Below are 122025 nucleotides of genomic sequence, written 5' to 3' on the forward strand. Positions count from 1 at the left end.
GGAGTCGTTCGGAGTCGAGTTTTTCAGGCTGAAGTCGAAGTCGGAGTCGAACTATTGAGTCGGAGTTGGGTTCGGAGTTAAGCACGCTTGTCCCGACTCCGAACCGTTTTCGGACTCCAGCTTAGTAATCCAACTCCGACCAAGACTCCAACCCGGGGTCGGAGTCGAGGGCTAGACACCGCAGCTCTGGTGGATAACATGATAACGAGTAGGACATACAGCGAACTGCTTAAATACAAACAAGGACTTGCATATACTGCGAAAACCTGGCAGAAGGCAAGGATGGTATTTATACCCAAGCCTGGTAAGGTAAGCCATGGAACATCAAAGAATTACAGACCTATAAGCCTTAGGTCCTTTCAACTCAAGACCATGGAACGTATTGTATTGGGTTGCCCAAAAAGTAATTGCGGATTTTTTAAAAGAAAGTAAATGCATTTTTAATAAAACTTAGAATGAACGTTAATCAAATATATTTTTTTTACAATTTTTTTTCTAAAGCAAGCTAAAAGTAACAGCTGATAACTAACAGAAGAAAGAATGCAATTACAGAGTCACAAGCTGTGAAAAAATTTGTCAACGCCGACTAAATGAAAAATCCGCAATTACTTTTTGGGCAACCCATAGATACCATGGCTGCGGAGTCGACCGGAGTCAAGTTTTTCAGGCTGAATTTGAAGGCGGAGTCGGACTATTGTGTCGGAGTTGGGTTCGAAGTTAAGCACGCTTGTCCCGACTCCGAAACGCTTTCCGACTCCAGTTTAGTAATCCAACTCCGACCAAGACTCCAACCCGGGGTCGGAGTCGAGGGCTAGATTCCGCAGACATGGTGGATAACATGAAAAAAAGAGTAGGACATACAGCGAACTGCTTAAATACAAACAACATGCCCATGTCAATTTAAGAAGGGTGGAGACTACACGAGATTGTTCATAAAATAGAAGAATCCATCGACCCCTAGACGTGCACATCGGTGATATGCATTTTCAAGGGGGCTATTAACAAGGTGTAAACCGACACACTGATCCAATCCTTATACCAGTACCGGGTAGAGTGGGTTCTTAGAGACTGGATACACCACATGCCAAGAAACAGGTGGATAATTTGTTGGTTCCATGACATAAGTATAAGGGGAAAAATGGCACAGAGCACGCCACAGGGGGCAATTTATGGCCTCTCCTATAGGTGAACACCATAAATAATCCATTACGAATGCTGACTGAGGAAGGATTTCAACCGGTTATAACCTTTCTGAGTGGTAGGGATCCAAATCAGTTATGCAGAAGTGACGAAAGTGTCTTGCAGATGGCATACGACTGTGTTGGTCCTAGGGTCTCAATGGTAACCCAGAGAAGATTGAAATCCGGCTGTTCACGAAGAAGACGAAGGTGAGCCAATTTGACGCATCACGTTTTCTCAACAGAACGATTTCGATATCTAATATTGAAATACTAAGAAGTGATCTTGGACAGAATACTGAATTGAAAGTGCCACATAGTGGAACATAACGAAAAATCTCACCGATTTGGGCACCATATTGCCGGGCTGTAGGCTCGAAAAAAAATTGCAAATTTTGCCCATGAACATTCCACTAAGAAACAGGTGCAAACTTCTCACATATCAATGAGTACAGTCCGATTCAAGTTTAAGCTCAATGATAAGGGGCCTCCTTTTTATAGCCGAGTCCGAACGGCGTGCCGCAGTGCGACACCTCTTTGGGGAGAAGTTTTACATGGCATAGTACCTCACAAATGTTGCCAACATTAGGAGGGGAAAACCACCGTCGAATTTTTTTTCCGATGGTCTCGCCAGGATTCGAACCCAGGCGTTCAGCGTCATAGGCGGACATGCTAATCTCCATACTACGGCGGCCTCCACGTAGGCTCGAAACGGGGCCAGAATACGTGGATAGTCCATTGGGCTCTACAGGAGCGTGATTAAGCCAAAACTTACTTATGACTCAGTCCACTCGGTCCACTGCTATGGAAAAAAGGTACAGAGTAAGGATAATAGAACAGGTCAGTGGGATTGTAAATGGGCCAAATCGGTCTATGTTTTGATATAGCTGCCATATAAACTGCTCTTGGGTCTTGACTTCTTTACTTCTTGAGCCTCTAGGAAGCGAAATTCTAATCCGATTTGACTGAAATTTTGCACGTGATGCTTTGGTATCACTTCCAACAACTGCGCTAAGTATGGTTCAAATCTGTTCATAACTTGGTATGGCTACCATATAAACCCATCTTGGATCTTGACTTTTTGAGCCGCTAGAGGGCGCATTTCTCATCCGATATTTAGCATGAAGTGTTTGGTATGAATTCCAAAAACTGTGCTAAGTTTGGTTCAAATCGCACATACATAACTTTATATAGCTGTCATATGCATCGATTTGGGATCTTGACTGCTAAAGCCTCTAGAGGGCGCAATTCTTATCCGATTTGGCTGAAATTTTGTACAAAGGCTTTTCCCATGACCTTCAACATACGTGTCCAATATGTCGGAATCGATCTTTAGCCTAATACAGCTCCCGTATAAACCGATCTCCCGACTATGCTTCTTGAGTCCCTACAAGGCGCAATTCTTATCTGAATGGGCTGAAATATTACCCAATGACTTCTACTATGGTCTTCAACATTCAATTCATTTATGGTCCGTATCGGACTATAACTTGATAAAGCTCCAATAGAATAACAATTCTTATTCATTATTTTTGTTTGCCTAAAAAGAGATAGCGCGCAAAGAACTCGACTTGTTTTTATTTACCACAATATTTTTATACCCACCACCATAGGATCGGGGTATACTAATCTAGTCATTCCGTTTCGTCTAAGACCCCATAAAGTATATATATTCTTGTTCGTCTCGACCTTCTGAGTCGATCTGGCCACGTCCGTCCGTCCGTCTATCGAAATCACGATAGCGGTCGAACGTGCAAAGCTAGCCGCTTGAAATTTTGCACAGATACTGACTACTAATGTAGGTCGTGGGGTATTTCAAATGGGCCATATCGGTTCATATTTGGATATAGCTCCCATATAAACCGACCTCCAGATTTGACTTCTTGAGCCCCTGGAAGCCGTAATTTTTGTCCTAATGTAGCTCCCACATAAACCGAACTCCCGATTTGACATGTTTAGCTCCTGGAAGCCTATGTCTAATTTGGTTGAAATTTTGCATGTAGTGTTCTTTTATGACTTGCAACAATTGTACCTCGTATGGTCCAAATCGGTCTATAACCTGATATAGCTCCCATATAAACCGGTCACCCTTTTTGAATTATTGAGCCCTTACAAGCCCCAATTTTTATCTCATTTGGCTGAAATTTTACATGTAGTGTTCTATTAAGACTTCCATTAGCAGGTTCAAATACGGTCCAAATCGGTCTTTAACCTGATATAGCCGATCTCCTGATGTGACTTCTTGAGCCCTTACAAGCCGCAATTTTTCCGATTTGACAGAAACCTTACATATTATATTCTGATAAGACTTCCAACATAAAGGCAACTACGGTCCAAATCGGTGTATAACCTGATATAGCTCCCATATAAACCGATCTCCCGATTTAGGTTCTTGAGCTCCTGAAAGCCACAATTTTGATCTGATTTGGCTTAAATTTTGCACATAGTGTTTTATTATGACTTTCAACAACTGTGCTAAGTACGGTCCAAATCGGTCAAGAACCTGATATAAAGGGTGATTTTTTTGAGGTTAGGATTTTCATGCATTAGTATTTGACAGATCACGTGGGATTTCAGACATGGTGTCAAAGAGAAAGATGCTCAGTATGCTTTGACATTTCATCATGAATAGACTTACTAACGAGCAACGCTTGCAAATCATTGAATTTTATTACCAAAATCAGTGTTCGGTTCGAAATGTGTTCAAATTTTGACAAATTTTGTTCAGCGATGAGACTCATTTCTGGTTGAATGGCTACGTAAATAAGCAAAATTGCCGCATTTGGAGTGAAGAGCAACCAGAAGCCGTTCAAGAACTGCCCATGCATCCCGAAAAATGCACTGTTTGGTGTGGTTTGTACGCTGGTGGAATCATTGGACCGTATTTTTTCAAAGATGCTGTTGGACGCAACGTTACGGTGAATGAACACATTTCGAACCGAACACTGATTTTGGTAATAAAATTCAATGATTTGCAAGCGTTGCTCGTTAGTAAGTCTATTCATGATGAAATGTCAAAGCATTCTGAGCATCTTTCTCTTTGACACCATGTCTGAAATCCCACGTGATCTGTCAAATACTAATGCATGAAAATCCTAACCTCAAAAAAATCACCCTTTAGCTCCGCTATAAACCGATCTCCCGATTTGACGCTTTACAACTGTTTCCTTGCACTCAATTGGCTCTCTGCTCTGCTCGGCGTACCCTATGTTATGCACAAGCTTATTTTTATTGACTTATACGTAACCAGTTTTCTCGCACCCAAAATCTTTATCGTACTGACAATCTCGGCTTTCAGTGCGCACTCTGAACCCACTCTTATAGATAAGCAAGCCATTTACGGTCCATGCGACTGATCGCGCTTAACATTTATTATTTAAAGGCGCCCATAACCCGCCCTGACATGTCGAGCATCAAGGGCACTCAGTATTTTACCAAAGTAGCTCCCACCTAAGCTTCTCGCAATAACGAAGAACACCACACAGATTTGAACTCAAAGTTCCAACCTGTAAGCCGAGAAAAATAAACATCGTCTGGCATAGTTTGGTATTCAAAGCAATCAATTACTGATTTTAAACAAAAATCCACACATACCAACACTTTGGTTAAAAAATTGCATTAGTAATTATGTAGATAGGCATACACAAAATCATTTAAAATGTCATTTGAATACATAATTAAAAATTTACAGCTTCCTACTGCTATTAATAGGTCATTTTCTAAATATAAAGTTATAAATAGACACACACACACACACACACTCTTAAAGACTTACCAGTATTTCTCTAGACAGCACGCTCAGCTTCAGTTTTAACCAACATACGAAGTTGGCCCTCGTCAATGCAGAAATTCAAGTGCAGCCATTACTCACACACACAGGCGCATAGTCAATCATATACACACACTCGCGGTTATAGTCAGTTACATATAGGGGGGCCGAAATACACCAAGCTAATCGTAGCAGAATGGGCAAATGTTAAAAATGTAAACAACACAACGTATCGGTAGCTCAAAGAAGAAGCACTTGCGATTTAAAAGAGCGCGCGCAAATTTAATTCGAAAAAAATATCAAATCGAAACGGTGCAAGAAAGTGTTGGTTTTTTTTTTGGTTGAAAACGAACACATGCAAGTTTTAATTTATGCAAGGAAATAAATAAAGGCCATGATAACTGAAAATAAATTGAAAAAAAATGTTAACTTGAAAAATTAATAACATAAAAATAGTAAATAAAAGTGAATGTGTATTTGGTGGTTTTGGTAGAAATCAAAATTCAAAGCGGAAGGAATATTTCTTTAAAAATGTCCTCTCTCTGGCCATTGATTGCTGTAGTGTTTGCCTTGAATTATTCCAATACAACAGATGCACTGATTTTTAGCAAAACAGATTTGAAAAATCTGATACAAAGTGGAATCCTAGACGCAAATGTTTTGCGTTGCCAATTAACAAGTACAAATGTCTGCCCGAGTCCTTATATAGGATTTCGCCTGCATACACCGTAAGTGAATTGTGAGCATAGAGAAAATGAGAATATCGCAGGGGAACTGTAATTTCCTTGCTCATAGTATATTTTCGCAAATGTGAGAAAGTGTAATTGAGAGAATATTAATGTCAACTGATTGACCCCTGGTTTCCTTTTCGTGTGTTCACAAAATATTATTACTGTATATATGTATTGCTTTTACTCAAAACAAAGTTTTTACAAGTAAGGGAATATAAAAATCAGGAGGTACCGACTATATAATACCCTTAAAGCATAAATTTGCATATCTGACTCTATATATTGGGTTGCCCAAAAAGTAATTGCGGATTTTTCAAAAGAAAGTAAATGCATTTTTAATAAAACTTAGAATGAACTTTAATCAAATATACTTTTTTTTACACTTTTTTTCTAAAGCAAGCTAAAAGTAACAGCTGATAACTGACAGAAGAAAGAATGCACTTACAGAGTCACAAGCTGTGAAAAAATTTGTCAACGCCGACTAAATGAAAAATCCGCAATTACTTTTTGGGCAACCCAATATAAATCTTAAAGAAGTTTTCAAATAGACAAGGAAAACAATTAGTACCAAATTCATCAGTTATGTAAAGAGCCACAAGAAATCCATCGTGCCAAATTTCATGAGGATCAGCAAACAATTGTTAGGTAACCAAGTGTATAATGTCGGACAAATCTGACGAACTTCTGAAGTCTTTCGACAAGATCGTACCGTGTTCGTTCCGAATTCTGTTCGACATTCTGAGGGAATTTTTGGTCCGTAGTTGTGAAAGTATTCTGAATGATGTCTGAACGTCCTGTCGTATGGTTTTTTATATCCACCACCATAGGATGGGGGTATACTAATCTAGTCATTCCGTTTTAACACCTCGAAATATTGATCTAGGACTCGTTAAAGTATATATTTTTGATCGTCTCGAAATTCTTATTCGAACTAGCCATGTCCGTCCGTCCGTCTGTCGAAATCACGATAGTGGTCGAAAGCGTAAAGCTAGCCGCTTGAAATTTGGCACAGATACTAATTTTTGATGAAGGTGCGATATCCCTATTTGACTTTTTGAGCCCCTGGAAGCCGCAATTTTGTCCGATTTGCCTAAATTTTTTCACATATTGTTCTTATTTGACATCCAACAACTGTATTAAGTACGGTCCAAATCGCTATATAACCCTTTATAGCTCCCATATAAACCGATCTCCCGATTTGACTTCTTGAGTCCTTACAAGCTGCAATTTTTGTCCGATTTGGTTGAAATTTTGCATATAGTGTTTTGATATAACTTCCAATAACTGTACCGAGAACAGTTAAAATCGGCCTATAACCAGGTATAGCTCTCATATAAACCGATCTCCCGATTTGATTTCTTGAGCCTCTGGAAGCCACAATTTTTGTCCGATTTGGCTAAAACTTTGCATGTATTGTAGTTTTGTGTTACGACATCCAATAACTGTACTAAGCACGGTCCGAATCGGTCTATAACCTGGTATAATTCCCATATAAACCGATCTCCCTATTTGTCTTCTTAAACCCCTGCAAGCCGAAATTTTTGACCAATTTGGCTAAAATTTGACATGTGGTGTTCTGTGATGACATCCAACAACAAGTCCAAGTACGGTCCGAATCGGTCTATAACTTGGTATAGCTCACATACAAATCGATCTCCTGATTTGAATTCTTGAGCCCCTGGAAGCCACAATGTTTGTCCGATTTAGCTAAAATTATGCATATAGTTTCCAGTTGTGTCTTCCGACTACTGTGCCAAGTACGGTCCAAATCGGTCTATAATCTGATATAGCTCCCATATAAACCAATCTCCCGATTTGACTTCTTGAGCCCCTGAAAGCCACATTTTTTGTCCGATTTGGCTGAAATCGGTCAAAAACTTGTTATAGCTCCTACATAAGCCGGTCTCTCGATCATCCTTGTTCGGTTCGGTACAGAAGTTTGGTATGTAGAATAAGATTATGCCCTTCAACTAAATTTATTTTGTATACATTTTTAGCAAAACCCATGGTGGTGGGTTCCCATGATTTGGCCCGGCCGAACTTAGCACGCTTTTACTTGTTTGTGCTTGCTCTTTTACATATTTATTTGTTTGAACCATTAGGAATTTTTGTTCCAACAATTCTGAAGGAACACGGAACGAATTCTGAACTCTGTTTGGGATTTCTTTTGTGGCACTTTTTTTCCCGGTAGAAATTTTTTTCCAACAGTTCGGAAGGAGTTCTGAAAGATGCCTGAACTCGTCGTTACCGAATGTTTTTGTCTTTTTATACCCTATACCATCACTGTGGTACATGGTATTATTACTTTGTGCATTTGTTTGCAACACTTAGAAGAATAAGAAGAGCTAGACCCATTGATAAGTATACCGATCGGCTTAGAATAACTTCGATTCGATATGGGGGGCAGATCTCAGAGAAGGATGGTGCGATTTAAGCGACATTTTGTGTGCTCTCTTTGGTATCCAAATTTCGGATAGGGTACCTAGGAGGGCTGCCCCACCCTAAAACCTACCAAATATATATTTAGACCAATCACGACAATATGGGACTCCAATGAAAGGTATTTAGGATAAGAAAACGTTTCTGATGGTGGCAATATGGGGTTCAAATAAATGATGTATAGATATATGAGAATAGAGCACGTTGCTGATATATTTTCCGGGTTTAGTATTTGAGGGACCACCCTAATCCCTAAAACACCCCTAAATCGGGCATATTAACCGACCATGTCAATGTGAAGCTTAAATGAAAGGAATTGGGGGGTAGAGGGGTCTACCCTTTTCCCAAAATACCCCACAATCAGCAATTTTTTAGTGACCATCGCAATATGGGGCTCAAATAAATGTATTTGGGAGTAGAATACGTATTTGATATCCAAATTTAGGACCATGCATTTAGGGCATCACCCCTTTCCCAAAACACCCCCAAAGGAAAAAAAATTATTCATCTCTCCCCCGAAAACACCACTAAATATGACATCATGAGAATATCGGTCTGAAATGAAGCATGTGAACAATGGAGTACACCTTACATCCAAACTTAAATTCGTAGACCAATAAAGATGTGGGATTCAGATAAAGGCACTTATATTGTTAAACTGTTAGTCCAGCGATATACTATTTTCGTAGCATGGTATTTTACTAAAAGCTCTTTAATTGTCTAAAATAAATATTCCAAGAAAACTTTTGTTACATATAAAGTAAAAAAAGGCGCAGCGGAGCTGGCCCGGGTCAGCTAGTTTAGATATAATTCCCATATCCAGCTTTCATCCGATAAGGGCTTTTAAGGCTGTAGATGCCACAATTTTGGTCCGATCTTTACAAAATTTGGTAAGAAATGCTATATTTGACGTCCTCATATGTGTGCAAAATTTCATAAAAGTCGGTTCAGATTTAGATATAGCTCCCTTATATATCTTTTGTCCGATATGTAGTTTTAAGGCACAATTTTGGTCCAATCTTTACACAATTTGGCATGGGGTGTTATATTCAACGTCCACATATGTGTGCAAAATTTCGTCCAAATCGGTTCAGATTTAGATATAGCTCCCATACATAACTTCCATCCGATATGGAATTTTAAGGCTATAGCAGCACCGATTTTGGTCCGATCTTAACAAAATTTGGCGAGATGTGCTTTATTTGACATTTTTATATGTGTGCAAAATTTCATAAAAACCGGTTCAGATTCAGACATAGCTCCATATATATCTTTCATCCGATATGGCCTTTTAAGGCTGCAGAGGTTAAAATTTTGGTCCGATATTCGTAAATTTAGCAAGAGGTGCTTTATTTGACGTCTTCATATGTGTGCAAAATTTCATAAAAATCGGCCTGGATTTAGATATAGCTCCCATATATATCTTTCATCCGATGTGGCCTTTGCAGGCTGTAGAAGCCACAATTTTGGTCCGATCTTCACTAAAATTAGCAAGAGGTGCTTTATTTAACGTCCTCATATGTGTGCAAAATTTCATACAAATCGGGCAAGATTTAGATATAGCTCCCATATATATCTTTCATCCGATGTGGCCTTTGCGGGCTGTAGAAGATCCGATCTTTAAAAAATTCGACAAGTTGTGCTTTATTTAACGTCTTCATATGTGTGCAAAATCTCATAAAAATCGGTTCAGATTTAGATATAGCTCCCCTACATATCTTTCATCCGATGTGCTCTTTTAAAGCTGTAGAAGCCACAATTTTATTCCGATCCTTACAAAATTTGGCAAAAAGTGTTTCTTTTGACGTCCGAATATGTGTGCAAAATTTTATTGAAATCGGTCTGGATTTAGGTATAGCTCCCATATATATCTTTCAACCGATATGGCCTTTGCAGGCTGTAGAAGCCACAATTTTCGTCCGATTTTGCATGAAATATTTATTTGACGTTCCAATACGTGCGCAAAATTTCATTAAAATCGGTCCTGATGTAGATATAGCTCCAATGTGTATATTTCATCCGATACGGACTTTAAAGGCAGTAAAATCCACAATTTTGTCACATCTTTACAATATCGGGCGTGAGATGTTCTATTTGACGTCCCAGTATGTGTCATATAACTCCCATATAATCCAATATCGCCTTTTAGGGATGTGGGCTTCTATGCAATAAACTTCAATTCATTTCAAATATGCATCACAAAATTCAATGTTGCAGCGTAATTCTGCAGAAGTTCTAATTTTATGTTGCCAAAGAGAAGGCTTTGAAACCGCCACCTTAGCATCGGATTGGGTTTTAAAACTCAAAAACATTGACATGAAATGGCCTTTCACTGGTAATGTAAGGTTACATGGCCGTACGTAAAACTAGAGTAAGGTTACGTGGTCGTACATAAAACTAAAACGCATCGTACCATTGTTATCCGTCCTGACTATTTGCTCTTTGTATGTAAATACAGCCGTATTGGAAAAGGTCACAGAAACATGAGCTTACACGAGCAGTTCCCCCTGCTTAAGATCTGTTGAAATCGGTGTTATTGTTACAGTTGGAGAATGCTGTACATTGTCTAAGATGGTTTGTTTCAACATATTGAAAGTCAAACTAAATGTTAATTTTACACCAATAAGAATAAAATCGAGAGTAGGGCAATATGACAATCTGTGTAAACAAATGGAAAGTATATAGCGTAGGGACCCAAATATAACTTTTATTAACAAATTTCCTTTTTTTTATATGACACTAATTTGATACAAAGCAAACAAACTCAATATCCGGGATGCCAACTTAGCGCTTTTCCCAATAGATTTGGTGCTTTTTTGGGGTCACAACAAGTAAAAGTGTGCTAAGTTCGGCCGGGTCGAATCTTGGAAACCCACCACCTTTGATTCTGCTAATAATGGGAGATCGGTTTATATAGGAGCTTAATCAGGTTATAGACATATTCGGACCGTTCTTGGCTCAGTTGTTAGAAGTCATAACAGAACACTATGTGCAGAATTTCAGCCAAATCGGAAGAAAATTGCGTCATCCAGGGGTTCAAGAAGTCTAATCGGGAGATCGGTTTATATGGGAGCTATATCAGGTTATAGACGGATTTGAACCGTACTTGGCATAGTTGTTAAAAGTCATAGCAGAACACTAGGTGGAGCATTTCAGCCAAATCGGAAGAAAATTGCATCTTCCAGGGGCTCAAGAAGTTAAATCGGGAGATCGGATTATATGGGAGCTATATCAGGTTATAGACCGATTTAAACCGTACTTGACACAGTTGTTGAAAATCATAAGAGAACACCACGAGCGCAATTTCTACCACATCGGACAAAAATTACGGGTTTCAGAAGCTCAAGAAGTCAAATCGGGAAATCGTTTTATATGGGAGCTATATCAGATTCTTGCCCGATTTGGATTGTACTTGGTACAGTTGTTGAAAGTCTTAGCAGAACACTACATGCAAAATTTCAACCAAATATGACAAAAATTTCGGCTTCCAAGGGCTCAAGAAGTCAAATCGGGAGATCGGTTTATATGGGAGCTATATCCAGATCTGAACCGATATGTCCCATTTGCAATTTCCAATGACCTACATCAATATTAAGTACCTGTGCAAAATTTCAAGCGGCTAGCTTTACGCGTTTGGCCCCTATCGTGATTTCGAAGGAGGGACGGACAGACATATATATACTTTATAGGGTGGTGGATCAATATTTCGAAATTTTATAAACGGAATGACTAGATTAGTATACCCCCATCCTAGGGTGGTGGGTATAAAAAACGCAAAAATGTACTACCAAGTGTCAAAAGAACAAAAAGGCATTAAGTGGACATTTTTAGCATTTCTTTATAGTGTTTTTTACCCCTTTTGGGTAATTTAAGTCTTTTTTATTGAAAACACAATTTTGCTGATATTTTCTGCCCCGATTTCATTTAACATAGATTTTATAAATTTTCTCACAAAATATCCATTAAGGAACAGAAAATTCTTTTCATATGATACACAACTGTGGTACAGAGTATTATAGATTTGTGAATTGGTTGGCAACGCTAAGAAGGAGAAGAGCTAGACCCATCGATAAATATACGGATCGGCTTACAATCACTTCCTCATTCGATTTAGCTATGTCCGTCCGTCTGTCTGTCCGTCCGTCTGTCCGTCCGTTTGTCCGTCCGTCTGTCCGTCCGTTTGTGTGTCCATCTGAACGTCCGTCTGTCCGTCCGTCCGTTTGTCCCTCCGTCTGTCCGTCCGTCTGTCCGTCCGTCTGTCCGTCCGTTTGTCCGTCCGTCTGTTCGTCCGTCTGTTCGTCCGTCTGTGCGTCCGTCGTAACGTCCGTCGTAACGTCCGTCTGTCCGTCCGTCTGTCCGTCCGTCTGTCCGTCCGTCTGTCCGTCCGTCTGTCTTTCTGTCCATATATTCTTCTAATCAAGATACAGGTCGTATTTGTTGTCCGATTTTCACAAAATTTTGCGTAAGTCCCTTTTTTGGTCCAAGGACGAACGCTATTGATTTTGAAACAAATCGGTTCAGATTTAGATATAGCTCCCCTACATATCTTTCATCCGACATGCCCTTTTAAAGCTGTAGAAGCCACAAAAAGTGTTTCTTTTGACATCCAAATATGTGTGCAAAATTTTATTGAAATCGGTCTAGATTTAGATATAGCCCCCATATATATATATATTTAATCCGATGTGCCCTTTTAAAGCTGTAGAAGCCACAATTTGTGTCCGATCTTTGCAAAATTTAGCATGAGATATTTCGTGTGACGTCTTAATACGTGTGCAAAATTTCATCTAAATCGGTTCAGATTTAGATATAGCTCTCATATATATCTTTCATCCGATATGCCCTTTTAAAGCTGTAGGAGCCACAATTTTATTCCGATCCTTACAAAATTTTGCAAAAAGTGTTTATTTTGACGTCCTAATATGTGGGCAAAATTTCATCTAAATCGGTTCAAATTTAGATATAGCTCTCATATATAACTTTCATCCGATTTGACCTATTAAGGCTGTAGAAGGCACAATTTTGGTCCGATCTTTACCAAATTTGGCTCAAAGTGCTTTTTTAACGTCCTAGTATGTGCAAATTTTTTTTATTTCAATGAGTGCAGTACGAATAAAGTTTTAGCTTTTGCTTGTCTTGTCGAGACCTGAAGGTCAATTTCCATCGTCTCTTTAATGTTTTAGTTTTGTTGTAAATAATTTCGATAGAATTGAGGAAATTGTTGATTGACTTGAATTCTCTGATGATTCCCTAAGGAGAACGAAATTTTTTTTTTTGTAATTTATTTATTTACACCCGCACAACAAGAATATAAAATTCTTATAATTAAAGTGCGGGTAATATCTCCAACAATTGTACATAGTAAACACTTAAACACTCAGCCGGTGTTGTAAACAGTTTGCCTTCGATTTGTCTGAGCCTAGATAATTGGATTAATCTGCATTCTCTGAACTTCATGAATACTCCTTCTGTTAAACCGGTGTCCAATGGGAAGCAATTTTCTGTTCCTATCTCTGATAATCCGGCTCCTATTGGAGACCAATTGTCTGCACCTACAACAATGGATACAGATTTCACTACATTGTCTATTAATGTCGCGCCCTCTAGAGGCAGGGTCTCCGACCCACCTACTACTGTGCTGGATCGCCCACCATTGGACTCAGGGGCTATGAATGATGGTGATGGTCCATGTCATGAACATATTGTTGTTGCACCTGCCCTACACTTGCAGCACCTATTCTGCACAAGTGGACTCGTAATCCTACGTGTCCCATTATAATACCGAAAGCTATACTGATGTTCTTCCTACTTCCTTCAATAATAGCCTCGACGATACGAATCTCCCCAAGGATTTTCGTTGTCCTGCCGACCGTTTCGCACTTCCAGAGTGTTACATGGGCATTCGTTACCCTTGCCCTTAACTTGGACAGCGTCGTCCCGAAAGGCTTCGGGTTAACCAAGTTTATCGACGGCATTTCTCTGGCCTGCACTGCCAACTCGTCTGATCTTTCAATCCCCCTATCTCTGCTATGATTCGGCACCCAAACAATGCGCATTGTGCTATCCTCAAAGAAAGTCTTAATCTCCTTCTTACATTCCAAAACTGTTTACGGCCTTACCGTCCGGGTTGTTAATCCTATCTCGCTGATGGCCAGTTTACTGTCCATAAAGATGTTCGCACTCGTCTTCCACGCGTTAACACCGCATTGCGAATGCTTCCAGGGGCTCAAGATTTTGCCATGAACATTCCATTAAGGAACAGGAGCAAACTTCTCGCTTATCAATGAGTGCTGTCCAATTAAGTTAAAGCTCAATGATAAGAAGCCTTCTTTTTATAGCCGAGATTAAAAGGCGTGCCGATGTACAACACCTTTTTGGGGCGAAGTTTTTACATGGCAAAATGACTCACAAACGTCGCTAGCATTGGGAGGGGTTAACCTCCGCTGAAAAATTTATTTTTCTGTTTTCGCCAGGATTCGATCCCAGGCGTGCAGCGCCATGGCAGATATGCTAACCTCTGCGCTACGGTGGCTCCCGTTAACACCATCTTTCTACACGCGTTCCGTGATCGCCCGGATCTCCGCCTGTTGGACCGTATTACGGTCAGGCTGTCAACAACAGATCAACCCAGGAACTGAGATCTGTTGCCGACAATGTAGACCCCCAGGCCCCCTCTGTTCTCTAGCTGTGATCGATCCGTGAAGCAATACCAGAGTTTCATCAATCCAAGACTTTGCCGCTGGCAGAAGTGCTTTGACTCAACCCCAAGTATAGTCTCAGGTCGCCGATCTGAAACCTCTTCCACTCCTTCCAGGTTTCCGCGATGGTATGAGCTACTCCTATCCTAAATCCATTCTCCCATCGCCTTAAGTCACATAGCCGCTGTGGCTGCCTCGCACTTAATCTGTATTTCTATGGGTCGAATATCTAAAATAGTCTCCAGTGACCTAGTGGGCGTGGTTCTCATCGCTCCGCCTATGCCAAGACAATATGTACTCTGAACCTGTTGTATTATCCTTACGTTGCACTTTTTCTCCATCGCAGTCTACCAAACTACTGAAGCGTAAGTAAGTATCGATCTAATCACACTCCTGTGAGACTCAGCTCTAACCATTCCAAATTTCAAAGAGATATCTGTACCCGTTTTCACACGCCATATTTTTTTAAGTAGTTTTTTTCGATTTTCTCCCACTGTGCGACGTTTTTTAATGGAACGTTCGTTAACAAATTTTCAATTTTTTTTATAGATGACACTTTGGGATTAAACTCCCCATTGTGCATCATTTAAAAAAAAAGATAGACATTTATCATTCAACTAGAGCGCCCCGGTAGCCGAGTTGGTAGCGTGCTTGGATTGGCAGTGCAGGGGTCGTGGGTTCGATTCCCGCCAGTAGTATCACAATGGACTTAAAATTGTCTTAGTGAGTCTGTAAAGGACTGCCACTTTTACCTAACCATCATTCAACTCCCAGTATCAATGAAAATTTTGCCCATGAACATTCCACTACGGAACAGGGGCAAACTTCTCACATATCAATGAGTGCAGTCCAATTCAAGTTTAAGCTCAATGATAAGGGTCCTCCCTTTTATAATCGAGTCCGAACGGCATGCCTCAGTGCAACAGAAGTTTTACATGGCATAGTACCTCACAAATGTTGCCAGCATTAGGAAGGGAAAACCACCGCTGAAAATTCTTTTCTGTTGGTCTCGCCAGGATGCGAACCCAGGCGTTCAGCGTCATAGGCGGACATGCTAACCTCTGCGCTACGGTGGCCTCCCAGTATCGGTCGGAAATATTTTACATGAAAAAAGTCTCTGCCCTGTTGTCTATAGGATAATCGAGAGAAAATATTGGGTTGCCCAAAAAGTAATTGCGGATTTTTTAAAAGAAAGTAAATGCATTTTTAATGAAACTAAGAATGAAATTTAATCAAATATACTTTTTTTCTAAAGCAAGCTAAAATTAACAGCTGGTAACTGACAGAGGAAAGAATGCAATTACAGAGTCACAAGCCGTTGAAAAAATTTGTCAACGCCGACTATATGAAAAATCCGCAATTACTTTTTGGGCAACCCAATATGTTTTTCATGCTTCACATTTTGTATGATTGCAGTTTTGCCAAATTTTCATTTGCATCTCAAAAAGACAATTGAAACCCTATCAAACAACAAGACGAGTTTATTTTACAAAGTATTTTTAATTTCTTTTGTTAAGATTACTTTTGTATGAAAAAAAAACGAAAAAAAATTCAACAAATGCTTTTTTCCTCCAACTCCTTTGTAATGAAACGTGTGTAGCAGCAGTGTTTTATAAACAATCGATGTACGTGAAAGTACCCACCGAAAGTGCTGCCAATAGCTGTTGTCACTTTTTCGTTGGTTTTCATTGTAAGATGTTTTTTTTTTCATGCCTATCTATACAAATGCAAGGCCAACACAACAGACACAAAAATGTCGTCTGTAGCCGGGTTTAAAGTGAGTGGCCAAAACGGTAAAAAATGCTTTCTTAATATGACCATGGCCATAGCATCCGCGTGCAACCGGTTCATTATTTACAAAGCGGACAGACAACCATGGACCTTACTAACATATTCATGCTCTTCCTCGCGAGTTGAGGAGGGTCATGGAATAGCTTTGGCGAATGATTTACATCGATTTGTCTTAATCAAATGCATGGGGATGGACCAGTTCTTGTGTTAAACTTGCCTGCTTGGTTAGTAGCAAATTATAATTTATTTACAATACTATCAAATAAATGCATGCATATTTTTAAAATTGACGCTTCAACTTGTTTGACAAACTTGGATGTATTTTTGAAATTAACTTTAAATTTATGAATCAAAAGATCATTAAGAAAATTGTTGGCCTAGGGTGCAAGAAACATGTTACAACAAACATTCACATTATAACACTCTCACAAGACTTCACGCACATTTTTTTCATATTAGATAGACCAAACAAGTAAGAGCGAGCTAAGTTCGGCCGGGCCGAATCCTACATACCCTCCACTATGGATCGAATTTGCCAAGTTCTATGCGGGGTATCTCTTTTTAGGCAAGCAAAGAGTTTTAAATAAGAACTGTTATGCTATTGAAGCTATATGAAGTTATAGTCCGATTCGGACCATAAATGAATGCTGAACATTGTAGAAGTCATTGTGTAATATTTCAGTTCATTCGGATAAGAATTGCGCCTTGTAGGGGCTCAAGAAGCAAAATCGGTAGATAGGTTTATATGGGAGCTATAACAAGCTATTGATCGATTCAGACCTAGATACTTATGTTGAAGGTCATGAGAGAAGCCGCTGTTCAAAATTTCTGCCAAATCGTATGAGAATTGCGCCCTCAAAAAGTCAAGATCCCAGATCGATTTATATGGCAGCTACAGCAGGTTACGTACCGATTTGCGCCATACTTAGCACATTTATTGGTCATAACAAAACACCTCATGCAAAATTTCAGCCAAATCGGATGAGAATTGCGCGCTCTATTGGCTCAAGAAGTCAAGATCCAAGATCGGTTTATATGATAGCTATACCAGATTATGAACCGATTTGAATTATACTTAACACAGCTGTTGAAAGTGATACCAAAACACTAGGTGCCAAATTTCAATCAAATCAGACGAGAATTGCGCCCTCTAGAGGCTCAAGAAGTCAAGACCCAAGATTGGTTTATATGGCAGCAATATCAGGTTATGAACCGATATAAACCATACTTGGCACAGTTGTTGGATATCATAACAAAACACGTCGTGCGAAATTTCATTCCAATCGGATAAGAATTGCGCACTCTAGAGGCTCAAGAAGTCAAAACCCAAGATCGGTTTATATGGCAGCTATATAAGGTTATGGACCGATTTGAACCATACTTGGAACAGTTGTTGGATGTCGTAACAAAACACGTCGTGCAAAATTTCATTCCAATCGGATAAGAATTGCGCACTCTAGAGGCTCAAGAAGTCAAGACCCAAGATCGGTTTATATGGCAGCTATATCAAAGCACGGACCGATTTGGGTCATTTACAATACCAATCGACCTACACTAATAAGAAGTATTTGTGCAAATAATAAGAAGTATTTGTGCAAAATTTCAAACGGCTAGCGTTACTCCTTTGAAAGTTAGCGTGCTTTCGACAGACAGATGGACGGATGGACATGGCTAGATCGACTTAAAATGACATGACGATCAAGAATATATATACACTTTATATGTGGTCTCAGACTCATATTTCGAGGTGTTACAAACAGAATGATGAAATTAGTATACCCCCATCCTATGGTGGAGGGTATAAATAGATAAAAGACAGGTAATATAATATTGGGTTGCCCAAAAAGTAATTGCGGATTTTTCATATAGTCATCGTTGACAAATTTTTTCACAGCTTGTGACTCTGTAATTGCATTCTTTCTTCTGTCAGTTATCAGCTGTTACTTTTAGCTTGCTTTAGAAAAAAAAGTGTAAAAAAAGTATATTTGATTAAAGTTCATTCTAAGTTTTATTAAAAATGCATTTACTTTCTTTTAAAAAATCCGCAATTACTTTTTGGGCAACCCAATAATATAATAATTCAATGTTCCTCAATGACAAATTGTCAGAGTATGAGAGCTATTTTTGATAACTGATGTGGAGAAATTGAAGCACTGGCTCTACACTTGTTTTGGCTTTACTAAATACTAAATTTCTCATGAACATTCCATTTAGGTACAGGAAATACTTCTCTCATATTAAAGAGTAAGCAGCGTGCCGCATAGCTACACCACTTGGTAGAAAAGTTTTAATATGGCAGGATATCTCACAAATATAACCAGCATTAGTATGGGGACAACCACAACTGAAAAATTTTCCCCGATGTTCATGCCGGGATTTGAACCCGGGTGTTCGGTGTCATAGCAGAGCATGCTAACCGCACGCCCTCTGGAGGCTCCATAAGTATAAATGGGATATGGGTTTAGAGCTATGAAAGGTTATTCTGCTACTCAGACCATATTTCGCAAGTATGTTAGAGGTCATAGAAAAAGTCACTGTGCAAAATTTCAGTTAAAGAGGAACGAAATTACACCCTCTAGATACTCAAGAAGTAAAGTTGGGAGATCGGTTTATATGGGAGCTGTATCAGGTTTAAGACCGAATCGGACCGCACTAGGCGTATTTATTACAGATCATAAAAAAAGTTCACTATGCAAAATTTCAGCCAAATCGAATAAGAATTACGCCCTCTAAATGCTTAAGAAGTAAAATCGGGAGATCGGTTTATATGGGAGCTATGTCACGTTATGGACTGATTCGCTTCATACTTGGCACATATGTTGCAGGTCATACAAAAGGTCACTATGCAAAATTCTAGCTAAATCGAATAAGAATAACGCCCTCTAGAGGCTCAAGAAGTATAATCGGGAGATTGGTTTATATAGGAGCTATATCAGGTTATACAGCTACTCAGACCATATTTGACACATATGTTGCAGGTCATAGAAAAAGTCGCCCTCTAGAGGCTCAAGAAGTATAATCGGGAGATGGATTTATATGGCAGCTATATCAAAACATGGACGGAAACTGCCCATTCACAATCCCAACCGACCTACACTAATAGAAAGTAAAAATGCAAATTTGTCCATAAAGATTTCCCCTAAGGAACTGGGACAAACTTCTTACATATCACTGAGTGCTGTCCGAATCAAATTTTAATCTCAATGAGAAGGGCCTTCTTTTTATAGCCGAGTCCGCACGGCGTGCCGCAGTGATACACATCTTTGGGAGAAGTTTTATCATGGCATAGTACCTCACAAATGTCGCCAGCATTAGGAGGAGATAACCACCGCTGAAAAAAATTTTTTCTGATGTTCTCGCTTGGATTCGAACCCAGGGGTTTCAGCGTCATAGGCGAACATGCTTACCTCTGCACTACGGTGGCTACGGTGAGTTGTGTTAGGCTCCTCGATATTCTTCTTGAAGATGGCCCAGATCGATCCAGATTTGGATATAGCTGACATATAGACCGATCTCTTGATTTAAGGTCTTGCCGCATAAAAGTCGAATTTGTTGTCGCATTTCGCTGAAATTTGACACAGTGACTTATTTTAGGCTTTTTGGCAACCATGTCAGATCGATCTATATTTGGATATAGGTGCTAAAAGGCCAACATTGAACCAAAAATTTAACAGTGACTTGAATTTATTAGACCACTCAATGTCCGTGTCGAATTTGGTCCAAATCGGACCATATTTGGATATAGCTGCTATGGATGCATAAATAATGCATTTTTCATCAGATTATGCGGAAAGGTGGTTAACATATATACCCGAGGGGGTGCGTATCCAAAGTTCGGCCCGGTCGAACTTAGTGCCTTTTTATACCCACCACCATAGGATGGGGGTATACTAATCTAGTCATCCCGTTTGTAACACATCGAAATATTCGTCTAAAACCCCATAAAGTATATATATTCTTGATCGTATCGACGTCCTGAGTCGATCTAGCCACGTCCGTCCGTTCGTCTGTCGAAAACACGATAGAGGTCGAACGCGTAAAGCTTGCCGCTTGAAATTTTGCACAGATACTTAATATCGATGTAGGTCATTGAGGATTGCAAATGAGACATATCAGTTCAGATTTAGATATAGCTCTCATAAAAATCAATCTTCCGATTTGACTTCTTGAGCCCCTGGAAGCCGCAATTTTTGTCCGATATGGCTGAAATTTCGCTCGTGATGTTTTTTTATTACTTCCGACAACTGTGTTAAGTACGGTTCAAATCGGTCTATAACCTGATATAGCTCACATATAAACTGATCTCCAGATTTGACTTCTTGAGCCCGATTTGTCCGAAATTTTGCATGTAGTGTTCTGTTATGACTTAAAACACTGTGCCAAGTACGGTCCAAATCGATCTATAACCTGATTTAGCTCCCAAATAAACCGATCTCCCGATTTGACATCTTGAGTCCTTACAAGCCGCAGTTTTTGTCCGATATGGCTGAAATTTTGCATGCAGTGTTCTGTTATGACTTTCAAACAGTCTAAATCGGTATTTAACCTGATATATTGTAGCTTCCACATAAACCGATCTCCCGATTTGATTTCTTTAGCCCTTACAAGCCGCAATTATTGAACGATTTAGCTGAAATTGTGCGTGTAGTGTGTTGTTATGACTTTCAACAACTGTGCCAAGTACGGTCCAAATCGGTCCATAACGTGATTTTGCTCCCATATAAACCGATCTCCCTAATTTGAATTCTTGAGTCCTTAAAAGCCGCAAGTTTTGTCCGATTTGGCTGAAATTTTGCATGCGGTGTTCTGTTACGACTTTCAATAACTGTGCCAAATACGGTCAAAATCAGTCTATAACCTGTCATCGTTGTTTGGTTCCTATAAGCTTTTATTTTTGCTGGTTTGACAGAAGTCTAGTATGTAGAATAAAATAATGCCCTTCAACAAAATTTATTTTGTAAAATTTTTTAGCAGAATCCATGATGGTAGACGTTCCCAAGATTCGGCCCGGCCGAACTTAACGAGCTTTATCTTTCCTAAAATATTCGCTTTCATTTTATTTCTTCTAACAAACCCACCATAAATTAAGCGGCAATCATTTTCAGGAAGCAACAGACTTTTCAGCAGTAGGCCAGCTGTTCTGAAATTCCAGCACTACTGCTATTCTGAGATTGCAGCAAAAGTCAGCAGACAGCTTTGCGGTTTTCAGCAGACTTTTTTCTCTGAGTGTACCACTGTATATTCCGTGACGGAGAAAGAGTCTTCTATGAAGCCGTATCTATCACTAAGGGTTGTTTTTAAGGGCTTTCTGTCTTCTTGTTGTCGAGACAGGTAGAGATCACCTGGAATCATTGTCATAAAATACGTAGTCTTTAACATCACTAAAATCTTAAATCATGTTTCCACTTGGAGCAAATCTAGATTTGCGACAAGATTTCGGAAATCTCGTGTTTTGCAACGAGGTTTCCCATACGTGAGATTTGCAGCAAATCTCCTTTCAAATTCAAAGGCAAAACTGCGTTTTAATTGAATACCGGTTATTATTGGGACTTTTGGGCAGCACTTTTTCTTAACATCTGATAATCACAAACTTAATTGCTGACCACAATGTATATGCTGAACACAATAAAAATGCTAATCACAATAAAAACGCTGTCAAAAACGTCACTGTTGACAAATAAAATTCGCATAAATCGTAGTGGAAACGGGTTTTGGAGATTATCTCAAATCACGTGAATTTGGGCCCTATTGGAAACATGGTTTTAAGCATAAATGATGATACAATAATAGGAAGAAAAATATTTCCTTTCATATGGTATGGGTTTCCTAATTTGTTAGGGAAAATTTTCGTTGGGTTTAATACCTCTCACGGGTATATACGACATATCAATACCAACAGAGTATATCTTCGTGAGACATGAAGCCAGCCTATTTGTAATTTAACTCGTTATACATTATCAGTCTGGCTATTTAAAGGAGTTTGAAAGTTCTGATCGCCCAGATAATTCGTAACTCAAGCTAAATTTCCACGACAATCCCCGACGAATTCTTATCTGTGGCGATTTTTATACCCTCCACCATAGGATGGGGGTTATACTAATTTCGTCATTCTGTTTGTAACTACTCGAAATATTCGTCTGAGACCCCATAAAGTATATATATTCTTGATCGTCGTGACATTTTATGTCGATCTAGCCATGTCCGTCCGTCCGTCTGTCTGTCGAAAGCACGCTAGCTTCCGAAGGAGTAAAGCTAGCCGCTTGAAATTTTGCACAAATACTTCTTATTAGTGTAGGTCGGTTGAAATTGTAAATGGGCCATATCGGTCCATGTTTTGATATAGCTGTCATATAAACCGATCTTGGGTCTTGACTTCTTGAGCCTTTAGAGGGCACAATTCTTATCCGATTTGAATGAATTTTGGCACGACGTGTTTTGTTATGATATCCAACAACTGTGCCAAGTATGGTTCAAATCGGTCCATAACCTGATATAGCTGCCATATAAACCGATCTTGGGTTTTGACTTCTTGAGCCTCTAGAGTGCGCAATTCTTATCCGATTGGAATGAAATTTCGCACGACGTGTTTTATTATGATATCCAAAAACTGTGCCAAGTATGGTTCAAATCGGTCCATAACCTGATATAGCTGTCATATAAACCGTTCTTGGGTCTTGACTTCTTGAGCCTCTAGAGGGCGCAATTCTTATCCGAATTGTATGAATTTTGGCACGACGTGTTTTGTTATGATATCCAACAACTGTGCCAAGTATGTTTCAAATCGGTTCATAACCTGATATAGCTGTCATATTAACCGATCTGGGATCTTGACTTCTTGAGCCTGTAGAGGTCGCAATTATTATCCGATTTGCCTGAAATTTTGTACGACGGATTCTCTCATGACCATCAACATACGTGTTTATTATGGTCTGAATCGGTCAATAGCCCGATACAGCTCCCATATAAATCGATCTCTCTATTTTACTTCTTGAGCCCCCAAAGGGCTCAATTCTTATTCGAATTGGCTGACATTTTACACAGGTCTCCAACATATAATTTAATTGTGGTCCAAACCGGACCATATCTTGATATCGCTCTAATAGCAGACCAAATCTTTTCTAATACCTGTTTTGCCTAAGAAGAGATGCCGGGAAAAGAACTCGACAAATGTGATCCATGGTGGAGGGTATATAAGATTCGGCCCGGCCGAACTTAGTACGCTTTTACTTGTTTCCTCTATTAACACTGCGACTTATAAATATACCCTTTTGTATCGGGTAAGAAGGCTAGAATATTCTGTATCCCAGATGTCTCGGTTGTACCTTTTACTGCAAATTCCAAATTTTGCCCATGAACATTCCACTAAGGAACAGGGGCAAACTTCTCCCACATCAATGAGTGTAATGATAAGGGGCCTCCTTTTCATAGCCGAATCCGAACGTAGTGCCGCAGTGCGACAGAAGTTTTACATGGCATAGTACTTCACAAATGTTGCCAATATTAGGAGGGGAAAACCACCGATGAAAATTTTTTTCTGATGGTCTCGCCAGGAGTCGAACCCTGGCGTTCTGCGTCATAGGCGGACATGCTAACCTCTGCGCTACGGTGGTGGAATCTTTTACAGAGCTTTTGAAATTCATCCGACTCATCCTTGTAATTTCATAGCCCAACCTTAAAAATGTGTCTGTCCTATCGCTCACTTGTAGTGAAACTGTATTTTTGTCCATTTCCTTACTAATTAACCCACATTAAACCAAGAATCAATGTCATCTTTAGCAAAGGAAAGTGAATATACATAAATGATGTATGGCAAATAAAAGAAAAATTTCACCAAATTCTTAAAACTATTTTTCATTTTCCCAATATCAGCAAAAGTCAGTCTCTGGCGAAAACAAACCAAAAACAGATTTCGTTAAAGAAAAAAAAACGAGAAAACTAAATTTTCTCCTGCAAGTTTCCGCAAATTTCTGCGAGCATTGGTCCCCCTATGGCACCTTTTATTCAGGTGATGTTTGAACACACCAGCGAAAAGTAAATTAACAGGTTTTAATACAAACATCGATTGACCCACAAACAGCTGCATCTATTGAATGACTGGCTGGTTAGCGGGAACGAACTAGTCTGCATTTGGTGACAAAACCAAACAGCCAAAAAGCCGCAAACGTGTGATACCAAAAAAAATTCGATTCTTTTAGATACGCATTTTATACGAATAAGAGCCAATGAATGGTTACGTCGTCTACACAATAAGAAATTCAGGGTCAATGGAAATGGTCAAAACAGACGTCATAGGTGAATAAAGCTAACGACTTAACCTACCTCATTAAGAAATGTGAAATTCATCTTCATTATATGGTATTCATAGCTAGGCGAAATGATAGAGTGAAATATTAGGGAGAGGAAAAAGCTTAGCAAGGTCTTAATTCCGAACTCAATGATAAGGGGTCTCCTTTTTTATGCCGAGTCCGAACGGCGTGCTGTAGTGCGACACCACTTAGTAGAGAAGTTTTAACATGGCAGGATATCTCACAAATGTAGCAGCACTAGTAAAGGGATAGCCACCGTTGAACATTTTTTCTGATGTTCACGCCGCCATTTGAATCCAGACGTTGACGTCATAGCGTACCTATGATCCTATTTCCAACCTTATCAAAAAAGTATAATCTATCGAGGTGTCATGTGATTTGAAGTCGAAAAATCTTGTATATAATTTTATAACTTCACTTTAAATTTACTCCTAAACCATTTTTTTACCCTCCACCATAGGATGAGGGGTATACTAATTTCGTCATTCTGTTTGTAACTACTCGAAATATTCGTCTGAGACCCCATAAAGTATATATATTCTTGATCGTCCCGACATTTTATGTCGATCTAGCCATGTCCGTCCGTCCGTCCGTCTGTCTGTCGAAAGCACGTTAACTTCCGAAGGAGTAAAGATAGCCGCTTGAAATTTTGCAAAAATACTTTTTATTAGTGTAGGTCGGTTGGTATTGTAAATGGGCCATATCGGTCCATGTTTTGATATAGCTGCCATATAAACCGATCTTGGGTCTTGACTTCTTGAGCCTCTAGAGGGCGCAATTCCCATCCGATTTGACTGAAATTTTGCACATAGTGTTTTAGTATCACTTCTAACTACTGTACTAAGTATGGTTCAAATCGGTCCATAACCTGGTATAGCTGTCATATAAACCGATCTTGGGTCTTGACTTCTTGAGCCTCTAGAGTGCGCAATTCTTATCTGATTAGAATGAAATTTTGCACCACGTGTTTTGTTATGATATCCAACAACTGTGCCAAGTATGGTTCAAATCGGTTCATAACCTGATATAGCTGCCATATAAACCGATCTTAGGTCTTGACTTCTTGAGCCTCTAGAGAACGCAATTCTTATCCGATTGGAATGAAATAGTGTTGACGACGTGTTTTGTTATGATATCCAACAACTGTGCCAAGAATGATTCAAATCGGTTCATAACCTGATATAGCTGCATATAAACCGATCTGGGATCTTGACTTCTTGAGCCTCTAGAGGTCGCAATTATTATCCGATTTGCCTGAAATTTTGTACGACGGATTCTCTCATGACCATCAACATACGCGTTTATTATGGTCTGAATCGGTCTATAGCCCGATACAGCTCCCATATAAATCGATCTCACTATTTTACTTCTTGAGCCCCCAAAGGACGCAATTCTTATTCGAATTGGCTGACATTTTACACTGGTCTCCAATATATAATATAATTGTGGTCCGACCCGGACCATATCTTGATATCGCTCTAAAAGCAGAACAAATCTTTTCTTTTATCCTTTTTTTGCCTAAGAAGAGATGCCGGGAAAAGAACTCTACAATTGCGCTCCATGGTGGAGGGTATATAAGATTCGGTCCGGCCGAACTTTGCAGTCTGCTGTGGCAGTCTGTTATCAGACTCACTTAGACGTTTTCATCCATTGTGATACCACAGGAATACAAGAAGGAAGATGCCTTCTAGTTCCTACCGTTGAACTATGCAGATCGCTTTAAAAAGCCAACAACTCACGAATTTTCACATCCGCTAAATCATGCTAAATCTTCTGGCGCCACGTTGTCCGTTAGAGAATTCCCTGAAATGAGTAGTTCTAGTGTTTTCTCACTAGACATTGTCTATACATTCTGAATATACCCCATCGCAATAGGTCTCGAGGACAGAACCTTCCTTAGCCTAGAGGCCTCAGATGTTTCCTCCACGGAGGTAGAGAATTCTAACCAGGATTTGTTCTGAGACTTTCTCAGCTCGCTCTTATATTTTCTTAGCTCAGCCTTATAGATGTCCTAACCGTGAAGTGCTCTTGTGGCTTTCGCCCTATTGAAGTTTTCTGCAGTCCTTCCTTGGACCAACCAGCTCTGGGTTCCACCATGGCGGTCGCTGTTTGCCCCCTTGGCTTGGCACTAGGACATGCTGACACAAGCGAGTCATTCAGGACCTTTGTGATCCGCTTGACCACTATGTCTATATTCTCCGTAGTTTCCACTCGCCTTTCTGGTCTAGAAGGGATAGTCGTACAGAATTTGTGCCGAAATTAATCCCAAACTGCCTTTCTTCTGTTTAGTCGAGGTACCACTTCTGCAGTATTTTCTCCAAGGCTGTGTTCATCCAACACTTCCCAGTCGCATATTCTTGCGCTTATATCTTCCGATACAAAGGTAATATCTTGTACCTCCTGCCTGTGCCTGGTAATAAAGGTCGGTTTATCCCCTTTATTACAAATCGCCAGATTGCAACTTATAATATATTCGATAAGCAGCTCACTCCTTTCGTTGACATCCGAACTTCCCAATATCTGGTGATGTGCAGAAGCATCACTTCCTGCAATGAGGCTTCTCTTCCCTGCAGAACGGCTTTAACCAGCAATTTAAGGTTTGAAGGCGACATCTCTGAATCGTGTGTCATATATTGGGAAGCCTGTCAGTAATGAGTCTTTTTATTTCAAGGCTGGCTACTACCGAATTTTTAGTGCTTTGCGACTGAAAAATAACAAATTTAAGACTACTCTATGCAAGAATACAGGCTCTGTGTCTCCCATCCCCTGTACCCTTAAGTTGTATAAATCCCGGAATTTTTTGTCCACGAACCATTCCTCCATGGTTCCTGGATTAGAACCACGTCAAATCGCCCTCCCATCAGCAGGACTTTCAGTGCCGCCGAAGCGGCCTTACAATGATGAAGATTTATCTGTAGTAACCGGACTATAGTCGGGATTCAGAACTTCCACCACTGTTGCCTTAGCCTCGTCTTCTGATTCCGCCAGGATTTCATCTTCACAAAATTCGTTAGATCTTGTCATGATGAGCTTCCGTTCGTATCCAGGGGCAGATGAGAAAGCAGTGGAACCATTCTTCCTCAGGATACTGGATACTCGCGATGTGGACGATTCCTGCATAGATGCTTCACTAGCTGCTGCGGTAGAAGTACTTTTTGAGTTCAGTGCTTCCCCGCTGGCGCATACCTTGAGCCCAATTCAACCGGATGACCCACCCACACAGGGCTTTTCGGGTCTTATTTCGATAACTTCCCCTCCTGTCTCGATTATGGCAGGGGGATTTTCAATCTCTTGCAATGTGGTCGATAGTTCCTCAGGCAAGTGTTCAGCAACAACTGCTAAGTCGTCACCTGATTCCCCAACCCCACCGCTTCTATAGATCTTCAGTTTCAACTTGTTGAATCAGTAGGATACCACTCCTTCAGACTTATTGAGGTCTTCGAGACAGCCGGAATAGTGCATGTTTCCGGTCACCATCAACATCATCCAAATTACCAATCTTCGGCGGTTGAAAGATTGGGATTACATTCCCTTAGTCTTCCAAGTACGAATTCAAGATCTGAAGGAATCCTTGGTATCCAACCATGAGCCGTTGATAGAGAAGGAATATCTTTCGTCTTGACTAAATCTAGTGCTGCACCTGGCCAGATCTCACCAATCTTTTTTAGCGCACAACGATAAATTTCAATTGAGCGTTGATCCCCGAAGGCAATTAGTCTGTATTGACCCTGATACCAGCCAGCATCGTCATAAACAGGAGGAAACCCAGAAAATTCGACAAGGACATCGGAGTTTACAGATGACAGTCCATTGACTATCCCAATCCAATTATTCCTAGGTATGCAGCCTTGTTCTTCTCTCTTGTCGACAACTACCATCACCAAACTGTCCCTAGCGACATTAGCAAAAGTTCTTGGATCCATCTAACTATTGTTCGCCCTAGCTCTTTTTGGCGTGGGATGCCCTCCAGGTGACCGCAGCCTTTTGGCTAACCGCGGTGCAGTTTTTGAATATAGACGCGTAATCTTTGCGGTAGCCTTTGCCGCGAATTCCCGAGCCTTATTTAGGCAGTATCTCTCCCTAGTAGTGATAGTCTTAGGATCATTCGCATCAAGCCTCTCAATAAACCAGGGAGCGAAGCGCCTTCTATTATTCCAATCTCTTAAAGAGCATGGTGGTTTGCGGGGAATGCCGATGGCCTAGGCAAATTATAGGCATGCGAAGATAGAATAGGTTCGACCTTGCTTTTAAGACTCAAACCAGGTATCTTCGTCAAAAGCCCCTGCTGACCAGTCGTCTTTCGGCTAGTGGAGCTTAGAGCTGCAGCTCCACCACAAGGTTTCAGTAGCAGACAACATGCTACGGCCTGATACAACCACCGCACCTGTTGGGTCTTTGAAGTCCATTTGAAGCCTACTCCCGGGCTCTAGATCTACCGGTACACTGGAAACAGACGCAGATCATCAACCGCCTAATGGATACCACTATTGTAGCTATCCTGGATTGACTTTAAATTTCCTTCCAAAAATAATGACCTATTAGGAGTTACAGAAAAATTCTTGAAGTAACAAATGACCTATTACGAGTTACAGAAAAATTCTTGAAGTAACAAAATGTCCGCTCCACTCAGCAGTTGAAAAGAGTGAAGAAATCTTTTTAAGTTCGCCGAAATAATCAAACATTCTGTAAGTAAGTGAGCCGAAGGATGTCCTAATTTTCATGTAGCAAATCCTGTATTTTTTTCAGGGTAGTTCTTATCTCAAAAACTTTGTCACCGTGTACTACAAACCCATTATTGTTGTTGCAAACTCTACAAATAGTTGATTTGAAATACTTGGAAATCAAGTTCAAGTAATGATAGCTTACATCTGGTCAAGTTTGACTTTCATACTTTTTTAATATTTTCTTTAAAGAAAGCAAAAACAAACAATTTATTCGTTTTTACACCAAGCGTGCCTCTTAAACTGGATAAAATCGCGGTCATTGATCAGGAAGTTGTTTGGCGGGCAAAATAAAAAGTGCGCCTTAAACTTGTGGAGGTGTTTGCAAACAGCAAAAAAAACAGTCTCAAAGCTTAAAATGTGGTGGATGAATTACAACAAGTGGAAAACTGGATTTGAAGACTAAAGATGGAATTTTAATTGTATTTGTATTGCTTAAAATGTGAAAACTATTCCTTATCATGCGATTAAATTATTCAAGTCCATAATTGAAACGCATTATGGTCAAAAGCAATTTGTAAAGTAACTAAAAAATACCGTATTGAAAAAATGTGATAAAATATACCTTAAATGTTATTCGTAGTCTTAATATGAAATATTTCTTTGTTTTCAACAATTAATATTTAAAATTAACGTTAAACAAGAGAAAAACAAGTAAAAATGTGCCAGGTTCGCCTGGGACGAATCTTGGAAACCTACCACTATGGATCCTGCAAAAAATATCCACAAATGAACTCGGAGACATATGCAAATGCAAATTTGCCCATGAACAATCCATTAGCAACATTGGAAAACTTCTCACATATCAATGAGTGCTGTCTGATTCAAGTTTAAGCTCAATGATAAGGGGCCTAAGTGCGACACCTCCTTGTGGAGAAGTTTTTCCATGGCTGTCATACCAAATTGTACAGTAGCTCACAAATGTTGCCATCATTGGGAGGGGATAACCATCGCTGAGATTTTTTCCGATGTTCTCGTTAGGATTCAAACCTAGACGTTCAGCATCATAGGCGGACATGCTAACCTCTTTGCTACGGTGGCCTCCAAATTTCCAAAAATTTAAGTTTCTAGGGACTGTACAAAACTGATCGGGAGATCGGTTCATATGGGAGCTTTATCAGAGGTTATGGACCAATTTGAACTGTTCTTGGCATAATCATTAGAAGTCATTACAAAGTACTCCGTGCAAAATTTCTGCCAAATCGGATAACAATTGCGGCTTCCAGGGACTCAAGATGTCAAATCGGGAGATCAGTTTATATGAGAGCTATATCCAAATCTGAACCGATATGGACCATTTTCAATCCCCATAGCGACACCACCATATGATGGGGGTATACGAACTTCACTATTCCATTTGTAACATCTCGAAATATGGATCTAAGACCCATATAAAGTATATATATTGTTGATCATCTTGGCATTTTAAGTCAATCTAGCCATGTCCATCCATCTGTCTGTGGAAAGCACGCTAACTTTCGAAGGAGTAAAGCTAGTTGCTTAAATTGTTGCAAAGGTACTTCCTATTAGTGTAGGTCGGTTGGGATTGTAAATGTGCCATATCGGTTCACGTTTAGATATAGCTCCCATAAAAACTGATTTCCAGATTTTACCCCATGAGCCTCTAGAGGACGCAATTCCCAATAGAGGCCCCAATGGATTGCATATCCAGCATCGCCTCCAGGCCTGCCTGCGATGCGGATCCCGAAGCAGGCCAGGGTCTGGACCTCCTCGAGCTCCCTCGTACACGTCCTCTTCCCTACGGTATTCCACCATACCAGTGCTCCATAGGCGAGTACTGATCTCACGATGGCCGTATACATCCAATAAATCATCTTGGGAGTCACCCCCACTTCATACGGACCATCCTCCCGCAGGAGTAAAAAGCGCATAGTGCTTTACGGCTTCTTTCCTCGGTGTTCCTGTTTGAGAACAGGTTCGAATCAAGGACTATGCCTAGATACTTCGCCTCCTTCGACAGCCGCAGGGTGACCCAGTCAAAAAACGGGAGTCTGAACTGCAATGTCTACGCGTGAAGAGCACAAGTTCTGTCTTTCCTGGGTTTGTTCTCAACCCATTTCTGGTAGCCCACCGCGACAACCTCCTCGGTGACCCTTCCATGATCTCGCTGATCGTCGACAGAAACTTGCCTCGGACCAGCAGCACGACGTCGTCCGCATAAGCGATAATCCTCGGATTTCATTAGTCACAAAGTTCCATAGAATCGGGGAGAACACTCCTCCTTGGGGCGTTCCTCTGGTCACCCGCCTTCTCAACCACACTATCTCTCAGGTTCGCATTAATAATCCTTCAATAAAACATATTATTGGTCCACTGGGAGATTAAGGGGTGAACCTCCGTGCGATCCAGTGCGGCGACTATCGCCCCTATCTCCATATTACTGAAAGCCCCCTCGATATCCAGGAAGGCCGCCAAAGTATACTGCTTCTGTCGTAGAGACGTCTCGACTTCCTGTACCACTTCGTGAAGGGCCGTCTCCACCGACCTGCCTTTGAGGTATACGTTTTGTGCCCCACTGAAATTTTCTGGCATCAGTCCCCCTCTCACCTTGAGGCCAATCAGTCTTTCAAGTGTTTTCAGCAAAAACGATGACAGGCTAATAGGCCTATAATTCTTCGTCGTACTGTGGTTGATTCTTCCCTCTCTCTCTCTCTTGGCCTTATTAAAAAGTCTTCTGCTCTCCCTACTGAGCACCTTCTGTTCCAATGACCACCATGGCTAGCTGGTTTGACGCGGCGGTACTCTTTCGGGACATGCCTTCAAAGAGGCCTCGTTAAGGTATCCCGTGACAAGATCGACTGCGGTCTCCAGTTTCCTTGCGTCCTCCAACCTGATATAGCTCCCCTATAAACCGATCGCCCGATTTAACTTCTTGGGCCTCTATCTTTATCTGTTTAGCTGACATTTTGCACATTGGCTTCTTTTATGCCCTTTAATATATGTTCCAAATAGGGTCGTTTGTAAATAAGCCAATCGGTCCATATTTAGATATAGCTCCCATATAAACTGATTTCCATAGAGGGCGCAATTCTTATACGATTTTGCGGAAGTTTTGCACAATGACTTATGAAATGACCTCCAACTTACGAGCCAAGTATGGTTTGAACCGATTTGACTTCTTGAGCCTCTAGACAGCGCATTTCATATCGGATTCGGATTTAATTTTGTGCTATGACGTCTTCTATGACATTAAATGGATGTACCAAGTATGGTTCGATACGGTCCATAACCTGACACAGCTCCCATATAAACCGATCTCCCGATTTTACTTCTTGAGCTTCTATGGGGCGTAATTTTTATCCGATTTAGCAGAAATTTTGCACATTGACTTTTTTCTATAAAATTTAATGATCTTCACCCTAACAGGCAAAACTTGATAATGGAAAAATTCGGCTGAGCTCGACCGGGACTCGATCCTGGACACACGAGACCCGTTGCCTTTGTCTCGCATTCGAAGCCATCAATACAACTTCCAACAGTTGCACAGAATCATGCATATACCATGGGAGTAGTGTAATTGTGTAGACAGAAAATCTGCCATTACACAAAAACACATGCATTGGGAAAAGTACAGCTAATAGATAGAGTTGTCGAGCGTGGTTGCCCAAAAAGTAATTGCGGATTTCATATAGTCGGCGTTGACAAATTTTTTTACAGCTTGTGACTCTGTAATTGCATTCTTTCTTCTGTCAGTTATCAGCTGTTACTTTTAGCTTGCTTTAGAAAAAAAGTGTAAAAAAGTATATTTGGTTAAAGTTCATTCTAAGTTTTCTTAAAAATGCATTTACTTTCTTTTAAAAAATCCGCAATTACTTTTTGGGCAACCCAATATATCATAGAGGCGTTTGCGTAATAAATACGGTATAAGTACAGCATACCAACGTAAGGCCCTTGTAGCCTTCACACCTAATATGGTTGGTGAGTAATTCTAAACCAAATTACGAAACGCATCCCATAGTGGTTGGTGTGTGCTAAGATCTCTGACTTTCCTCTTCCATTTCCAAAGAAAATCTTCGATCATTGAGCTCGTCCCGAAAGAGAAACAAACAGAAATTATAAAATTTAATGATATCCGCCCTAACAGCCAAAAAATTTAAGAATGATCTACTATTGTATTTAACATCCAAGCCAAGTATGGCCTAAATCGGTTTATAACCTGACATAGCTCCTAACAGCCAAACAATTTAAGAATGATCTACTATTGTATTTAACATCCAAGCCAAGTATGGCCTGGTTATAACCTGACATAGCTCCAGAAGCATAGCAATTCTAATCCAGTATCCTTATTTGTCATGCGATTCATGGTGAAGGGTATATAAGGTTAGTATTTTTTGGTACCAGAAAGCTACAAATCGGTACGAAAAAATTGCGCATTACATACTTTTTATTAAGGAACAAAAGTACCGTATCTGCAAAGCTAAGTTTTTTTACTTACTCTCATAAAAAATGTTTCGTACAATCTCTGTGGGACAAGATGCTCAAAATAACTGCTAACCAATACAAAGTTTAGTCAATCCCATGGCAGCCGGTTGTACGCACCGTATTGATCCGATGAAGTCCTTCATCGGCAAGGGCTGCCGCCTCAGTGCAAGACACACTGTTACAACAACAACCAAGTTTTAGTCCAATGCCAGCCTACTCTTTCGAGACTATTGCATGTTAACAAAAATGCCTACAGTTAATAAATAATTTGCCCAACTTCTTGTAATTGAAATTGAAAAGTGTTTCCAACAATTCTCAAAACCCCCCAAAAATCCAAAATCCAATATTTTAAATATGCAATATTGTGGAATTAGCATATTTCTTGCAGTCTGCCATCGCAGAGTTTATCCATATGCAAATTTTTCTGAGTTTGTCTCACGACAACATGTCTAACATTTTCAAACAACCGGCAATCAGTCGGATCTATTCATTAATATGCTATGCAATTAAAACAAGAGGCTATTCATTGGACGCAATTCATTGTATCACTTTGTTAGTGATGCCAAATTCAAAAACTAAGCCGCCTAACAAAAAAAAAATAGAAAACATCTCCCACAAAAGCGACGACATTTTTCAATGTTTATACTGCAAATATTTCAAATTTACAACATTGACCCGATTAAGTTTTGTCATTCAAACAGTGCTATAAAACAATAAGAAAAGTTTAAATCAATTAAAGCGTGTGTGTTATAATTGTTGTATTGTCTGAATATGCAAAAGGTTACGTTTATATTATCGGAAGGTCTTGAACCATAAATTCTTTCCTGCCCATATGATGTCCCTCACAAAAGTGATCAATTTATGTATGCTAGAAATTTAAATTAGTTCAAAATTAAAACTTTGACCACTAAATGATTTTTGTGCATCATCATGTTGTGCTATAATAAATAAAAGTTCATAAAAATCCATTCCAATGTTGTATATATGCAAAAAATTTGAATCTTTAATGAGGGACTCTTGCATAACCAAAGAGTACTGCATAACCAAAGAGGCCTATACCTACTGACAAAAATATGCAATCTGCTCAATTATTGAGTTAAACGAACCATCTTTACGTCTATTAATTTGATCCAATAACCGTGAAAGAGAAACTCAAATTATACAACCACCCCAAACCATTGCGAAAAACGGCAGCTTGCAAGCCCAACAGATGCCAATGCCCCTACGCATGCGCAGCTAATATAATATGAGCACAAATTTTTTAAGACAATCAATGTGATTCAATTATCCATTTTACTAACAGACATATTGGTCATGCATGACTTATTATTTGCATACCAGACAGCTAAGATGTACGTATATGAAACAAGTGCAAAGAAACCAAGTTCGACTAGGTCAAACTTTGAATGCCCCTCACCATAGATTCGAAGAAAGGTAAAGATGGTGTTTGAATAATTAAACGGGTGGGACATATCTACCATGGAAATACCAGGACCGAATTGGTTGTTAAACAACGAAGAAGTACTCTTGTGAACACTTCTAGTACTCGTGAACAAAAGGAATGATGAAATTAGTATACCCCCTATCCTATGGTGGAGGGTATAAAAATCCACAAAGCACTAGGTTTTCCCCAGATCAATAACTACTAAATTTCCCATGAACATTCCATTAAGTAACAGGGTATACTTCTCTCATATCAATGAGTGCAGACCGATTAATGTTTCAAGCTGAATGATAAGAGGCCTTCTTTTCCATGCCGAGTCTGAACGGCGTGCCGCATAGCTACACCTCTTGGTAGAGAAATTTTAGTTTGGCAGGATACCTCACAAATGTTAGGGGATAAGTACCGCTGTAAATTTGTCTGATGTTCGCGCCGGGATTTGCACCCAGGCGATCGGCGTCATAGGCGGACATGCTAATCTCTGTGCCACGGTGACCTCCTCCTAATCCTATCTCCATTACTTAACGAATAGAAGAACATTTTTACAATATGAGGTCCGAAAGACTGATCCAATACTTAAACAAGTACCAGGTGGACCGGGTCCTTATAGCCTGGACAAACCTTATCGCCACTTCTATAGGTAAAATTCAAAATAAGCCAATGCGAATGCCATAAAGGAACAGCCAGCAAACTACTCACATATCAGTGAATGATATCTGATTCAAGTTTTAAGCTCAATGATAAGAGACTCCCACCGGCCCCCAAAACATTCCTATATCGGACATATTACCGACCATGGCAATATGGGGATCAAATGAAAGGTATTTGGGAGTAGGGCACAAAATACTTATTTACCGATCATAGCAATATGGGGGCTCCAATGAAAGTTATTTGAGTGTTGAATACGAATCTGATATCCAAATGTGGGACCTAGTATTTGGGGGCCGCCCCTCCCTCTAACACCCCCAAAAGAGGATAAATTTAAGAGCGTAGCAATATGGGACTCAATTTTCGGGAAAAGTGTCCATGGACCCAAATAGGACGTATTTGCTGACCATTGCAATATGGGGCTCAAATAAAAACTTTTTTAGAGTAGAATAAGAATCTGATATATATTGGGTTGCCCAAAAAGTAATTGCGGATTTTTTAAAAGAAATTAAATGCATTTTTAATAAAACTTAGAATGAACTTTAATCAAATAAACTTTTTTTACACTTTTTTTCTAAAGCAAGCTAAAATTAACAGCTGATAACCGACAGAAGAAAGAATGCAATTACAGAGTCACAAGCTGTGAACAAATTTGCCAACGCCGACTATATGAAAAATCTGCAATTACTTTTTGGGCAACCCAATATTTTCAGGGCCAAGTCATTAAGTGGCCGCCTCATCCCCCAAAACACCCCCAAACCGGACATGTTTGCCGAATAATGAAATATAGGGCTCAAATAAAAGATTGGGAGTAGAGCACGAATCTGATATCAACATTTGGCACCAACTGTCTACGGGACGTCCACCCCATAACAACCCCTAAATAGGACGTATTTGCTGACCATGATAATTCTAGGCTCAAAGAGAGCGGAGTTCATTGTTGATAGTTTTTGGGACCCAACCCCCAAAACCGGACATATTTGCTGACTTTTGCATTAAGGAGCTCAATTGAAAGGTTCTTTGATTAAAAAACAAATTTGCTATCCAATTTTTGGGCCAATGGCAAAATGGTGTTCAAATAAATGATATTTGAGAGTAGAGCACGATGCTGGTATTTTTTCAGGGCTAAGAGTTGGGGGACCACCCCACCCTCAAAACATTCCCAAATCGGACATATTTACCAACCAAGGCAATGTGGGGCTCAACTGAAAAGTATTGGGGAGTAGAGTACGAAATTGACAACCACTTTAGGGACCAAGTTTCTGAGGGTCTACCCTTTCCCCAAAACACCCGACAAACAGGAATTATATACTGGCTATGGCAATATGGGGCTCACATAAAAGGTACTTGGAATCTGATATCCAAATGTATTTGAGATTAGCAAAACGAATTTGATATCCAAATTTGGGACAAAGTATTTGGGGGACACTTCATCCCATAATCTCTCCTTAAAGCAATGGCAATATGGGGTTTAAATAAATAGTATTTGAGAGTAGAACACGATGCTGATATTTTTTACAGGGCTAAGTATCTGGGAGTGGCATGGTATTGCACTTGAAGCTCTTTAATTGTCGATATTTACAGAATAATTTTTTTCGATATAATGTTAAAGAAGGCGCTGTGGAGCGCGCCCGGTTTAGCTGTTTTTTTTAGAAATGTTTCGAGGTGTTACAAACGAAATGACGAGATTTGGCGAAAATTTACTTTATAGGGTGCACCCCCTAGTTCTGAGCCCGGAAACGAGATTTTGAAGTCAGTTCCTGAGACAAAGGCCCGCCGATCCCTAGCGACCCAAAATGACCCCTTGGGGAGATGTGCTCTCTATTGTTACCGTTGGCAGTATATTTAATTTGGACCGGGTCCAATTTTTATTTTTGTTTTTACATATTCGTAATCTACTCCCTACCTTTGATTTGATACCCATATTGCCTTGGTTGGAGCACCTCATCCCCATTCTTTAGTGGTGGGTATAAAACATAGCATTTTAAGGTCGGAGTCGAACAAATTGTCTGGAGTCGAAGTTGAGCAGGACCGCGGAGTCGAGCAATTGTGACTCGACTCCGCAGTCCTGCTCGAAACTGTCGCCAGCATTGCAAATTTTTGCCCATGAACATTCCATTAAGGAACAGGGACAAACTTCTCACATATCAATGATTCAAGTTTAAGCTCAATGATAAGGGGCCTCCTTTTTATAGCGGAGTCTGAACGGCGTGCCGCAGTGCGACACCTCTTTTGAGGAGCAGTTTTTACATGACATAGTACCTTACAAATGTCGCCAGCATTAGGAGAGTGAAATTTTTCTGATGTTTTCGCAAGGATTCGAACCCAGGCGTACAGCGTCATAGGCTCACATGCTAGCCTCTATGCCAATGGCCTACGCCTGGATGACCACCATAGATAACCTTTTACGGTTCTAAGGGGCAGAAATCCGAATCACCTATGCGGAAAGGTCGAAAAGGTCTTGGAGATGGCATACGACTGGGCAGAGCTTGGGTTCTGAATGTTAAACCAGAGAAGACTAAAGTCTGACCATTTACGAGGAAGACGAAGGTGAGCCAATTTGACAGGCCACGTTTCCTCAACAGAACGATTTCGAGATTCGAAAAACTCCAAAACTAAGGTGTGATCTGGCACAGGAAACTGCAGCTTATTGAGAAGGCTTACAAATTTGAGGTACTATGTAGATGGGCCGTAGGCTCAAAATGGAATCGGAGTCCGAGGATTGTCCATTGGCAGGAGCCATTTAACCAATACTAACTTACGCCTCAGTAGTTTGGTGGACCGTTATTGAGAAAAAGTGCCATATTAGTCCAATGTAAGGACCTGGTGCCTGGTGCATCACCGGGTTCTCGACAAGGTGTGTCTTCACGGTATGTTGGAGAAGGTGCAGAGTATTGTGCCAGTGCTGATATCGGGGGCTAGGAGAAGTGCTTCGAAAGCAGCGCTGAATGCGATACTTGATATGAAACCTTTGCACTTGTACTTGGAGTGCGCGACGCTGAAAACTGCCCTCAGATGGACGTAGTCAGGGACAAGGCCCTCTTTAGATTTCAGGCATTCATTTGTTCTCGAGAAGGCTGCTGGCGTGGAACATCTACGTTACGTTGGCGACGCGACGGACTATGTGCAGGGTGGATCTTTTTCAATGACTACCTGAAGGTTGTCTTCCCGGGAAGGGAGCTTTAGTCTGGCGGGCGCAACACTAAAGACTGACCTCAGACTGAGGGAGCCAGGGTCATGGCGCCCTTTGGATTTCGGGTTTTCGTGTTTTCTGCGGAAGGCTGCTTGGGTCGACTAAGTGAGATTGCAGACTCGACGCGACGGACTATGTGCCAGGTGGATATTTCTTCGATGGCGTCTTGAAGGTTATCATCCTTGGGAGGGAGCTTTGGTCTGGGGGCATCCCGCCATTTCTGAACCCCTCGGTCTACACTGATGGGTCCAAGCTGGATGTGGGCACCGGGGGCTAACGCAAGGCTGACGACACCAGGTTTTTGTTGAGTTCCTAGGCATTTGGGAGTCACATAGAATTCTGCATAGGTGCAGTATCTCCAGGCAGAAGTTTTCGCAACCCTCCGGGCTTTGGACTATATGACATTGGCGACGCCACGGTTTTTGTGCCGGACGGATGTTTCTTCCAAGACGACCTGGAGATTGTCTTTCAGCGAAAGGTCACTTGGGTCCCCCTATCTACACGGATGGGTCCAAGCTGGATGAGTGCAGCGAGGCAAGGGTTCTTGTTAAGTTCCCTGGAATTTGGGAGTTGCTTAGTCTTCTGTATGGGTGCAGTGTCTTCAAGGCAGAGCTTTTCGCGACCCTCAGGCCATTGGACTACGTGACATTGGCGACGCTACGGTCTACCTTGTCTACACAGATGGGTCCAAGCCAGATGAGGGCACAGGGGCCGGAGTTTTTGTTAAGTTCCTAGGATTTTAGGAGTCACATAGGGGCAGTGCCTCGGACCTTTGGTGCTGCTGTCAGACTGTGCTGGCTTCCATGCTATCAAGTGGTGGTGGGTAACGAAGCTGCTAAGGAGCTGGCCAGCTTTGCGGATGGACTCTGTGAGAGCTACGCCTATGGTGAAATTTCTTTTAAGTTGGCTGTTTGGAATGGTGGATTGCCACTATGAAGAACGTGCTGACTCGGCGTGGGATGGCGTTGTAGGACGCAGGGTTGCCAAGGCCCTGTGGCTGAGACCGAGGTCCTCCGGAATGAGGTCGCCGATTGTTCTCGAGCTGGGGAAGCGTGAACTTGATTTTGTTGGTAGGAGTCCCTACCGGCCACAATAATATGGCCACATGATGCTGACGTGGCAATGAGGATTTCTGCAGGGTCTATGGAAATGAGGAGGAGTTGGAGATGGTTGAGCATCTGCTGAGGCAGTGCCCCGCGATGAAGGAGAGGAAGCGTAAGCTTATGGGTGAAAACCTCCTCTCTTCTCTGAGCTCTCTAATTCTAATTTCTCGATCGCCGAGTTATTCTGGAATTCTACAATGATCTCAGATGGTTACCCTCTAGCCGGTGAGACTTCATTGGTCTCTATGACGGCCTTTTGGTTTTATTCATATTTTTGGAACAGAGATATTGGAGCGGGTGTCCCCTAACCTAACCTAAGCACAATACAACAGGTTAAAATAACATGTTGCCTTGGCATAGGTAGGGCCATGAGGACCAAACCTACTAAAGTACTGAACACTATTTAAGATATGCGGACCGTAGGCAGCCACTGCGATATAAGACTTGAGACGATGGGAGAGTAGATAGAAGATAAGAAGAGGTCATATCATCGCGGACTAATCGAGGCGGCGATAGCAAACCAACATGGAATGAAAGAAGATTCGGAAGGGATATCTGACACAACATTTGAGATCGAATGGGAGATACCGCTCCCAGAGGTAGGGTCTTGGATTGAAGGAACTCTGGTATTGCCATCCGATAGTTCGTGCCGCACGCATGGATCGAAGCCAGAGGTCAGAGTGGACTTGGGGGACTGAGATCTGTACATTTAGGGACTGAGATCTTTAACCAAATGTCTAACCATAATGCAGGTCTGCGGGGGCGATCAGATTATGCTTCAAGCGGTGTGTCGTTAATGATAATGACTGTGGAAATCTTTGCGAACAGTAAGATCTGCTGTGCCAGTGGCCCGCAAAGACGGGGAGAAGGAATAGGATTATGGGTGAACACTTCTTCTCTTCACTGAGTATCTCGGACCCCGAGTAATTCTGGAATTCTGCAAGGGTCTGGGATGGCTGATGGGGCGGCCCTCTAGTCGGTGAGACTTCTTGGGCTCTATGTTCGCGTCTTCTTTTAACCTAACCTAACCAATACAACAATACAACAGGTCTTGGCAAATTTGGGGAGATTAGAACCCCCACAAATCAATGAGTGCTGTCCGATTCAATTTTAAGCTCAATGATAAGGGACCTTCGTTTAATAGCCCAGCCCGAAAAGCGTGCCACAGAGCGATACCTCTTTAGGGAGAAGCTTTTACATAGCAAAGTACCTCACAAATATCACCAGCACTAGGAGGGGAGCACTGGAGTCTATTTTAGATGAGCGGACCATAGACCTAAGTATAAACCAGCCACTGCGGCTATTCTCTGGCAGTTCACGCTGCCAGAGGACAGAATGGGCCTGGAATCTACATTGAGGGACTGAGATCTGTTTCCAAATGCCTGACCATTATACAGTCCTGCAGGTGGCGTTCAGCATATGCTTCAAGTGGCCTGGAATCCACATTGAGGGACTTTCCAAATGCCTGACCATAATACAGTCCTGCAGATGTTGTTCAGCTTATGCTTCAAGTGGTGTGGTGTTAACGCGAGGATGACGGCTATGATCATCATGGTTGGGACATTTCCTATGTCCTTGCCGCGGCTAACAGACTGAGGCAAGAAACTTTTTCCAAAACAACTTTCTAAAACAAGAATTTTCCAGAAATTTTCTCCATAGCCAAAATTTCAATGAAATTTTCTCTAATAATTCCAGAAATTTTCCCTAAAACCAAACCAAGAAATTTTTTTTTTGGAGACAAAATTTCGAAAAAAATTCCAAGTAATTTTGTCTAAAGACAAATTTTTTCTAAGGCAAATTTTCCAAGAAATTTTCTCTCGAGATAAATTTTCCAAGAAATTTAATCTAAAGACAAAATTTTTAAGAAATTTTCTCCAAAGACATAATTTCCAAGAAATTTTCTCTAAAGACAAAATATCCAAGAAATTTTCTCTATACACAAAATTTCCAAGAAATTTTCTGTAAAGACAAAATTCCCACGAAATTTTCTCTAAAGACAAAATTCCCACGAAATTTTCTGTAAAGACAAATTTCCAAGAAATTTTCTCTGAAGACAAAATTTCCAAGAAATTTTCTCTAAAGAAAAAATTTCCAAGAAATTTTCTCTGAAGACAAAATTTCCAAGAAATTTTCTCTAAAGACAAAATTTCCAAGAAATTTTCTGTAAAGACAAAATTCCCACGAAATTTTCTCTAACGACAAAATTTCCAAGAAATTTTCTCTAAAAATAAAATTTCCAAGAAATTTTCTCTAAAAATAAAATTTTCAAGGATTTTCCCTAAAGACAAAATTTCCAAGGAATTTTCCTTAAGGACAAAATTTCCATGAAATTTTCTCTAAAGACAAAATTTCCATAAAATTTTCTCTAAAGACAAAATTTCCATGAAATTTTCTCTAAAGACAAAATTTCCAAGAAATTTTCTCTAAAGACAAAGAAATTAAAGACAAGAAATTTTCTCTAAAGACAAAATTTCCAAGAAATTTACTCTAAGGACAAAATTTCCAAGAAATTTTCTGTAAAGACAAAATTTCCAAGAAATTTTCTCTAAAGACAAAATTTCCAAGAAGTTTTCTCCAAAGACAAAATTTCCAAGAAATTTTCTCTAAAGACAAAACTTCCAAGAAATTTTCTCTAAAGACAAAATTTTGAAGAAATTTTCTCTAAAGACAAAATATCCAAGAAATTTTCTCTAAAGACAAAATTTCCAAGAAATTTTTTCTAAAGACAAAATTTCCAAGAAATTTTCTGTAAAGACAATTCCCACGAAATTTTCTCTAAAGACAAAATTTCCAAGAAAATTCCCTAAAGACAAAATTTCCAAAAAATTTTCTCTAAAGACAAAATTTCCAAGAAATTTTCTCAAAGACAAAATTTCCAAGAAATTTTCTCTAAAAACAAAATTTCCAAGAAAATTTGTGTAAAAACAAAATTTCCAAAAAATTCTCTCTAAAGACAAAATTTCCAAGAAATTTTCTCTACAGACAAACTTTCCAAGAAATTTTCTCTAAAGACAAAATTCCCAAGAAATTTTCTCTAAAGACAAAATTTTCAAGAAATTTTCTCTAAAGACAAAATTTCCAAGAAATTTTCTCTAAAGACAAAATTTCCAAGAAATTTTCTCAAAAAACAAAATTTCCAAGAAATTTTCTCTAAAGACAAAATCTCCAAGAAACAAAACAACAAAATTTACAATACCGCAAATCAGAAAAATACCACCGCTTACAATTCTCCGATTAATATGTCGTTTTATGCAGATTTTCTTGGCATTACCTATTCGCGCCCACAATTCAAATCTATGTAATCACCAGTTTGGTGAATCACTTCTCCCCATGTTACATCTCTCAGACATATTTATTGCATATTTTTATTATTATTATCATACCAAATCTAATTGACTTTCTTCTTTGTTTACAATTTCAGACAAAATTTCCAAGAAATTTTCTCTAAGGACAATATTTCCAAAAAATTTTCTCTAAAGACAAAATTTTGATGAAATTTTCTCTAAAGACAAAATTTTGAAGTAATTTTCTCTAAAGACAAAATTTTGAAGAAATTTTCTCTAAAGACAAAATTTTGAAGAAATTTTCTCTAAAAACAAAATTTTGAAGAAATTTTCTCTAAAGATAAAATTTCCGAAAAATTTTCCCTAAAGACAAAATTTCCGAAAAATTTTCCCTAAAGACAAAATTTCCGAAAAATTTTCCCTAAAGACAAAATTTCCGAAAAATTTTCCCTAAAGACAAAATTTCCAAAAAATTTTCTCTAAAGGCAAGATTTCCAAGAAATTTTCTCTAAAGACAAAATTTCCAAGAAATTTTCTCTAAAGACAAAATTTCCAAGAAATTTTCCCTAAAGACAAAATTTCCAAGAAATTTTCTCTAAAGACAAAATTTCCAAGAAATTTTCTCAAAAACAAAATTTCCAAGAAATTTTCTCTAAAGACAAAATCTCCAAGAAACAAAACAACACAATTTACAATACCGCAAATCAGAAAAATACCACCGCTTGCAGTTCTCTGATTAATATGTCGTTTCATGCAGATTTTCTTGGCATTACCTATTCGCGCCCACAATTCAAATCTATGTAATCACCAGTTTGATGGATCACTTCTCCCCATGTTACATCTCTCAGACATATTTATTGCATATTTTTATTATTATTATCATACAAAATCTAATTGACTTTCTTCTTTGTTTACAATTTCAGGAAATCGTCACGGTATGGTGTTGCCATTAATATCCGTAATCCGTTGACTTTATTTCAAGGCGGCTTCAGCAAAAAGCGTGATACCGTTTTCATTGTGCATGGCTTCAATGGGACGGCCATTGACAAACATTTGCAGTTTTTAAGGGATGGTTAGTGAGTAGTAGTAAATAAACAACGCCATCAACGATGACAAAAAATAAACAAACTCCCATAAAGTGCAATTTTCTCAAACAAACAATGTGGTTTAAAGTGATCTTTTTTTTTTCTTTGCCGTTCAAGCATATCTATCGAGAGACTTCAATGTTATTACCGTTGACTGGAGGCCATTGACGCAGTATCCATGCTATCTGCAATCTTTGATAAATACCCGATTGACGGCGCAATGTACGGCACAGGTAAGTGTTTTTAATTATTGAATTTAGGTTTATGATAAAATAAAGATAAAATTAAGAAATATATTTAAAGCCCTCATTTGGGTTTCTTTGGGTTATACTAATTTTATTTCTCTTCTTTCAGATCTATTCATTTCTTACACATCATGGTGCGGCAAGAGAAACAATCACCTGTGTTGGTCATTCACTGGGTGCTCACATTTGTGGTATGGTCAGCAATCACCTGAATGTAAAGCAGTATCGTATCATTGGCTTAGACCCAGCGAAACCCCTTATCGAACGCAAGAAAAGCAATCAATTTCGTCTGTCTCTGGATGATGCCAATGTCATACAAGTATTACACACAAACGCTGGCCATTTGGGTCAGGAGGAAAATACGGGTCATTTGAACTATTGCATAAATGGAGGCAGAGTGCAACCGTATTGCAAAGGCAATAATCCAATAAGTAAGTAAAGGTGTCTTCTTTTCATGGAAAACTGATCATTTCAACAGTGGCAAAAAAATGGATCTTCTTCAACAGTTTTAAAATTGTTACTTTAAAGGAAATGTTAGTGAAACTTGTTTGGACCAAATTTTAATGAAATTTTATCTTAAGAGAAAATTTCTTGTTATAATTAGCTTAAGAGAAATTTCTTGAAAAATTTTCTTAAGAGAAAATTTCTTGGAAAATTTTTCTTTAAAGAAAACTACCTGGTCCGATGAGCTTTGCTACATCATAAAGTGTTAGTTATGTCCTTTGGACATTATCTAAATTTTAAAATGATTTAAATTTGTATTTAGCTCTCATATAACCTTCATTTAAAGCCCATATTGTACAGTTCGTTGTACATGTTCATTTGGGGTGTAGCGAGCCCCTGGGAATTTTAGCCAAAAATTTTATACAAGTTTTGGAATTTTACTCTCAAATGCCTTTCATTTGGGTCCCATATTGTCCCGATTGGCCTACATATCCGTTTGGGGGTGGTTTTTGGGATGGGGCGGCCCCCTTTGGCTTGACCACAATTTTTTATATAAGCTTGGTATTCAGCTTCCAAATACCGTTCTTTTGAGTCCCATATTGTCCCATTTGGTGTATGTGTGCATTTAAAGCATAATTTTGGGTTGGGGCGAACCCCCAGGAAATTGACCCCAAATTTTTATATAAGTTTCATATTTTACTCTCAATTACCTTTCGTTTGATTCCCATATGTCCCGATCGGCTTACATGTCCCTTGGGGGTGATAATTAGTGTGGGGCGCCCCTACTTGGACTTGACCAAATATCTATAAAAGTTTCCTAATCTACTTTCCAATACCTTTCATTTCATTCCCATAATGTCCCTTTCGCTTCCCATATCCGTTTAGGGCTAGTTTTTTGTGAGTGGTGCGACCGCCGACACTTGAGTAAAATTTTTGTATCAAGTTAGTACATTGATAGAAAAATGACAGTACTTTGCCAATATCGCCTGGTATTATTGGGTTGCCCAAAAAGCGGATTTTTTAAAAGAAAGTAAATGCGTTTTTAATAAAACTTAGAATGAACTTTAATCAAATATACTTTTTTTACACTTTTTTTCTAAAGCAAGCTAAAAGTAACAGCTGATAACTGACAGAAGAAAGAATGCAATTACAGAGTCACAAGCTGTGAAAAAAATTGTCAACGCCGACTATATGAAAAATCCGCAATTACTTTTTGGGCAACCCAATATTTTGTTCGCGTCATTGGTAGAGATGGATTTTATAGACCGATCTCCAGACTGAAAGACTTGAGGCAATAAATTGGTAATTTTTCATCCGATTTCGATGAAATTTGGCACAGTGAGTTCTGGGCGACTCCTACCCATTTCTATGCAGTGTGTTTCAGATCGGACTATATCGAGTTGACCAAGTTGAGGCCATAAAAGACCCGAATTCGATGAAATTTGGCACAGTGTGTTCTGGTATAACTAAATCCGATTTTGTGAGATCAGAAGGTCAGGTTTATATACAAAGAATACGAAATCATCAAAATTGTTTGGAAAATGTTTTTATACCCAAGGTATCTGCAAAATTATAATTACCCAGCTTTTGGGTATAAATGGGTAAATACCCGGGTATTTACCCAATTAATCCAATTTACCGGGTAAATATCTTTTGGGTATTTACCCATCGCCCATCTCTAGTCCTTGGAAAAGATTGTTAATACCATTTGGTATCAATTTAATACCACACAAATGAGGCTATTAAAAATTGACGGCGTTGCATTTGTATTCTTGTCATCGTGCCGGAAGTGTTGTTGAGCTTTGTACTTAAAAATTGACGCCATTATAGAATATTTTCATTTAACAAATGTTTTAATACAATTTGAGTGCTTAAAAACCTGTTCGAAATAATACAATTTGAGTGCTTAAAACCCTGTTCGAAATAATACAATTTGAGTGCTTAAAAACCTGTTCGAAATTCTAAGGACATTTTACATAAAAAACATGATAGTCTCTAGTGTGAAAAACGATGCTGTATTCATATGAAAACCACTTCTGGTAAACAATGGATATGGAAACAATTGCTGAATACAAAGAATTCAGGTTGGTCACGGTGTAACATTACTTTTTGTTATTATTTACATATATAATCGAAATAGATTAAAATTATTTACAATGGTTTTGTACTAAAACCAATAACGGTCTAATACTAAAACTAAAAACAGATTGGTATTTAAACCAATACCAGTTCGATAATAAGGCTCATACCAAACGGTATTAATCATTTTATGTTTCATCGACATCTTCCGGTATTGTTTTTGTACCATACGGTGTTGCTATACAATCAATACCGTATGGTACTGAAATGAGCACGTTTGGTATCAACTTTTCTCTGGGTGTAAGGTAAAATTTCTATATATCAAGTACGTACCCTGATCTAAAATACCTTTTATTTGATACCCATATTGTCCCATTCGATAAACAAGTCCGACTGTCTGTTGAAAGCAAGCTAACTTTCGAAGGAGTAAAGCTAGGCGCGCAAATACTTCTAAATTTTGCCCAACTACTTCTAATTAGAACATGTCCGCTGGGATTCTAAATGGACAAAATCGGTGTCGGATCTTGAGTCTTGAGCCTCCAGAGAACGCAATTATTTTCCTATTTGGCTAAAATTTTGCACGTAACGTTTTGTCATGATTTTCAACAACAATGCTAGGTATGGTCTAAATTGGTGCATAACCTTATATAGCTCCCGAATGCACTTATTGAGCCCCTAGAGGGCTTAGTTCTTATCTGATTCTGCTGAAATTTGCATAACAACTTTTTCTACGCTCCAAAAATATTCTAAATCGTTTCATAATCTGCCATAGGTCCTATATAAACCAATCTTGCAATTATACTTCTTGAGCCTCTATAGCACTACCCTGAAATTTTGCGCAATGATTTCTACTATTGTCTCCATGATCATGTATAGCCCGAATGGGTCCATAACCTGATGTAGATCTAATAGCATAACAATTCTTATCCAGTATCCTTTGTTTGCCTATAAAAAGAAACCGGCCAAAGAACTTGTCAAATGCTGTCCGTTGTGGTGGGCATATAAGATTCGTCCCGGCCGAACTAAGCACACTTTTACTTGTTTTGTACTAATTTCGTGTTTTTGGAATACCATAGCAGTGCAAATCAAATTTCGCTTTAATCGGTGCCGAATTCTGGTATTTTGAAAATTGGGGTAAGGGGGAGGGTCCGCTCCCCCTTGGGATATCAAAAAATGGGGCACCCTTTTTCGAAAGCCAAATTCTAATATCTGTGGAAGTTTCATGTAAACCCCATTCAGCCGTTTTTGAGCCTAAACTATATTAACCTATAGGTAACAATTATTTTATATTAAATTTCCCATTCACATTCCATTAAGGAACAGGGGATACTTCTCTCATCTCAATTAGTGCAGTCCGTTTAAAGTTTAGAAGCTCAATGATATGGGACCTTCTTTTTTGTGCTGAGTCCGAACCAGCGGCACCACTTGGTATAACCACCGCTGAAAATTTTGTTGATGTTCACGACTGGGTTTGAATGCAGACGTTAGGCATTATAGGAGGACATGCTAACCTCTGCGCCATGGTGGCCTCCATACAATACAATCTTGAAAATTTTGTCTTTGAGAAAAGTTTTTGTGTTTATAGTATTTTCAGTAAAATTTGATCTTTAGAGGAAAATGCCTTAAAAAAAAATTTCACTGAAATTTTTTTCGGGAATTTTGTCTTTAAGAAAAAATTCTTAAAATTTTCTGTTTCATACAAAATTTGTTAGAAATTTTGTTTTATAAAAAACTACAAATTTTTTTATAAGAAAAGTTCTCAAAAATCTTGTCTTTAGACAAAATATCGAGGACTTGTGGTTTTTAAAGCACTATTTCTTTGAAATTTTGTGTTTAGAGAAAATTATTTGGATTTTTTTTTTATTTTGGGGAAATTTTGTATTTATTTCTGCGAAATATTGTCTTTAGAGAAAATTTCTTAAAATTTTTGCCTTTAGAGAAAATTTCTTGAAAATTTTGTCTTTAGAGAAAGTTTCTTAGAAATTTTGTCTTTAGAGAAAATTTTTTGGAAATTTTGTCTTAAGAGAAAAATTTTATGGAAATTTTGTCTTTAGAGAAAATTTCTTGGAAATTTTGTCTTAGAGAAAATTTCTTAAAAATTTTGTCTTAAAGAAAATTTCTTGGAAATTTTGTCTTAGAGAACATTTCTTAAAAATTTTGTCTTAGAGAAAATTTCTTAAAAATTTTGTCTTAGAGAAAATTTCTTGGAAATTTTGTCTTTATAGAAAATTTCTTGGAAATTTTGTCTTTAGAGAAAATTTCTTGGATATTTTGTCTTTAGAGAAAATTTCTTGGAAATTTTGTCTTTAGAGAAAATTTCTTAAAAATTTTGTCTTTAGAGAAAATTTATTAGAAATTTTGTCTTTAGAGGAAATTTTGTCCTTAGAGAAAATTTCTTAGAAATTTCTTTAGAGAAAATTTCGTAGAAATTTTCTTGGAATTTTTGCCTTTAGAGAAAATTTCTTAGAAATTTTGTCTTTAGAGAAAATTTATTAAAAATTTTGTCTTTAGAGGAAATTTTGTCCTTAGAGAAAATTTCTTAGAAATTTCTTTAGAGAAAATTTCGTAGAAATTTTCTTGGAATTTTTGTCTTTAGAGAAAATTTCTTAGAAATTTTGTCTTTAGAGAAAATTTATTAAAAATTTTGTCTTTAGAGAAAATTTTTTTTAAAAATTTTGTCTTTAGATGGTCTATGGAGAAAATTTCGTAGAAAAAAAATTTCTTGGAAATATTGTCTTTAGCAAAAATTAGAAATTTTCTTTCTTTATATTATTTTGAAAATTATGTCTTTAGAAAATATGCTCTAAAATTTCGTCTTTGAAAAAAAAATTCAGTAAATGTTATCTTTAAAGAATATATATATATATATATATATATATATATATATATATATATATATATATATATATATATATATATATATATATATATATATATATATATATATATATATATATATATATATATATATATATATATATATATATCTCAAGCATTTTTTCACTGAAATTTTATATCAACTTATTCAAATTCGATTTTTGTTTAATTAACAGGAAGATCTCGTTGCTCACATTTCTTAAGCATCTGCTATTTGGCCTCGGCAATGTTTAAGCATCGAAGATATCTTGGTGTGCCTTGTCCAAATGGTTGTGTCAATATAAGCGGTCCCCAACGCCTACCAGTGTCAAGCAAAAATCCTTTCGAGGCTGTAGCACAACTTCGGGAATATTATATAGGCAATGATGCTTCAGATTAGTAAGTATAGCATAGAGACAACATGCAAGACACCTAATTGCAAACATTTTAATTTCCTATTTCCCTTTTTTTAGCGCCAGAGGTTGCGTTTGCCTCGATGTTCCATTTGCCAGGCATTGTCCGTTTAGTGAAATAAGTTAACGTAATGCCCTTCTTCCAGAGTAATATAGCTAATTTAATTTTAACCTAGTTTTATGCAAATCTTTTAGTAGTTTAATATAAGGTTTAGTTTTTAATATGTTGTTATTTTCTTATTGTGCAAATAGTCTGATTTTAATTTATTTCATATGTTTTAGTATCGTTTTTAAATAAATTGAAAAGAAAAACACTGATTTATATTGATGGTGAATCGTAAATTTTCCACAATCTCATAAAAATGGAGAAGAATCGTTTTCCCATTGTGTCTATGCACAGAAAAAGCCATGCTCCCCAAAGGGAGCTTGTCCAGTGCCGATGACCTCAATATTCCGGCTATTGGACCAAAGATATTTTACTTCCCTTTCTTCGCATTGAAATCTCCCAGAACGATTTTAATATCATGGGCCGTGCAGAGATCGTATTCTCTCTTTATGCGCTCGTAGACAATAGCCTTGATCTGCTCGTCCTTGTCTTCCATCAAGGCATGGACGCAAATAAGGTTTGATGTTGAAGAATTTTGTCTTTATGCGAATTGTGGCTAGCCTCTCATTAACCGGAGTAAATGCTAAAATAGAATGAGCGTCTACGCAGAGATGCATTAAACCAGGAGATAAACTGTTTCAGTCTTCGTCTAACCACAAATCCACAACTAAATGTATGCCTCCCGGCAAGGGAAAGCTGTAAGCACCATACAAGCTGGAACATTGAGTTCCGATCTGTGTGGTGTTCATTGCTGTCACGAGAAGCGTCCATAGGCTGCGGATAGTAGAATGCTCCATGCGGAGTAGCTGTATTTGCAATTGCGGACAATCAACGGTATCCAATACCATGGCAGCCGGTTGTATGTACCGGATTGACCCGATGAATTCCTTCATCGGCAAGGGCTGCCGCCTCAGTGTACCACACACTGCTACTATTGTACAACAACAACAACAACGGTATCGAGTGGAGAGTCTCAGTGAGAGGTCGGATGGCACCGGCTCTTGCAAAAATACTGAGTGCCTATGATACTCGATATGATAAGGCGAGTTATTGGCGTCTTTTAATGACCAATGGCCATCCTGTTGCCGCGACGAGCTTGCTCATCACAGGAGCTTGATGAGGGTTGCCACCTCCACATGAAAATGTGGTTACAACAACAACAATCTATGCCTCATGTAATGGCAGCTATAGTATAGTTCGTCATCGATTGGAGTTGTTGTGAGACCTTTCCCAGTCCATCGCACTACTGTAAGGCGGTAATATCTGCCTTTTACTTCTCCAACACATCTGCCAGTGCGTATACTACACCTTCTCTAATAAGAGTACGGAAATTCAAGGTGCAGGTCCGCAGATCATGATCCCTTTTTCGTTTGCGTCAGTCATTAACGTTAGGAGAGACCGTTTTTACTATTCTTTTGTTTCCCTGAGTAATCCTCATAGATTTCCTCATCTGCACTGATTATGGGAATCGCACGTGCATCCTTCGGTGTCGCGTGCCGCATGCCCCAAGATCCGACGCTGGCCTCCAGCCGCCCCTAACCTGGGAACAGACGCTAATGTTGGCCATTGGTTATTTGAAGGTGCCAAAAACTCATCTTGTTATTTCGTGGCTTATTGGCACTCAGTCCCCTCACTAAGGCTTTCCTCTGGAAATCGCAGACTGTCGGCGGCCGCTTTGGAGATACTTTGCATAAATACGAAGTTTTGCACTATACGCAACCTGTGGATGCGCCCGCTAGCTATCAGCTAAGCTTCCCGTGATAACGATGATGAACAACCATACAAGTCGATATTACGACTATTCATGTCAAATCTCACCGGAGGCCACCGTAGCGCAGAGGTTAGCATGTCCGCCTAAGCCACTGAAAGCCTGGGTTCGTATCCTGGCGAGACCATCAGAAAAAAATTTTCAGCGGTGGTTTTCCCCTCCTAATGCTCGCAACATTTGTGAGGTACAATGCCATGTAAAACTTCTCTACAAAGAGGTGTTGCACTGCGGCACGCCGTTCGGACTCGGCTATCATTGAGCTTAAAAACTTGAATCGGACTGCACTCATTGATAAGTGAGAATTTGCAATTTTGCATGTGAAATCTCATATCACTCCCAAATACTGGGAAAAGAAAAGGTTTGAGTCAAAGCTATGTCACTTTGATGAGCTAGGCAAGAAGTTCAAATGGTAAGCAAAACCAAACCATGCCCAGCGGAAATCAGTTTCCATAAGTCACTTACGTCTACGTACGCCGGCATTTACAACAAACGATAGGTCATGTTGTGAGAACTGTAGAAATTTTTCTTCAGAAAAGGCATTTAATAGCGATACACATAGGTGATCAACACGAATAGAGCAGGCCAAACCAGACTTAGAAGATCAATGGGAGAAAGACATTTAAACTTGAAGCTCAAAATTGCAGAATAAATCAGTTCCATATTGACTATCTAATGATGTAAGTAATACCCATTTTGACCGTAGTTGGCTTATGAGTTGAAAGACGTTACAAACTTTGAGCTTGGCCTGGAAATCTTATATAAAGGGTAATTTTTTAAGAGCTTTAGGAAAGTTTTTCAAAAAAGAAAACACATAAAATCAGATAAATGCATGAAATCTTGTTTTGAATGGATATTACGGTTCATATAATCTAATGTTTGAAGATTATTTCATGCAAATGTTGACCGTGACTGCACCCCAAATGGTCCATCCGCTAAGTCCAATTTTGGCGTACTCTTTCCAACATTTTGACAGGTATCTCACGAATAAATGCTTCAATGTTGTCTTACAAGGCGTCAATTGAAGAAGGCTTGTCTGTATAGAAATGAGCTTTAACATATACCCTCAAAAACTGACAAAAGGCATTAAATCGCACGATCTAGGCGGCCAATTGCCCTGTCCTGAATACGTGCTGTGTGGCATGTGGCACCGTCTTATTGTAACCACATGTAATGCGAGGCAATCTCTTGCATTTTGGGCCGAAAAGTTGGATGTCATCCCAACGTAGCGCATCATCTTTGAAGAAGTACGGTCCAATGATGCCAACGGCCCATAAACCGCACCAAACTGTGACTTCTTCAGGATGCATTGGTAGCTTTTGCAATGCTTATGGCTGATCTTTACTCCAAAATCGACAATTCTGCTTATTGAGCCAAAAATGGATATTGTCGCTCAATGGAAGAAGCACGCGTTGAACTTTCTTAACAGAGGACGCATTTTTATACTAAAATTCAATATATGTAAAATTTTTAACGGCCTATACTCCCATTGAACATTTTAGAAGTTGTTGACATTGCGGTTGGGATTAATACAGCATTTTATATCCAAAAGGTCTAATATTTCGTGTAAGAATAGCTTTCTATAAAGGCCAAGTGGCCACTCCAATGAATATTAATAATATCTGATCATCATTGTAGTGTCGCCATTTTTTTAACTATAGACACCAGTTTTTGATGTTAAGGTTCTAACAACTTGTGACTGAACTGAACCCGAGACTGCTTCATTGGACCCAAACTAGGCGAAGGTAGTTGCGGCAATTCTCAATTGTTAAGTCTTAAACATTTCTTCCATTAAACATTAAGAGGACTGTAAGGGGAATGAAAAGGAAAACCAGTTCTAACAGATCCCCAGAGTCACAATGCATTCCCGCCAAGCTATGTTTTAATTCCCGGATGTCACTAACCTTACTTAAATGTCGTTGTGAATTGACACTGTAGTTCCATGAAAAGAACCATCGACAAATTGTCATACGTACTTTGCAGATCAAGAACAGTTTTGCTTATATTTAAGTAGTAGATTCTACAATTCAACTGTTATAGCTACCTTTATTTAACACATAACTTTTTTAAGAGGATTTGGTCTGGAAACAATCAATTTAGGACTCTCACTTTGCAACACAACGCTATCATTAAAGTAACTTTCACTAGATACTCTTGTGGTTTATTTATTTTTACGAAATCTTCGATGCAATAGTGATTGTGGACACGTTTCCTGTCATTTTACTTTGTTAAAAACATTGGAACACTAGATTTTCTTTTGTTAAATTTGTGCAGTCCAATTCAGCTGTGAAAAAATTATAAACTGAGGCGGCAAAGAAAACAAGGCCACATAAATAACGGTTCACAAAATACATATGATTAATAGCATATCTGTTTTTGAGTAAACACAACCCTGTCTTTGTTTGGTTTTCTAAACCAACCTTTGGGAAACCAACAACAAAAAGTGTAGTTTTTTTGCCTAGAACCAGCACAGCCTCACATTACACGAAAAGTTTGTGTGAATAAGTTGAGGGAATACTGAGCTGACTGTGATGGTCGATGGAGAAATGATTCCGACCATCAAGTATCCCAAAATACTTGGCGTCACATTTGACGGCTCTTCCACATGCCACAGCAATTTGGCATAAAGCCAAAAGTAAAAACAAGGTCCTCAAGTCACTTGCCGGTAGCACTTGGGGTGCAGACAAAGAAACCTTGTCTGTGGTAAGTTATGCAGCACCAGTGTGATCTCGTCAGCATTGTGACACACAGTGGAATAATATTCAGATATGTCAAAATGCCGCCCTTCGAACTACGAGGGGCTGTCTCCTCAGTTCTCATATGGACCAACTTCATCAAGAGACAAAGATCCTACCGCTGCGAAGACATAACTACATGCTGTCTGTGCAGTACCTGTTGGGCTTTTATCGCAAAGACCATCCAAATCATTATCTTGTGGATAGGTACCCACAGCCCAGAAGCCTTTAGGTGGATCTACATGATCTAGAGCGTGAGCGCTACAAGAGAGAAATTCTAGATCAAGCGGCATATCTAGCAGGTCTAGACTACATTCATGCAGATACTGTAGCAGATGCGGTAAATAGCTAACGGGTGAATGTAGTCCTTGGAGACCAACCGCCTCCCGTTGCACCTTAAGAAATTGACCTCCTTCGGCAAACCAGAGGAGTTCTGGCTTAATTACGTTGCGGCAGAAGCAGCCGCCTCAACTCCTACAGAGCAATGATTGATGCCGGCGTGCCAGGTGTATGTCCCGATTGTGATCAGGGACCACACGACACACGTCACCTGTTTTGCTACCCAGCCAGACCCAGATCGCTCTGGACGGACCCCATCTTAGTCGCAGAGTTGCTGGATCAAATCCACATCTCGCCAGACTAAAATCACGCTTCACAAGATGTTGATATGTGAAGTATACTGGGCACTGACATCATAAAGCGTATTGAAATAAAACAACAAATTTAGCTAGGTCTAGCTATAAGAATAAAAGAAATGCCTAAAGGTTGGCACTGTATTCGCTTTATTTGCCGATAACTTTTTTTAAATAATAGATTTTAAAGCAAAAAAGCTGGCTGATTTTTTTCATAAGGACATTCCCTCATCTAAAAGAGTACCAAACTGTGACTTTTTCTGTATGCATTCGTAGCTCTTGCAATGCTTCTGGCTGATCTTCACTCCAAAATCGACAATTCTGCTTATTTACGTACCCATTGAGCCAAAAATGGGCTTCGTCGCTCAATGGAAGAAGCGCGCGATGAACTTTCTTAACAGAGCACGCTTTTTGATAATAATTTGGAAGCTTTGTTCGTTTGTAAGACGACGTTTGACAGTGAAACAAAACACGAAACGTGCGTGAACTGTTCAAACAAGTTTTGCCAAAAAGATAATAGCGAAATCACCCCTTATTACCAGCCTTAATTTCGAAAGGGGAACACTCCCATAGAAAAATCAAGAGGAGGAAGACGTCTCTGTAAATGCAAATTTGCTCAAGAACATTCCATTAAGGAACATGGGCAAACTTCTCACATATCAATCAGTGATGTCCGCTTCAAGTCTAAGCTCAATGATAAGGAGCCTCCTTTTTATAGCCGAGCCCGAACGGCGGCCGCAGTGCGACGACCCTTTGCTGATAAGTCTTCACATGGCTGTCATACCAAATGGTACAGTGCCTCACAAATGTCGCAAAAAATAACAGGGGATAACCACAGCTGAAAATTTCTTTGATCTTCTCGCCAGGATTCAAACCAGGCGTTCAGCGTCATATGATACGGTGGCCTACACATCTCTAAACTTGTTTATTTAAATTGTGGAACAAACGCGTTGGGCTTCGAAACGATAAATTCTGTCTTGTTTACTAAACCGTAGTTAGCTCACAAGTTGGGACACATTATAAAAATGTGTGTGCAAGTTGTAAGACATACTTTTGGTTGGTGTGGGAATCATACATTCTTTGTTGGTTGTTGTTGTTTTTTGGTGGCAGTGTGTTGTAAATTGAGGCGTCAGCGCTTGCCAAAAAAGGACTCCATCGGGTCAATCGGGTTCGTACAACCGGCTGCCGTGGGATTATTGTTCTTTGTGGGTCATCTTTTTGTGTAATAGCCGATACTTAATCGACTTTAACCCCTGCTTCCATAGGTTTGGAAATCATTACAGAATTTTATGACCAAATATCTGCTTATTCGAATAAGAAAGCTTTCGCTTAGGCTCAAATTGCCAACTCTTCTAGATATTATTAATAATCAGAAGTCAACATAGAAAAAAATGATCACAATACTTCGCAAATTCGTATGCACGAATGGTACCCATTGATGGTAATACGATTTCATCGACAAATGTACTTTCAGCAATCAGCAGTTGTTTTAAAGGGTGGTAAGGGGAAAGGGAAACGAACGAAAATTAACTTTCGAGTTCATAGCATTCGCTAAAGGCTCAACTATCCGACTCTTTTAGATGCCAACAATATCCGCTTACGACGCAAAAGCCGATTTCCCGAAGTCATCTAGTCGTTTCATTACATTTCAACGACTTGCTACGTATGTGAGACATTATAAGTTGTTTGAAAGGGAGATAATGGGAGAGGGAAACCAATAAGTCAATAAGTTTTAGGTTCCGATTGTTAGGTTATCCTAATCGGAAATATGTACTTGCGGAAATTATTTGTCTTTTTTTGAAAGAAGATAAGGGGAACCATTTGGAACAGAACTCAAAAGTTGCATTTTAACCCCGCCAATAAGTTGGTTGTTCCGGGTGTCACTTTAACCTAACCTCACAAAATATCAGTTGTGAAATTACAATGTCAAGCTTGGAAAACCAGTCACTGAAAATTGCTATTATTGTATGAAGATCATAGACACAAGCTTAAAATCTTTTTGTTTTTGAAGTAAATAGAATAGATTTTACAATTATCACTACAATAGTTACCTTATTTGAACGCTTCGTTTTTTTTAGCGAATGTTGGCTTAAAACAATCATTTTAATACAAACACCCGCGCACACAACACTTTACTCAAGAATCATTTATTATATACACTTTCGATTGGCTTATTTTCAATATATCTACCCTCCAATAGGCACGGGGAACACTTTTCTTATTATTTTAACTTTCTTAAAGCATTAAAGCACTACATTTTCTTCTATTAAATGCTTGCAGTTCTATCCACCTGTAAAAAAAAGTTAAAACAACTGAAAGCGGCAAAGGAAACAGGGTCGCCTAATAACGGTCAATGATAAGTTGCATAAAAGAGTATGAAATAATCTGTAGTGCAACGCTGGCCTAATCAAAAACAGTTTTAATAAATTTTTAACACGTATGGCATATATAACGTTTATATTCCATTAATATTTTCCTTTATAAAAGTCAATAAACTGCTTAGTTTCCTTTTTCTCGACATTTTTGTTCTAATGTTTACATGCCATTATTGGCATGTCTGATTTTTGCAATATGAACAGCCCTGTGATTGTTAGGCTTTGACAGCTTTGCCAAACCAACAGCAACAACAACACTACTACAATAAACAAAACAACCCATGAATCCTTTCTAGTGTATTTTTTTTAATTATAGCCTATTTTTATTGAACAAGTAATAAAGGAAAAACGTGTTTTCAGCGTTCTGGTTGTAATTATTTCGTTTTGAAGAGAATAATTTGTGGCATTTAAATAAATAATGCCGCTGTTTTTATTCAACATTTATTGTATTTTGTGCTAATTTGCAAAAGGACTTGAATTTTATTGAAATAGATTTTATGTGTACATATACGAAACAAGCTGAAGTGAAGCATTGTAATACATACATTTTCACTTGTTTAATGTGAGTTATAAGAAAAGATTAAAAAGCTGTAAAACATTGTTAATTTTTTTGAATTTAGTGAACTTGATAGATTTTTTTTAATGTTGCATTAATGGTTTTGCCCTCAGCTACTAGGAAGTCCAAAAACCAGCAAAAATCAACATTTATGACTACGTATTATTAACAAGAGCATTGTGTTATAAAAGATTAATGTGTTTAAAGCAAAAGCGCGGCAAAATATTTAAATACTGTAGTTTTGTTTTTATACCCTCTGACGGTCGCAAGAACAGACAAAGAATGGGACCATGATGTTTCCCAGAACTATATATTCTTAGTTAGGAATGCAGAAAAATACTTAAGGCGATAATCATAAGAGTGTATCAGAACTGAGACAACTAAGGATGCATTTATGCAGGTCCGTGTAGTAAACATCCAAGTACTAGGCTGCTAATGTTTCTTGTTGTTGTTGTAGCTGTGTGTTGTACACCGAAGCGGTAGCGCTTGCCGATAAAGGATTCCAACAGGTCAATCCGGTACGTACAACCGGCTGCCGTGGCATTGAATGTTTCTACTCTCCGCATCTTGTACTATAGAAAATATTTAGAAGTCAGCGAATGTGTGGACAAATTTGTTCTGTTATTCATGTTCCATTCTCAATATCTGGCATTGTCTTTATTGTGATATTGTGAATAAATTTCAACTTCAATCCATTTTTAATTATTGATTTCATGGTCGTCTTAAGCGTCTAACGTCTAAGCCATGTGGGTGCCTCATATGGTATGGATCGAATATAGTGAATCTTCTCTAGTACCATGAATATTTCATCAAGGAAAAGGTTCAAGCTTCTCACATATCAATGAGTGCTGCCCCTTTCAAGTTTAGCTCAATGAGAAGGGGTGAACTTTATGCAGTAGAGTCCAAACGGTGTGCCGCTGTACGACATCCCTTTGGGCAAATTTTTTTCAAGGCATATTACTTCACAAATGTCGCCAACATTCCGAGGGAATAACCATCGCTGAAAATTGTTTCTGATACTCTCGCCAGGATTCGTACCCAGGCGTTCAGCTTCAAAGACGGGCATGCCAACCTCCACGCTAGGGTGGTGCCAAACTAGCCCCATAACACCTTATCGTAAAAAAGTTTACAGAATACATTTAACTGCTATATTTACCTTGTAATTTTTCCCCTAGTCTTTCGAAATATCTTAGAACGTTGCTTCTAAAATAAAGTTTGCCGTTTATGTTCCCTATCACTTTATGTTCATGCACAACTTAAGTTTTCATATCACACCATATCTTATTTCGTTTTTTTTTACAGAAATCATCTTTCTTGACAAAATGGCCTTAATGATGAATTCGATCGACAGTAAAAAACACACCAACAACTCCATGACCAATAATACAAACAACAACAACGTCAATAAGAATATTTCCTTGCCCTTAACAATAATACCGCTTACAGAAGATGCTTTAAAGCGCCAAAATGTTCAGATGAGCCAGAAGATAGCCCCTAAACCGCCAGATCTTACATTTCATTGTATGTGCTGTGAGGAGTATTTCGTCAATCCTTTTCACATGTATGAACATCTCAATACAAAGCATGCTGACTTACCGCCAGAACCGCAAGAGTCTGAAGAGGAATTAGATGATGGCAAAGATTATAGCTGGGTCTTTGAACCGTTATGTGAACTTGTGGCAGAAGACAGCGGTCAAGGAAGGCATACACAGCAGCAAAGTCAAAATGGCGATGAAGATGACTCCTCATCGGATTCGGATTCAGATGATGACTCAAGTTCTACTTCATCGTCTACGTCCTCAAGCAGTTCTTCGGATTCCAGTTCTTCCAATTCAAACAGCCAAGATGAGACTACACGGGATGCGCCAGAGCTTCAAGAATTTGATCCTGAGGGTGATCATTCCACTATGGAGGTTATGGAGGAAGCAGCTTACGAAGAAGTTGAAGCAGAATCTTTACAATCTAATTCTCAAATGGTGGCAGATGGGGTCATGGACCCACCACTTTTGACACCGAAAACCGAGTATAACCCCTCAGTTCTAGTTTTAAATCCCGCTGCCAATACCACAATCACACCGGTCCTCGCTGCTGTAAAGCGCGGCCGTGGTCGCAGAAGTGCAGCCCAGCAGGCCGCCATCGAAATGTCTTCCTTGATAAGTGGCGAACCGAAATGTTTCCAATGTAGCCATTGCGAAGCTTCGTTTCCCAGTGCCGGTGATCTGTCGAAGCATGTACGTTGTCATATAAGCAATAAGCCATTCCAGTGTTCCATATGTGAGAAAACATTTACCCATATTGGCAGTTTGAATACGCACATACGTATACACAGCGGAGAGAAGCCTTACAAATGTGAGCTTTGCTCCAAAGCATTTACCCAGTCTAGTAGTCTTATGGTCCATGTACGATCGCATTCAATTAAAAAGCCCCACCAATGCCATTTATGTGACAAGGGCTTTGTAAATTCCACTTCGTTGGCCATACATCTAAAAACGCACAATGGAGAGCCGGCCATTAGTTGCACTGAATGCGATAAGACTTTTAAACATGAATCCCAGCTAAAAGAACACTTGCGCATGCACACCCTCTCTTTGGTCTACCAATGTTCCATATGTAGAAACGCCTTTGCCACATCTTCCGAATTAGTTCAACATATGAAATGTCATATGGGAGAGAAACCATTTACTTGTTCTATATGCGACCGTTCCTTTACCCAATCCGGCAGTCTAAATATACACATGCGCATTCATACGGGTGAGAAACCGTTTAATTGTAAATTTTGTAATAAATCCTTTACACAAGCCTCGAGTCTGAGCGTACACATGAAAATACATTCCGGTGAGAAACCTTTTCCTTGCCATATTTGCGGCAAATCCTATAGCCAATCAGCTTATTTAAATAAGCATATCCAAAATCATTTAGAAATGCAAAAGAAAGGACTCGAAGCCCCACAAATGGAACAAAAACAGGAAACTTTGCTATGCATAGTTTGCGGAGAGCTCCATAAGGATGCCAACTCTTTGGCTTATCATGTGACGAAACAACATGCTGCTTTGCTGAATAATATGCGGGAGGCTGGTAGAGTGGAAATAACTGAAGAGGAACGGCGACGACAGGAGATGATGTACATGCAACAAATTCAAGCCTTGATGCATATGCAGCAACAACAGCAGCATATGATGCAACAGCAGCACACTACACTGAACCGTTTACCAACATTGCCTTTAGAACATATGCAGAAGGAGGACGAAGAAATAAATGGAGAACAAACAAGCGACAATGAGTTTGAACTACAAAATAACGAACAGAATGGAAATGGATTTTCCGAGAATTCACCACACAATACAACACAAAGGGAGGATGATGAGGATCATAGCAATCCCAGTCAGCCTATGTTTTACGATAACGATGAAATGGAAAATGCTTCCAATTATCATAGGGATGATGATTATAATGAAAATGATTTTGCCGAGCAAGAGGAAAATGACGGTCATTATATGCATCCGGAACAAGATGAGGAATCTAGGTACAATGATAGTCATCACAGTATGCAGCAAAATATTGAAGCTAGCTATGACAATGAGGTTGCTTCCAATTACGATGATGAATATGAGCATAGATCTTCACCAAACAATCAACCAATTGCTGAGGATCACTATGATGAGTCCCTAGATTCCAATGAAGAACACGCTTTGTATGCCAATCAGCAGCAGCAGCATCAAAGGCGCGAATCTTTCTCCAATGGTTTTTGTAGCATGGCAAATGATTCCGAAACGGAAGATGACGATGGAGATGTTGCTAATGGTGACGCCATTGATCATGATGACAGTCAAGGCATGCATAATGTTTTAGACCATTCGACATTCAATATTAAAGGCAATAGTATCATGTCATCTTCAGAGGCTGGAGACATGCATGATATTGAAATGTCCGAATACCCATTTATCGATGATACAAAATTTAATTTCTACGATGATTACGCGGCAGAGGAAGAAGTTGAAACTGCAGAATAAATTCCTTTCAAGTTTTCCCATAAGCCAACCAAGGCAAAGGTGCTAAAATCAAATTTTGAATTATAATCTGTTTTAACCCAAACTTTTTCAGCATTTATTAATAGTTATGCTAAAGATTTTCCCAAAATAAACCCAGTATATATTTTTTATTTTAATTTTGGTCACTTTACACTTATAAAGCGCTTCTGAATCCATATCGCTTATTTTCAACAAAAATGGATGTATATTCACATTTCTTGTAAATTACATTCGTTAGGCATATTTATATACCAGCTATATATTGTTTATGGATCAATTTAAAAGAGTGAAAGTATTATCTAGTATATATAAGAAAATTATAAATACAAATACAATTTTTTAATAAAAAAAAACTGTACAACCACAAATGGAGTTTTAATAATTTTTCAATTTGTATAGAGTTTATGGTAAAACTTAAAATGTCTGTAGCTCCTTAGTTTTATAGCTTTAAACGTCATTGTACACAAAAGGTAAAAAGTCTTACCTCAAGTAAAATTATGCCTCAGCGCGATACCTCTGATATGACCAACATATTCGATTTAGTGAACAAAAGTTAGCACATACATGTGTGGGTCATATGGGGAGCACCAGCACCGAGAACGTCGATTCACTTACAACCGCATCTTTCCATTTCTTAGTTCTTCCATTGGAATAGACATTTCTCCTTTCATAGTTCAATCAGCTGTTCTATGCTTTGTATCATTTAAATACTTGTCATACATTCTATATTTATAATTATTGTAATTCTTATCTATTTTGCTATACGTAACAAGTTCATCAATTGTAAAATGGATTATATGTAACCCAATGGGCACGTGTTTGTTCCTTGTCATTTTTATGCGATGTAAACAAAGATTTGTATACATCCGAAGCTTTAGGATCTTTTGCCACACTATAATCGGTTTTTAAACGTTTTAACTCAGGATCTTGCATAGCTTCCGAAGTGGCTCCTAAACGTTTGGGATTTGCCACCACCTTGGATTTCAAACTGCTTGTCGTGGTTGTGTTTGAGTTTGTACTTGATTTACTTGTCGAGGGCATGTCATCTTTGCCAACTTCCGAGTTAATCTCGATTTTTATGTCCTTATCCTTCTTTTCCTTTTTCTCCTTTTTGTTGGCTTTTCTTTTGGCTTGACGCATTTCTATTTTCGCTTGCATCATTTCAAGATCATCCTCATTGCCATTGAGTATTATCACATCCTCAACACCAAAAGGTTGTTGGCATACAGGACATGCCCCACCCGAGGAGCTACCTTTGATTTCTTTTAATGCTCTCTCAGACATAACACAACCACATGACCAAATGCCAACAAAACGAAACTTGCCTGACATTTCCAGGCCAATCAATTTGCATATGTATGGAGCATGTCTGGCGTCCAGTAGACCCTCAGTTTTGTCTTCCTCTGTAAAGGCTGGATTGGGAGTTAGATTTAACTGTTTGATATCTTTCATGCTTTTTATGTGCTTTGCAATTTCGGGCATTGACTCCTTTTCCAGAAGACGTTCTAATACATTCTGTTTGGAATACAAACGCCCCAGCCCACACATTACTATGGGCTCCTGTAGCCGTTGTTGGGTCAAAGCACAGTGTAGCCAACGGAATTCTCTTTCAGAGTCCTTGTCTTTCTGTAAAATGAAAATATGAGATTACCTCTGTATCCACCACGCCATCCTTGAAAGTTAAGATTTACCTGCTCTGGCTTCTTTTTGACACGAACCAATTCATCGCGTCTGGGAATAGTACCACCGTCACAACCCATTTCGTAAACTCAGCAAAGAAGTAAAGTACAAAGTATATATTTGGAGGAAAAAAATTAATTTGTATTTGTTTTTATGTTTTCAACGTTGCAATAACTTGGTGATTGTCGATAACAATTTTATCGGCCAAACTACTGGGTGATGCTGAGCGGTAGAAATTCCTTAAATTCATATCAGACAGAGTTGTGAAATATTTTACTCAACGTGGCACAATTGATGCATGATAAAGCAGAGTTTACATGGCACATGATGGTGCGTGGTCATTGTAATAGTAGTGGTGAAAATAAGGATGTATGCGTCACATGTACACTAACCATCAGTCATGGCTGAAAAATCAAAATAATTTGATTTTTTTGATAATTTAGGGTCTATCGATTACCGTTTACACAGAAACTAGACAGATATTGAAACACATTCGACAAGTTCTGTGCTAAATAAAGTTAGAAAACGAGAAGTAAAGTATGAACAATTAAATAAAATCATAGAAAAGAAAAATGGATGTACCGTTTTTGGTAAAAGCTGTAATCAAAACGTACACACGATGAATACGATCAAGATGTGCCGTCTTAAAGGGCCTTAAAGGCTAATCATGATTGTACTCATCGTGTGTACGTGTTGATTAAAGCTTTTGCCAAATACGGTACATTGATTTTCTCTCAGCGCTCTCATTGTGACCACTCATCATGATGTGCCATGTAAACTCAGCATAATAAATATTTTCCATATGCTTTAAACAGTTTTAAAAATATAAACATTTCTTTTTGTTCAATATTTGATTTTTAGAACACAATGCCAGAGCATCTGTGTTGGACGCATCCCGATATCCCAGATGAAGTCAAGTAAGAGAAATTGCCTTTAAAATATTAAATTATTTTTCTTGCCAACTTTTTGTTTCAGTAAGATCCTGTTTCAAAATGATAAAAAGCTGGTGGTTGTGGGGGTAATAGGAAAATCTGCATTTCCTGACTGCAATAAAATGACCGCATTAGAAATTTTGGGCCGGCATCCCAGTATTTCAAATAATGAACCCAAAGATGTAAGCAGAAATCTTAATGTTTAAGACAAGGCAATTGAAGAGTAGGCCAACTAAAGGCATGTTGTTGTTGTTGTAGCAGTTTGTTGTATTCTATCTTTCGTCTGCTTGATTCTGTTTAGTGTCAAGACCCAGGAACTCTGCGACTAAGATGGGGAGCGTCCGTCCACAGGGATCTGGGTCTGAGTCGAGTGTGTCTGGCTGGACAGTTAAACAGGTGACGCAAGAAAGGCCTACAAACCATTCAGATTTATGCCGTCTTATTATCGAACAAATACCAACTTCTACTTAAAACATTTGTCTCTCCCTTTAAAACGTACAGGGCCAAATACAGTTCTATCACAATCCCTTAGAGTCCATTCTATACTTGCACTTTGCGACAACATATGATGCAGCATGCATGCAGAAAATGCTACTGGAGGAGCTTGAACAACAGCGTTTTCAAGAATTTCTTACATTCCATCAGAAGGTACGCAGTCGATTTGCCCGAATGTTTCTGTTTGCAACACAAGTCTGCCATTTGATAGTGTTCGTGGAGTTAAGTGTGACATTTGATGCTTCCTTGCTGGGAATTTTCAAAGCTTTGAAAATTATAAGGTGAAATGAATAGAAATGTGTACATATGTACGTATCATCTACTTTAAATGCTTTTTAATACTTTTAGAGATCGTCATGTGTTGAAATTCTTCCCAAAATTACTTAAAAACTCTAGCACTGGCTACATTTTGGGAAAGCCTGCTCGTTTATGTTCTCCCCGTGTTCTTTTTTTATTTGAAAATCTACCCGATGGTCATGGTGAGTTTTGTCAAATATGATTTTGCTTTTTGTAAATAAAATTTCTTTTTGATTTTTAGAAAAAACCAAAGAGGCCATATCAAAATTTGAATTTGATGTTGAAGACAATATTTATAAAATGCTGCGCAACGAATTTATTGTTGTCAATAATAGCAATAATTCATTGTTTTCCATACCTGTTAATCTTCGCTTTGTTTACTACAATCTCAATGACAAACTACGCGAAGATCCTCTATTGAAATCTGTGGCTTTGTTGCAAGAATTTTTGCAAAAGCCTAATTTTACACAGGACGATGATGATTTGGATGACTTGTTACCATACAAGGTATGACTGCAATAAAGCATAAGTTATTTGGTTAACTTTTTAGGGAACTAATGGAGACCAATGTGGCCTACCCACCAGACTATCAACGTATAATTTCACCTTTTGACAGAACCCGATGCAATTGCATTAGCGTTGTTCGTCTTTGTTGTTGTTGCAGCAGTGTGCTGTACACTGAGACGGCAGCCCTTGCCGATGAAGAACTTCATCGGGTCAATCCGGTACGTACAACCGGCTGCCATGGGATTTACTAAAGTGCATTCGATCACGTATGCGGTAATTCGGCCTCTGATCGCCAAGATTGCAAGGGTTCCACAGTTAGCGCTTGACAGCATGTTCTGCAAGTATTCTGAAAACACTACGTAAGAGGAAGTGTTTAATGACAATTTATTTCAAGATTGAGTCTATTTAGAACGTCCGCTTTTAGTTTGCGAACAGGTTAGAATTAAAACCTTAACTGCTATTGCAAACTATTTTTCCGTAATTTCTTGCTTTAATATTCTTAAATATAATTACCCATGCACAAACAAAGCCAAATATTCAAATATTATCCATCTTCCTCACAGGGATTTGGAAAACCCCTATGCTTCTCTAATCAGGAGACTAAAACGGATTCTTCAGAGGATTTGTTTGTCAAAAATCGTAAATTCATAGACCTACTCAAAGAGCATGTAGATCAGGCATTTGAAAGTGGTTTTAATGATAATCTAACCAAATTCAAAGGCAAACATCATTTTGTGGTAAGTACAGATCTTACTTTTGCCTTTTATACACTTCGACTTATATTAATTTATCATAGCTACTAAATTTCAAATCATGGTACGAAACTTTTAAAATGTTACACAAATTATTCATTGAAAATCCCGATAATCCGGAATTCGAGGCAAATGATCCTGACTATGTAAGTTGTCCACATTTCTTTTTTCAAGAATTTTTATTTTAAATAAAGCGTTTTTGTATTTTTATAGAAAGCGTATTTGGAAAATTTTGATAAGATTCTCAATTATGATAGCGAGTAAGTTGTTCTGAGGTTCTAAAGGTTATTTCCTTTTTTTAATCGATGTATTTTAAGATTTTTTAAAGCCTGCTGTGATATTGGACTTCAAAAAGCCTTTTCCATGTACAATAATCCTACATTGACCTATTACAGTGGTGCGGTTCACAAAAAACTGGTACGGTTCATACAATCGGCATTTAAAAATGGGATTTAGTTTAAAATCTCTTGCAGGTTGAAGAAGCTGTGACCTTATATATGAAATATGCCCGTGGTTCCGATAAAGCCACCAATGAAGCAAAACTTCGTGAGATGTGTGAGGCTTGTTGGAAGAATGGCAAGGAGCAGTGTGAATACCCAAGTTTAAGAGGCAATCCCTGCGCAAGGCCAAAACACAACGCCAAAGATCCTACTGAACATTCAAGTGGTTTGGTATTCATATCAGCTTGCAATTGTGGCAAGGTTCAAGGTCGTAGAGAAGATCCTTACAGCACAAGACATGCAAATTATGAATTTTACGAATATATGGCCAGCAATTGTAATCTGTGTGCTAAGGTGAAGCGAATTAATTTTGCCATATTTGAACCTTCTATTAATGACTACAGGTATATATATTTTTGAAAAAAGAAACTGGAATTGGAAATTTCTTTATTTTATGTTTTTTTTTTTTTTTTTGGTTTATAGAGCAGCTGAATTTGAACGTGGTTTCCCTAAGCTGCCCATGCGCAAAGCTCATGACCTCACTGATACCCATTCCATTGGCAATTTCGATGAAGAATTCTTTCCCATAAATAATTCTCAACCCTTGACCGCTTCGCAAGGCACACACACAAATCTTAGCCTTTCAACCTCCATGGACAAAATGAATAAAATCGATGACCATGACAATGAGGAAGAGAACAGTTCCGATGAGTCTGTAAATGAATTGATTTTGAAGGTTAAAGAAAATGATGCCCAAAATGATGAAACTATGGAACGTACCATATTTAGACAACCTTCGACTACTGAATATTTACCTGGCATGATGCATACCCAAAGTCCTGTAGGCCTATTGCCACAATTTCCCAGTTGGTCTCTTTGTTGTGTGGGTGCAAGTTCAGTCTACAGTCACAATCATGGTCTGCAGGAACATTTTCAATCGGGTTTCCTATCGGGCTCCAATTTTCTTTTGCCCTGGGATGTTCAGGTTCGTTTGGAGCATTCAGCACAATGGGCTTATGAAAAGACACGGTATAGAAAAATGGGTGAAGTGTTTGTGCTTAAAATTTTCGTCGGTTTTGAATATGAATGTCCCAGAGGACATCGCTTTATGATGTCTGCTCCAGATAAGATATTACGAGGTGGTTCAGGTTTGTTAAGCTTTTTTTTTTGAAACATGATAAAAATGTTAATTAAACTATATTTTCAAGGAATTCTAAGAGACAGCGGCAGTAAAGTGGTTTTCAATAATATGCCTCTATATTTCCCCTGTCCGTGTCGATCCAAAAAATTCGATGTGGCACAGTTGATGCGTATTCATGTTGTCACCCCCAAAGCTCCTGTAAACGTGTCCTTAGATCCCAAAGTTCGCACTGGGGATGGAGATTATGTGTTTGTTTTGGGCTCGGAGCCGAAATTAACTCAAAGTGCTTATTGGATGTTAAGATTACCGTATGTATATGAGGGCGATGATGGTCCCATACCAACACCCACAGAAATAACAGCGGCAAATGCCCTCAACTACGGGTGTTTAATGGCTGGCATGTTTGGTGTAAGCGAAGTAGAAGCAGATGAATAATCCTAGTGTGATTGAACACATTTGTAAGAAAAAGAAAATAAAAATGGTTCTAAGCCAAGATGTGGAAACGAATGTTTTTATTACTTTCTATGAAAAGAAAAGACTAACGGACAATAATTCTTACTCGGTTTTAGAGTTTTGTTTACATGTAACCGGAGGATCCTTGAAATCATTAACTAATAAATGATTGCTAGTGTTTTTCATAAATAACTACATGCTATTGGATAGTCAAGGGTTAAAATTATAACATAATTCCAAGAGTTAAAATTGTCGATGAAAACAATAATAAAAATATTTGCAATTGTTTAGAGGTATACTACGGTATAATTTTATTTTTACGTTATATATATTTATATGTATGTGTCTACAACTAAACAAATATATCAGAAACCTAAAATTAGGTAGCCGTTTACATCATATGATTTCTAATAAAGTTATACCGGTCTTCAACCAAATGGCAAGACCATTTTATTTGCGGCTATGCTCAAAATGGTCTGCTCCATAAGAAAGACGAAAAGTAAAACTCATACAGAAAAATATACATTTAGGAAATTTGTAAACGCAAACACTTCAGTTCAATTCAAACCCGATATGGTACATATTCTAGGGCTATTCAGGCATTTTCTGCTATAGCATCATCGCAACGATTTTTATTCTTCAACAAATACGAGGCCAGAAAGCTGATGGGATCTGATGGTCGCTCTCGAGCCAAAGTTTGCAAGCCCATGAGCAAAATGGGAGCAACAGTTTGATCTAAATATTGTCTTGTGGGCAAAGAATTAAGATCAGCTCTAGGCTTCTTGCATTGTTGGTTAGAATTAGCACCGATGCCAGCATTGTTTGCTGTAAGTTGTGGTTCGGCAGAAGGGGTAACAGAGTTTTGGGTATTTGGTGCCGCTTCCATGCTGCAATAGATTTTTGACATAAAATTTAAGCTAATAACAACTAGAGCTTATCTTATTATTACCTGTTTTCTATTGCTTTCTATGTATGACTTCAAAAAAAACGCAATGAATACGAAAATAATATATCAATGGAAAAGTAAATATTTTTTGAACAATTTTTTCACCGATTGACAGCAATTGTGTTATTGTGAATTGCAACAATGTTAACTAAACTTATTGTCCAACGTAACGTCATTGAGGCCCGACTATACACGTGCAACGTACTACTTTAAAGGCGGTTTCAAAAACAAGCAAAACATTCTGTTCTAAATGATGACATGAAATATATATGGCATAATTATGATACCGAAGCATGGTACAATTATGAGGTAACGTCATTGGCAAAACATCAAAAAACTACCCCGAATCGCAAATGCTGTTACTTCCAATGTCAAAGTGGTTTTAAGGCTGGTACAATGACATAATTACCAGGTAGTGTACCGTAAACAGATGAGCACTATTTTTTCGCGAAGTGCACTAATAGCAGCACAAATGAAATTTTCTTTGCGTAACAGAGTGACGTAATAGGCATGGATAATTTTTTTCTTCAACTACGAATGAAAATGTATAACCCCGTTTACATTGCTCATTAAATCCGGATTTAAGGATCTCGTCAGCTGATTTTATAAAGGGGAAACAAATGGTCGAGCCTTTAAATTCGGACGTAAAGAGCAATGTAAACGGGGTTATACATTACACATTGCAAGAAAAAATTAATCAATGCCTATTATGTCATCCTGTTACGCAAAGAAAATTTCATTTGTGCTGCGTAGCGTACCTGCAAGCGAAATTTTCGGTAATAGTACTGGTAACGAAAATTTCGTTTACGATATGTCTGTGCATTTCTAATAAGTAACGAAAATTTGGCCAGAGGTGCATACTGCACTTAAAGCAAGAAAAAAAGTTTTTACAATAGTGCATCATAATATTTATGGTGGAGTGTGAAAAATTGAAATTTCCAAAACATCTCAACTAGAGTGAACTGTTGAGGTCTTTTTCAAAACGACATATGCAAAACGAGACAATGTAGACATAGCCTAGAAAAATAATTTAATTTTTCACACATTTTTCATTTACAATTTTTTCATATGGAGTTTGACGTGAAAAGTCGAATAGAGTACCAACCCATATACGTTTTGTTTTTACATGGAGTTTGACAGATATCCGCATGAAAAGCCGACCATAATACCAACCCTTAGTTTGTGTCCTAAAATCATCCAATGCATACAGCGAGCGTTACGTTACGCATATGGTTTCGCTTACTGTACACTGCAAAAAAGCATATGATAAAGCCATTCACAATTATATTTTGACAAACCTTTAGACCTCGAATTAACTTTTGACAGTCATATTTTTTGCTGGTACTGAAAAGTAAAAAAGATTTTTCCGAATTTTTAATAAGATTTTAAGAAATCATGACTGAATTGTTAATAGATCCCAATATTCGAGTTTGGGTATTTCTACCAATTGTTTTAATTGCATTTTTCATTGGAATTCTGAGACACTATGTGAGCATATTAATAGCCTCACAAAAAAAGGCCGAAATCACCCAAATACAAGACAGGTATGCGTGGAAAATCGGAAGTGGTTAATTGACTTCCATTTGATCATATTTTTTTTTAACTCTTTACAGTCAAGCTATGATCAGAGCACGTTTATTGCGGGAAAATGGAAAATATCTTACAGCTCAATCGTTTGCTATGCGAAAGAATTTTTTCAACAACGAGGAGACTGGCTACTTTAAGACACAGAAGAGAGCACCAGTGCCACAAAACCCAACAGCCATGATAACTGATATGTTAAAGGGCAACTTTGTCAATATGTTGCCTATGGTAATTATTGGAGGCTGGATAAATTGGATGTTCTCCGGTTTCGTTACAACCAAAGTGCCTTTTCCCTTAACGTTGCGTTTCAAGCCTATGTTGCAGAGAGGCATCGAATTGGCCTCTTTAGATGCAGCATGGGTTTCTTCGGCCTCTTGGTATTTCTTAAACGTATTTGGTTTACGATCAATTTACACATTAGTTTTGGGTGAAAATAATCAAGCCGATCAGACCCAAGCTCAGGCAGATGCAATGACGGGAGCAGCAATGACAATGCCACAGGATCCCAAGGTGGCATTTAAAGCCGAATGGGAAGCATTAGAGATAACTGAATATCAAAATGCTCTAAAGACTGTCGATCAAGATTTACTGCAAATGGCTGCAAGCGCCGAGGTTAACCAAGAAAATAACATTAGACAGTAATTAAGATCAAACATAGTAGAACACATTTTTCAGATCATTTACTTGGTGAGACTTTCATGCAAAGCCTTTGGTGGCTTCTTTAATAACTTAAATTTAGTAAAATATTCACTTAATAAAGAATGATGATCGAAATAAATTGAAGCTTGTCCGCAAAGGTTCTTCAATGGATATGGATACCTGATCACCACAGGGGTTGGAACTGTGAGTTCTTATTTCTGTGGTGTTCATCGTCGATACGACAAGCTCAGCTGGGAATTACCATTCATAGGTTGAGGGATGTGGAAAGCTCCATACCGCGTAACTGTAATTGCAGTCGCGAACAATCAGCGACATCGAGTGGAGTGGAGAGAGTCTCAATGAGATAAGGCGCCTTTTAATAAGCAATGGCCATGACGTTCTCGCGATGATGGGTCCTATGGACTGGAACGAGATCGCTTACCCATGGAACTTTACCAAAATCGCTACATGCAGATGTGACAATAACAACAATGGATGTGACAATAACAATATGGATCAAGATTCAATGAATCATCCTTTATTTCTGAAGGTAGTAAATGTATTAGAGATTATAACGGGAGTGGGCTTCTTATGAAAATAAAAAAAAAATGCTCTGCCAATGTCAACTTTAGACTAGAACAGTTTGGCAAGGATATAAGAAAGAAATGAAATGAAATGAATTCTATAGATGAAATTAACAGAAATAACAAACAACTACCAGTGTTCAGCAAGTTTCGTTCTCAGCGCCACGAAAGATGCATTTTCTAGACACAATTCTGCAGCCATTGAAAATGTCGACAATATTAATGAGGAAATTTTTCTGATCTTTATGAAAGACTTTGATCAAAAGAGTTCAGCGTCATAGGAGGATTTATAAGTCTTATGCGTTACGATGTTCTCCATAAAGCACTTGAGCTCATATTATTTCCCATATCCGAAAATCTTTCTTTTACCTATGACATTTCAGATTTAGATCAGATGATGAGTATGCAATCGAGTAATAAGTGGATCTATAACACTTTGATCGAATATTCAACTCAATTTGACATATTTTTTAATTTAAAAGAAAAAAGAACAACTACATAAATAACTAATACATAAGAAATTATTATAAAATGTTTAAACTGTTACCGGAAATCCCCAGGGATCTAGTTTCTTATTTAATAATTCCAATGATGATTCGGCAAGTTTTGATAGTAATTCAGCCAATTTGTGTTTAGTGTAGACCTTGTAGAGCTCACGATTTTCAGAAGCTATTTCGTCAGCTAGTTTAACACATCCCTGATAGTCCTCAGACAAATGCAGAACTTTGTGTAAGAGCAAGGTTATTTCTGGTATGCAAATACTGCGAATTTTATCCAATTGTATTTGACGATTTTCCCAAATCAATGGACTTATGTCTGCAGGATCCTTGGGAGTATCTGGGTCAATAAGCCAACCTTTTTCCGGGAATAAAAGTACGTTAAATAGAGAATCTCTACATACTGAAAGAAGGCAAAAAATTAGTAGCCACTCAACAATCCAAGCAATAAATAGAAATCGTCTTACATTTGGCTTGTTCTTCCAGTGAGACATTCCAACGATTTAGCTCCGCCCTGTACACTTGCTCCTTGTGTTCAGAAGCCATGCGTTCTGTGAAATTTGCACCTGCATTAACCAATTGCGGTTCCTTAGGGCGATTGTGATATAAACGTGACCATTCATTAAATGAATCTATGGCCGCCAAATAAACCTTATAGCCCAGATATTCCTTTATGCTACAATCCTCTCTGCAAGGAAAGTTGTCTTTGCTGCCGTATATATTAACTATGTGACTCAGTGAATCCTGTGGTATTATATCATAAACTGCACGCACACATTCCAGTTTATTTTCGGCCAAGAAACATCTTATCATAGCATTTCCTTGCCACAGTAATTCTCCGCGTTGTGAAGGCAAAAACGTTAACCATTCCAGGGATTTTATTTTATATTCATCGAACTTAGAAATGTCACCATGCTGCAAAGGCTCATCTTGCATTTGTTGCAAATCCATATCTGTGGGTTCCTTTTGTCTTATGGTTTCTACAGTGTAACGTGTAATATTCTCGATATCTAAACCAGCACCCATTGCTTCTTCCAAAGCCGACTGCCGGCAGTTTGTTTCTTTAATGGTTTCCAAAAACTTTGAATACAGTGTTACTTGTGTCTTGCCAGGCAAAGCTGCAGTATAGAAAGCTACTAGTTGAGCATCCTTCATGGGGATTAAACTTTCCACATAAGCGGCTATTATACGATCCGCAATTTCTTCCTTATCTACGCGTCCAATTTGACGCATAAATAACACTATATGTGTTAAGAAGCGTAACATATGCGATGAAACCACTGAGTCTTTGTTGTCCAAAAGCTTATCATCCTCAATCCAGCGACGTATTTGTTGCAGCAACTCAGGAATGTTATCAAGTATCAGAAATTTTTGTATAATTCCAATTTTACTTTGAGCAAAATCACGAAGTGCTGCATCATTGTGCACCAACAATTCATCGAAAATCTGTTCTAGAGACATTTTGGAATTCCAGTATTCTTCTGGCATGGCATGGTAGGTCTTCATACAATTGGCTCTTATTTCACTTTCGACTCGTATATCAACCTGTACTTTTAAATAGGCCCATAGAAGATCTTCCCAAGAATTAGAAAATAAAGCTTTTAAAGATTCCAAATGCCCACAGAACGCACCGGCTATGGCTCGAGTATATTCATCAAATTTTTTGGAATTAGCCATCATCCAGGCACATTTTTTCCATATATCCCTTCTTGGGTTACCCTCTATGGGTTGTTTTTCTCTGGCATTTCCATAGTTCTCATAATTAGGATCTTCATGCAGGCGCCAGCCTTCCAAAATGGCTGCTCGCCATGTTTGGCCACAGTATTTACACAAAGACATTGCCTCATCAATTCGACCTTGTCGAATTTCTTCGAATATACAGCGGGATAGGCGCATGTTATCCTCTTCATCCAATGCATGTAGAGGTTTCTTTTCCCTGTTTGGTGCATCCGGATCCAGGGACTTAACTATTTCGGCCCCTGAGCCAAAGGCGATTTGCTGTTGTTTCTTTAATTGAAACAATGTGTTTTCCCAGGCCACTGTTCGATCTGTGGTGTGCCCCACTTGAGGACCAGTCATTTTTTTCTCATAACAAGCTTCTAGCCAATCTATAATTAGTTGGTATTCTCTCAAAGTCGAATTGCAATTGTAAAGCTGTGCAATGATTTCCTTCTCCGAACCACCCAAACTTGGAATATCACAATCCATTCCCGGATCGTTGGATTGAAGAAGTATACGATCTTTGTAAAGTGCATATAATAGCTTCCAGGTTTTACACTCCAAATCTAACCATTCTGCCTTGGAATTTTTAATGTTATCGGTGCGTTTATGGACATCCTTCAAACAATCGTCCAAAACGGCCGAACACGTATGTATGAGATCTTGAATTGTATCGAAAACTTCGGAATCATTTGTGCGCGCCTGCAATATCTCAAGAAATTGAGGGAAAAGCATGTTCGCTTTTTCCTTGAACCCATCCATTTGGGGATGGTCAATTAGGGAACGCTCACAAATACTAGCAGTATCGGCAATAGCACCACCGTGAAACGACGAACTTAAGAGCCCACTTGCATTTAGTTGAGAATTATCCAGCATTCTCTGTAGTTCTCCTGGCAGTAGGGATATAGAAAAATTATGGGAGTCAGTAATATCTCCATGGTCAATACCACGTTGTGGTGTTCGTGTATTGATCAAACCGCGTTTAGGTACAAAAGTCCCTGTTCCAGACATGATGGGTTTTTCTGGTTAATGTGTTAAGATTTTTAACTCCAATTTATTATAATATAATCAATTATTAATTTAATATTGCCAAAGTTTAACAAAAACAGTTTCAACAACAAAAATAAAGAACGCGGAATATAAAACCCGGCAGTACTCAATGTTGCAACCAGACGTAGTTTTCGCAGATGAATTGTAATCAACCCTGGAGTTCTCCCTGAATTTGAAATAAAGTCAGCGAAGACTGTCAAAATAAAAACAAAAACACAGTGGTGTATCCTAGGCAAATTTATACAAGGTAAAGCCATTAGTTTAATAACAACGAAATCAACTATACAACCCTGTGTAAATGGGACGTAAATTCCCTCTAGGCTGTCAAACTTCTAGACACTTCCTAATTGACATTCTAGTTTTTATTTGCATTATCTGATCTTTATCTTTATGACTATAAACTCAAACTATAAAAATGTGAAATAAGAAACAAAATTTGAAAAACCTTTGAAGTCCAAACAAATAATTTGACGATCTAGTGCTATTTGCATACAACTCTGGAATTAGAAAATTCCATCAGCAGGGCTTATGATTTTACTTTGTATAAATTTGACATGGGTGTACCTTCGCTACCCTGATGAAGAACTTTTAATTTCAGAGTTGTATTGTTTAAGCCGGGTATACAGCTGGATCTGAAAAGATGGATCAGCAGGGGAACTCCTACACCTACAAGAGAGCCATTAGCAAAAGTTGGGGATTTAGACCGTGTGTCATGCATTGGGTATATACTGCAGTTGTCAAACCTATTATGCTATATGGTTGTTGTTGTTGTTGTAGCAGTGTGTTTTACACCGAGACGGCAGCCCTTGCCGATGGAGGATTCCATCGGGTCAATCCGGTACGTACAACCGGCTGCCATGGGATTGATTATGCTATATGGTGTTGTGGTCTGGTGGACGGCGCTTCAAAAATCCACCTACTGCACAATACTTAACCGGATCCAAAAGATGGCTCGTTTGTGCATCACAGCCGCACTGAGGACGACACCAACTGATGCACTGGATTTAATGATACATCTTATGCCTCTGGACATTATGGCTACACAAATTGCAGCGAGCACTGCCGTGAGGTTGAGGGAGCTTCTCATTGGTCATGTGGTGGCTACGGACACTGTGTTATTCTTGATACAATATCCGATGTTCCAGGCAGTGTGGATTACACCCTACACAAGCCGCTTTCAGAACAATTTCAGAGAAGCACAGCGACCCCTTGTAACAGTTATTGGCCCCTGGCATCGATGGTTTTATGCTGCACTTTAAATAAAAAAAAACCTACTAAAAATTGAGGTTAGCCTATCAACCTACCAAGAGAATAAAAACCTACCAATTTTGGTAGGAACATACCTACTCTCTCTCTCTTTTACTTTACTTTAATTGGCTACGACAGAATATTTGTTCCACTAGCCGAACGTAGAGTAGCGCTCCAAGCGTCTCGATCTTCTGCTCTCATTCTAAAATCTCTGACACCAAATTTCGAGGTGTCTCCCACAACTTGATCTTTCCATCGGGCTTTTGGTTTTTCCGGTTTGCGTGTACCACCGTGTTTGCCTTCAAGAGACTCCTTTGCTGGAACTTCTTCATCCATTCTAACAACATGACCTAGCCAACGCAGCCGTTGTATTTTGATGCGTGTAACTCGTGGTTCATACGTCGCCTATATTCTCTGTTAACGCAAACTGGTCCATATATTTTACGAAGAATCTTTCTCTCAAATACTCCAAGCACTGCCTTATCTGTTTTCACAAGTACCCATTCTTTAGAACCATATAACAGCACGGGTAGTATCAGAGTCTGGTATAGTATAATCTTCGTCTGTCGAGAGGTGGCCTTGTTTCTAAACTGCTTACTTAGTCCAAAGAAGCATCTGTTTGCCAGTATTATTCTTCGCTTAATCTCAAAACTGGTGTCATTCGTCTCGGTTACGGCCAACCTCATGTACTGTATTATTGCAGATGGTTTTGTGTCGCTTCTACTTGTGTATCGGCCTATAATTTTCTAGCACAACCGTCCGTCCAACTGGCCACAAATTTCTGTGTAATTGTTTATTACAATAGGCATGTGTATTTGTTGTTTTTTACGTAATGTGACTTTATTTTCTATTAAAGAGTTATGGTAAATTTTTATCATAATGTTCTTCTTTTTTACTCATAAAGTGTTGTAGTTGGTTGGTTTTGTTTTATTTTATTTATTTAATTTATAATTATTTAATATTATTATTATTATTATCGTTTTTCTTGATTTCTCCGTTCTTCTGTTATATAGAGAAGAGCGAGTTGTTGTTGTTCTTCTTGTTCTGGTTGTAGTTTAACTGTGTTGTTGTTCTTTACTCGGATTTCTAAATTTCATGCTTGCTTGATCTTCCTCATCATATAATTTTCTGTTAAATGGATTTCATGGGGTTTCCTCTTTATTAGCATGCTTTCATTCTTTTAATTAAATTTAAATTTTAAATATTTGTTTATTTATAATTATCAGCATAATAATAAATTTTTCAAATCTCTCGTTGGAAATTTTATTTTCTAAAAAGAAAAGAAAATAAAAGCGAATTAAGATTTATTTATTTGATGCACTCGAGGCGTATTTAATAAGATGGCCGCATTAATACAGCTGATTGAACTTCATATGTCAATTCATTTTTGAATTCGCTTTATATAAAAATATAAACTTCAAAATAAATATTTTATACAATAAATTGATTTCTGTGTTTGCTGCTGTTATGGTTCTTAAACTAAGGTTATATAATGGTACTCGTCTAACAGGGAACTTGGATTCATTGTGTCGCCCCCGAAAAAGATTCAATAAGCGCTGAAGAACACAGACGACATTTATGGCAACAAAATGCCAGACATTAGGATGAAGAAGATAAGGAGCCAAAATGCATGACAATAATGGGGGCCAGGCGGGCTGCAGTAGTTCCCAGTCTATCATTTCAAGTCGCTGTTGTAGTGAAGAATGTCGAAAAGACTAATTTAGACTGGAAAAAAGGTCCTCGTTGAACCATAACCCTGCACCTACTCCCACCAATCCCATGGCCGCCGGTTGTACGTACCGGATTGATCCGATGGATTCCTTCATCGGCCAGGGCTGCCGCCTCAGTGTACAACACACTGCTACAACAACAACAACCTACTCCCACAATTTCAAATAGTGCCATATTAGATACTCAACCGTCTATAATGCGCAAGTCCACCATGTCCAGCCCAGCGTGAGGTCAAAGTCCTGAAATTGCAATTTCTTGTCAGGACCCCTGAACACACCAGGTTACCTCATGTTGGTGAATAGCACCAACTTTATCTTTCGGGGATTAACGTCTAGCCCATTGGCCAATCATGGCAGCATACCATATGCTGTCATGATTGGCCAGGTCATTTTCATTTCAAATGATCTGAAAATCCCACAAATAACCAAAAGCCTGAAAAAGGGATACAAAAACCGTCCTTGTGGTAATTGAGCTCTAGTCACAAAAATCCTATTTAAGTACTTTGCATTTGGAACGCTAATTATCCTGCCCATTAACATCGTATGAACTCAATTCAGGAGAGAACCTCATGTCCAACACACCAAAGAGTCATGCATTTGACACATGTGATGTGTGGTCACTGGTTATAATCGAGACACACGTGTATGAAGTTGGAATCAGTCCCAGCCCAATTGAAATTGAACCAGAACTACCCTGGTCTACAGTGGAAGTTTAAAGGCATTCACTTTTGGTAGCTATTTTACCGCTACAATAAACTAGTGAAAACTATTTAAACCTGCCATCTTGGTGGTTTTGTGGGTAAAGCCTATGGGGCCGTTAGGGATTATGAAAAATTTTAAATTACTCTTTCTTGCTTGACACTCCAAAATTAAAAAAAAAAACTTCTTTCTTCTTGCTATGATTGGTCGAAGCTAATTTGCCGAAAACTTTAAATGTCACAGCGAAACGAATTTTCTTAGCCCTGTTTACAAATTTTGACATATCAAATTCCCAAAAAAGATGCTTTGTTGTAGCAATGCGCCGATGCGGCCATCTTATAAATACGCCTTGGTTGCACTACTTTTAAATTTTCTATATTTCTATCTCTCTCTCTCTCTCTCTCTCTCTGGTGGTCAATAGAGCATCACATATATTAACTGACCTACAAAAAGACATCACTTGCAGCAATTGGTCGTCTGTCGGTTATTTTCGTTTTCATTTAGCCTTCTACCGGCACCAGCTCCTTGATTATTGGCTCCGTCATTTTTAGGTAGTTTCTTGGCTACAAAAGAAAAAAAAACACCAATATTTAATTTTTTGTTGGATACACATTTTAATGTTAATTAACTCACCTATGGCCAAGAAAATGTCATTTACATTCATGCCGGTTTTTGCTGATGTCTCCATGAATAACAAACCATTTTCTTCGGCGTACTGTTTAGCTTCCTCGTATTCCACAGTACGAATATTTGATAGATCTGCTTTATTACCAGCCAAGGCAATAACAATGTTAGGAGAGGCCTTAAAACGAGAGCACAAACAGATTTTTAATTTTAAGTGGCAATTGGTTATCTTAAAGTTTTTGAGTTATTTTAAAAGCGAGGCCGCATGCGAATGAGCTACCATTAGCATCAAAACCAAATATTTCAACATCAGCACGCCAGCATCTATACAAACCACCTTAGCACGTGATTACTATGAGCACCACACAAGTTGGAATTTTAAAGGTGACACTACCTCGATGCACAATCTGGTGTGTTCTGTGATTTACTTTCACTTTTCCCCTCAAATCAATTTGTTATTATCACCCAAACAAAAAGTCCAAATGAATTATTTGTTGTAAGATCCTTTTTTGGTTTTATCTAAGAAACTTTATAAACGTAATAGGTTAGGTCTAAGTGGCAGTCTGCCACCAGACTCACTTTGACGTCTTCGTCCATTGTGATACCACAGGATAAAAAGGGGGAAGATGCCTTCTAGTTCCTACCCAATAACTTGCGAAAGTTCACATCCGCTAAATCAGACAGGTTCTCAAACAGGAACAGAAAAAGGAAGATGCCTTCTAGTCCTACCCAATAATTTGCGAATGTTCACATCCTCTAAATCAGACAGGTTCTCAAAGAAATGAGAACCTAAAGTGGAACTCCTTCTGACTGCTAGTGCGGGACACAGACTGAAGGTGTTCTATAGTCACTTCTTCTTCGATGTCCTCACAGCTTCTGCAAAAGTCGTTGCTGGTAACCTTCAGTCTTTTAGCATGTTTTCCTATTAGACAGTGACCTGTCATGACGGACACAATGACTGCGACATCTGTTCTAGCCAATGACAGCAAAGCGGTAGACCTCTTCAAGTCTAAATTAGGGCACATAGTTTTGGTATGTACACAGCCTCCTCTTTGTGACCATTTTTCATTCGTTGTCCTTCGGGCCTGGTCCGGAAAACTTTGCCTTCATGTCGCTAGTAGCATACTCCCTGGAATGTATAGGGTAGTTCCTAGTCTCTCAAGCTCGTCCGCTGAATTTTGAACTGTTCAGCCATCTCGTTGAGAGATCTGGGACAGTTGATGGCGGTTGTTGTGTTCAGAAAAACGTTCTCCAGGGATTTAATACCTGCCTGACTGTTTGATACAATTTTTTTTGCCAATCGTCGTTATGACATTATATTTAAGGCATTCCACCACTCCCTTAATTGCAAGTATCTCCGCTTGGTACACACTGCAGTGGTCGGGTAACCTTTTCGATATGACCAGTTCTAGATCTTTAGAATACATACCAAAGCCCACCTGGTCGTCTAGTTTGGAACCATCCGTATAGAAGTCTATGTAAGTTCTGTTACCAGGGATATCGTACAACCAATCTTTCTATCATGAATAGTGGTACAGTACTTTTTATGAAAAAGCGGCTTAGGTAGGGTAGGTAGAATGCTCCCTTAACCTCACAGCAGTGGTCGCTGCAATTTGCCTTGCCATAATGTCCAGAGGCATAAGATGTAGCATTAAATTCAGTACATCAGATGGTGTCGTCGTCAGTGCGGCTGTGATGCCCAACAAACCATCCATCGGATCCGGTTGACCATATAGCACGCCAACACGTCCCTCCAGCCAGGCCTGAAAGGCTGGGTCGCGAATTATCTGTGTGGTCGCCAGTCATTTGTGGGATTTAGGGGTAGGAAGTCGAAGCACCGTACAGTGAGACAGGGAGTTCCCCAAGGTGGGATGATAACTCAGGCACTGTTTAACCTCTACCTATCCTCCATTCCACCCCCTCCAGACGATTGTACAATCATGGACGATTGTACGATCATGGCATCAGGCCTCCCACCCATTGTTCACATCTGCGATAGATTGAACGTCTACCTCAATGAACTGTGATGGTCGATGGAGAAATGATTCCGACCATCAAGTGTCCCAAAATACTTGGCGTCACATTTGACAGCTCTTACACATTCTCCCCACATGCCACAGCAATTTGCGACAAAGTCAAAAGTAGAAACCAGGACCTCAAGTCACTTGCTGGCAGCACCACTTGGGGTCAATCCCATGGCAGCCGGTTGTACGCACCGGATTGACCCGATGGAATCCTCATCGGCAAGGGCTGCCGCCACAGTGTACGTGCTCGTCTTTTTTCGTCATGGGAGAGGCACATCCCGGAGTGCCTTCTCCGCACGCTTCTGGTCTGTGCCGGGATTGAAAAGAACCCCGGACTCTGGTTCTGTTCGGTTTGCCAGAACCGCCTTCATCATCGGTCGGTGTCGGTGAGGTGTAACCGGTGCATGGAGTGGGTAAATTTCCGATCTTGCTCTGGCCAAACTTCACTACGGGAGTATAGTCATACTGGCTATGTCGCAAGGTGATGTGCGAACATGGCCAGCAGTGGGTCACAAGCGTCGTCGTCGTCGCCTTCGGCGTCCTCGTCGTCGGACTAATTTACGCAACGGCAGCATCCTAGCCCTAATATTGCCAGGCCAGTGCCGGGAAGTGTATCGTTCTTGGAGTTAAACTGCATCGGACTGCGTGGCAGGATCAATGAGATCGTGGATTTTATGAGTCGGAAGAGCATATTGGTTGCAGCGATCCAGGAGACAAAGTTGACCAACACCTGCAGCTTGCACAGTTGTCACGGTTACAATGTGCTACGTAAGGATCGCTCAAGGAATGGATGTGGGGGATTGGCCTTCGTTATACACCATTCCGTGCAGTATAGACCTATCTCGCCTGCGCTTGACGCCTACATGGAACGTATGAGGATAGCAGTCAGGTCTGGTACTATCGAGATAGAGATATACAACGTGTATATACCGCCGGTTGTTAGCTGGGTCCCGATTAATGGGCAGGCTTACAACCCCGACATAAGTGGGTTGCTATCTGGCCATAATCGTCTGGTTCTGGGGATTTTAATGCGCATCACACGTCATGGCATTCTCCCCTAGGTAACGGCCAGCGTGGAATAGCTTTGGCAGAGCAGATAGATAGCTCCACGTTTTGCACGGTGAATGAGGATGCCCCCACTAGGATTACGAGGAGGTGCAGCAGCTCGCCAGACATCTCAATTGCATCCCCTGATCTCCTGAGTGACGTATCCTGACAAGCCGTCATCTCTTTGGGGTCAGACCACCTCCCCTTAATTCTCACCATCGACCGACCACCCGACTTCATAACCTCTGAGCGCCGGACGTTTATCAATTATAAGAAGGCCGATTGGACTGGCTTCAGAGAGTATACCAATCGCCGCTTCAGTGAACTGCCACGGTAAATGGCTACGGGTAAATGTAGTCCTTGGAGAACGACCGCCTCCCTGAAGAAATTGATCTCCTTCAGCAAATCAGTGTGGTTCTGGCTCAATTACGTTCCGGCAGATGCAGCCGCCTCAACTCCTACAGAGCAAAAATTAATGCCGATGTGCAAAATGTATGTCCCGATTGCAACCAGGGACCGGACGATACACGTCACCTGTTTAACTGCCCAGCCAGACCCACTCGCCTCAGACCCAGATCCCTGTGGACGCACCCCATCTTAGTCGCAGAGTTTCTGGGTCTTGCCACTCAACAGAACCAAGCAGACGAAAGATAGAACACAACAAACTGCTTCAACAACAACATGAACGTCATAAGCTTTACAGCACCAAACTAACAGCTCGAAGTATAAGCAAGTTCCAACCCAGGCTCAGTTGCCAGTTAGCAGTGGTTAGCGTTCATATCTCTCGTCAAACCACCGATAGAGGTAGCCTTCAGTATACACCATATCCCATGGCAACCGGTTATACGTACCCGGATTGACCCGATGGAGCCCTTCATCGGCAAGGGCTGCCGCCCCAGTGTACAACACACTGTTACCACAACAACCAGACCCGAAATGGTTTGCAGGACATTTTTGCAAATAGTTTGTAGGATTCAGTGAGAGATAAGTCTAATTGGTGTATTCTGAAGAAACTACCAATCGATGATGCGCCCAAGCTGTTGGTCCTGGACCGGAATATCGATGTTGTTGCTGCTCAACATCGGATTAAAGTTTCCTGAATCTGTCCACATAATTGCAGAAATATTGCAGAAATATGGATAATGGGTTGGGTCTCTTACACTGGACTATATACAAAGCGAAATTCTTGCCGAAGGCATTCGATACGATCGATCGATTTCTTTAATGACATTATCGACCACTCTCATTAATGACCTTATCGAGTCTAGTCTCCCAAACTGAAAGAAGACGTGAATTGTTGTTGTTGTAACCCCATTTGCATGTGGAGGTAGCAAGGTAGGTGGTAGGTGAGCAAGCTCGTTCCGGTCCAAAGGACGGGAACATGGTGACCAATGGCAATTAAAAGGCGCCAATAACTCGCCTTGTCATTTCGAGCAATCAGTATTTGTGCAAGAGGCGGTACCGATCGGCCTCTTACTGAGACTCTCCGCTCGATACATTTTGAACTATATGTGTGGTCGACAGCCATATGTAGAGTATAGAAGAAGTGGAAGTGGAGGCCCTGTTGATTTAAACAGGCAGTTCCCCAGGGTAGAGTTGTCTTACCGAGCCTGTTTAAGCGCTACATGAAAATAATTTGTATCACGTGCGGATGACTATTTAATCTTGGCGCGGGGCAATAGCTCGTTGACCTTTTTGAAGTTTTCAGGAGTATTAACCTGAAAATCTTCTATGCCAAATCATCGGTTACAATATCTAGAAGAGAAGTTCCATTGAGCCCAATATCGAATTACGAACACACGATCTAGGCAGTGACTCTCAACAGCCTTTTTTTTTTCTTCGTTAGGACCTGCAACTGCAAGCTGCGATAAAGCCACAACCAGGAACAAGCAACTAAGTCGCTAGCCGGCAACACTTGGGGCGTGGACAAAGAAACTTTTCTGTTGGCACATTCATTTGAGGGGGAGTTGATTGAGCGCAAAAACAAAATTCCAAAAATATATATCAAATTAAAATGCCCAACAATTTCTGCGCAGTTCATGTTGGTATCAATGAACTTTGGGATTACAGTCACACAATACAAATTATGAATTCTGTTAATATAGCTGATAAATATGGTGGTTTGTGTAGCATGAAAAGCCTTCAAGCTGTACTGTACACATAAAGCAATGTCTATATGATGATAACCTAATAAAAATTTAAAACTCTGCCGCCAAAGAGTTAAAATGTTCATCTTGTATAAGAACAGAGAGGGTTACTCACTTGTTTATGCAGTTCCTTAACCCAGGTTTTTGCACGTTGAAAACTGTCTTGATTTTGTATGTCATATACAACAATGGCGGCCTGCGCACCTCTGTAATACATGGGGGCTAAGCTGTGATATCTATGAAATAAGAGATGGTTGTAAATATTTTATACAAAATTTTGCTGTAGGGGTAAACACTTACCTTTCTTGCCCTGCCGTATCCCATATTTCAAATTTCACCACAGTATCTTCTATACATATGGTCTGTGTAAGGAATGCCGCTCCTATCGTACTCTCTTGGTATTCATGAAATTGTCCTTTAACAAAACGTAAAACAAGCGATGATTTTCCGACGGCCGACTCGCCCAATAGAACCAATTTAAACTGACACGATTTACTTTGAGATGTGCCATTAGGACGTTGAGCTGTACCACCACCAGCAGAGCCACCAGAACGTGGTGTTGTTGCCATAGTTTTTGTCCTTTCTTTTTAAAGGAGCTTGTTTTTCTAAGTCTATTACGACAATGGAAAACTTCTTTCCTTTTTTCTTAACTCTTTATTGATTTCGATCTGTCTCTATCTGTGGGTATTTGATTAAAATTACTCGACCTATTCTGCAGTAGTAAGTGAGTAGCGAGAGCGATATAGAAATGGGGGGGAAGAAGAGTGAGTAAGAGTTAAGATTGAAAGTATGCAGATACACGCCTACAGTCTAAGGTGGACAAAATTAAAGCAGAAATATATAAGCAAAAAATGTGAATGTTATGAAATAATGCTGGCGTGGTAAGTATTCCTTAAAGGACGGTTAATCACACTTTTCTGTTAAAATATATTTGGTGAACGAATCTGGAAGAGAAGAAAAAAAATATATTGCGTATTATAATCTGCTAAATATGAAATGTTGTTTACATGGTTAAAGTTCAAACAAAAAGCTCCGTGCAAATAAATGTACAAACTCGGTTTTGGTATAGCCTTATTTCAGAGCACAGACTCATTTAATTTGTTAAAGTCTTATTAATGCCGAGATAAAAAAAGGCAGAATATCAATCGATAAAGGTTAATAGAATTCGACCCGTCAGATTTCAACGTCATGAGAACGAGAAAACAAATCAATCACGTTGCGCAAGATGGAAGAGATTTTCAAGTTTGTTAGATTTAAATTATATTGGGTTGCCCAAAAAGTAATTGTCGGTAATATAGTAGTAATATAGTCGGCGTTGACAAATTTTTTCAACGGCATGTGACTCTGCAATTGCATTCTTTCTTCTGTCAGTTATCAGCTGTTACTTTTAGCTTGCTTTAGAAAAAAAGTGCGCGAAATTTTATTTACATTTGTTTGTTTGGCGTCAATTTTAATATGGAGCCCAAAAAGGAGCATTTTCGTCATATTTTACTTTATTGTTTCCGTAAAGGAAAAAACGCGGAGCAGGTTGCTAAAAAGTTACGAGATGTGTATGGTGATAAAGTCTTAAAAGGAAGACAGTGTCAAAATCGGTTTCGCAAATTCCGTTCTGGAGATTTTTCACTCAAAGATGAGCCACGTTCAGGTCGGCCAAATGAAGTTGATGATGACCAAATCAAAGCATTAATCGAATTGGATCGTCATGTAACTGAGCGTGAGATAGGAGAGAAGTTAAATATACCAAAATCAACCGTTCATTATCACATAAAAAGTCTTGGACTGGTGAAAAAGCTTGATATTTGGGTACCACATGTATTGAAAGAAATTCATTTAACAAACCGAATCAACGCTTGTTATATGCACCTTAAACGCAATGAATTCGATCCGTTTTTAAAACGAATCATAATCCAACGAATCATGGTCCAAGCATGGTGAACCAGCTCAAACCACTTCAAAGGCTGATATCCACCAAAAGAAGGTTATGCTGTCTGTTTGGTGGGATTGGAAGGGTGTGGTATATTTTGAGCTGCTTCCAAGGAACCAAACGATTAATTCGGATGTTTACTGTCAACAATTGGACAGATTGAATACAGCCATCAAGGAGAAGCGACCAGAATTGGTCAATCGTAAAGGTGTCATATTCCACCAGGACAACGCTAGACCGAACACATCTTTGGTCACTCGCCAAAAACTGATTGAGCTTGGCTGGGAACTTTTGATGCTTCCACCATATAGCCCTGACTTTGCACCATCAGACTACCATTTATTTCCATCTTTGCAGAACTCCTTAAATGGTAAAACTTTCGGCTATAAAATCGCACTTGGTTTAGTTTTTTGCAGATAAAGACGAGAAGTTCTATGAGCGTGGAGTGCTAAATTTGCCAAGAAGAAAGCAAAAGGTTATCGAAAAAATGGCAATTATATATTTGATTAAAGTTCATTCTAAGTTTTATTAAAAATGCATTTACTTTCTTTTAAAAAATCCGCAATTACTTTTTAGGCAACCCAACAGCATTTTCGTAGCAATGATTCGAACTAGTCTAAACGAAAAGCTGCATACTCGACGCAACTGTTGCAATTGCTTAATGAAAATACTTCTTGTCCCGAAGTCGTAGCGGTGCAGTGGCAAACCATTGCCCCCTACATCGAAAATGCCGCGAAATCCGTACTTGGATAACAAAAGTCTCCACTAAGTAACGCATGGTAGGTCCAAGAGTATCAGAAATACTATTAAGGAAAAGAATGTGGCTTGCAGAACGAAAGTCTATTCTGAAAAAAAGAGGGTAATCGAAAAATTTAATGTAAGATAATCGAGATGTCTAGTCGGTCAGAATAAAGACAGGAAATTCCGTAATTGATTGGAACATCCAAACAAAGGCTTTAGTACATGTACATCCTCCTGCAGAGTAGTGTGCTTGGGATATGGAAATAACATGTTTCCTACTTGCTGCTATCTGGTAGAGGCGATGATGAGGATGCCACAGAAACTGTCTCTAATGAAGGTATAGAAAAAGCCCATGGCAGCCGGTTTTACATAACGGGTTGTCCCGATGAAGTCCTTCATCGGCAAGGGCTGCCGACTCAGTGTATAACACACTGCTACAACAAAAACAACAAAGTATAGAATGTATATTGCCTAGTCAGAATGGGGTCTGCAAATGCAAATTTTGCCCATGAACATTCCACTAAGGAACAGGGGCAATCTTCTCACATATCAATGCGTGCAGTCCGATTCAAGTTTAAGCTATGATAAGGGACCTTCTTTTTATAGCCGAGTCCGAATGGTGTGCCGCAGTGCGAAACTCTTTGGACAGAAGTTTTACATGGCATAGAACCTCAGAAATGTTGTCAACATGAATGGCGAATCTGCACCTAGAATGTCCGTACTCTTTACAGAGAAGGTGCAGTACACGCGCTGGCGGATGTATTAGAGAAGTACAAGGCAGATATTACCGCCTTACAGGAAGTGCGATGGACTGGGAATGACGTCACTACAACACCAAACGGTGACGAACTATACTATAGCTGCCATAATACAATGCATGAATTTGTGGTTAGCCGGAGACTGAAACACCTTGTCTCCAGCTTTACTGCGGTGGATGAGAGGCTAGCCACAATCCGCATGAAAGCCAAATTCTTCAACATCAGCCTTATTTGTGCCCCTGCCCCGACGGAAGACAAAGAAAAGCACACCAAGGATATCTTCTACGTACGCCTAGAGAGGATATGACCGCTGCCCCACCCATGATATTAAAATCGTCCGGGGAGATTTTAATGCGAAGATAGAGAAGGAAAACATTTTAGGTCCAACCGTCGGAAAGATTAGCCTCCACGAGATAACGTCCAGTGATGGGTTGAGGCTGATAGATTTCGCCGCGGCAAAAAGCACCAGATTTCAACACAAAAATATTCGCAAAGCCACATGGCTGTCACCCGATTAAAACACGAGGAACCAAATTGATCACATTGTGATAGATGGAAGGCATTCATCCAGCGTGTTAGATGTACAACCGAACCGTGGAGCGAATATAGATTCTGTTCACTACTTTGTTGCAGCAAAGGTTCGCACCCGTTTGAACATGGCGAGGAAAGTACGATCAGACACTGCACAGAAGCCGGACATTGAAAAGCTGCAAACACAGTAGATGGTAGCGGCATACTCCACTCGAATGACCCAACTGCTTGATGAAATCACTCCTTGTTCCGATGATATAATGGCCCCGTGGCAAACTATTACCCACTCCATGGAAAATGCCGCGAAATCCGTACCGGAAGCTTCCTCCAAGAAACCCATGGTACGACCAAGAGTGTCGAGATGCTACTGAAGCCAAGAATACGGCATATAGAGCTACCCTGCAATCAGTAGTAACGCGCCAGATGAAGGAGATGTATCGGGAGAAAAGGAGAGGGGAGAAACGTCTATTCCCCAAAAAGAAAAAGGAAATGGAAAGGAGTGAGTGCGAGCGAATTGAGATGTACAGGAGTCAGAATGAAGTCCGGAAATTCTACCAAAGAATTAAACATCAAACCGATGGCGTTGGTGCAAGCACATCCTACTGCAGAGACAATGAAGGAAATCTGGTAACTGACACAGATATCATGCTGAGGAAATGGAAAGAACATTTTACCCAACTGCTAATGTCCGACTAGGATACCAAAGAACCAATCAATGATGATGGTATAGAATGTTTACTTCCTAGCAGTGACCCGGCTAAAAAACAAGGCAGCAGGAGTCGACGGGTTACCCGCTGGGCTATTTAAGACCGGAGGTGACAAGCTGATAAGGCGTATGCCTCAGCTTATCTGCCCAATCTGGCTAGAAAAACGCATACCCGATGATTGGAACCTCAGCATACTATGTCCCGTACACAAGAAATGAGACAAGACGGAATGTGTCAACTGCAGGGGAATAAGTCTCCTCCCCATCACATAAAAGATACTCTCAAGCGTACTGTGTTAAAGATTAAAACCTAAAGTCAATGAGTTAATTGGGCCCTATCAACGCGGCTTTTGACCTGGTAAATCCACCCTGGACCAGATATTCACACTGCGCAAAATCCTGGAAAAGACCCGAGAAGGACAAATCAAAACCTACCATCTCTTTGTTGACTACAAAGTCGCCTTCAATACTCCTTTACGTTCAAAGGTATTTCAAGCCATGTCTGAGTTTGGTATCCCTGCAAAATTAGTAAGACTCTGCAGGATGACACTTGCTGATACGCGTTCCTCGGTAAGAATAGGGAAGAATCCCTCCGAACCATTTTATACCAAACGAGGTATCAGACAAGGAGACAGACTATCGTGTGGTTTATTTAATATCCTGTTGGAGAAGATTATACGAGATGCAGATGTGAAAAGATATGGCACACTACTCACAAGAGAACACATGATACTCGACTATGCCACCTACATCGACATCATAGTAACTGCTGTCTTTGAAAGATTCGAAAGAGAGTCAGTGAAAATGGGTCTGGCAGTAAATGGAGATAAGACGAAATGGATGGTTTCTACTCCCAAAGAAGCAGAGCAGATAAAGAAAATGGAGAAAGTTGGGAACCACAACTTTGAGATTGTACCGCAACGAATGACAACAGTTTTGAGATTAAGCGAAGAATAATACCGGCAAACAGATGCTACTTTGGACTAAGTAAGCAGTTTAGAAACAAGGCCACTTGTGTAAGCAGATGAGGCAGTGCTTGGAGTATTTGAGAGAAAGATTCTTCACAGAACAGGGGAAAACTTCTCACATATCAATGAGTGCAGTCCGATTCAAGTTTTTAAGCTCAATCATAAGGGGCCTCCTTTTGTAGCCGAGTCCGAACGGCGTGTCGCAGTGCGAAACCTCTTTAAAAAGAAGTTTTACATGACATAGTACCTCACAAATGTTGCCAGCATTAGGAGGGGAAAACCACCGTTGAAAATTTTTTCTGATGGGCTCGCCAGGATTCGAACCTAGGCGTTCAGCGTCGTAGGCGGACATGCTAACCTCTGCGCTACGGTAACCTGTGAAATGTATAATTTTCCTCATATCTTCAGCACTCTTCCTTTATCTGCCACCAGATCTTTTATTTTATGTCTACAGAATGATATACCTTAAGCAAGGCCTTCGTTCTGATGTTTCATTTTTTGGTAACTATGAGGCGCTGTTGGTCTTACCACCCTAGTGTCAGCATTATTCAATTATCATAGTTAAAAGTCCTTACTGCAATGATTCATTTCACCTATGTACAAGTAGACTATGTAATAAATTTAAGCATAGTTCCAATAAGCATTTTATCAAATGTATAAATACATTGACAACATATGAAAACGCCCCTCTAAGCAGTAATCTTTATACACAAAGGCTAAAATGTAAGTATCAAATGATAAAATACCAGCACATCACCATAGTCTCATTGAACGAACACAAGGGAAGTGAATACAGAAGACTCAAATGTATGACCTTAAGAGACACCACTATCAGATTGATTTCTCTTGCAGGCCGTGATGAGATGGTGAAAATCCATTGGCGCGATACGACAAATGGTTTTGATTTCAATTTGATTGCAGTGTCTTGCATAAAGAGCCATAAGAGGGGTATGTGTACCATTTGTTGACAATCACGCGAATATCCTATCACTAGCCAAAATCAAAACTTATTGATAGAACTTGCAATGTAAGGTTGCCTATTAAGTGAACTACCGACTTTTATCCCTGGTCATGGGGCAAGGAATACAAAAGAAGATGAATTAGCATGAGCAGGAACATTTAAATGGCGTCGGTCAAACTTCCTCGAAGTTTCGACCTCTGCTAAAAACAAGCAGAAACCAGAGGCCTCTAGCCACGATATAATATCCAATGGATATTTTTCGGCTTGGGCTAAAGAGGTTAACTATTCCTTCAAAATATAAAAAAACATCTGCTGGTTATAGATGTTGTTGTTGCTTTTGTAGCCACATGTCTATATGTGGAGGTGGCGATCCTCGTCTAGCACCTATAGATGAAGAAGTTCGTTCCGGTTCAAAAGACCGATCGCGACGCGCTGTTTTTAATAAGCGGCAAATAATACATAAATGGGTTATTTTTTAAACCGGTATATTCACATACTAGTTGAGGCGACCAAATCCTACATACATAATGGGTTGCCCAAAAAGTAATTGCGGATTTTTTAAAAGAAAGTAAATGCATTTTTAATAAAACTTAGATAAAACTTTAATCAAATATATAATTGCCATTTTGTTCGATAACCTTTTGCCATCTTTCTGGCAAATTTAGTATTCCACGCTCATAGAACTTCTGGCCTTTATCTGCAAAAAACTGAACCAAGTGCGATTTTATAGCCTCATCATTGCCGAAAGTTTTACCATTTAAGGAGTTCTGCAAAGATCGAAATAAATGGTAGTCTGATGGTGCAAGGTCAGGGCTATATGGGGGATGCATCAAAAGTTCCCAGCCAAGCTCACTCAGTTTTTGGCGAGTGACCAAAGATGTGTGCGGTCTAGCGTTGTCCTGGTGGAATATGACACCTTTACGATTGACCAATTCTGGTCGCTTCTGCTTGATGGCTGTATTCAATTTGTCCAATTGTTGGCAGTAAAAATCCGAATTAATCGTTTGGTTTCTTGGAAGCAGCTCAAAATATACCACACCCTTCCAATCCCATCAAACAGACAGCATAACCTTCTTTCGGTGGACATCAGCCTTTGAAGTGGTTTGAGCTGGTTCACTATGCTTGGATCATGATCGTTTTCGACTAACGTTGTTGTAAACAATCCATTTTTCATCTCCAGTTATGATTCGTTATAAAAACGGATCGAATTCATTGCGTTTAAGGTGCATATCACAAGCGTTGATTCGGTTTGTTAAATGAATTTCTTTCAATACATGTGGTACCCAAATATCAAGCTTTTTCACCAGTCCAAGACTTTTTATGTGATAATGAACGGTTGATTTTGGTATATTTAACTTCTCTCCTATCTCACGCTCAGTTACATGACGATCCAATTCGATTAATGCTTTGATTTGGTCATCATCAACTTCATTTGGCCGGCCTGAACGTGGCTCATCTTTAAGTGAAAAATCTCCAGAACGGAATTTGCGAAACCAATTTTGACACTGTCTTCCTTTTAAGGCTTTATCACCATACACATCTCGTAACTTTTTAGCAACCTGCTCCGCGTTTTTTCCTTTACGGAAATAATAAAGTAAAATATGACGAAAATGCTCCTTTGTGGGCTCCATATTAAAATTGACGCCAAACAAATAAATGTAAACAAAATTTCGCGCACTTTTTTTCTAAAGCAAGCTAAAAGTAACAGCTGATATCCGACAGAAGAAAGAATGCAATTACAGAGTCACAAGCCGTTGAAAAAATTTGTCAACGCCGACTATATGAAAAATCCGCAATTACTTTTTAGGCAACCCAATAGTTCCTAAACAATATCAGTAACAGTAAATAATTAGCATTACCTTTATCAAGAGCGTACATATTCTCTAGACAAAAGATGATTCATTGGACAAGGCAAAACTAAAAAACACTAATATATATTTATGATAAGAACTTGTGAGGTAGAACACACAAAACTTTGACGTAATTTCGTGTTTTGGTGTAAACGTAAAATGATTTTAAGTCTTCATTAAGGGCATAAAAACGACGACTAGGCTGATCTGGAAATTACGAAAAGAAAACTCTCTGCTGTCAGGATACACGAATGTTAATAATGATCCATCCTCAAAACTTACTATGCCAACAACCAAAGACCCGGCACGGGATAGCTGTGAGCACTACACAAGCGTAAACATTGAGGTCCAATCTGTGTGGTGTACATTGCGGTCGCGTGAAGCTTAGCTGCGAGCTACCGGGCGCGTCCACAGGTAGCGGAAAGTGGAATGATCCATCCGGAGTAGCTGTAACTGTAGTCGCAGACAATCAGCGGTATCGAGCGGAGAGTCTCAGTGAGAGGTCGGGTGGCACCGGCTCTTGCACAATTACTGAGTGCCTACGATGCTCGATATGACAAGGCGAGTTGTTGGCGCCTTTATATAGTCAATAGCCACCTTGTTCCCGCGGTGATTGGTCCTTTGGACCGGAACGATATTGCTCAGAAAAAAGCTTTCTTCAAGAAACCTATTAGACGAACAGTAGTGCCGTAGGGTTTATGTGGCTATGAAAGCAGCATTATGGTAGTCAGTAGAAACATCTGGTGTATTAAAGATATCAGGAGAGGGAAAGAGAGAAGAAACGTCTAACCATAGGTAGAAGAAAGAAATAAAAGAAAGAAGAAAGCAGATTAGGCAGTGGCTGGAGTATTTGAGAGAAAGATTCTTCGTAAAATATATGGACCAGTTTGCGTTAATGGAGAATATGGGCGACGTACTAACCACGAGCTGTATGAACTGTATGACGACGATAACATAGTTGCACGCATCAAGCAACAACGGCTGCGTTGGTTAGGTCCTGTTGTCAGAATGGATGAAAGAGCTCCAACAAAGAAGTCTTTGAAAGCAAACCAAATGCCCGATGACAAGATCAAGTGGTGGGAGACACCTCGAAACTTGGTGTCAGAGATTTTAGAATGAGCGCAGAAGATCGATGCGCTTGGAACGCTATCCTACGTTTGGCTAGTGGAACAAATGTTCTGTTATAGCCAATTTAAATAAAGTACAAGTGTTGGAAAATAGAGCTACTCAGGAGCTGAAATGCTTCATCGAAGACCGTTGGTCAAATTTATTTGCCTATATAAAGGGTGATTTTTTTGAGGTTAGGATTTTCATGCATTAGTATTTGACAGATCACGTGGGATTTCAGACATGGTGTCAAAGAGAAAGATGCTCAGTATGCTTTGACATTTCATCATGAATAGACTTACTAACGAGCAACGCTTGCAAATCATTGAATTTTATTACCAAAATCAGTGTTCGGTTCGAAATGTGTTCAAATTTTGACAAATTTTGTTCAGCGATGAGGCTCTTTTCTGGTTGAATGGCTACGTAAATAAGCAAAATTGCCGCATTTGGAGTGAAGAGCAACCAGAAGCCGTTCAAGAACTGCCCATGCATCCCGAAAAATGCACTGTTTGGTGTGGTTTGTACGCTTGTGGAATCATTGGACCGTATTTTTTCAAAGATGCTGTTGGACGCAACGTTACGGTGAATGAACACATTTCGAACCGAACGCTGATTTTGGTAATAAAATTCAATGATTTGCAAGCGTTGCTCGTTAGTAAGTCTATTCATGATGAAATGTCAAAGCATACTGAGCATCTTTCTCTTTGACACCATGTCTGAAATCCCACGTGATCTGTCAAATACTAATGCATGAAAATCCTAACCTCAAAAAAATCACCCTTCAGCATGAAAGGTTATAATATAGTGCAGCGTAGTGTCCAAATAGAAAGAAAAATAAAATACTGCTTTTTCTTGCAAATAAAGACAAACTATTGAATTCAATACTGCCAGAGAAGTCAATTCTTTGTTTGGTGTTTTCAGGTGTTTCCAGGCGGCATCTTGCATTTCTTGCCATGGGATTGGGAGATGAAATGTCACACGTCTTAGCTAAAATTTCCGCTATTATATTATCCTCACCTGGACACATGTGATTCATGGTCCTAATAGCCTTTCCTGTATCATTTAAAATCTGGGCCTTTACCTTGTCAATAGGCATCTCATTATTATCCACAATGGCTACATTTTCTTTGTTGAGTCGACCTAAAACATTATTCAAAAATCGCCAACAATTCTTCGGATCACCACCTACTTTCAATAATTTGTCTTCAAAATAATGGTGCAACAAATCTTTAAACCCTTTCGAATAACCTTGCTAATTATTTTCAATCTCTCGTTAATGGCTGCATCATCACGTAATCACCTTCTCAATTTCAATAACCTTTGCTTTTCACTTATCAGAAACGACAAATTATTGTTGATCTAGGGCGCTAAATACGTTTAATGTAGTCTAGTATGTTCAGAAAATAACATTATTAATTATACGAATTAGATTTGACGTCGTAACAGAAGAATTTGCAGTATCTAATTTAAAAAAGTATCATAATTAAAAAAAAAAATATTTGGCTCACCACAGAAAAGTTGCTCATCTCCAATCCTAGCTTTAGTCCTGAAAATATCCAATTGCAAATGCAAATTTACCCATGATCATTCTATTAAGAAAGCACTTAATTCGCAGTTAACTGACTCCATTGAAACCCCACCATCTATATTCGTAAAAACATTATCAATACAGGTTCCACTCTTTGGCCTTGTAAATTATAACAACTAACAAAATCATAAGACTGAAAGATATTTAATATATCAGCTGAATGTGTCCCAAAAATTATCTATATTCGAGTCACCTAATACAATTGCCGGTCCATCCATCGAATATGAGAACCTGTCATTAATCACACTTAAACACTTGCAACCAGTGTTGTCACTCAAGAAAATTATTTCCTAGCAAAATTAAAGAAAAATCAGATCAAACCCGACCAAAACCTATCAAAATGTTCTACAAGCCAAAAATGCGGTATGATTTTATACCTGCATTTTTGCCCCCATTCAATGAACAACCTTGCCAAGTTTGGATAAAGCTATCTCCCGATTTAAATGTTGAGTCCATAAACACATTTCTACTAACCATTTTACAGTGACGTCTCAACATCTGGGCATGAACCAGATCTGATCATATTTGTATGCAGATGCCACATAGTCCTGTTTTTTGATCACGCATTTCACACAGAATTTATAAAATTTGGAAAGGATCGCTTAACATTGGTACCAGTTAGTCAATATCCGAAATTACGGCCTTTTTACTGAAATTTGAAGCAGTGAGACCCCTTCACCCTCGATATCCATGGTTTTGCTCTGCATTCTTAACGCATGCACAGAAACGAATTTTGAGTTATCCATGGCGTTGGAAAAACCTACCAAAAATTGAGTTCAGCCTACCAACCTACCAAGACAATAAAAACCTACCAAAACGGCAGCACTGCACTTAGGAGACCTATAAAATATACTATTCATTTCAACATTCTTCCAGTCACCTTGAGATTGGCCAGTTTAATATCAACAATATTAACGAAATCTACAGTGCCAGAAATCTTAATAGAGAATTCAAAACAATTCCGAATATACACCGAAAGACCAACACAAACAACATTTCTGCAACAAGGAACAATTTTTTATTGTGGGAAATAATACAATTACAAGCAATCTCCGTTAAACCAACCTCAATTTCCAGTCGTTTCGCTCGAAGGACCTAGGACCCTTTCAACACCCACATCTACAGTCTTTGGTCATGCTTCCTCAGTCCCAGTGCATACTCATTCTCGAGAAACTGAGCCAGAGCATCTTGGTCACTTTGCAACCCATAGCCTCAGCCCAAACCCCATGTGCACCGACATTGTAGAAATAGTTCATTCTACCAAAGTATTCTTATAATGTTAATCAGTTAGCCATTTCTGGACTAATAGCTGTCAGATACAGTTAACTGTTACAGAATTGTTTATTGACTATGAAAGATATAACGACCATCCCTAATATTTACCCAACAACCACTTTGCAAACTGTCTGGTATGTACTTCATTAGCGTCTAATTGATCTTGTGAACGAGAAGGCATATCATATATGCATGTGTTTGTGCATACCCAGTTAATGTGATTAAGAAAACAACAATTAAAACATACAACGACAATGTCAACAAATATCCGTTAAACGTATACATACACGAGAGAACATCTTTTTTTCTTTTGTCTAAAAAGGCAAAATACTAATGCATACTTGTATTTATAACAACGCGATTGAATAGCTAATTGCACTTTCTTGCCCTAATAGCCTCTCTACAACTGGGCAAGGTATGAAACCTGGTGGTATGTTTGTTTTGTATAAAAAATTGAATAATATGCGAGGTATTTGTAAATTAAAAATGGAAAAAAATAATAATGAATATATAATAAATTTATACATCCTAGTAAAAAAGTTAAAAATGCAGGACAAATTCGTGATGAAATTCTGTCAAATTGTATATTTTTTTTATCAAATTAGTTACAGTATGATAGTATATCCACAAAATGTTATTGCCATTCTAAAGAGCTGTCAGTCGCGTACAAGAGGGGTCTGAGTCAAAAAGAGGGGTCTGAGTCGAGTGGGTCTGTGCTGGGCAGTTTAACGGGTGACTTGTTGTCCCAGGTCAAAATCGGGACGATTTAAATTTATACATCCTAGTAAAAAAGTTAAAAATGCAGAACAAATTCGTGATGAAATTCTGTCAAATTGTATATTTTTGTATCAAATTAGTTACAGTATGATAGTATATCCGCAAAATATTATTGCCATTCTAAAGAACTGTCAGTCGCGTACAAGAGGGGTCTGAGTCGAGTGAGTCTGTGCTGGGCAGTTTAACGGGCGTCTTGTGGTCCCAGGTCAAAATCGGGACGATTTACTTAAGAACAGTGACTTAAATCTGTGCACCACGAAGTGCAAGAGATTTTTGGGTTAGGTAAGGGTGCGGATATAATTACGCCCCATGCCATTATGGACGTACACCTAATGGCCCTTTTTGACGGCACATCATGATCGTACTCATTGTGCATACGTGTTGATTACAGGTTTTGCCAAAAACGTTACATCGATTCTTTCTTTTCTTAGATTTCATTTAGTTTTTCATGCTTTACTTCTCAACTCCTAACTTTATTTGTCACAGAACGTGTTTTTTAATATCTGTCAGTAAACTGTAATCGATAGACCAAGGCGTATTAAATAATGATATGTCAAAATTTGTAAACAGGACGAAGAAAATTCAAATCGCCCTGACATTTAAAATTTTGTGCCAATGTTTCGACCAATTAAAGCAAGAAGAAAGAAGAAGAAAGTTTATTAATTTTTGGTTGTCAAGAAAACACATATTTAAAAACGTTCAAAATACCAATTAGCTCCATAGGCTTTACCCACAAAACTGGCTGGAACATTGAGGTCCGATCTGTGTAGTGTTCATTGCTGTCACGAGAAGCTGAGCTGCGATCTACCGGGCACGTCCACTGGTTGCGGATAGTGGAATGCTCCATACCGAGTAGCTGCAACGGCAGTCGTGGACAATCAGCTGTATCGAGCAGAGAGTCTCAGTGAGAGGCCGGGCAGTACCGACTCTTGTATAAATACTGAGCTCGATATGACAAGGCGGGTTATTGGCGCCTTTAAATATCCAAAGGCCAACCTGTTTCCGCGGCGATCGGTCCTTTAGACCGGAACGAGATTGCTCACATACAGGAGCCTGACAAGGATCGCCACCTTCACATGAAAATGTGGCTACAACAACCAACAAAACCATTAAAATGTCAGGTTTAAATAGTTCTCATGAGGTTATTGTAGCCGTAGATAGCTACCAAATGAATGCTAACAAATGAACCAAATAGGAAGATTGTGATTAGGTGGAGGGGTTGTGTACCCCTTTTAGCTTTTGGATATCTGTCGGATTTTCAGGTCATTTGAAAAGGACAGTTAAAGTTTGTTAGCTACGAGGATAACGTTGTCATCATGGTGTGTGGCCGTTCAGAGTGTATATAGTATGCTGCCAAAATACTTGGTAACTTGGTATGTTCAGGGGACCTCTGCTAGTTGTCATGGAGCTGCCGCTCTCACTACTGAATTTCCTGAAAAGCCATTGCAATGTTAGGAATTTGACCTCGCGCCGGTCACATGGCGGACTGAGGCTTGATTTGTGGGGATGAGGAGGAGGAGTCATAGACGGTTGAACACCTATTAGGAGACTGCCCTGAAATTGCGAGAGTAAGTGCGGGATTATGGCTACATAAAATCTATTTTCCTGTTTAAATTATCTTGATGCAAAAGTCTTTTCGCCATTCTTGACTACTATAAATTTAAATTGCTTATTGGAGGGAGCTTCCCCAGACCTCCTGACCGTTTTGGAATGCATGTTGGCTCCTAATCTTCTTCATTTTAATGTCTGGCATTGTACTTCTGCGCTTTTTGAATATTTCGGGGGCGACACAATAGACCTAAGTTCTCTGAGTGAAACTGATAGTGAATAAAGTTGCTAGACGTGTACCATTATATGTCCTAAGTTTAAAAACCATAACAGCAGCAAACACAATTTATTAATTATTAATTTTGAAGGTTTTATATTTTTGTACAGCGAATACAAATTCTCTCAGCTGGGTTGATGCGGTCACCTGATAAATACGCCTTGCGATAGTCGTTATTCATCGAAAAAATCAAATGATTTTGATTTTTCAGCCTTGACTGATGGTTATGTGTACATGTAAAGCATACACCTTTGTTTTCACCAATACTACTGCAATGACCATACATTTTTGACCCAATCTAAGTGCCGGAGACTGTTAACCGCTAAAATCAGGCAATGATACATTAAATACTCCAACGTCTCATCACCTTCCCCACATGGCCAACACACGCTATCACTTGCTGCATCTAATCTGTCTAAGTGCGCCTGTAGTCCTATGCGTCTCATTATGATACCTAGAGCTATACAGTTCTCCTGCTTATTTCTTTTCAGTATTAGGCTCGTCTTCTCTCGACCCGGATCTCCCAAAAGGGGTTTCGACGTCTTACCTAACGTCCCACTGTTCCACAGTGAGTGTTTTTTGCCCACACGCTTAACTCCGACTGCATCGCTTCGAAACGCTTCGGATTCACCGAGTTTAATGACGGCAGTACTCGGGCCTTCACGGCTATATCGTCTGCACTTTCGTTTTTCCCTACTCCGCTATGTCCCGGCAACCACACGATGCGTATCATGCTATTCTCAGATAAGGGGTTAATCTCCTTCTTACACTTTCATGTTCAGGCGGGTGAAAACAGATCTCTGTCCCTGGCTCCTCAATTTAGACTCCCAGACACAGAGTGGTCTAGCTTTAATCTATCCGTGTAACATGAACTACCTTGAACATTCCCTTAAGGAACAGGGGCAAAATTCTCACAAATCAATGAGTGATGTTCGATTCAAATTACAAGCTCAATGATAAGGGACCTCCTTTATACAGCCAAGTCCAAATGACATGCCGCAGTGCGATACCACTTTAGGGAAAAGTTTTTTACATGGCATCATAGTGCCACACAAATGACACCAGCATTAGTAGGCGATAACCACCACCTGATGTTCTCGCCACGATTTGAAAGCAGGCGTTCAGCGTCATATGTGGACATGCGCTACGGTGGCCTCCACCGGATGGCATACTTATCTGTATGTCTATGGATCGGGTATTTAGCATAGTCCCCACTCCCTCGGTAGGCGTGGTTCTCATCTCCCCAGCTATACCAAGGCAACATGTTGTCTAAAGATGTTGTTTTGTTCTTAAGTTGCAGTTTTTCTCCATCGCATTCCACCAACTACTAAGGCGTAAGTTAGTATTTAGGCCCCGTTTCGGGCCTACGACATGTCTACATAGTGCCCAACGTCTGTGAGCCATTTCATTACGCTCCTGAATGTGAAACTTTTCACTCAGTCCCCTGTCCAAGATATTGACCTTGCCTGATATCGAAATCTTTCTGTTATCTTATGTTATCTTCAAAGCCCTTTCAGCCTTTTAGCATAGCAGATTCGGTTCGCTACCCCTTATAAGTATTCAAACATTATCTGAGAACCACACAGGTTCACTTCCGTCGTCAGTCAGTATCCGTAATATATTATTTATTGTGGTCAGCCATATGTCAGTCCAAAAAAATTCGCTGAAATCGCTTTATCAAGATTTATAATGCAAATTTGTCCATGAATGTTCCATAAAGGAATAGATTTAAAATTTTTAAAAATTGGACTGAAGGTTTCATTATTCTTAACAGATGGTTTCATTATTCTGATTATGTTCCTTAGGGCTCGTATATTTCTCATAAACCACTTCTTCTATAGCAGTTCTAAGTGAATACGAAATATTAACCAGCTGTTTATTTGAGTTTGTATTTGCGAATATGATTCAATAAAAATGTATATGTGTACTTCCTTCCTGCCTTCCTCCCTTGGCGTGGCCTATTCAATGAATTTACGATTTCTCTTTGCGATATCAATGTTCACTTTTAGATTTTGTTTTTGTTTCTGACTTTGTTTTTGTTTTGTTATTGCTATTTCTTCTTTTTCAAGTTCATTCTGTGTGTGTGTGTGTTTGAATGTGTGTAACATTTTCTTCGGTTCCACTCGTAATGGAATTTTTAAAAAAATTAAATTAACACTTGTCTCAGTAGCAATTGAAGCCAAGCGTTAGAACGCTACTATAGGTTTATTATCTCGAAGAGAGGAGGAGTGCTCATTGTCACTCTATTCCTGCCTCTATTTTAATTCCCGCCTCATTTGTGCATATTCCAGCAAACAACAGAGCTGCCATACACATGAGATTAAAATTTAAATGTTTAATTTTTTTTTGCTAAGCAGTATTGTTAGGTTAATGATGGTTTGTGATACTCTAAAGATGCATCTAGCGATGACCATCATTACTAGTCAAGTATAATTTGTATGTTAGGTTATGTTGGATATTTCTTGCATATTTTAGGCAATTTTAGCAGTGCGTTTACTCAAGAAGTTAAATAGGAATATCATTTTATAAAGAACTTTGTGGACATAGTTAGACCATCATCTAAGCATCTCGGCACGGGATAGATGTGAGCACCACGCAGGATTGAAATTTAAAGTCTGACCTGACCTTGTGTTCATCGCTTTCAGGAGAAGCTTAGCTGTGGGCTACCGAGCGCAGATTGCGGATAGTGGGATGATTCGCATACGGAGTAGCTGCAACGGTAGTAGCGGACAATCAGCGGTATCGAGCGAAGAGTCTCAGTGAGAGGGCTGGCGGCACCGGCTCTTGCATATATACTGAGTTTCTATGATGCTCCATATAACAAGGCGAGTTATTGGCGTCTTTAAATAACCAATGGCCACCATATTCCCGCGGCGATTGGTCCTTTGGAACGGAACGAGCATGCTCACATACAGAAGCTTCACAAGGATCGCATCCAGTAGATTTACAAGGCTAAAAACCTCGTAAATGCGCAAGTGATGCGGTAACAAAAGTCGTTGATCGTCCTATCATTTTAAGTGGTTCGAAAAATGTCCATCCGTAGTCTTTGCACGACGTAAACGAACGAACAAAGATATAGGCTCAATATTTGTACACCCTTTTGATTGATTACCAAGGACTTTGGTGATTACAAATGGACAATGTCAGATTAGATTCGGAGATAGCTCCCATATAAACTGATCTTCGCCTAGAAACTTCAATTTGTATCCAATTCAGCATCAACACACGCGCCCAATACGACCAGAGCCAAAAAATAGATACACTCTTTACACAGACTCTGGTACACTGGTGAAAATCCTAACCTCAAAAAAATCACCCTTTACAATTATATATCCTCGAAAAGTTACAAGTTCAAAGATGACATGATCCGGTGTCTCCTCGACATTGCATGTGTCGCACTGGGTTGACGCCACCACCCCCAATTTGAACAGTGTAGATTTGCAGAAGCAGTGTTCACTAAGGACAAGGACACAGTCGACGGCCCCACAAGGACTCCCCCTGAACCAGGATCGCCGCACCACTTCGGGATATATGTCGAAATAATAAGATCTGCCATCTCTAGATGCATTCTCCTAATTAGCCCTCCACTTATCGCTGACCCTTTTCGCTATGCAATTAATTGCATCCCTAGGGGATATGGTATGCACCATTCAGTTCCATTCACAGCAGACATTTTAGCGGGCTGGTCGACGGCCTCACTAAACCTGATGTTTTGGTGGCTTGGTATGTAATGTAATTCAATGCCGAAAGGGATGAACTCTGTCACGCTATGAAATTCCTCCACTAGGAAATTATTAGCCCTCCTCTTCTATAGGGAACATATCCCATTTTTTTAAAATTTGATTTTAAGATGTGCACATATGGCTTTAACACGCATACAAATACAGCCTATATATGTTCAATACTATAGGTGTGTTTTTCGACTCTTTCTAATGCGTTGTGCAAAGATTAGAAAAAAACGATGTAAATTGAGAGAAGAGGAAATTTTGAGAGTACTGTGAATGAGCAATGATGGTGATTTATCAATTTTTCTAACGCTTGGGCAATTTTTTTTTGCTTTTTAACATAAAATTATTTTTTAAAACACATTTAAAGCTTGTACAATTATATATCCTCGAAAAGTTACGCCTGGTAAGCATGTATTCACTGAGTTCAAAGATGACATGATCCGGTGTCTCCTCGACATTGCATGTGTCGCACTGGGTTGACGCCACCACCCCCAATTTGAACAGTGTAGATTTGCAAAAGCAGTGTTCACTAAGGACAAGGAAACAGTCGACGGCCTCACAAGGACTCCCCCTGAACCAGGATCGCCTCACCACTTCGGGATATATGTCGAAATAATGGGATCTGCCATCTCTAGTTGCATTCTCCTAATTAGCCCTCCACTTATCGCTGACCCTTTTCGCTATGCAATTAATTGCATCCCCTAGGGGATATGGTATGCACCATTCAGTTCCATTCACAGCAGACATTTTAGCGGGCTGGTCGACGGCCTCACTAAACCTGATGTTTTGGTGGCTTGGTATGTAATGTAATTCAATGCCGAAAGGGATGAACTCTGTCACGCTATGAAATTCCTCCACTAGGAAATTATTAGCCCTCCTCTTCTATAGGGAACATATCCTATTTGTTTAAAATTTGATTTTAAGATGTACACATATGGCTTTAACACGCATACAAATACAGCCTATATATGTTCAATACTATAGGTGTGTTTTTCGACTCTTTCTAATGCGTTGTGCAAAGATTAGAAAAAAACGATGTAAATTGAGAGAAGAGGAAATTTTGAGAGTACTGTGAATGAGCAATGATAGTGATTTAGCAATTTTTCTATCGCTTGGGCAATTTTTTTTTGTTTTTTAACATAAAATTATTTTTTAAAACACATTTAAACTTTGTTGTTAGCTTCTTTTTGATAATTTAATTGTGCTTTTATTAGTTTTTATGTTCACTTATTTCCTTTTCTTCTCTTACGAAACAAACAAAAGAGAAAATCAGATTTCTAATCGTTGCCCCTAGGGAGAGGAATTGTTCATCTTCTTTTGGGAGAGGAGAGGATCATCTTTAGTACTCAATATGTCACTTTTTGTATCATGTTTTGCACGATTTTGCAAAATTTTGGTATGTGAAATTTAACCCAGTTTATTTTTTGATTCTGCAGGCTTACCAACTCTAACAATTGCTAACGGCTTTTTTCAGACTGGAGAAATGTCTACCAGATTGGTAAATAAAGCAAGCTTTATTTATTTTATTTATTTATATGCATTATCATAGATATCACTTAGATATCTTAAGTTTTGTTTTTGTTTTGCACAACACTGTACATTTACCTTTCACAAAATGCTTCATATCATGCAATTATTCATCTCCCGGTTATATGAAAGGGAAAACTCTCACAAAGTAAATATCAACCTAGTCATGTGATCTTGTAGGGAATTTATTTATGAATGTCAATTTGATAACAACTTCAAACAAGATCAAAATCTTTTTAAGAAAAGGTTAATGAATTAATAATTTTTTGAAAGATTTGTATAACCGAATAAAAATGTTGTTAGTTTTTTCTATAATGCAGGTCGATGGACATCGACAAAAGAAAAACAAATGTATGACTCATTTGTGTCCAAATGAAAATACACCAAACGGTCTAGCCTTAGTATGCACATATGAAATTCCAAACATATTGTATTGTAAATAAAGGTATAGCAAAGAAAAAACAATTGTTAAGAATTCAAATTATTAAGCAAATCAATATTGCCTTTAGCGATAACTAAGAACTTGGTACGTTAAGAGTCTACGCTAAATAGAAACAACAAAGCAGATATTGAAGAATACAAATTGCACTCAAAGTGCACTTGACATGAAACTTAACAGCGGCCGACGTAACTCCTACCACCACAGCCACCAACAACAATCAATGAATGAAATACTACTACACACGTACATTAATGCAAGCACTAATTAAGGCCGTTAAAGAAGCTGCTCAAAAAATCTCTCTTTCTAGTATATGAAAGCAAATGGCTGAAGAAAAACAAGATTTTCAATTTTTAAATAAGAAAAGGTAGACATTTGACAAAGCCCTGGATGAATATTTTTTTTAAACTTTCACTTTCCCCTGAACTTTTTGTGGAAGTGTGGCATTATTAAGGAAAATTTCATAGTTTTACTCCATTCCTCTTTTGTTGTTAAGAAATTTGTCACTTTTGTAAATAATAATGCGAGTCTAATATTTAACATTCAAAAACAGCTGACAACATACCACGAAGTCTTGCCTTCTTTGCTCTCTTCTCATCTAACTGTTCAGTTTCGGTTGTTATTTTTATTGGAAACGTCAAACGATGCGTCATCTAGTTTCTACGACGGTTCGTATTCAAATACACCGATGAAAATGAAGGAGGAATAAAAACAATTCAAAAAGAAATATTTAAACACATACAAATGTATATGCGCATACTGGTACTGACATCAAGCAAAAGCGCTGAACTTGCTAAAAACGGGGGAACCATCAAATCAAACAATTGAAACATAATGCCATCAAGTAATGTAGGCATGGTCGACGGCGGCAAGTATATAAAGTTTATGTAGGTGCAAGAGAATTTTGTGTTATAAAAGGGCTGTTGGGAGAATTTTAAAGATCAATAACGTTCAACAAATGGACTCAAAAATTGGTCAAATTTGTAACAAAAAGCGTCGACATATGAATTTTGTCTAATGAGGTTCAGTGTTAGAAAATCGATTGGAGTTATAATATTTCTAGTAATATAAGATATCCACGGATGTGGGCTTTGGAAAAATTTGATGCTAAAACCACAAACATTTTGCCACTCGATTCGTTCGCCGAATCTTCGCTGTTTTTTCTTAGGTTGACGTTGCAGGTCATGAGAGAAGCCGTTGTACACATTTCTACCAAATCGGATGAGAATTGGGCCCTCTAGAGGCTCAAGAAGTCAAGATCCCAGATCGGTTTATATGGCAGCTAAATCAGGCTATGCTCCGATTTGCGCCATATTTGGCACAGTTATTGGAAGTCATAACAAAACACCTCATGCAATATTTCAGCCAAATCGAATAGAATTGCGCCCTCTTGAGGCTCAAGAAGTCTAGACTCAAGAACGATTTATATGGCAGCTATATCAAAACATGGACCGAATTGGCCCATTAACAATCCCAACCGACCTATACTAATAAAAAGTATTTTTGCAAAATTTCAAGCGTCTAGCTTTGCTCCTTCGAAAGTTAGCGTTCTTTCGACAGACAGACGGACGGACATAGCTAGATCAACTTAAAATGGCATGACGATCAAGAATATATAAACCGTATGGGGTCTCACGCATATTTCGAGGTGTTGGAAACTGAATGACGTAATTAGTATATCCCCATCCTATGCTGGAGGGTATAAAAAGTAAAAACCTGCCAAACCGATTTGAACCTTACTTGGCACTGTTGTTGAAATTCACAGCAGAACACTACGTGCAAAATTTCAGCCAAATCGGACAAAAATTGCGACTTCTTGGGGCTCAAAAAGTCAAATCAGGAGATCGGTTTATATGGGAGATATATCCTAATCTGAACCGATATAGCCCATTTGCAATCCCCAACGACCTACATCAATATTAAGTATCTGTGCAAATTCAAGCGGCTAGCTTTACGGGTTCGACCGTGTTACCAACGGAATGACTAGATTAGTATACCCCCATCCTATGGTGGTGGGTATAAAAAGTTTGTGGTTTTGATAGTTAAACAAGTGATAATGACCACCAATCCCATGGTCGTGCCGGATTGACCCGATGGAGTCCGTCATCGGCAAGGGCTGCCGCCTCAGTGAAAAACGCACTGCTACAACAACAACAACAATTAACATACCAGATCGATACGATTGGAACTACACTATTCCTAATAAAAATACGTACCTATATTCGAATAGTTCTATGACCATGTGGACTCTGAGTAATACTCTAAAGACATAGGACTTGGCATAGACGAACACTGTAGACCAGTGGCGGGGAAATACACACATACTGCTACACACAATTACACATATTTGTGTACGTGCCGAAGAACATAAGCCCATGGGCTTGGAAATGTTACGCACACCAGCTACCACATGTGCCCAACACTACAACCATGACAGCCGGTTGTACGTTGCGCATTTACCCAATGGATTCCTTTATCTGCCAGGGTTGCCGCCTCAGTGTGCAACACACAACTCCAACAACAAAAACAATCACATAACAACGAATGCTTTAGTTGTTGTTCGCCACTCTCACATTTGCATGTGTGGGTGGCGATCCCTGTCAAGTTCCTGTAGGTAAGCAAGCTCGTTCCGGTCCGAGGGACAGATCGCCGAGGGAACATGGTGGCCATTGGTTATTTAAAGGCGCCAATAACTCGTCTTGTCATCGCCCGGCCTCTCACTGAAACTCTTCATTCAATTCTGCTGATTGTCCGCGACTGCCGTTGCAGCTACTCCGTATAGAGCATTCCACTATCCGCAACCTGTGGACTCGCCCGGTAGCTCGCTGCTAAGCTTCCCGCCACAGCTATGAACAGTTTGGACCTCAAAGTTGCAGCCTATGTGGCGTTCATAGCTATCCAATGCCAGGTTACAATCGGGACACACATCCAACACTTTGGTATCAATCTAGCTCTGTAAGAATTGAGGGGGTTGCATCTACCGGAAGCCTAATAAGCTGTGCTTCTGGCTCAATCGCCTAGGGATGCTAAATGTTTCAGGTGCGTTTGGTGACGGTCGATTTCCAAGGACTGCCATTTACTCGATAGCTGTTCATCGCTTCTGCTACCGTGTATGCTATTTAGACCTGCCATAAACGCCGCCTGATATATCGGTTCTATCTTGTTGCGCATATCCACAAGATGGTGATTGGGAGGGTATCTGTGATAGATGCATACTGCTTAGATAGCATGTAGTTTTGCCTTCACCTGGGAAGGGTCTTTGTATCCTGACAGAAGTGGTCTACATAAGAACTGATGAGACAGCCCTTTGCCGTAGGCAGGGCAGCATTCTGACAGGTCAGAATGTTATTTTACAGCGTCTCGTTCAGTTGGCGAGTCCAAACCGGCGTTGGATAATTTCTCACTGACCGTCCAATTGCTTTGTAGTTAAAAAGGCTATTTGTCAGCACAGTGCTGCCAGGAAGCAACTTGAGGAACTTGTTTTTTCTTCTGACCTTGTCACAAGCTGCAGTGACATAAGTAAAAGATCTATGAACGCTATCCAATGCGATACCAAGTATTTTGAATTGACGAGCACATTCGATGCATTTCAGCTGATCATTTGCAGTGGGAATTGCCTAGGCGTTTAAATACTATTTATACGGTTCTATGAATGGGTGAAAAAGATGTTGACAATAGTTATCGGGGTTAGTGTTTTTCACTCTGAAACAAATGAAAAATGTGTTTACGTAAAAATAACTCAAATAACGCCCTCATACAAAGCAGTCTTTTTAAAATCCTTAATCACTATAAATTACATTTAACAACAAGCACTCATAAGCAAAAAACGATGTAATTTTGGAGTTTAAAATAATATTTGGGGGAGTTTGTGATAGATAATACAGAGACAGGGACAGTGATGGAGTAACGGCAACAAGTGCAACGATTTGGCAGCATTTTCAGACGAATATATACTTTCTGCACAACACACAATCGACGAAAGATAACATCACAAAAATATAAAAAAAAAATCCAATAGAGAAAACGAACACTGACACTTAACAAAAACAAAGATAAGTGGGGGAAATTGCTGCTGCTGGTATATAGTTGTCTGGAAGCAAGGCATACGAGTATTTTGTTTAACAAGCCGATAGCAAAAAATGTTAATATTTCCCAAAGAGAACAAAGAAATAAGATTGGTTGGCATACGTCAGATTACATTGCCTGATTTGCACAATTATTTACGACGACGACGACTATACAAAGAACACTTGATTCGAAGTACAAAGTCACAAATTTAATTAAATGCAAAAACAGTAAAAAAAAACACTCAAAAAATTTAAATGTAGCTCGCCAGGAAACTTCTACTTTATAATAAATACCACTGATTTGACACCATAATAACTTTTCCAAAGCCCGACAATTTTGGGGTGTTTTTCACTTATTGAACAAATATGCACAATTTTATTTTTTCCAATCACAGAGCACGAAAAACAAAACTGAACACCAACAAATGAAGGGAAAGACAATTGCAAAAGAGAAATTTGGCAGCACTATACACAAACTGACCCAACAACAAATGATGAAGAGAAAGACACACATAGAACATAAAACTTGGCTGCATTATTTTTCCATTAATCGCCCTTATATCTATCTCATTTACACCCGCACATATATATAGCAAACGCACCCAAACCACACATCATATCAGTCTGGAGGTGCCTTGCTAACTGCCCAATGGAGGTGCCCAACTACCCAAATGGAGGTGACTACCCAACGGAGGTGTCTTTCTACCCCTGTGGCTATGTGTGTGTGTGACACACACATCATAGCTGCGCTACAACAGATTTACACTAAAATGTAATTAACAAAAAGAAAATTAATTGTAACTCTGGAATTCTTTCTTCCTTTGTTTTCCTGTTGGTTCGCCCCCTCCTTGTTGTCTTATGACCAATTTCAATACAGATTTGACGATTTCATTTGTCAATGTCGACTTGTTAGATATCCAACCTAAAATCACGATTAACAAACTTCGATGTAATCTAAAAAAATAATTCCAACAAATCTCACAGCTCTACTTTGTTATAGCAGTTTTTTTTCCGTCTTTCAATTTAATTTTTTCATGTTTTTTACGTATTTTCTTTTTCTCATGCCATGAATCGCAAATTGTAACTTCTTTATTCACCTTTTTGCGTATTATTTTAACTGTATTTTATCACTTGAGATTATTGCTTTTAAACACACTTGTAATATTTTTCTTTTCTAATCGCCAATTAGCCAATTATTTCGGACGTCAAGAAACTCGGATTTTACTTGTTTTTCCGTTCGTGGCTTTACAAAAAACAATCTTGCAATTTTATACCTGCGTGAAGTTACCATCTATAACTTAGATGATGGCAATAATACAGGGTGACACAAACTCGGAAAGTACGTAAATTATCAACCTTTATAATGCGAAGTTTACATGGCGCATCTGTTGCATGGTCGCTATAATAGTATTGGTGAAAACAAAGGTGCTTGGTCATTGCAATCGTATTGGTGAAAACAAAGGTGTATGCGTTCGATGAATGGTGTCTATCGATTACCGTTTATTGATTGACAGTTATGTTATGTGCCAAATGAAGTTATAAAATGAAAAGTAACGCTGAGTTTACATGGCACATCTGATGTATGGTCATTGCAATAGTAGTGGTGAAAACAAAGGTGTATGCGTTATATGCCATCAAAATCATTTGGTTTTTTCGATGATTGACGTCTGTCGATTACTGTTTACAAAGAAATGTGTAATCACTAATTGACAGATATTGGTAAACACGTTTTGTGAAAAATAAAGTTAGGAATTGAGAAGTAAAGTATGAAGAATTAAATAAAATCAAAGAAAAGAAAAAATCGATGTACCGTTTTTCGTAAAAGTTGTAATTTTCGTACGTGATACAAACGATGAGTACGATCATGATGTACCGTCTCAAAGGGCCTAAGAGCATTAAGCTGCGAAATCATGTTAAGACTTTGAGAAAATCTAGATTTGCAAATTTGGTGTGGTTTCCCATACATTCAAAGTTAAACATTTTTTAACTTTTACGAGTTGTTTTTTTTGGCATTTGTTTGCGTATGCCAACCAATCTTATTGTTTTCAACGCGACGCTCTTCAATGCGCTGTTTAGGCCTTTAATTGCATTTAGGTGTTCCTGTTAGCGCTGAGTATTATGCGCACATCTGGCAACGTCCCTGAAAGTTGGCATATGCTATGTGACAGCAGGCAAGGTATATCCTCGATTCTATTTTTCGGTCCCAAACGTTTCCAAAAAACCTGAAAATAAATTAAGAGGAATCTTAACTAGCATAAAAGTCACAATGCCAGGCAATTCTGAGGGCAAATCTGTATCTACTAGGTCGGAAGCAAATACAGGCGATCAAATAGTTGTAAGTGGCAAAACTGGTGATGAAGAAATGCCCACAAATCAAGAGGAAAAAAATAGTGGCGTGGAAAGGAGGGAAGATTGTAAAAAGTCTAAAAAAGAAAAAGAAAAAAACATTTCGAAGAGCAAAAATACCATTGAGGAAAAAGAAGATTCGGGCTCGGAATCTTCGTCATCATCGTCAGATTCTGCATCATCCAGCTCCAGTGGTAGTAGTGATGGCGAAGTGTCTTCATCTTCTGAATCCTCATCCGACAGTGATGAGGTCGATGCGAAGGATGAAGCCCAGAATTCACCTAAAGATGGACAATTGTCGGAAAGAAAGAAAAATGAGAATGAAATTAAGAACCATCGACTAGCCAAAGACTCCAAGGAAAACGTTGAGAAAAATGTAGCTTCTAAGGAAGACAATGAACATAAGGACCAAAATGGCAATGAGCAACAAATAAATAATCAAGAAGATGTGGCAAATAAATCGCCAGTTGGAAGTAAAATTAAAGAAACAGAAGAAGGTGAAATTGAGGAGGAGGACAAACAGCAGGGAAGCAATGAAAAGGTTCCACTAACTTAACACTTAAAATTTGGAGCAGATTCTAATGTTTTTTTTTATTATTTCAGATTACACAAACACATGTAGAGATAAATACAAAAAGATCTGCATCAAAATCGCGTAGCCCTTCTGGAGAAAAAGAATTGCACAGAGATCAAACAAATCATAGCTTAGGAAAGAGCTCCCGCTCCTCATCAAAAAGCCCAAAGGAAAGAAACAGTAAGCAAGCTATACCAAGCGACTCTAGGCATCAGAGTCCCCAAAAGCAGCGAGAACGAAAACAACGATCCAAATCCATATCAAGAAGTCGAAGTTATTCTCGCGGTCGTAGTCGCAGTCGATCCAGATCCAGACAAACAGAACGCAAGCGACGTTCTCGTTCATCTAGACGTTCACATTCTGGAGAAAAACGAAGCAATAAAAGGGACGAACGACGTCGTTCGCCATCTTCGGATTATGAGAAGAGAAGTTCTGCACGCTCTGCCTCTCTAGAAAAGAGACGCGAAGAGCGCAAAAGGCGCCATGCTGAACGAGATGAAAGAGAAAAGGCCGATCGTTACAAACAAAACACTGATGATTCCTCCAAAGCCAACAATGGGAACACCAACAAATCTCTTAAGGACACTGAAAACGACAATTCGACTGTAACTGATCCAAAGGCTAAAATAACGGAACGTCAGCGTAAAACTGTGGACATACTAACATCACGCACTGGAGGTGCTTACATACCGCCAGCCAAGTTGCGTATGATGCAGGCTGAAATAACGGACAAGTCATCGGCAGCTTATCAGCGTATCGCTTGGGAGGCTCTCAAAAAGTCCATACATGGCTATATCAATAAGGTCAACGTTGACAATATAGCAATTATTACACGAGAGTTGCTTAAGGAGAATATAGTTCGAGGCAGGGGCCTACTTTGCCGTTCAATTATACAAGCACAGGCAGCTTCACCCACATTTACACATGTCTATGCAGCGCTGGTGGCTATTATCAACTCCAAATTCCCCAATATAGGAGAGTTGTTGCTGAAACGTTTGGTCATACAATTTAAGAGGGCTTTTCGACGCAATGACAAGGCTGTTTGCTTGTCATCATCACGTTTCATAGCCCATTTGGTAAATCAACGTGTGGCCCACGAAATATTGGCTTTGGAAATATTAACGCTTTTGGTTGAATCTCCCACTGATGACAGCGTGGAAGTAGCCATAGCATTTCTCAAGGAGTGTGGCATGAAGCTCACTGAGGTATCCTCCAAGGGTATAGGGGCAATTTTTGAAATGTTAAAAAATATCCTGCATGAAGGAAAACTGGATAAGCGTGTACAATACATGATAGAAGTGGTATTCCAAGTGCGCAAGGATGGCTTCAAGGATCATCAGTCGGTCATAGAATCCTTAGAGTTGGTAGAAGAAGACGACCAGTTTACGCACCTGTTAATGTTGGATGATGCCACAACACCAGAAGATGTTTTGAGTAAGTTATTCGTAAGCTTAAGATCATTTTCTTAATTTGCTAATTTGCTTTTATCCCTTAGATGCATTCAAATTCGATGAACAGTACGAAGAGAATGAGGAAAAATACAAGGGCCTGAGTAAAGAAATCCTTGGCAGCGACGCCTCAGATTCCGGTGATTCTGATGACTCCGGCAGTGGCTCGGATTCGGATTCCTCTTCCGGCTCGGAAGACAATGACAAAAATGAGGATAAACCAACAGCTGGCGATATCATCGACAATACTGAAACCAATCTCATTGCCCTTAGACGTACCATTTACTTGACCATTAATTCCAGTTTGGATTATGAGGAATGCGCCCACAAACTAATGAAAATGCAATTGAAGCCGGGACAAGAAATCGAGCTTTGCCACATGTTTTTGGATTGTTGTGCCGAACAAAGAACTTATGAAAAGTTTTATGGCCTGTTGGCCCAGCGTTTCTGTGCAATAAACAAGTCTTACATAGAACCCTTTGAAGAGATATTTAAAGACACCTATCAGACCACACATCGATTGGATACCAATCGTCTTCGGAATGTGAGTAAATTTTTTGCTCACTTATTGTTCACCGATGCCATAAGTTGGGATGTTTTTGATTGCATACGTCTAAATGAAGATGACACCACATCTTCAAGTCGCATATTCATTAAGATATTGTTCCAAGAATTGGCTGAATACATGGGTCTCAGCCAGCTGAATAAAAAATTAAAAGATGAGGTTTTAGCTGAGAGTTTGTCCGGTCTGTTCCCCAAGGATAATCCTCGCAATACCCGTTTCTCCATTAATTTCTTCACTTCCATTGGCTTGGGTGGATTGACTGATGAATTAAGACAATTTTTGAAAAATGCCCCCAAATCGGTGCCAGCCATAAATGCTGAAATTTTGGCAAATAAGCCTGTGAATTGTTCCAATTCTTCTTCATCTTCATCGAGCTCCTCTTCGTCGTCATCCTCATCATCTTCATCATCAACAAGTGAGTCTAGTGATTCATCTTCCGAGTCATCCAGTGATTCGGAGGCTCCAAAAAAGAAACGCAAGGGCAAAAAACAAAAGTCAAAGAAATTGTCTACTAAAAACAAGGAAAAGGCTAAAAAATCAAAACGTGGAAACAAGGAGAATACAAAGAATGCAAAGAAAAGCAAAAAATCGAAAAAAGTAGAAACTTCGTCATCATCATCCGCTAGCAGCAGTGATACAGAAAAATCTGCAAGTTCCAGCTGTGAAAGTGCAAGCGAAAAAAAGCACAGCAAGAGAAAGAACATGAAATCTCCACCAAAAGAGAAAAACAGTAAAAAGCACCAGCGATCGGAAGCAGATGAAGACAGTGACCACCAATATAAACCCAAGAAACGAGTACATAGAGAAGAAACTGAAAGTTTAATGGAGAAGAAACGGTCAGAATATGTTGACAACAAACAGAGGGGAGACAGAGAACCAGAAAAGCGTACAGTGCCGCAACAACGTAGAAATAGTGAGATAGAAAGAAGAAGGGAGGAAAGGGAGAAACGTCATCGTGAAAGAGAAAACAAACGATCGCGTTCACCATCACCTGCACGACGAACATCTCGCGAAGAACGTGACCGAAGAGGGGATGATAGGAGGGAAAAAGGCCGAGACTTGGACCGTCGGCGTATACGAGACTATGTTGATAGAGATCGTTACAAAGGCCGCCGTAGTCGAAGTTACGACCGTAGCGAAAAAAGAGAGCGAGAATATTCCAGGTCAAAACTGCGCAATACATCAAAGGAACGCGGATGATAATTTTGAAGTAAATTTAAAGGCGGGCGTATTTTTTATTTTTTTGCTTAAGGTGGTCTATTTTCTATTGTACAAAAACAATTACGAGTATCTTTAAAATATAAGTGGAGTATTTCCTAAAAATATTAACTACTAATAAATTTTTATGTGAAGACTTTGGAAAATTGTTTGGCTTATATTCCGAAGTAAAAACTTGAGTGTAAAAGGTGGGTATGCACCTGCAGCGAAATTTTCGATTGCATTCACAGATGTTCAATAGATATAGATTGTGCCAGGTATCTGGGTCTGAGTCGAGTGGGTCTGGCTGGGCAGTTTAACAGGTGACAGGTGCATCGTGTGGTCTCTGGTCACAATCGGGACATACATCTTGCAAGTCGGCATCATTCCTTGCTCTGTAGGAGTTGAGGCGGCTGCATCTGCCGAAACGTAATTGAGCCAGAACTACTCTGGTTTGCCGGGGGAGGTCAATTTCTTTAGGTGCAATGGGAGGCGGTCGTTCTCCAAGGACTATATTCACCCGGCTTATGTATTGGGTTGCCCAAAAAGTAATTGCGGATTTTTTAAAAGAAAGTAAATGCATTTTTAATAAAACTTAGAATGAACTTTAATCAAATATACTTTTTTTACACTTTTTTTCTAAAGTAAGCTAAAAATAACAGCTGATAACTGACAGAAGAAAGAATGCAATTACAGAGTCACAAGCTGTGAAAAAATTTGTCAACGCCGACTATATGAAAAATCCGCAATTACTTTTTGGGCAACCCAATAATTCGCCTTTTCGTTATCTTGGGATAGCAAGCATGTGGTGTTACATTGTGCCAATATACAGTAAGACTAGAAGTAGTCTTACTTCTGGCTCCTTTTGAAACGATCCATAGATTAACCTCAAGTCATATCTTAAAAATTTTGGCTTCTTTTTTTTATTACATCGCGTACAGTTTGTTTGCCTACATCATATTTTTCTGATATCAAACCAAGAGACAAGTTTTTACTGTGATCTTTAATTCGTTATAATTTTCCCTTAATTGAAAGAACTTTACGTGCTCTTTTTCCTCTTTTAGAGGACCAAACACCTTGACCAGTCAACATTCAATTACAGACTTAGTGTAATTTGATACTCAACTTTAACGCAAAATAAAAAGGAGAATCCCAGAAATTTACACCAAAAAAACATGTGTATGGTGCACAGATTATTGAAGCACGGATAATATAGGTACACCACGGTTAATAAAGGTCCAAAATCTAAAGCACAGCATGCCGGTTTATAGAGGCCCGGATAATCGAGGTTCAATTGTATTTTATTTTACTTCAAAGCAAGCAGCTCTGCCGAAAAAATGAAAAATGAAAGTTTACAGTAAAATGAAAATAAATAAAAGAAAGAAAGATACACATATTGAAAGCTACGACTGCCAAAACCCTATATAGGTGCATAACGTCATAGTTTCATTCACGGAAAAGGAAATAATGCATATTTAGAAATTGCAAACGACGCAAACTGCATTCCACTGACAGCAGAATTCTGCTTGCGGGATGTTCTTAGATAATTCTCATTTATCTATATTCACAAGCGCCACCACCATATAAAACTAAATAGTATTACAAGCGGGGAGGGTCTTAACGGTATAAATATATGGATTTCATTGGTTAAAAAAATCTTTTAGTTTATACCTTGTTGTGTGGGCACTATGCAGATAACGAAAAAAATCCAAGTCAACTTTTTCAACCTGGATTGCATTTTTGACTGCTGTCAATGAGCTTTCAAACCAATGTCATTAAAAGAGCAATATGTGCAGTTGGGTATTTACGTTGTCTCATGGAATTTTCATCGCCATTGCCTTCTCTGTAAAGCGACTAAAGAAGAAATTATTATTATTTTGAAAAATTCGTAATGAACAATAGCTTTAGAATTTCGTATAACAATTAAATTCAATAATTATCGCTTCTGTGCTCTGACCACTCTCAACCGTATGAAGAATGGAATGGACGTTAATCGTTATAAAAACGTTTTAACGTTTACCGTTATAACGACATAAGCACATTATACTCTTTCTTCACTAACATCCGCCGCAACCATGTCATGATCGATGACAGCCTGACTTAGACCAAGCGACACACTCCGTTCTACTCTGTCGCTTCATCGCTAAAGCATAGCCGCACAACAAAACATTCGATAACAAATTCATTCAAAATGTTGGCATAAAAATATAACTACCATATATACTACGTATAGTTACAGAGCAATATTTTGCAATATAAAGTGAAGTAATCTTTTTCTAATGCTATGGGTGGTGGTCTCCAAGTACGGCATTCAATCGACGTCTTCTTACCGCTTCTGCAACAGTATTCGCAGGAATAATGTTTAAAGCTGCCTGATACGTTGAAAAAGCTGCATAAATATTTGTCTTCACACAGAAATGTTCTTTAGTTCTTGATGGGATTGGTTCGCGTGAGAATTGCCGAAAGAGCCTATACTTTGATCGTCAGGCGAGTCCACACAACTAAGCTGTTCATTTTCTTATATGTAGTCAAGGTAAATGTGACTGCACCGTCAAGTTCTGGTTGACATTGCTTTGAGTGGTAGACGGAGGAGTGGTTTGATAAGATGCTGAAGCGCAAAGTTATCAACGCAAAACTAGAAAAAAGCTTTATTAGTAAGAGTGGCTAGTAAAATACCCTAAGAAGCGTGAAATCTGTTGCGGAACAAATGGCTCGTATTGGAAGGGATTTCCACGAAACGTTAACAATTTCGGTAAGCAGTTATTATGATCATCTGGTGAGTCCACACAACTAAGCTGTTCATTTTCTTGTATGTAGTCAAGGTAAATGTGACTGCACCGTCAAGTTCTGGTTGACATTGCTTTGAGCGGTAGACGAAGGAGTGGATTGATAAGATGTTAAAGCGCAAAGTTATCAATGCAAAACTAGGAATAAGCTCCATTAGTAAGAGTGGCTAGTAAAATACCCTAAGAAGCGTGAAATCTGTGGCGGAACAAATGGCTCGTATTCAAAGGGATTTCCACGAAATGTTGACAACTTTGGTAAGCAGTTATTATTATGATCATCTGGCGAGTCCAAACAACTAAGCTGTTCATTTTCTTATATGTAGTCAAGGTAAATGTGACTGCACTGTCAAGTTCTGGTTGACATTGCTTTGAGTGGTAGACGGAGGAGTGGATTGATAAGATGCTGAAGCGCAAAGTTATCAACGCAAAACTAGGAAAAAGCTCCATTAGTAAGAGTGGCTAGTAGAATACCCTTAGAAGCGTGAAATCTGTTGCGGAACAAATGGCTCGTATTGAAAAGGATTTCCACGAAACGTTAACAACTTTGGTAAGCAGTTATTAATAATGTGGGGGTCCATATAAGACTCTAGTGGATCTGAGTATATCTCTTCTCCAGTTAGGGTTCGCTTACAAAGAATGTGACTAAAGTACTTTTTTGGCTCTTGGTTATTAATAGGACACATTGAAATCATTATTTAATGAGGAGCAAAGGGTGAGGATTGTCCTCGTAGATGATTTTGTTGTTGTAGCATTTGCATGTGGAGGCGATCCTCGTCAAGCTCCAGTAGGCGAGCAAACTCGTTCCGGTCCAAGGGATGGATCGCCGCTTGAATATGGTGGCTATTGGTTATTTAGGGCGCCATTAATTCGCCTTGTCATATCGAGGATCATAGGCACTCATTGTTTGTGCAAGAGGCGACGCCGCCTGGCCTCTCACGGAGACTCTCCGTTCGATACCGCTGATTGTTCGCTACAGCCGCTGCAGCTGCATGGTATGGGGCATTCCACTATTCGCAACCTATGGACCGGTAGCTCTTAGCTAAGTTTGTCGTTGTTGTAGCAGTTTGTTGTGTCCTATCTTTCGTCTGCTCGATTCTGTTGAGAGTCAAGACCCAGAAACTCTGCGACTAAAATGGGGTGGGTCCACAGGGATCTGGGTCTGAGTCGAGTGGGTCTGGCTGGGCAGTTAAACAGGTGACGTGTGTCGTGTGGTCCCTGGTTACAATCGGGACATACATCTTGCACGTCGGCATCAATCCTTGCTCTGTAGGAGTTGAGGCGGCTGCATCTGCCGGAATGCAATTGAGCCAGAACTACTCTGGTTGGCCAGGGGAGGTCAATTTCTTCAGGTGCAATGGGAGGCGGTCGTTCTCCAAGGACTACATTTACCCCGTAGCCATTTACTGCATCTGCTTCCGTATCTGCATGAATGTTGTCTAGACCTGCTTGATATTCCGCTTGATCTAGAGGTTCTCTCTTGTAGCGCTGAACCTCACGTTCTAGATCATGTAGATCTGCTTTAAGACTTCTGGGCGGTGGATATCTATCCACAAGATGATAATTTGGATGGTCTCTGCCCAATGCCCAAAAGGCATTGCTTAGGCAACATGCGCATAGGTAGCATCTTTGTCCCTGATGGAGGTGGTCCACAAGAGAACGTCGCTGTTCGGAGAGCGGCATTCTGACAGATCTGAATATTATTCCACTGCGTGTCACAAAGCTGACGTGACCACACTGGCGCTGCATAACCTACCACAGACCGGCCAATTCCTTTGTACGTGGTCAACAAGGTTTCTTTGTGTGCACCCCAAGTGATGCCAGCAAGTGACTTGAGGACCTTGTTTTTACTTTTGACTTTATCGCAAATTGCTGTGGCACGTGGGGAGAATGTGTAAGAGCTGTGAAATGTGACGTCAAGTATTTTGGGACATTTGAACAGTATGGCTGAAGATTTGGTGGCGGATATCTTCAGATTTCTTGCAGCGCAATATGAGGCAAATTCGTTGAGGTAGACGTTCAACCAATCGCAGATGTCAAC

General features: G+C 39.2%; 9 protein-coding genes across 12 annotated transcripts; 5 read left to right on the forward strand and 4 right to left on the reverse strand.

The window, feature by feature from the left end:
* The first annotated feature begins 5478 nt into the window (after nucleotides 1–5478).
* Nucleotides 5479–50994, forward strand: LOC106082444 (lipase member H-A). Its single transcript, XM_013244949.2, has 6 exons — nucleotides 5479–5675; nucleotides 44669–44817; nucleotides 44948–45063; nucleotides 45185–45506; nucleotides 50652–50853; nucleotides 50928–50994. The coding sequence occupies exons 1-6, from the start codon at nucleotides 5479–5481 to the stop codon at nucleotides 50992–50994; spliced, it is 1053 nt and encodes a 350-aa protein (XP_013100403.1).
* Nucleotides 50995–58798: 7804 nt separating this feature from the next.
* LOC106082464 (zinc finger protein 287) lies at nucleotides 58799–63313 on the forward strand. Of its 3 annotated transcripts, none has more exons than XM_013244979.2 (2): nucleotides 58799–59042; nucleotides 60339–63313. In XM_013244979.2, the coding sequence occupies exon 2, from the start codon at nucleotides 60359–60361 to the stop codon at nucleotides 63044–63046; it is 2688 nt and encodes an 895-aa protein (XP_013100433.2). In that variant the 5' UTR covers nucleotides 58799–59042; nucleotides 60339–60358; the 3' UTR covers nucleotides 63047–63313. The 3 variants fall into 3 exon arrangements, with proteins under 3 accessions (XP_013100433.2, XP_013100435.2, XP_013100437.2); XM_013244981.2 differs by lacking the exon at nucleotides 58799–59042 and adding an exon at nucleotides 59160–59554; XM_013244983.2 differs by lacking the exon at nucleotides 58799–59042 and adding an exon at nucleotides 59780–59798.
* A 362-nt stretch (nucleotides 63314–63675) lies between these two features.
* On the reverse strand, nucleotides 63676–64931 carry LOC106082448 (replication termination factor 2). Its single transcript, XM_013244954.2, has 2 exons — nucleotides 64756–64931; nucleotides 63676–64690 (listed from the first exon to the last, which is right to left on the reverse strand). Exons 1-2 carry the CDS (start codon nucleotides 64822–64824, stop codon nucleotides 63842–63844), a joined length of 918 nt encoding a protein of 305 aa, XP_013100408.2. The 5' UTR covers nucleotides 64825–64931; the 3' UTR covers nucleotides 63676–63841.
* A 595-nt stretch (nucleotides 64932–65526) lies between these two features.
* Nucleotides 65527–69811, forward strand: LOC106082449 (nonsense-mediated mRNA decay factor SMG8). The gene is made up of 12 exons (XM_013244955.2): nucleotides 65527–65661; nucleotides 65720–65858; nucleotides 66178–66452; nucleotides 66520–66650; nucleotides 66710–66975; nucleotides 67539–67712; nucleotides 67772–67873; nucleotides 67941–67987; nucleotides 68045–68144; nucleotides 68201–68571; nucleotides 68651–69315; nucleotides 69376–69811. The coding sequence occupies exons 1-12, from the start codon at nucleotides 65612–65614 to the stop codon at nucleotides 69741–69743; spliced, it is 2688 nt and encodes an 895-aa protein (XP_013100409.2). The 5' UTR covers nucleotides 65527–65611; the 3' UTR covers nucleotides 69744–69811.
* Nucleotides 69812–70037: 226 nt separating this feature from the next.
* On the reverse strand, nucleotides 70038–70840 carry LOC106082454 (protein dpy-30 homolog). Its single transcript, XM_013244962.2, has 2 exons — nucleotides 70711–70840; nucleotides 70038–70648 (listed from the first exon to the last, which is right to left on the reverse strand). Exon 2 carries the CDS (start codon nucleotides 70645–70647, stop codon nucleotides 70357–70359), a length of 291 nt encoding a protein of 96 aa, XP_013100416.2. The 5' UTR covers nucleotide 70648; nucleotides 70711–70840; the 3' UTR covers nucleotides 70038–70356.
* Nucleotides 70841–72011: 1171 nt separating this feature from the next.
* On the forward strand, nucleotides 72012–73069 carry LOC106082451 (ER membrane protein complex subunit 3). Its single transcript, XM_013244957.2, has 2 exons — nucleotides 72012–72251; nucleotides 72321–73069. The coding sequence occupies exons 1-2, from the start codon at nucleotides 72103–72105 to the stop codon at nucleotides 72931–72933; spliced, it is 762 nt and encodes a 253-aa protein (XP_013100411.1). The 5' UTR covers nucleotides 72012–72102; the 3' UTR covers nucleotides 72934–73069.
* An 890-nt stretch (nucleotides 73070–73959) lies between these two features.
* Nucleotides 73960–76908, reverse strand: LOC106082450 (nuclear pore complex protein Nup107). The gene is made up of 2 exons (XM_013244956.2): nucleotides 74479–76908; nucleotides 73960–74414 (listed from the first exon to the last, which is right to left on the reverse strand). Exons 1-2 carry the CDS (start codon nucleotides 76739–76741, stop codon nucleotides 74050–74052), a joined length of 2628 nt encoding a protein of 875 aa, XP_013100410.2. The 5' UTR covers nucleotides 76742–76908; the 3' UTR covers nucleotides 73960–74049.
* Nucleotides 76909–80900: 3992 nt separating this feature from the next.
* LOC106082453 (ras-related protein Rab-5B) lies at nucleotides 80901–112334 on the reverse strand. Of its 2 annotated transcripts, none has more exons than XM_059364535.1 (6): nucleotides 112169–112334; nucleotides 87211–87243; nucleotides 86600–86977; nucleotides 86415–86535; nucleotides 81091–81259; nucleotides 80901–81020 (listed from the first exon to the last, which is right to left on the reverse strand). In XM_059364535.1, the coding sequence occupies exons 3-6, from the start codon at nucleotides 86866–86868 to the stop codon at nucleotides 80914–80916; spliced, it is 666 nt and encodes a 221-aa protein (XP_059220518.1). In that variant the 5' UTR covers nucleotides 86869–86977; nucleotides 87211–87243; nucleotides 112169–112334; the 3' UTR covers nucleotides 80901–80913. The 2 variants fall into 2 exon arrangements, with proteins under 2 accessions (XP_059220518.1, XP_059220519.1); XM_059364536.1 differs by lacking the exon at nucleotides 112169–112334 and adding an exon at nucleotides 111366–111501 and having other exon boundaries at nucleotides 87213–87243.
* Nucleotides 112335–113202: 868 nt separating this feature from the next.
* LOC106082461 (pre-mRNA-splicing factor CWC22 homolog) lies at nucleotides 113203–117333 on the forward strand. The gene is made up of 3 exons (XM_013244977.2): nucleotides 113203–113958; nucleotides 114021–115425; nucleotides 115487–117333. Exons 1-3 carry the CDS (start codon nucleotides 113338–113340, stop codon nucleotides 117202–117204), a joined length of 3744 nt encoding a protein of 1247 aa, XP_013100431.2. The 5' UTR covers nucleotides 113203–113337; the 3' UTR covers nucleotides 117205–117333.
* The last annotated feature ends 4692 nt before the right edge of the window (nucleotides 117334–122025 follow it).

This window comes from Stomoxys calcitrans, chromosome 3 (genome assembly GCF_963082655.1).
Source record: "Stomoxys calcitrans chromosome 3, idStoCalc2.1, whole genome shotgun sequence".
Lineage (NCBI taxonomy): Eukaryota > Metazoa > Arthropoda > Insecta > Diptera > Muscidae > Stomoxys > Stomoxys calcitrans.

Excerpts from the sequence above, each read along its gene's own strand:
- LOC106082444 (XM_013244949.2), top strand. The coding sequence starts at position 5,479 with ATGTCCTCTCTCTGGCCATTGATTGCTGTAGTGTTTGCCTTGAATTAT. Across the intron at positions 5,676-44,668 it reads GGATTTCGCCTGCATACACC|GAAATCGTCACGGTATGGTG; the intron begins GTAAGTGAATTG and ends TTACAATTTCAG. Across the intron at positions 45,507-50,651 it reads CAAAGGCAATAATCCAATAA|GAAGATCTCGTTGCTCACAT; the intron begins GTAAGTAAAGGT and ends TTTAATTAACAG.
- LOC106082464 (XM_013244979.2), top strand. The coding sequence starts at position 60,359 with ATGGCCTTAATGATGAATTCGATCGACAGTAAAAAACACACCAACAAC.
- LOC106082448 (XM_013244954.2), bottom strand. The coding sequence starts at position 64,824 with ATGGGTTGTGACGGTGGTACTATTCCCAGACGCGATGAATTGGTTCGT. Across the intron at positions 64,691-64,755 it reads TCAAAAAGAAGCCAGAGCAG|AAAGACAAGGACTCTGAAAG; the intron begins GTAAATCTTAAC and ends TTCATTTTACAG.
- LOC106082449 (XM_013244955.2), top strand. The coding sequence starts at position 65,612 with ATGCCAGAGCATCTGTGTTGGACGCATCCCGATATCCCAGATGAAGTC. Across the intron at positions 65,859-66,177 it reads CAAATAATGAACCCAAAGAT|GGCCAAATACAGTTCTATCA; the intron begins GTAAGCAGAAAT and ends TAAAACGTACAG. Across the intron at positions 67,713-67,771 it reads AAGGCAAACATCATTTTGTG|CTACTAAATTTCAAATCATG; the intron begins GTAAGTACAGAT and ends AATTTATCATAG.
- LOC106082454 (XM_013244962.2), bottom strand. The coding sequence starts at position 70,647 with ATGGAAGCGGCACCAAATACCCAAAACTCTGTTACCCCTTCTGCCGAA.
- LOC106082451 (XM_013244957.2), top strand. The coding sequence starts at position 72,103 with ATGACTGAATTGTTAATAGATCCCAATATTCGAGTTTGGGTATTTCTA. Across the intron at positions 72,252-72,320 it reads ATCACCCAAATACAAGACAG|TCAAGCTATGATCAGAGCAC; the intron begins GTATGCGTGGAA and ends AACTCTTTACAG.
- LOC106082450 (XM_013244956.2), bottom strand. The coding sequence starts at position 76,741 with ATGTCTGGAACAGGGACTTTTGTACCTAAACGCGGTTTGATCAATACA. Across the intron at positions 74,415-74,478 it reads ACTGGAAGAACAAGCCAAAT|TATGTAGAGATTCTCTATTT; the intron begins GTAAGACGATTT and ends GCCTTCTTTCAG.
- LOC106082453 (XM_059364535.1), bottom strand. The coding sequence starts at position 86,868 with ATGGCAACAACACCACGTTCTGGTGGCTCTGCTGGTGGTGGTACAGCT. Across the intron at positions 86,536-86,599 it reads GATACGGCAGGGCAAGAAAG|ATATCACAGCTTAGCCCCCA; the intron begins GTAAGTGTTTAC and ends CTTATTTCATAG. Across the intron at positions 81,260-86,414 it reads TTAAGGAACTGCATAAACAA|GCCTCTCCTAACATTGTTAT; the intron begins GTGAGTAACCCT and ends TCTCGTTTTAAG.
- LOC106082461 (XM_013244977.2), top strand. The coding sequence starts at position 113,338 with ATGCCAGGCAATTCTGAGGGCAAATCTGTATCTACTAGGTCGGAAGCA. Across the intron at positions 113,959-114,020 it reads AGCAGGGAAGCAATGAAAAG|ATTACACAAACACATGTAGA; the intron begins GTTCCACTAACT and ends TTATTATTTCAG. Across the intron at positions 115,426-115,486 it reads AACACCAGAAGATGTTTTGA|ATGCATTCAAATTCGATGAA; the intron begins GTAAGTTATTCG and ends TTTATCCCTTAG.